Source organism: Cyprinus carpio, chromosome A17, assembly GCF_018340385.1.
Source record: "Cyprinus carpio isolate SPL01 chromosome A17, ASM1834038v1, whole genome shotgun sequence".
NCBI classification, from domain to species: Eukaryota; Metazoa; Chordata; class Actinopteri; order Cypriniformes; family Cyprinidae; genus Cyprinus; species Cyprinus carpio.
In genome coordinates, this window is record NC_056588.1 from 13,045,769 (window position 1) to 13,167,664 (window position 121,896).

Consider the following 121,896-nt stretch of genomic DNA (forward strand, 5'->3'; position numbering starts at 1 on the left):
TATAATATAATATAATATAATATAATATAATATAATATAATATAATATAATATAATATAATAATAATATAATATAAATAAACCTTTTATTAATATAAAGAAATTAATATTTTTATTTAGCAAGGACAAATTAAATTGTTTTTCTGTTCATCAAAAGAATTTCTGGAAAAAAAGTACCCACAAAATGGTTAGGAAGGAAGTTTTATTTATTTATTTTTGATAATATTGATAAGAAGAAAAAAAAAACTTATTAGAATGATTTCTTATTGTTATTACTGGCTATATTATTATTTCATAGACTTCCTCTATGATGATTCATTTACAAAAGCATTTTATCAATACACCGTCAAATATTGGATTTTATATTATCTGCAATATGCAGAATTGTCTGACATTTATGTTATATTATCTGCAATATGCAGAATTGTCTGACATTTATGACTGGACCAGTTTTTGTGAAAATCAGCCTGTTGATGTCACATCTGTAAATTCTTCTTGTGTTTATGGGCAGATCGGGACCTTTCAGTTTGGTGGGTGAGCAGAATTATGACTGTAGTTAAGAACAGTTTCTAATGCAGAATCTAGGTATTCATATTTATTTGAAGTTTAGGCCTCCTGTAAAAATAAAATGATCGTAATGCTGGAGCTACTGCTACACACTTGTGTTTTCTGTCTCTCCCAGGTGACCATTTCTGCTCCTCATATCCTCTGATCCAGATCACTGCTTTATCTGTTTTTCTTCATCTATCTTTCTGTCTGTCAGCCTCTCTCTTTCTGTCTTTCTTTTTCTCTCATTCACACACACACAAAACCACACAGAGTGGTTGTAAGTAAAACTTTTGAAGTTCAACATGAAACAATTTTCTAAAACTATTTTACCAGTAAAGTGATGCATTTTAGATGGAAATAAACATATTTAATGAGAAATTAAAGTAGTGGTGGGACTTGATTTTATCCATCAGGAAATTAAATGAACAGGAAAAATTTGTCTCAGTAAGGTTGGAAGAGTGGGGTTTAGAAATTATGATGGATAGATAAGTAAAATAAATTGCTTCAGAGCCAGAGCTTTTTTTCGCTATGGCATTTTAAGTTTGTTTGTGAGCACCAAGTTGTAGTGTCATGCTACAACACCATCGGCTCTGGGAATGTGACCAAAAGTGCAAATCTCATTGGTTGGCAAATTTTCTTCGCAGTGCAATGGAAAAAGAGAATAGAATGTCTCTGTTAAAAAAATTCCATTGCATTGATGGTATGCAAATGTTCAGACACATTAACAGCTGTTCACTCAAATTAATATGGTTTAAGTAGAAAGAATATTCATCCTGGTGGGAACAAGCCTTAAAGTGGGTCATTTTGATTGCATGTGGACTTAAAATCTTGAAGCAAGTTTTAAAACTGACTAAACAAGGATTTCCAAGACAGTGTGTCAGGGCAGTTTAAGTAGAATCCTCACTAACCCGGGTTTTGTAAGGTTTCCACACTTAAAATTTCATGAAATGTTGTATTTCATTTGTTTGGTTGTGCGGGTGAGAGGAAAGCGGGTATGAAGTCTCACAATGTCCAGTGGTCGTGTTTCACTCTATGACAGGATCTGTTCTGCTAATGAGTTACAGGTCAGCCTCAGTTCCCAACTTTATGACAATAGCCAGTTTTAACACCAAACTTTTTTCCTAATTGCCTCTAGAAACGCTCATGAGCTGCCCCAGTGGCATTGTTGCCTTGTTGTTGTTGTTTTTTTTGTTTTTGTTTTTTGTGAATGAATCATTCACCAGGAAAATTTGCTGTATTAAGGTGTAAAGCTCGCTATTATGAGCCATATCAGACAGAGCTTTGCACCTTTTTATTATGGCTCTTAATAAATTATGTGTTTGGCTAATTTACATAACATCTGGACATCTGGAGTTGGGCTTCTGTGGTTGTGAAGAAAGGATTTTTTCTTCAGTGCTAATGAACATTTCTACTGGTGATTTCATTCTTTAGAGAGAGATGTAGCCGGAGCAGACACCCTTTTGTGAACATCAAACCAGGATAGAGGTCTATCATTAACCTACACAAGAAAGAAAAGAAGAAAGAAAGGGCAAAGGCAAAAAAAGGTTTGTGTGGAGTGGTAAGCTTTTTCTTCAACTTATTTTAAAAATCCTAGGTGACGTGTTACGCGTTTGTGTGTGTGAGTAAACAGTATATAATGAGAGCTGTGCTGACTGTATGTTCTCAAAACCAGCTTTTCAGTTGGCCTTTCTTAGATATCCGTGGAATAAAATTCAGCCTCTTGCACAAGCAGCTGCACATACAAACATATTAACTATAAGCAATAGTGAAAATTGAACAGTGATAGCCCTGTGGGTAACAAACTACAGAACACAGTACTGTACAGAAGGGGACATATGAATTGGCAATGTGATATTATTCATGTGTAGTGTTTGTTATATTAACAATATCAAACCTGAACTGTTACACATACAGACACATCACTTTCTGTCTAACGGCTCAGTGAGAGTTTTCTTGCTGACAAACAGTGCCACCCAGAGGCAGCCTCAGAACATGACACTTTCATTTATGCATCCAGTGCTTCAATCTCAGTAAAAAAAAAAAAAAAAAAAAAAAAAAAAATTACAACGCTGTCACTGGTGAAAAACGCTAAAAGGTACATCTTTGTGCCTTACTTGACCCTGAATATTAGTACCCAAATTGTACATATTAGTTCAATTTTGTATGTTTTTTTTGGAGTGTAGAGGATATGTCATCATTTTGGGTACGTTTATTCCTCTTTAACCACAATTAGTGATTTAAAATTATTAAGTTATTTATTTATTTATTTATTTATTAGTATTATATTATTATTATTTCAGTTGATGTGGTCTTGTAAGGTTTATTTTTTCTTTCTTTCTGTCACTTCACATAAATTGTCCTTTGGTTGTAGCATTGTTCAGTATTGAATATTGAAAAGTACAGATATTCCATGTAATTTCATATTTAATATCAGGTCACAAAACTATTTCAAGAATTAGGAAATCATAAGCAAACAAAAACATTTTTTGTGTGCTGTTGTTACTGTAAATGTTCATTAATTGACATGAAGCTGATATAAAATATAAATATTTGATGAAAACTTAAAAATGTTAAATGCTTCTTTAGCAACTAAATGAAATAGGTTTAAGTTCTAAATAATAATAATAATAATAATAATAAAATAATACAAAAAAATAATGCTAGTTTTAAAAAACTAATCCAAAAAGATGAATACTACTTATAAAAAATATATAAATTCTACTAAATCTACTACTGCTACTACCCAAAACACTTATTGGAGGCATATGACACTAAGTTTTGGCAGTTATTCAGGAGTTGTGCCTTTTTTTTTTTGTTGCTATATTGTTCAGACTTTAAGAGTCTACAGGACAGATTTCCAATCTAATGACACAGAGACATTAATATATATATATGAATATGGACAACAGCTAGTCACTGGGGTAAAAAAACACATGTGAATGGGGCAAAACCCAGTGGCAAGCTGTTGTACCAATAAAGGTACCATTTGTATGAACATGAACATTTATATAAATCTGATTAAACATTTTAGACATGTTTTTCAGTACAAAGTCTTTGATTTGTGAGTGCATTTGTGTGTGGGTCTGTTAAAAAAGCAACACTGTGGGGGGAAAAAAAGGTTTATAACTTTGAGGGCATATACTGTTAAGTTAAAACCCTGTGCTCTAAACTACACTTTAATTGTAAGGTTCCCCTGTTTGTAGATGTTCAATAATAACACTGCAGGTGTTTCAGTACAGCATACAGTTGTGCTGCTTAATATTTTTTTGTGGAAACTGTGATTCATTTTTAGGATGTTTTGAAGAATAGAAAGTTCAAAACAATGGCATTTTTTTAAAACAGAAATATATCATAACATTATAAATGTCTTTATTAAATAAGATGATTTGATAAAATAAAATATGTATAGATTGAATTAAATAAATATGATGCAGTCCTTGATGTGATTGGTCAATATTACAGCTGTGCTAAAAAATAGAAAATAGTACTTGCAATGCCATAAAATAATGCCATGAAATAGTGTTCGTCTGCAAAATGGATATTTTAAAACATTTGTGCACAGCTTGCCTGTTAAATCAAATTTTCAGTCATATAAGCAGTATAGATAGGGAAGGACCCTCCTCATGTCAGAGTATGTGTGTTAACTCTTGGCAATAGAGAGGTTCCTCTACAAGGCTTCTGCCTCATATTAGACATGCCCAACTCTAAAGTTTTTAAGAATTGCCTGAAGTCTCATCTTCTTTCCTTAGCGTTTGAGCCAGCAGAGTGTTGAGGTATTGTTTTGTAATGTTCTAGCTGTCCTGTTTGTAGTGTTATAGTGTGGATGTGTTACAGCACTTTGGTCAACGCTCTGTTGTATTAAAAATGTGCTATATAAATAAACTAAACTAAACAAAACTAAACTATAAGGCGCCAATCTGAAAAATCTATTTACAACCAATTTCTCCTTAAGTGGGTGAGCTTCATGCGTTGGTTCACACTTCATTCTTGTGCTATGGCCTAGAGTGTAATGGTTTCATGTTGCTTCCTAACTTCACAGTTGTTGCTAAGTTTGGCATTGTTGTCCCACGGCTACACCTTCCTTGGACCTTTCTTTTTTATCAAAGGCGGAATAAAAGTGTGGTTTCTGCTGTATACTTTATAAAGAACTAAGTAGTTTAGATTCAGACATGAAGCCCATTTTATTTCATCTGATAGCAGGTAAGTGACTGGTGTGCGATCTTAGGGTTTGTAGCCCCCAGTGGCCCTGAGCTCATTCCATTTAGAGGTTATTCATGACCAACCCATGGGTTTAATCATGGTACAGTATATCTGATATATTTGTAATGCATCCAGCTAGCTTATGCCACCCACATTCGGGAGATTGGGCTGTCACGCGCCTCCTCTGGCTTGCACAGTCCTTGGAAGTCAGTTGATTCGAAGAAATATCTCATTCTTTTCAGATGTCAGCTGGTTCTCTCAGTGTTCAGTATCTCACCACACGTCCTGCATTTTGCATTTTGTGTCTCCGAACTGAGGGACATTGTTGCCTTCATTCATGGTTATGTTTTGAGTGTTCAAACCTGCAGCCTTGTGATTATCAGTCCTGATATTAAGCAATTAGTCAACAGCAAATCTTATTTCAAAGCGGGGAACATGAACAACTTTTTCTAGCTTAAACATACAGAGTTATTTTTACACTGTAACTGACTAACTCAGGTTGCTATGACACATGTAAGTAATGCAAGAAAAAGTGTGAAGTACTTATCACAGAATTTGATTAGATAGCTGCACACTGGGGGCAAACTTCATTCCATAAAATAAGTATAATGAAAAAACACAAAAAGCATTTTGCACGTCTTTTCACACTTTACGCATGGCTGTCGCTTGGAATATTAGGGAGACTAAAAATTATTGACATAACATACTCATAGGCAATCAATTTACTAAATTCTTGGCTGTTAAGAATAAATAATTATTCCTTATGATCCATCTGTTTTCTAATCCACATCATTTGAATATGATAACATCGATGTCTGTCAAAAGAATTACATGCACAATACAAATAGGTTAGTATTTAGGACCAGGAGTACACATATTTTCTGTAAAACCCACACTTCCAGATGTTTTGGATGCATCACCACTTTCTGAGAACAGAGAAAAAAGCATCCTGAGTGCCTACAACATGCTATCTGTCAAAGACGATAACAGGCATAATACATAAAGCATGTGAATATAAATTTCTTCACTCACTGAAATTGAAGAATAATAATGAGGGAATTGATTGAAATAGTTCACACTGCATGCTAAAGATAATAAATGCCAATCCAGTTGAAAAACTTTGCAGGGGTTAGTGAAACATTATTTAAGAAGTGTTGGATTTTTTGACAGACATTTTTTATAAACAAACTACGCATTCTGATTCTGACATTCCTGATATGAATTTTTAAGTAATTTTCTATTCTTGACTGATCTTTGTTGTGGGCAGTAGACAAACTGTTAATGGGTGATCTTGAGATGAGTCCCCTGTAGGCCATTTTGACTCTCCGTGTGATATAATACAGTATATATTACTAAACTTGAAACGGTGAGTTTATAAAGTGTTGTTTGAATACTGTTTCTCAGTTGTCCAAAAGATTAAGGCAATTATCAAATGTTTGATAAAATGTTAAATTTCAATAAAAGATGAAAAGTTTTAACAAGATTTGTTACATTAATCACCAGATTTTTATATTAATCTGATTATACCATTATTTATATTATATCAATAATGGTAGTGTTTAAATAATAGTCTTTTTGTGCACTGAGTAGAAACTTTCCCTGTCTTAATGTTGATTTTAACTTCATTGTAGGTTATATTGTTACCGCCATGCGACAAGACACTCTTTATGAGTGAGTCAGCAGCAAAAAAAAAAAAAAAAAAAAACCCTTATACTTAAAGGGACTGAAACAAAGTCAACAAGGACATAATTTTTTTTACTTTCAAACTAATGTTTTATTGTAAAATATGAGATGGCAGAAGAATGAATGAATACAGGTAATCACACTCTCTCTCATAGTACTTCTACTTAATACAATAAGCTTTTAAGTTAAATAAAGAAACTTATTTACTAGTTAGGAAGTGATGTTTTTTTTTTTTTATTAATAACGGAGGTTTGGGCTCATCTGTTGAACAAGTGGCATATTGTTCATCTATCTTCATCATCATCAGTTCATTATTAACTTTTTTTTTGTAGATCAGTTCATTCCATGATAACATTATCCATACTTTCTATTATAAGTCAGAAATGGAAAATTCTGTTTACACACCCTCAGGCTGATTATATTTAACTTTAAAACTATGCAGGGCACTATAAAACACTTTCCATGCACACTATTTTTCAAATACCGAATCCATATACTTTTATGACCAAAATTGAACTTTTATGGTGCTTTTTGTTATTTTAGAGCATGACAGCTCCCAGTCCTAAGAACTTGCATTCAATGAATAAGAGCAGGCAGGATGTTCTACAAACCATCACCTTTGAGTCTCATGAAGAACGTAAGTCATGCATATTTTGAATAAGATGTAGAGTAAATAATGACAATTTTTAGGTGAACAATTCCTTCAAGAGAATAACTGTTTGATTTGTATATCTTCTGTTTTCATGTTACCCAGCCTTTTCTTTTTCTTTTCTTTTGAGCCAATTATTTCATGTCTCTGTCTTTAATTTCCTTTTCTCTCTCCATTTGACATATCAATGTACCTGGCTACATCATTAATGACATTTACAGGGAAATGTTGACATGAAACAGGCCTCTGCTTTTATGTAAACTGAAGAGCAAAGTGCACTTAAAAACAGGGAATTTGTGTAAAAAGCACAAGCTCTTGCTTTTTCAAGCGTATCTTGCTTCTATTGGATTTATACCCTTCTTTGCAACTAAACTTTGTTATTAACTTGTCATTGACCTTTTGTTAGATTGAACGTCTAGTCAGGAGGTTGCAGGTTTTGATATGAGAGGCATCGAGATGCACGTTTTACACATTGTGAAATTTGTTAGGTTTTATGTTTATGTAACATTTTAAATTCTCTGGAATGTTATTGATCAAAAAGTGCACCCAACATTCTGCAAAAACATTTAGGAGGACCAGAAATGTAAAAGTGCTTAAAAGACCATAAAGTTTTGGGAAAAAATAATACTTTTTTCAAATGCATGTCAGAGTTAATTGTAAAAAGTTATAAAAAAATTGAAACACAGAAAACCACCAGTTGCGCTTGGTAATCAGCCTAAAGCAGCATGCCTTTGACTACAGCAGTCTATGAAGCGTGAGATTCAGAGGGAGAACACCCCTGAGCACTCTCCACCTTGTTTCACTCTGTTGCACAACTTTCACCAATGCTTCAGCTTGTTTTTGTTTAAGTCCACACAACTGTAAGTAAAGTAAGTCAGATTTGATGTTATCGGCCCTGGCGTGATGTTATGTTTAATCAATAACTATTTAATTTTAATTGCATGTTACATTAATATGCATTATTAAAAAAGGAATAAATAAATAAAATAAATATAAAGTTAAAGGATTCAGGATTCTTTCAGAAAGTAGGAAATTTCCAAAAGAACAACCTTATTTGAAATTTAAAATCTTTTGTAACATCAAAATGTCGTTAATGTTTTTTTTCACTTTTAATAAATTAAGTTAGTATCTTTGCTAAACAAAAGTATCAATTTCTTTAAAAAACAAAAATTTGAATGGGCATTGGACTATATATGGTCTGTTCTGTTTATCCACCAACATCAACAGAAATAATGGTGAGTTTTTCATTTTCAATGTTTTTGAAAGAAACCCACAAATGCTAAATTTAAAATTAAATATTTTGATATATTATTAAAATTTTTAAATAACTGTTTTCTATATGAATACATTTTAAATTGTGTGCTACAGTTCTAACTGTACTTTTTTTTTTTTTTTCCGTATCAATTTATATGTTTCTCCACACCACACAACAAGGCACATAATGATTTTTATGTAACATTTTTTTTTTATATATGTGTTGTTGTTATTTCTTTATTTTTTGTCTTCATTTTACACATCTGCAAGGATTGCCAATGTCGAAGTGATCAAATTTAAAGTGAATAAATATGACTGTAGCAGCGAGACATTAGAGCTCTTTTTTGTGTGTCAGGTTAATTGCTGGAACAGAAGACATGACAGATGCAATGTGGTTGTAGCGGCCCATGTTACTGGTTAATTGGGTGTGTTAGAAATCACCGTGTTTGTCCATAGAGTTGAGGCAATTAGCCTTCGCAGGTGGTGAGCTGAGATTGACGAGACAGGTCCGCCTCGCTAAAAATCTCAGAGCTGTCCTAGGTTCATTATGCTGCATCACTAGCTCCGTCCATCCAACAACAGCAAGCTCACATAAACTTGCCTGTTAATGGGGAAGCCTTGCTATGGATGTGAAGCTGAAGAAACCTTGACACGAGGAGTGAATGGACGGTACGAACATATTTTTGATCAAGTACATTTGTATTTCAATGGGATTTACTCATTATAAGCATCCGCATAAAAAACAAGCTTCTCCTCTTCAACCTCTTTTTAATTAACACTGCTTAGTTGTAGCATCTGAAAAGGATACACACTGAGATTGATGTACACAACTTAAAGGGATTTAAGGCCTTGATGTAAGAACATTGCCTCTTTTATGAAGTCTCTGTTAATTCTTCTTTGCTTTTTCAGATTTTATAGGCTTCAGTAAATTTAACTTAATAGAATTCACAAAAAAAAAAAAAAAAAATCCTTTTAAAGGTATTTTGTGTGTGTCACAAATCTAACAAGGTGACCTAGAGGTAAATTAGTTGAGAATAAAAATTAAATGCTGCTACTATTCAGTTCAGTTTTTTTTAGGAGGATTTCTGTAATATTTTCAGCTATTCTTCATTCTGTTTATTTTGAATACTACCAACGGAGTGAATATATTAATCTTGTAAAAATTAAAAAAAACATGGCTGCTCTGGAAACTAAAAGATTATTTAGACTTTAAAGGTAATAATGAATAGAACTTGCCTTGAGAATAACCAAATACTAAGTTGTTGTGCGATATTGACAAAAAAAAGATATCTTTGTATTTTCCTGGAAATTTTATACTATTGCGGTTCAATCGCACATCGACTCCACTTATTACCATTGACCTTTTCTGCCACCTACAATTGGCGGGTTAATTTCACATTTAAAAGTATCTATCCTTTTTTTTTTTTATTTTTTTTTTTTTTTTTTAAATCATTTCCAATACCAAACACCTTATTTATGCTATTTTGTAACTGCAGGTTGTAAAATCATTCCATGTCCCTCTAAGCTGCATTAAACAGTATTGTAAATACCAAACATCTAAATGCCCACTTCAGATGCAGCTTGTCTGTGTTTCCTCATGCATTGCAAAAGATATATTTTGTTGATACTAATTTTCATATTTGGCCTGGTAAAAGCCCATACACCGGCTCATATGGGTGCTAGGTGGTCTAACCGAATGATTAAACTGTAAGAAATGGGGGATAAATGAAAGAAAATGGTGGAGGAATGAAAAAAAATGTTCTTAGCGGCATAACCGGGCGGTGGGCAATGGGTACGTGGGTCGGGGGTCTAATGCGATACTAAAAATTCCAGAAAATACAGAGATATCTTTTTTGTCAATATCACACACCCCAAATACTACACTAAGGTAATTTTAATAATAAGCTAAATACTTTTTATTCAGCAAATTTGTTTAAAAATTACACTATAAGACCATGTATATTGTTACAAAAGGATTTCTATTTCAAATAAATGCTGTTCTTTGTTGAACTTTCTTTGTCATCAAAGAATACCTGAAAAAAAAAAAATATAATAATAGTTGTATATACTTGTATATGAGTTTCCACATGATTAAGCAGCAGGCACTGGTTTTCAACATTCGCAATCTCGAAATGTTTTGCTGAGCACCCACCAAATCATTTTGTGATGACTTGTTTCCAGTGTGTGATATAAATGTCAGAGTCAATTTAATTGCTAGTAGAGTTGATAGGAAAATAATAGAGCAATAAAAATAAATGAGCAGAGCATAGACATCTAGTGTAGATGTGTTTTAGGAATGAATTTGCATTAGGTAAGACTGTGTTTCCAAATGTCCTCAGCAAATGTTTTAGAGCTCCTGAACTGAGGAATTCATCAAGTCTACTATTGATTTTTTGATTTGCACACAGCATCTGAATGGTGAACAGCATTATGTTTGTCTAATGGAGCAAAGCCAGGTCATCAGATCCAGTACCTTGGCTGTCATTCCTAAACACGTCTTCCTTAGGTATTGAACATCTCTATAGGCTAATAATTGGCTAATGTACTGTTGTCTCATCATGTGGTTATAGTTTAAGTTGTTCACAGAACAAAAAACAGTGGTGCTGTAACTCGCTAGCTTGGCAGAGTTTGAGAGATTGAATGCAGCTAGTCTGAACTAGTATCTGTCAAGTTTACAGTGAAGTATATGTCACTTAAGATACATCCTTCCTATGAAAAACAGATGTAAGGCTTCGGGATGGTGGGCTGGCAGCCCAGCTTCTGGCTCACCCAAGGTGTTGCACTCCTTTAGGTTGTAAAAAAAAGTACAAAATACGTTTCAAATGCCCCAACAAAACAAAAAAAAAAAAAAAAAAAAAAAAAAACCATCCATCACAGTATAATTAGGGTCCATCCGGGGTCCTTAAAAAGTCTTAAATATCTTAAATGGTGAAGAAAAGTCTTAATTGATAATTTCAATAGGTCTTAAATTTGTGGATTGAAAACAGTGAATCACACTATGGTTTTAATGTGATGATGTTTCAAACTTAAAAAGTTTTTGCTGTTGCATGTTTTCTACCAGACTCACTTTCAGAGCAGTTAAAAAGAGATGAGTCAAAATTTGAATGATTTATTTTCAATTCTGAATTATATATAAATTTTTATAATTTGGTAACTATATATATATATATATATTAGGGCTTGTCAAATGATTTAATACGATTAATCACATCCAAAATAAAAGTTGTGTGTTTACATAATATATTGTGTGTATAATTGTGTATAGTTATTATGTATCTATATAATACATCACACACTGCATGTATATATTTAAGAAGGATATATGTTTTGTGTTTATTCTATTAAAGGTATTTAATATATAATAATAAAATATCACGAATATAAATCATATATAAATTGTATCATACATGTAAATATTTTCTAAATATAGGAATTTATGTGTGTTTTATTATATATACATATATAATATACCCTGTGGTACATACATATATTATGTAAACAAAACTTTTATTTTTTTGGTTGGATGTGATTAATCGTGAACTAATCATTTGCCAGCCCTAGTATATATATATATATTCATATATATATCTATAATATATATATATATATTTTTTTAAATATTTTTTTTTTTTTTTTTGTTTTTTCAAAAAATAGAAGTATAACCATTTTATTCATTTTGGACTATCCCTTTTTCTTAAAACGGGTTTGCTATATTGCTAAAAAATTATGTTTTGGTTATAAAGCTTAAATATAATCTGTTTTGAATGCCTACTTAAATTTTCATGTAACACTTCAATAATCGTTTATTTTTTTATTATTATTATTCCAGAAGATGGCAGTATATATACAGCACATTTTTTGTTAACCAACAATGCTCAGTTTGCTGGGAAGCCCTGACAAAGCTGAACTGCAGATATTGCAATGCATTGCACGCGATTGATAATTTGGCTCCATATGACTGGACATATATTTCATATAAACATGCTGTGTGAATATATAATATTATAAATCAGATTTTACGGTTGGGTTTTATGGTTAGAAAATTTTTAAGAAGATTTAGGCTGGTATTATAGGTACGATCTGGTTGATGAATGAACAGGAGGCACAAGTCACTTGGAGACTTCTTCTTCTTCTTACTTTTTAAAAATTTATAATTAAACCTTAAAGATGAGCTACATCTGAGCTTTAAATTAATTTCATTTGCAGATGTTTTCCCTCTTAGTTACGTCCTAAAACACTGGCCCACATATGTAAAAGTGATAAATTAACTATTAGTAAAGTATTTTATAATGTACACTGTAAAGGCCATCACAAAAAACTGTCGAAGTTTTTATTAATTTTTACCTGGTAATTTGGCTATGGAAAATGGGCTATATTACTGTAAAACATAATTGTGTGTTTGTGTTTGTTGTGTGTGTGTGTGTGTGTGTGTGTGGTGTTTGTGTGTGTGTGTGTGTGTGTAAGAAAAACTTTTTAATTAAGTATTTTTAGTTTTTTAGTAAAATATTGCTCTAATGACATGAATTTATAAATTTAAAACATTTATAATATAAATTACCTTATAATTAATAGCCATTCTCAAATTCTCTCTCTTTTTAAGTTTTTTTCTTCTTATTTTTGTTATGTACAGTTGAGTGTTTTGTGGTACATTTTATTATTTAGTTCATGTTTACAGCATTATCTTCAGTGTCACTGATCATTGTTCGTTGTTGCTAGTGAAACCAGTGATGAATAGCTTACATGTAGTCATCATGTGGCCTTCTATTCCAGCACCTGTGTCATCATCAGTACGTTTTTACTGTAACACAGTTTCATTAGCTCAAATATATTGGCAAATTAACATTACCTGAGTTAATGACCAAATGTTTCTCAGTGTATAGCCTCGCATCCACTCACGCTGTTGCGATCGAGATGCTGGTAATGGAAGGAAAAAAACTATAATTCATTTAAATTAATAGCACCTACATCATCTTTCGTTTCAGTGAGAGAAAACGCCAAACGCACGAACGAACGCCAGAAAGCATGTATGTATCCATTTAGACCAGCTGGGCCTTTAATTTATAATGAAGTTCACGTTTGCTCAGCTGCGAACGTTCTCAGCGCGAGAGTGCTTCTCATACAAATGAGATCGGATCGCTCTCGCTCCGCGCTCTTTGACGTAGTCAGCCAACAGCTGGGCTCCTCAGGTCAGTATCCAGGGGCGAGTACGTATGGGCGAGCAGTCGTGCCCGACCACCCTTCACATTTCATCCAGTCTAAATCACGGTTTATTATCCTTGAAAATAGCCATCCTGACACATGCTGTTCATGTGTGCATCTGTTTTTTTCCCCCCGACCCAATAACCGGGGCAGAGACTTCACGAGACGTAAAGCTGGTCCACATAGCTCTTATGAAATAATCGGATTCATCTTTTTTTTATCCGCATGGAGACATAGAATAATAGTGTTACTATAGGAGCGCTCCCGTCAGCATCAAGAAGCAGCTTTTTTTTCGGCGGCGTGCCTTTCCGCCTCACACCGGAATCTGTGACCACGAAGAGGATGAGAGCGCGGTCCTCGATGCCGGTTATTGGTTATTTTTCGCATTTAATCCCGCTTTTGGAAACGTGAAGAGAGGTGGATGCCCAGCGCGCGTAACCCGATTAATAGCGCGCGTGTTTACCCATGGCGCTGTCATTTACTTTCGCCACAGTCGCGTCGACGCGTGCTTAATGCCGGCGAAGGTGAGTGAGGATGGAGACCACTCTGAAGGTTGGATGCTCGTCCTCCTCATCTGTCCCAGCTTTATGTCTCCTCCTAGACCAATTTGGTGAAAACAATCTGCATTGAACTGGCAAGAAAATGATAGTGAGGACAGTCTCTGACTGACACGACTTCAGCTGTTCTTGATGATACGGTCACGCGAGGTGGGGAGATTTGGATTGCACGTACTGATTTCAACTGTTCGCCGCCTGAAGAGCTGGATATGTTCAGACTAACGTGAAGATGGATATTAGCTTTGCAGTCCTGTGTTTATTGGCCGCACTGTTTGAAGGCGTTTTTTTTTTTGCCAGGGAGTATACGGTAAGACAAAACAGACGTAGCGGCTACGTACAATAGCCTTTACAGAGCTGTCGTGACCTTGCGAGGTAGATGTTGATGTGGATGTTCATTCTCGATATCCACTGTGGTGTAGTAGGTCCCTATAGCGTACATGTCAATTTACAGTTCTTGTGTTACAGGTGCATTGTGGGGCACCAGTAGCCTATGGTCACATTCTGCCTCGGCACGTTGGGCTTGTGCATGTTTAGCTGCATTTCTCAATGAAAACATGGTTTGCCTAGCATGATTGCTGAACTTTTGATATAGAACGTGTTTATTATCTTTTTCACAAGGAGATGCATTGCTTCTATCAGAGCATAAAGATCTTTGGCCATCACTGTGTAAACGTTATTGCAAAGAATTTATGTTGTGGCTAGTTACATGGGGAAGTTGTCACATGGGGCTACACTGGATGGCAGTATAGTGATTATTTTTGTATAACTGTCATTAAAATAGTAGAATGTTGAATAACACACTATTTTGAGATTCAAATCTTTAGGTTACTGAACTGGCTGATAAAGTTAGCTGGCAGTACAAATGAACCCATAACAACCCCTTAAACTTTGATAAAGGACAGAACAGTTTTACCAATACAGAACACTGCTGGGATAATGCATAACACAACAAGTACTGCACTAAATATTAACTGAGTAATATAAAATATATTTATATCCAGTGTGGATAACTGATAACATTAAGACAAAACCTTTTAAATAAATCTGAACAAATGTGGTGGTTCCTAAATTCTGAGAATGTCTCTTTCTTCAGCAATTCTGCAACAAAGTCGATTCATACATTTTAACAATATTTTACGAGAAAATACTAAATTCACTACTTTCTACTTATAACACAAATAAATTTTTAATAGATACTTATCCTAAAAGTATACATATTACTTTGATTATTATGAATGTAAATTATTTTTTTCTGCAAAACTATATGGTAATCCATACTGTTTAATTTTATAAACATTTATACATTTAAAAAACCATTAACATTTTAACAAATATTGAAAAATATATATAGTAGTTTGTTGTTTTTAATATCATTAGAATACATAACATATATATAATGTAATATCTTAATATTTAATCTAACATTTTTACAGTGATTATAAAGCACAGTTAAGTTTTATAAATCAAAAGATTAATTACAAATTTAGAAACCAGTTCAGAAACTTTCTCTAGTTCAGAAATCTTCTTAAAACAGAATAATTTGATGAATTTTGTCCTTTTGAAAAATTCTAATACCACCAATAGCATTTTTTTTGTAGCCAAGCATTTAACTAACCTCAGTCTTTCCATAATATGTCAATGTCATTTCTTATTAAAATAATATTTTAATGCTTGAGTACTAAAATGACAGTGCAATTTCATTTTTATTTATTGTGCTCTGTCAGTGGCAATCAAGGAAATAGATTTAATAGTCCTCACTGTTTCAGTGTTAAGAGAAGCCATGAAATGTGTGATGTGTGATTAAACAGTAACAGTACATATGATGTGAGGTTATTAAATTCCCTTTGACAGAATTGTATGTAGGTTAAGCTGCTCATGTCAACCGTTCATGCTGTCATAGAAACCCACATAGAAACAGCGTCCTTCTGCCTGCAGAAGGCTATACCTATAAACCATTGGCTGGGAAACCTATTATATCTGACGTCACATGGATTACAATACTGTTATTTAATGAAAGATGAAAGAAAATAAGGGCAGGAATCAGTGCATATGACCTCACTTGATTATTGATAGAGGTTGGTTGAAACATGAAGCCAAGCATGTGTGGACAGCAGTGAAACTTAAAATGCACATTTTTCCATTGTGGACTCCATGTTGTCCTATAGTATGCATGTTTATTAGCATGTATGTATATTATTGCTAATAACTTCAGGCTATTCTTTTCATTTTGCTTATATAGATTACATGGATGTCTTATATTCATCATGGCACAAAGCCATTTGTCAGTGTTAATCACTGGATGTGTTTTTCTGGGGTCTGTGATATTTACAGTAGCTGACATTCATTGGTCAAATGGTGTGATTATGTTCATGTTTCACAGTGTGTTGGCTTTTTGCGTTCTATTTGTGAGTGCCATATGAACAAACAATTGATTCCTGTGTAATGGCCTGTTCAAATGTGGGATTGTTGTGGGCTATACTTCACTTATAGGAGCTGGATGCTAGTTCATGCCCTCTTAGTTTACGCCATGCACTATGGTGAATCATGAGGGGTTTTTGAACATTGAATTGATACTGTTAATTAGACTTGCACAGATTCTGCACTTGCAGAATGCTCCACAGATTTCAACAGTATTTAAACAGCCGTCACAAACTTCTTCATATCCTCCACCCTTAGCAGGTTAAATGTTTTGGATTATCTGACATGTTTACCAGAATTAAAGAATTTGCTCCATTTCAGATCTGTAGTTGAAATTTGAATTGAATTAACCACGCCTTACAGGTAGTTAAATTGGAATGACAGGATGAATAATGTAACACAGGTAATGCATTCTGGAACATGAAATGTTCTTCCACTCGGGTCAAGAATGGTTAAAACATATCAAGTCTATCTGTCTATTTTTTTAGCATTTTTATGTCTGGGGTTTATAAATCATATAACTATAAAGGCATATGAATGCATATAAACCCTTCAAAACTGAAAGGCTTTTTAAACATTATTCAAAACTTTAAGATGGGGTTTGTCAGGCAAGCATTCAGACTTTCTGGTTATTGACCATTCAAATTCATAAATTAAATTTGAATGTAAAAAAGGCATTCATTGAGTTCTGAGTGGTGTACAGCCCTGATGTTTACATCCTGGAATGAACCCAGTCTACATAATGGATCCTTTTCACAGACTGCGAAAAACGTTGTTATGTACATTGTAAATCTTAGCATTTTCTTTGTTATGTTTCATAACTAAAGTGTTTATACTGATATATTACCTTGCCATTAAATTGCAGAATTTGGCGCAAATGTAAAAGCAAAATATTATATTGTTGTAGGTTAACCACTATTACCCAACTATGACGACTTATGCTTTTGAGAATTAGATTTTCCACAACAAACTGTGCAAAAAAAAAAAAAAGAAAGAAAAGAAAAAAAAATTGGATGAAGGTCCCTTAATTCAATAGAATTATTTATCTGCTAATATCATTACAAGTGAGTCTCTGATTTTAGCAGGTTCTTATTACTTCGTAAGGTGCTACTGTAATTGCCATTCAAGAGCATTGTGGAGTGGTAATATACTGTACCTTTTCAGTGTGGGACAGTAGTAATAGCTCTTTTGCATTTGGTCTTTTCTAACTTAACTGTTTTTTGTTTGGTTTGATTTGTTTATTTTAAATATTAATGATAAAAAATGTAACCAGTATTTGCTAAAAACTTAACTGACCTTCTTTGCAGACTGTCTTTTAGCAGCAACATGTTTTTTTATTGTTCTTTTCTTCAAATACTGTATGCTTAACACATATCAATCTCCAATTCATGTAATGTTACTCCTAGTGTTCCCATCATATTTTTTCCATTTTTTCCTCCTTGTTGCATTTGGCTGATCAAAGGTTTTGTTAACATAACTTAGCTTGTTGCTTCTTACACTGATTTTACAATCAAATAGATGAAATATTAAAAAGGCCACTGATATGTATTGGTGAACAGAGATTTTATTTTCCGTTTCTAAATTAGTAAGATTTACTTCTTCTCGGTCAACTCTAATGAAGATGCTAACTGGAAGGGCTGCACTGGTTTGATACGAAAATCACATTGTCTCACTGGATAAATGTTTTATAGCACAGCGAGACTAATGCACTATATTAAAGCACCCCAATAGGCCACTTAGGCTGAAATGAAAAAGAGGGCTCCAATAGTAAAACATCTAAAACTAATATAAGCTTTTAGTTCATGTAATTCAGTACAACTGTTGGTGAAGTGTTGGATCTAATGTCAGCATGTTTTGATTGGAGATATATGGATATTTTTTTAATATATTTATATACTTTTTACCCTGTGTGATGGCTCTCTGTTTCGTATTTCATATGCAGCCCTTCCATTAATTCGAGGCACATATCTACACAGACAGTCGACTAAGTGGTCAGCTGATAAATGCTTCCATTCTCTGCATTTCCAGTCTTAATCTGAGCTGCTAATATACAGTGTTTTTAGCTTCTATTTCCCATCTGTCCATAGAAGATTTGCTTATATTTTACCAATACTGATAAAATAATCAAATGCATTCTGGTTATCTGACCACAACAGATTGCTTCAGTTTCATTGTACATTAGGTCAGACATTTCTATAAAGACTGGCCCTGCAGGAATGGAGATCAAGCACTAATCTTACTTTAGAAGTTGTACATACTTTAACAGTTTAATTAAAATTTAATGACCAATTTTTTCTGTATCTGAAATTTATCCTACGGTCACATACTGACTGTTACTGTTGTATAACGTTGGACTTTGTAAACCGAAGTATATTTGAGGTGGTGGGGGGTGGATGATAATGGCATTCATATACACATTATGACTCATTGCTAAACAGAGTTCGCCAGTTGCCTGTGACAGTTTCCTCCAGGTTGGACTGACCACTGTGAAAGGGCCATTCTCAGTTCCTCTGGCTTCTACTCTAAACAATTCCACCCTCTTTCAAGCAGCCACTTAAAGGACAATAGAAAGAGTTGTACAATATTCAAAATGTGTTTGCATTTCCTGTGGTATTTCTGAAGGGAAGGGTTGGGGAAATTGTTGAACTTGTGAGTTGTGACATGTTTTGGCTGCCATGTAGAACTTCATGCAATTGTTCTTATCGTGCAAAGAAGCTCAGTTACTCCACTCCCTCTACACACTATTCTAACACACCTTGGTAGCAATCATCAGCAGAGAAACCTTGGGATGTACAAAGCACATCGCGGTTGTTAAGCATTACTGTTAATGTGGAATACAAACAGCCTTCTTTACACATTTCTCTGAATTATTAATCGACACTCCACTCCCGGTTTGTGTTGCACATTTACTATGCCATGTTCTGTAAGATATTAAAAACTAAGGCAACGTACAACACACTCAGCACAACTGCTAAACAGAAATGACATGCATAACACAAGTGGTTATACAACTGTAACAATTTTTAAAGGCCAACTGTTTCCTGAAATAATAATGATTAGGGTTTGATCCTGAAATATGAGAGTCTCTTATGCTCAATGAAAGCCCTCTTATGCTCAAAAAGGCTGTATTTATTTGATCAAATATACAGAAAAGTATTATTTCAATTTAAAATAAATGTTTTCAATTATAATATTTTATAATGTAATTGTAATAATTTAAAACTAAATTTTCAACAGCCATAACATTATCCTTCAGAAATCATTCTAATATATTAATTAACAACAACATAATTTAAAAAAAAAAAAACTAATATAAATTTAAAAAAAACAACATTTTTTTTTTCACAATTCTTTGATGTATAGAAAGTTAAAAAGAACAGCATTTATTTGAAATGGAAATCTTATGAAGCAGTGTAAATGTCTTTACTTTCACTTTTGGTCAATTTAGTGCAGTTTTGCAGAATATAAAAATATCAGTTTCTTAAAAGAAAATAAGAAACTTTTGAATGGTGTATCTTAGGTCTGAGCGATATGGCCAAAAAAATTATCACTGTAAAATGTTTCATATCAGTTGATATTAATAATTATCATGATAAATTTCAGATATTTATTTCTTTCCAGTTTAATGCCAGTTTTTTGCTCATAAGTGAAAGTTGAAGAAATCAGACCATTAATTGTGATTTTAAACTACTCTTTATGGTCAGAACATGACAAAATCATTTCACATTTATTAATTCTTTACAATTTTCCAGTCATTTTTCCTTAACAAAAATAAATATCTTAATAGAAAAAAAGTATATATATATATATATATTTCTTAGTTTCTGTATGTTCTAATGAGAGAAGACCCCCGGCCCTGCTTATTTTATATGTGTCCCTCATCTAAACACAGCTGATTCAACTCATTGATCAGTCAGTAAATACACTGATTTTAGTCTTAAAGGGTTACTCCACCCCAAAATGAAAATCAGCTCATTAGTAGAGACTGCAAGACCTGAATTGGGTGTGCCTGATAAGGGAGAAATATAAAATGTGCAGGGCTGGGGGTCCTCCAGGACAGGTTTGAAAACCCCTGTTCTAATGAGTGATATTGTTTCAAATCATAAAACAGGTTTGTGTTGCCAGTGGCGTACCTCACATCTGTGAGGCCCCCACACAAAGAATGAGATTGGCCCCTCCTACCAGCAGTGATGTCATGACTGAAAATTTATTGTGCACCTGCTGCGACTCTGAATCTGTTTTACACCCTTTTTTAGGTGGGCTTCAGGCTTTCTGTCATCTAAGCACCCCTAAAACTATAATCAGCTATCTGAACGATCGATTTACTATTTCATCCTCAAGAAAGTTTATTATTCTCACGTTTTTAAAGTCTTGTCAGTTTAAACATTAAAGTGTACGGAATCTTGCACATGGCATGCATGCAAAAAATAGTAGGCTAAATCGTGTGCATGATTTACTATTTCATTCCCTCGATTTGCTAAATCGTGCACACGATTTAGCAAATCGAGGGAACAAATTAGCAAATTGATGAAACTAAATAGTAATTGTGTGCACGTGTGCAGGGCTCCGTAAAAGTGTTTTCAAGTAGTTTAAACATTAGAGTGTTTTCAGTGCAAGGTGGCGTGAAAGAGATCTCAATGTGGTACTCACACACTGTGATGGATAGTTAAGACACAGCTCATACAGCACGCAAATACCAAATTGAGTTCTCTTTCATGTCTTCTTGAGCAAATACACACAAAAAATGTCAGAATGATGAATAATCCATGTAAACACAGTCGGTTACATCTTAATTTGTATCTTTGTATCCAATGATCTCTGAGGGCTAAACACCACTGAGGATGAAATCCTAGAATTGCCCCTGCTGAAATCCCTGTGGGAATAAATATTTAGTCTATGAATGTGAATTTGAACTAAATATAAGGGTAAGAACAGGTTGAAAAAATCTCTTTAAACACAACGATTGCTTGTTACTACTTTTTACAGTTGAAGGTAAACACTTAAACATAAACGTTTCGCATGCGTTCATATTCTGGGCTCTTCAGCAGAGTTTTGATCTTTTAATATCAGTATCTAAATGCATAAGCCACGTTAAGCATAAAAATATCCACTTTGATTACCGTGCTGCTGTCTTAGAAGTATAGTGTATATGAAAAGTGAAATGTTAAAGAAAACTGACTTTCCCTGGTTGCTGTTTTAGAACATTAAGTTTTAAGAGTTTTTCACTCCACTGCACTACCTTTGCGCTCGCATCTTGCATCTTTTTGCAGTGCCTCGAGCATGAGACGGCATTTCAGAAATGCAGTGCTCAAGTCAAAAGAAGTTTAAAAGTTTGAAAAAAGAGACCATGCATTTTTTTTTTAATTCCACTGCCGCGTTTTGCATTTGTTTTGATTTGTGAATGCCTTTTAAAATGTCCTGGGACAGGGCCCCACGTACCTCGGGGGCTGCCTGGGTGTCCCGTGTGTATTGCCTGACTTTAATGATGCGTATCTGCATCACAGTTGACAGTGCAGGCTGCAATATTAATAATATAAAAGTAATTTTCTAAGTCTCTTAGAAATGCACATTTGACAGTAGGTTAAGTTGACAGTAGTTTCAGTTAGGATGCAAGTGTACATTTATGTTCATTGTCAAAAATAGTAACAATTTGTACAAAATTGTAACAACCTCATTTTTATATTATGAAATTGTATTAATCTAACTGTTTGAGTTTTATTCAAATGAACCACTGGCCTTCCATAGTAGCATACATTTAGATCAAAACAACCAAACACAAAACCAAAAATATAGCAGCTTCCTGGTAAAAATGTGACTGTAAGGTTTCTATGGTATTTGTATGAAAAACAATTGTCTAAATACATTTAGTATAAATGCACAAATGCTATAGCTTAATCATAAAAATACTGTAATTATATTCCATTACTCATTTAATACATGTCTATATTAAAAATATAATAAAATTCAGTAACAATTTATTTTAAGGTGTCCTTGTTACACATGTAGGCATGGGCCGGTATGAGATTTTGATGGTATGATAACCTTAAGCAAAAATATCACAGTTTTTACAGCTCTAAAATGTGTTATTTTTAAATGAGTTTAGTAAAAAAAAAATAATAATAATAATAAAAGAAAAACTTCTTTCAAAATTCATATGGCTTGTAAAATCTGTAAGGACGTCTTTGAATAGGCTCTGATTACTGGAAAACATTCATTTGAGAACCACACATCCACTGACACTTGTTTATAAAGGTTTAGTAGTCAGAAAAGAATTCACTGTGGACACACATAAATATTACAATACTTTTGTCTGTTGCAATCTTGCACACATCTTGTATGCACTCAAGTTTTCAATAAACTAGATGTGACAGCAAAAAAAAAAAAAAAAACTTTGCACCATTCTTTGCTGTCTTGCTGCTAATTTTGTAAGATTTTCAGCGGGGATATGCGGATATGCTCATGGGGAGAGCCAATAGGCTTACATAGCCCACACAGGGACTATAAAGTTCGATTTTTTTTCTTTTCTCTCTCCTTTGAAATACTTTTTTTGTGTTGTGTAGTTTCTGCTACCTGTGGATTTCTATTTTATTTCTTTTTTTACAGGTGGATGACTACCCATGCAATGCGTTAAAGCAAACCCACTGCCATTTTGAATCAAATCATTGTTGCTTATGCAGGGTGAGTTGTGGCCAAGAATAATACTGGGCTGAAAAAGGAAAAGACTAATAATAGCAAGTACAGTGGCTAAAATTGAGTAAAATGCATATGTTAATGAATATTTAATGGAATATTTAAAAGTAACCAGGGTAAAAATAATTAATGGATGTAGCCTCTCACTACTGAGGACCAGTGTGAGCTTAAGTCCTGAAAGCAGGAAGGCAAGATTAGTGACTCTCAAAGCACCACTACAGAACCATAAAAACAAAGCTATCAGTCACAAGAACTGTGTCTTTCCTCGAGAGCAACAGCTAGACATTTAACACTTTGGACACTGAAATACTAGTGATGACTTCCAGCACATTGTATGCGATAGGTGATAATTCCCATATACCTACACACTGTTAAGTTAAAATATTAGCATATTCATATTAGTTTCAAATAATGACTTATATAATGCTAATAAATGCCAACTGCTATTGGACAGTATTCAAGATGCATTTTTATGCTCCAATTTTTTATATATTATTTGTTGTATTTATTAGACTCTGGAAGCAGCTCTCCATCCTTACTGATTCTTATAGCTGTTATGAAGCGAATAGCCGATAGCATATGTTTAGTGACGGAAACTTAAGTTTGAGGTTATAATGAAGTCTTACAGCAAAGTATAGTCAAAATCCTCTCAAACAGTTTCTGGAATACACACCCAAATGGCATATTTTGGATGTCTCTTATTTCACACGTCCAGTCGAGGTCATGGAGCACTCTACTATCTGGCTGATGAGAGCCAGATGTGTTAGATAGTGTTGCTTTCGTCAACGAAAATGATGACTAAATATCATCGTCAACCAACCTTTATCATGTGGCGAAGACGAGACGCAACATAAATGCTGGTCATGTGACGATGACTATAATTAAATGTATAATGCAATATTGTTGACGAGATGCATTTCGGCTAGAATCGCCCTGAATTTGTGCATGTTCGGCTAGAATCGGCCAGAACTCGTGCATGTTCTGATGCGGAGCTATGCGGAAAGTTACAAAAAATGCTGTGCACTATGCCACGCGGAATTAGTTTGCGTGCACTAAAAGCAAACTTCCGTCAACACCGTGATGATGTCATATTTTCCAAGCTCACCCAAGCGAAACTGCGGACACGTCAAGTATAAATCAGCCTTGACACAGAGAAAGGGACCGATGGCCGGCCAGCCGGGGGGTTCGTCTTTGGGAGAAAAATTTGCAGATTTTTTTTTAACATTTTATTTATTGTTTTTATTTATTTTATTTAAATTTATGTGTGTGTACTTCTAACATGTTTGGTTGGCAAAATAAATGTTGTAAATTCAAATCAGAGCATCTTCCGTGTCTGGAATGGATGTATTCTTGAGTCTATAAGGTAACAATAATATAATAAGATAACCTTGTTTGAAATGGGTTTGGCTAAAATAAAATTTTGGTTTCGTCTATACTTCTAGGTACTTGTACTATATTGACTGGGTTAAATAGAATGGCATTACTAAAAAGAGACTAAAATACCATTTTCATTGACTAAAACTAGACTAAATGTCTAAAACTAGACTAAATGTCATCAGTTTTTGTCGACTAAAACTACACTAAAATGTCATCAGTTTTCATCACAAAATCATCACAATTAAAGAACCAAAAAACTTAAACTACTGTACTTCAGTCTGTGTGCACTGAATTTATTTAATACATGAGTTTCACAATTTGAGTTGAATTACTGAATTACTTTTCCACAACATTCTAATTTATTGAGATGTACCTGTGTGTATATATATATATATATATATATATATATATATATATATATATATGCACCATTGTGGGGGGCCGCTTGGACCGAAAAATGCCAGGGCCGATTTTTTATCCCAATCCAGCCATGCCCAAAGGTTGCGGGTTCGAGTCTCAGGTCCGGCAGAAATTGTTGTGTGAATAACCAATCTCAAACTCAACCCTCAATACCACGACTGAGGGAAGACCCTTTAAGCAAGGCACCGAACCCCCAACTTCTCCCTGGGTGCCGCAGCAATATGGCTGCCCACTGCTCCGGTTGTGTTTGTGTGTATGTATGTTTGCTACTGTGTGTGCACTTGGATTGGTTAAATGCACAGCACAAATTCCAAGTATGGGGAACCATACTTGGCCACACATCACGTCACTTCACTTATTTATTATTATTATTATTTATTTTATTTTTTATTTTACTTATTTTTATTTGTGTGTGGTGTATGGTTTCAGACAGGCATCTAAGACATTGTAACATTATGCCTTATGATCCAGAATGAATTCAAATGAGGTATAGCCATAACCAATAAATATTTAATGACCTAAATGCTTATTTATCACTTGAAATAGAAACATAATTAAATAAAAAAGAAACCTTTAAAAATGCCTCAAACTATAAGATGAGTTATGCTGTTACTTTTCTAAGTGATTTAAATTTTCACTTGGTGACTGAAAAAAAAAAATTAAATAAAATAATACTGAACTCTTATAGAAAAAAAGCACAAAGCTGTCACTGGGGTGGAACTCTAAGGTACAAAAGCCAAAATGTAGTTTTTCTACATTATATTGCCCTAAATAGTAAATATTAGTAAAAAACACATATTAGTAGCTTTTGAAATTGTACTACCTCAGCCACAGTTTTGTAACTTTTTTGCTGTGTGCAGACTTTGAACACCCAGAAGACTTTAGCAACTGCATAGCAACACCCTGGGAAACCCCCACAACACCCTGGCTCTAAGGAGGCAAGATTTGCACAGGCAAGCACCACTCACATTTTCTTCAAAAATGTCAAGTGTAGATGATTTCTGAAAATGCTTTTCCTGAACTATGCATGAACAGTGAGTGTGCCTTGATCAGACCTGTGTGTGTATAGACTCTAATGTTCCAACAACCACTGAAACAGCACAGATAACCTCACCAAGATCTTGGAATTCACATTGTAATGCTTCAATGAAGGTCTCTAAGGACATCAAGCATTATAACAGAACCATTTTCCTGCTGAGCCCAGTGCCAAAAACCATCTCTGCACATCTGCGTTCCCCTTTGGCACAGGGTACATTAAAGAGGTTTGAACCATTTGGCGGAATTATTGTATTAAGGTAATGAACGCTGCTTATAAGGCTTATATTTATTTATAGATTTCTTTTTTTATTAATTTACTTCAGGAATTTCAATCAAAGGAAATCAAAAGTATTGGGGGCTGGTGCTTTATTGATTTGGAATGATTTTTGCTGCCTTTTATAACAAAGTTTCTCAACTACATTTACAGACTTTTGTGTTTCATGTTAGACTGAAAATGGCTTGTAGTTTAAACTCATGAAACATTTATGGAAATAAGTGAGTTTTGCAACTGCATCAGTGAACTTTCGGGGCAGATCTAAGCGACATTTGTCAACACTCAAATCCGTAAATTCTTATGCATTGACCCTTTTAGTTTTTCTATTAGCACAGGCTCTCCGCTTAGGTTTATCAAGCCATTAGCTGTAGATTTTGTGAGAATGAGTGTTAATAAGTGTTAATGAGTGCTAATGAGTATAAAGTAGTGCACATTACTGCAAGCAATGCGGGCAGGCTTCATTTTGTGGTTCACCGCTCTGTTTAAGTTGATTTTCAAGAAGATTTCACTTTCCTCCGAAATTTGGAGAGGTTTCGGTTCGGTCTTGGAAAACTGATATCCACATTGCCGGTCATGGAAGGTCTCTGATCAAAAATATTTTCCAATAAGGAGAGGGGATGAATTGTTTATCACTTGTTCTTTGTTGGGATGAGGCTAGTCATTAGATGTGAAAGTCTGGCAGGCCTGTGCCGCAGGTTACTTTGAGAGTTACCATGACTTGTATGAGGATGCACTTCTCATTTAAAATTTCACAAGCTGGAAGCTGGTTAACTTAAGGCCATGCTCACAGATTTACAAAGAAGTTGTTGCATCCTGTCTGTCTCATGCTAATATATTTCAAATTAATGTTCAGTGAAAACAAAGATGTCTGCCCCTCTGTTTTACATTAGCACATCCTAGTGGAAGATTTCATTCAGGAACCCATTCATTCTCTGTAATTAGGTGAAATCGCAAGGGCATCATAAAGAAACCAGTCAAGCCAACAAAATGATTGTAAACTAAATTAAAAAAAAAGATGTTACTGTGCACAGGACAGACACAACTGCAGTAGTTTCCTCTTTCTCTTGATTTCAAGCAAAATGATGATGGATGCACAAATATGATTTTGCCAGACAATAATACTTCTCTTAGCATCTTAGTGGGCTCAAAAGTAATCTGTATATTTGGGATTGGACAGATCTGGTCATGATCAAAAATTAAATCAGCTTACCTACATGAGCAAGGCTCCATGAAGCAATGCTGTCAGAGTTATTAAAATACAGTGGGCTCCAAAAGTCTTCTTTTCACATTTTTTTAATGTAATACATTTTCCCCATATAGCAAATTATAATTATACATTTTGAATATGTTTTAATATAAGATGTTTTCAGATACATTCAGCTTTAAAAAAAGATACAGTTTTACCCTTGTTTATTCCCAAGTGACATTTATTAACTTTGTATCTTTAAATCCATTTTCCATTTGACAGTTTGCAAGTAAACCTGGACTTTTAATCTTATTGAAAAAAGCATTACCCTTATGTTCTGATTATTTTATTTATTTATTTATTTTTCATTAATATATTCCATTCTTTTCAGTAAGCTATGCAGTCATTTACTGCAGTTTTTCCGCTGCTGGTCTTTGGAGTGTGAATTCACACTCTAAAATGAAAAATAGCCTGTGTGCCTGCATCAGCACATACTGTTACTTTGATTGTGTGTGCGTGCAGATTTGTGTTTGTGATGCACCTCATAAATTATTCCTCCAGAAAGGTTTTTTGCCGCTCTGTTATCTTTATGATCATATTGTTTCCTTTAGACAAGCAATTAGGTTTTCTGTGAATTCAAAGTGAATTATCCAGAATTATGAATGTGCCTCAAAATGTAACTTCATGATGAACTCTAGTGAATTGAGATAAACAACCTAGACCAAGATGAATGCTGTATGTGGCTCTGTTCTCCAAACGATCACATAAAAAAATACTTATAGAGGCATTATGTTATTGTATAGCAATTTCAGGTTTTTAAGGCTGCATTGTTTTTGCATTTTTTTCAATTATGCTTTATCGCAAAGTAGAAATAAAATGGGAATATTAGCACTAATTTTCTAGGTTATAAGAATAAGATAAAAAAGAAAAAAGATTCACCTCCTGTTTGCTTTTTACTGACCTCTGTTGATTTTTATATCTTCATAGTTTCAAGATCAATTGCCTTGGAGTGCACTTTGCCAATATTAGCACTAATTTGCAGTCTACATCAGAGTTTCCCAACTTTTCTTTTGTCTTATGGACCCTCACAGTCTCATCTTCAGATGGTTACACGACACGTATCCCTTCACTTTTGTAAGAAACAAATCCATCCACATGTTTTTTTTTTTTTTTTTAATAGCAGCATTTAATGTGATTATTGATTTCTGTTGGGTGATTGGAGGAGAATATAACAGGGCATTGCATTGTTGTGAGCTTTTTACTTTTTTCCTTTCCTAAACTGTAAGGACCTGAGGGGAAAAAAAACACAATAAGTTACTAGTAATTTAGTATGAGTAATTATTATTAGTCATATAAACAATTGAGTACCCTAGTATTTTTATTTTTAGTCATAGATTATGTTGTGAAGAATAGGGTAAACAAAGCAAATCTTAAGTCAAGTCACCTTTATTTCTATAGCCTAGCGCTTTATACAATACAAACTGTCAAATTGTGTGTTGATAATGCAAGAGGACAATAGAAAACAGTCAGTTTATCAGTTTAAGTCAGTTCATTGTTGATTCAGTGATGTCCCCAACTAAGCAAGCCAAAGGTGTCAGTGGTAAGGAACCAAAACTCCAACGGTGACAGAAATGGAGAAAAAAACCTTGGGAGAAACCAGGCTCAACCGGCCAGATTAAACCAACATGGTGTGGTTTAATTCCAGGCTGCAACATACGTCATTTTGAGCAGAGGACTCGTCTGGTTCTCGTGGTCTTGTCCTGATCGTTGACAAGGTCTTCACAGGGGATCTGTCTCTAGGTTTCGTCTAGTTGACATGCCTTTTTATAAGGCACAAGGGATAGTCATTCACCAAAAGAAACAGAAGAGCACGTACTGTATATGCACTTTCATGTACTGTATATCATCAGAAGCCATTCCATATCTTAATGTGAGGGACAGAATTATATTTACATTGTTAAATTTAAGTTTACAGAAATCGATCTTCCTTCTGTTATTCTCTGCTCAGCATTCAAACAGCACATCACGTTCAGTTATGACTAGGGTTGCCAACCATCCCGTATTAGCTGGGACGTCCCTTATTTTGGGCCTAATTGATTTGTCCAGTTTTTTGACTGCTATGCTGATCAAACCACTGACTGATACAACAGCAGCAGTGCTGATCACTTGAGAATGATCACCGATACCTGCCATCATCCAATCACAGCCCCCCTTATCCAGTAAGTGAATCAGAAATCGTGAACGTAACTGTTCAAGGAAGAGTTTGCCGGCTGGTCGCTCCCGCCTCACAGCAAGCACTGCTCGCACTAATGCCAATTCCATCTGTGTTTTGACTTCAGTAAATCAGTTTTGGTGAATACAAACAACATGATTATTTTTCATGTATCCAACATCCCGCCGCGCAAGAGACGGGATCAGTAAGGGAAGTCATCTTTCACTATCGTAATGTTGTTATATAGAGAAAAACATTTTATATTAAAGTAACTAATAGCATAATTCTTAACGTTGGACCTCATTCTTGAAACACATAATGATCAATAAAAAGGTGTCAAGCACCAAAAGCAGCTCATATTAAACTTATAGATTTAATTGAGGTCATGAACGCATGAATTAACATTTCTGCATTTGAAATTGAGAGAATCGTAATTTAGATATATTTTTAAAGATGGAAAAAATGTGAAAACATGACTTTCAAAGGAAAGGTTGCTATCAAATAGAACACCTAGGTTCCTACTGATGACGAAGAACTGACAGCACATCCATCAAGGGTTACAAAGTGTTCAAGATTATTACATGCAAAAGATTTGGTCCGATAAGTAACACCGCTGTTTTTTCAGCAGCAGCCCAGTCTGTGTCCTCGGCTATATTTTTTTAGATGTGCTTCCGTGTATGACAGATACCAGAAGTGAGAGAAAAGTGTTTTTTACGTTTGAAATATGGATTTTTTTTTTTACAAAAACACATGGATTCGCTACAGGAGCCCTTTATTAACCCCCCCGGAGCCGTCTGTGGCACATTTTATTATGGATGCGCACACTTTATTTGATGACTTCAATTAACGACTTTTTCAACTGCAGCACCCACTGACTGCAATGATAGAGCTTGGAATGGCCAGGACCATTTTTAATATAACTCCGACTGGATTCGTCTGAAAGAATAAAGTTATATACACCTAGGATGCCTTGAGGGTGAACTAACCCTTTAAGTATGATTATGACAATGAGTAGTTCCTGACACGTGTTGTCTAACCCCAACTGAGTTTAGAATGTCTATATATGCTGATCCCAATGCATCTTTTTCATAAAAAAACAACAATTAAAACTTTATCTGCAGCCAGCACTAGCTCAGACAGAAGCTCAACAAATTATTTGATAAAGTCTGTATGGTGCCCTGTTGGCATGTACTGTATACAGTAGCCAGTACAAACGTCACAAGGAATTTATCATTAACACTTACTACACTAGATAATGTTATATAAAGCACCATTAATTCAAACAAATTATACTTGAGAGCAGACCCCTGAGAAATACTGAAAATATTGCTATAAATTGTAGCAACACCTCCCCCTTTAGACTCATCTAAAGTAATGTAATCTTCTGGTTTTAGCCAGGTTTCTGTTAAACAGAGCACATCTAGGTTATGATCTATGATCATATCATTTACAAAAAGCACTTTTGTAGAAAGGGATCTAATATTCATTAAGCCTAGCTTTATCATTTGTTTATCTGTATTATATCTGTTTTTTATTTGTTGAATACCGATTAAATGGTTACCTCTAAAAAATTAGTTTGGACGTTTTATTATTTGCTAGTTTGGGGAACAGACACAGTCTCTATAATATGATATCTTGGTAAAGGAGTCTCTATGTGCTGAGAATTAACCGACTTCTGTGACGTGAGGTAGCCAGCAGACGGTCGGTTTAGCCAGTCTGTCTGGTTCCTGACCAGATAGTCAAGTACAAACTCTAAGACTATGTGCCATATTTCTAGAGAGAAGAGCGGCAACACCCCTGGAATCTAAAAGTTGCTCCCTGGAATCCGCTTATACCTGGTCGGGAATCAATTGTGTAGATCAGAAATGATCAAACCTTTTACTACAAAGTGCAAAAAAATCGAACCTAATGAGTGCCATGGGTCAAAAGTAAAGCTGACCCATGCTGGCAAAATGAGTCGGAATGTGCATGGACTATTTTGAGCTACAGGCAAAAATTTTTTTGAAAAATGTTGATTTTGAGGTTTTCACAAAAATTAGTTCTTTAAAAGCTCTTGTCTAGCGATTCCAATGTTCCAAATATAATTTTAAATGTTGAATTAGCTTTATTTGTATGTTTTCTGAGGAGTAACCTTTTCTCTGCTCACTTCTTACGCTGACTGTCATCCGACTGCACACGATCCCGATAAATATGCACATATACACAAAATGACAGTATTTAAGTATTCACGCAAACATAATCTGATATGTCCTAAGTGAATGTTTGGGGAACTGCCTGTCTCATTAATGATAATCTAACAGTAAAAGAAAAGAGGGAATCACTGCTCTTCACTGAAGTGCTTTTCTAGTTTTAATAATCAATTTATTTGTAATTAACAGACTTAAGGGATTTTTACATTCGATTATTTGTTTTTCTTACTTGAATAAAGAAAATGCATTATTTTTCTTTGTTGGTAATGCATGCATTATTTTTCTTTCTAATATATGTACTCTGGACATTTTTTTTGTGGCATCTGTTCTTATAATCAACGCTAAAATAAAAAGATAGCTATATTGTGATTATTAATATAGTAATTATTATTAAGAAAATAACTGGAGGCAAAGATGCAACGTTGCAGGTGATATTGCTTTTGGAACCTTCAGAAAACTCGATTTTTCTCAAAACTGACTTTGCTGACTCCATCGACTTCAAACAGGTGTAGCTCAGTCATTTTTTGTCTGATTCTGCATTTAACCCATCCAAAGTGCACACACACAGCAGTGAACACACACCATGAACACACACCCGGAGCAGTGGGCAGCCATTTATGCTGCGGCACCCAGGGAGCAGTTGGGGGTTCGGTGCCTTGCTCAAGGGCACCTCGGTAGTGGTATTGCCAGCCCGAGACTCTAACCCAGAACCTTAGGGTTAGGAGTCAAACTCTCTAACCACTAGGCCAACCTTCCCCCTTAATGGAGTGGAGTCTGTATGTCACGAACATCATGCAGTACTAGGCCTGTAGTATAGTATCAGGAGATGTTATTGAGGTGTTGTTGGCACGTCAAAGCACTTGCACTCTCAGAACAGTTCAGCAGGTTTAGCTAAAGAAAATGAAATATGGAAAAAAAAGACCCGCTTCTGCTCCAAAGTAACTATTCGCAAAGGTGAAGCTCACTTTTTCATTGTCCCTCATTGCTCACTGTGTCCATGTGACGGGTTTCCAAGCTAAGCAAATTACCCTGCGCCGGTAATGTGCTGGAAATGACATTTTAAGACACTGTACATGTAATGAAAAATAGCAGAAGGCGTCAGATTGGTTGTGGTCCAAAGAGGGCAAATGTTCTCCATCATTATTCTTAAACACTGCCCTCATCATCTCTGCCCTTTGCAGAGAATTAGCATATGAAAAGGAGAGCAACAGTGCTGTATTTCAATGAGCTGCCCTTGCCATTTTCAGCACCGCTGTGTGTTCTCTTTTTCTCTGCTTAGTTTCACGAAAAGCCTGAATGGGTTGAGATCAGATGGTCAGAGAAGATGGCATCCGATTTAAAGTGAATTTGAATTAATGAATGGGAACTGGGCACAGTTTATGTGACCCTCGTTCTCTAACTGGTGGTGCAACAGAAACTTCACATTAGGCTGAATTAGTAATTATGTTACTCCTTTCATTTGCATTAAAATTTCTGATCTTAAGTTTCACTAAGTGCTTTAAAATCAACAAAATCAATATTTAAATGAGATGCATGACTGTGACAATATAATTTTGTTGGGGTGGACATGGCACAAAAGAATAACTAAAGTCTGTGCACGTAGAAGCACACTTTGGTAAAACCAAGCACAATAGTACATTTACAGATGCTGAAATGACTGCTTTCTAATGCAAGACTCTTGTGCCGTTTTTCAATTTACCACCCAATTCTCCTCCAACTGTGTATCCTTTTTAGGAGAACACTGACATAGCCTGACAAAGATTTCTCTTGACAACCAAGAGAAATAACCAAAGAAAACAAAAACAGATAGCACAGTCATAATTACCAGACAAATAATTCGGTAGTGAAGACCGCCTAAAGGCCTGCTTGTGAAAGAATGTTCTTTTCATTCTCTGGCTCTTTCACTTCCTTTCACTTCCCTTTCCATTCTTGTATGTCCTCAGGAGCTGCTTTTTTAAGTTTATAAATTGATATATATATTTATATATATATATATAATATATATAGATATATATATATATATATATATATAGTTATCTATATATTTTAAAATACGGTCCAAACATTTGAGGGTCATTAATGATGTTTTTTAAAAAGAAATTATAATACTTCAGCAAGAAACACATAATAATATAAGTATAAGGCGTAATAACGTAATAATGTTTCTTGATCACCAAAGCAGCGTATGAGCAATGATTTTAAAAGGATCATGTGACACTGAAGACTGAAGTAATGATGATGTTTTGCTCAATTTTTGCCAAGACTAGGAACTTTTCTTCCTCCTGTCCCTAGAATGCAGTATACAACCAAGTAAAAACCTTCTGCCAACATTCTGTATCAGCAGTCGTGAACGTCGAACAACAAAACACTCTATTGGTGAGCCAGTAATCGTAATATGACTAGTGCCCACTTGCTTTTTCCGTAAATCACTTACTAACTATTGAGGGCCATGAATGGGACACTTTAAAAGAAAGCAGCAGGAAGTGCATATAGGCCCATCACCTAAGCTGTGACCGCAGCCAATTAGTGTTACTTGGAACGGCGCTCGGAATAAAGTGCTTATTTTTTGGAGGCTTCTACTTCCTCTCATCACAGCTAATTTGGCATGAGGAGCTGCTCTAGAGGTGCTCTAATTGACACTTTTAACTTTTGAGTAGTTTATGGCACTATTACATTAAACAGCACTCTAATGAAAGTGCTTAGGTGAAGTTCTAGGACAGAATGTCAGCAGACAACAATGTAATGGCATTCTCCATCTACAGACTCATGCTTTCTGCCTTTCCATTTTATCTGCTTCATTACTCTAGAGGGCAAAGTAAAAAAAAAAAAAAGAGAGAGAGAATGACTTCAATTTGGGTAAATTGAATTGCTAGAGAAAGACTATATGTCCTTGGAGGGCGGAGAAAAATCAAGAGGTTTACCCCCTCTGTCCTGTAAATACTAAATTCAGTCTTTAATCATGTGTGCTACTTCTGGCAGCCCATAACCTTTCTCAGCTCAGCGTTTAAATGTAAATTAATACACCTTAAAATAAGGTCTTGGATTAATTTCTAGTACACATTTAAAGGAATATTTAAATATCCATTACTTGTCAATGGTGATGCTGACTAATATTACCTGTTCAAACATAGTGAGCTCATGTGTAAACAATCAGTGACTCACAGTTTTCACAATATGTAAGAAATGCCGGGTTGGTTCATACTCTCTCTTGGCAGAATTCCCATATAGGGAGTGACTGTGAGAGATTTGACTTTTGTTCCAAGGTGACAATTTCTAGGTTTCCATGATTAAAAAAAGAAAAAAAAAAAGATAATTGTTGCATTTGTTGCAACATAAGGCCAGGTTTAGTCTGTATTGATTGAGGATGCAGTTATAATAATAAGGTGGGTATTATTAAGATTTTAAAATAGAAAATTCATTATAAGGAAATTATACAGGAATCATTACATAAAGATACATAAGTATAAAGCCAAAGGTTCACGGACAAGTAGTATGTCATTCTTTGATTAACACAATACTTTTAGGGAAATTAACAGGCATACAAAATAAGGTCTGTAAATAAAATATAAAAATGCAGAAATATTTTTGTTTTGGTTAGGTTTACTTAACATTTAATATTTATAAGTTTTGGGTCATATAAATATATGAGTCATATAAATATCATATACTTTTTTTTAAAGAAATTGACAAAATTTTCATTTTTGGGTGAACTAAACCTGTAAGCACATCTTTTACATGAGGCAATCAAATTTTTTGCACAGGTTAAGCTTTTAATTCATAACAGAACTGAAGTATATTTTTCACCTGATGGGTTTGTTCTCATGTTTGCATTTCTTCTCATTTCCTGTCCTCCAGTGGCCATTTTGTCATAGAAGATGGATGGTGTAGTTTTTGTGTGTGTTGTCAAGTGTTTCCATGTTTTTTATGCTTGAGGAATAATCAGAAATGTGCCTACTGTACGTATTTGCAAGTGAGCTGATAATTCTAGTGCTTTTCGCGCATCTGTGAATGTCAGTTTTTTGCATATCTTGTATCCTGATTTCATTCTTTTTTTTTTTTTTTTGGCTCCAACATTTACACAGTCACATTATTAACTCTAAAAATAGTTAAGAAATGCATTATGGTTACTCAAATGAAACTGTGGAACTATTTATACATCATCTCTTCTGGTTTGCAAAGAGAGCTAAATATTTTTTTTTTTTTCCTCAAAAAATTTTGGTTTTTGTTCTATGAAATAAAATAAGTTTTGGCTTTCCATAGGTGCTGTGTGTGGGATCAAAAAGCCAGTGAAGATTACAGCACTCCTTTAGGCATCCGCCTATATGCTCATTCACTAACATGGAAAAACATGAAGACCACGGTTACAGTATTACCTTTCTGCCTATGTATTTGATAAGTGCTTAAAACTAGTCTGGGTTTGTTACCGTGACCACACAATTTCTGCAAAGAATTACATTGTCATCACTACTTACTGGTGCATCATCTGTTTGGTCTGGGCAGATGGCATCTTGGTAGGCGCTGCCATCTGCCTGCAATATGAAGAACATCTCAGGAGACTGATGATGTTTGTAAGCCAGGGATCGCTTGGAGCTGTATCATTGGTTAAGGCAGGAGCTGCAAAAATGGACCGATGCTGTCCCCTCGTGCACTTTCAGTCAAAGACACATTATAGTAAATTTCATTTTATTTTATTTTTATTTATTTATTGTATTCATTGTGGCATTTGACAAAAGGCAAAACTATTGTTCAGTTTGCCCACAAACACTTTGGGCAGCATCTTAGAAGCTCGATTTCATGAAAGTGTTGCCTGCTTTGGACTATTTACGTTTGAATTTGACTGCAGTTTGTAGATTAGATTTAATTGCATTTCAGTTATATCAGAAGGTGTGTGTTTGTGGATGACACAGGTCTTTTCAAAGATCTGCATTGGGGACTGATGAGCATACTTGGAGCAATAACAATTTGTCTTTAAAACATAGGGAAATATACTATAGGATATTAATCAAAACTATGCCATTATGTCATTTAGCTTGTGCTCAAACAAGGATGTTAGTTAAGATTGGTGGAAAATTGTTGTTCTGACAAATTGTGGGTAAAGGTGACTTTTTTCAACCTTTTTACTAAGCTGTTAAAAATAAAAAATAATAACCAATTTTATATACAGTTACAAAAAAAAATGATATCCAAAACCTTACTACATTAAGTACTGTACTATTAAAACATAGCAAACTGTAAGCTTTCTTTTTTAAAGGATAGTGCTTTTGTTTTTAGAGGAAGTATTTGATGAAATTATCAGGCTTTTAATACAAAACATAAAGAGAAGGTATGGTTCTGCAAAACACTTTTACTATGTCATTTTATGTTAAAATATATTAGCTTTTATACATAGCTGAAACCAGATAGTATTTTTTTAAGAGGACCCACTGTCACACTGGAGTTTAATGAACAAATGATTTAAATTAATGTTGGGTTTAAATTTTGTCACAGTACAAAAAAAAATGACTCTGGAATTTAGAGCTCTGAATAGGTTGTACTTAATAAAGATGAATTGAAAAACACCATATGCTAAATGTTATATTAAGGATTTTATTTTCTACCTGATCTGAACCTTGAAAAAAATCGTACTGTAATGAATCTCAGGGTTGAATGATTCATTCACAATAAATAATCGGTTGACTTTTTTTAGGGTTACCTACTTTAATCTGATTTTGCAGCTTGAACACACAATTTACCTATTTTACACCTTAGGTGAAAAAAAACAGTGTCAAAGTAATGCAAGCACTGATTTTAAGAGTAAATGTTGTGCAGAGACTTGATGAAATGTGTTATACGTGCTGTGTGAGAGAGAGATAGAGAGAGGAGAGAAAAGAGAGAGTGGAAAGGAGAGAAAAAAAGAGAAAAAAAATGAGCAGGGAAATAAAATCATCCTGGACTTTAATCTTGGGTCTATAACCCACACCATCGTGCCTGTGCAGCCAGAGCTTTTAAGTCCAGATGTAAGAACTGCTTGGAGGAGGGAGGATCCAGGTGGTTGGGGCAGGGACTGACTTCAAGGCCAACGAGTGGAAATAAGCAAAGTCAGATAGTCAAGAGACATGCATATCATCTCATCTTGGAAGCTGAAATCCTCTATCCCCCACCAATAAAACCATTCCCTACCCCTTAGGCAGACTTTGGAAAGTTGTCTCCTGCACAGGGTTTGCAGTAAAACCCAGTTCAAGTTTGTAAACCTGCAGCGGTGTTGTATTTGGTGTGCCAACAATTGAGATTATATTCATATTATATTAGTATTATATTATATTATATTATATTAGTATTATATTATATAGATTATATTATGTATTATATCCACATATTTATTGTATAATAATCATTCATTATATATTATATTTATATTATATTTGTATTATTTTTCTTGGTGCTCGAGTTTAAACTTTTATTTGCACATGAACAACTGTTTTATGTATTGTGCAAAATAATGTTGATACCACATACACAGCAATGATGGAGGTGGAAAGTAATTACAATTACAACATTAACAAACAACATTGAAATAAGAGGGCATGCATTTTACGTGCGTCTGGCTGGCTGAATAGATCAACCATGATTGTACTCTGTCCAATCAGATGATCATTAAAAATCACTTTTTCTGTGTGCGTGCTTTGGTTGTATCACAACATCGTATAAAAAACAAAAAATATCTATGAACAAACAGATTCTATTCATATCATAAAAAAAACAAGACGATATGGACATTACGGAGCACTGGAACACTTCATGCAGTACATGTGTCATTCATTACTTAAAGCCGGAGGGCGAGCGCTCGTGTGCAGAAAGTCCAAAACGACCCATAGAAGTGAATACCGTATAACAGTGCAGGGAATCCCTAATATGGACAAAGGCGCTATCCCACTATTAGATCGGTAGCTAAAAAAATAGGGGTAATTTTCAAGTAATTTCGAGGTAATAAAGTGATAAGTATGTATGAATGAAATCTAGGTGCGAATGACATAACATGTATAATACAGGCGTGCAACTAGTCTGAGCCTTATTATGTCCTCTGGTATATACCAACCCTCGTAACAAACATGGGTCATTGATGAAAATACAGAACAAAGATAGATAGAATACAAAGTTATTGGTTATCATCCACGCAGAGTATTTGATTTCTTATCCAATTAAAATACATAAGAAGCTAAAAAAGCAAAAGCCTGTCAATTAGGACAAGGCAAAAAAGCTTTTTTTACTTTTTTTTTTGTCTTTTACAGTTGCTGTGTGTGTCTCTGCTACAGACCAAGCATGCCTTGTGAAGGTTCTTTAGCCGTTGATTTTATTCAGCAGTATTCAGCTAACAAGGAACTATTTAGCAAGGAAGTTAGAATAAAGTGAATGATATCAAAGTATAGCAGCTCTTTCTTTAGATTATATTATTTATAATTAATTATTTTTTATCTTTTGGAATCAAAAATTAGGAATTGACAAGTAACCCAATAATTACCAGTCAAACGATGCCCACCTTAACCCAGACACCACACGTTTATTTTTTTTTTTATCTGGCACATTTCAATTTCACAGTTGTTTTAAAAAAACAATTCCCTTTTCTTTCTATTAAACATTTCACTTTTACCCTTCTTTGCTGTTTGCCCTTCTGAAAAAATCCACATAATCTTCTACTGAATGTACGTTTGATTAGTATTAGAACATTTTGCTCCTAGCACAGGGATAATTAGTACTGGTGAACGTAGCATCAACATGACATTAATGATAACCTAATAGTCAACCTTGCTCCATGTCACTACATCAATCTTCGAGCCCAGTTTAGCTTCTGTGGTCCCCAATAGCTTGCTTCTGTATCACAAGGTGAGACAGTAGTCCGTATCAAAAATGCCTTTACTGTGATACAGCTAATGCCTCTAACGATAACGAATTGCATGTGTGTGAGGTCTTCCATGTTTGCAAGCAGTCAAAGCGTTTCAAACTTCTCTGCATGTTATTCAGCTGTCATGAAGCTGAGCAACTGTGTCCAAAGCACGAGAGATCCCTAGCTGCGGTGTGCCAGTGACATTAAAGTAGCATGAGTGTTAGGCTAGTTCAGGCGGTAGCACACTCGACAAAATGGCGGGATAAGAAGCGACTTACGGGTGATACAAGCGTATGGCAGTTAGTTGGGTAGTGGCATAGGGGGGACATAAAATCGGCAGGGGCGTCACGTACACGCTTTAACCGCAGTCACAGGCCGTCATGAGACTCAGGTCATGATAGCTGTGCCTTTGTCCATAGAAGGGATTTATCATGGGTCGCACTGTGCAGCAACAGGAAGGTACGGAGGGAGCGTTAGGGCTAGTTCGCGTTAAACCCTGCCTCCATAATGCTAACATACGGTCTCAGTTTGGAAAAATATCGAAAAAGATACTAAAGTAAACTGGGACCAGTAACTACGGTATTTTTCAGCAAAACTTGGGGAACCCTTACTTGTCAGTACATTTTCAGTACTTTGTACGTGTACAAGTAAATTATTCCTTACGTAGCAATATTTTTACGTGAGGTACAATTTCGTAGTAGCTTTCCACCACTGAAGCATTAACAAACCAACTGCAATAGCTGTGACAAGAGCATATGGTGTCCCACCAGAAGTGGGAAGGTTGGGGTTTGTGTACGACATGAAGGGAATAATTACATCAAGCCAGTATTCTCGGGCATGACATATTTTTTGCAAGCCCAGTTTTTTTTTCCCCTCGTCACCAGCATTGACTGCAAACCATAATCTAATCATCACTTTGCAGGTGGACAGCATGCTGCATCAACGGATTAGCTTCTCTGGTAAGCCGTAAGCAGCTTTTCCCAAATTCATTACTGTCCCCCGCCTCCATGATCAGTTGTTGTGTTTCAAACAGGGCCCAGACTCCCTGTGTTTTGAGATACATAGCTGTTGATAGCAAGTGATGAGGAGCTCAATCAATGCATTTGTCTCCTGGCACTGGAGTAGGGAGAAATTGTCCGGGGGTGGTTTAGCATTTGAGGCGTACCTTGCTATTGCCCAGAAGTACCATGATATGGTAAAGTGGAACGTTTGGTCGATTGGAGGCGTAGAACCCTGAGACATGATTGAAATATGATCTCACAGATATGATGAGTTGCGCTCTGTGCAAGTCGGGCTTCAGGCTGAGAGAGACATACCAGAGCTGATCACAGATAATTTTGCACTGTACATACTCTCACATCACCTGCCATTCATTTGTTGTTGCAGCCTAAACAATTTATGTTAAGCGAGATCTATTCTGAATATATAAAAAAAACCCTTAACAAAACTTGGCTGCAACAAAAAAAAAAAAAAAAAAAAAAAAAATAGTCCTATATAGGGGCTGTCAAATGATTAATCACGATTAATCACATCCAAATAAAAAGTTTTGTTTACATAAATAATGTGTGTATACGGTGGTATATTTATTAGTGTTACTATAAAAAACACACACATGCAGTATAGGTAGAATGAATAAGAACTATGTTATGTTTTACTATATTAAATATTATTATATATAATACTAAAATGATAATAGAAATAAATATATAAATGTATATAGACATGTAAAATATTTCTAAATAAATAATTTATGTGTGTGTATATTTATATATACATAATACATAATTGGGACCCTGTACACATTACATATAATTATGTCAAACAAAACTTTTTAAACATTTTGGATTGTGGATGTAATCTCGTGATTAATCATTGACAGCCCGTACATATTCATTGATATAGGTGCGGGGTCATATAATTAGAATATCATCAACAAAGTGATTTATTTCACTAATGTTCCATGCATTACACACAGACTGAGTATATTTCAAATGATTATAACTGACAACTACGGAAATCCCCAAATTACAGTATCTCAGAAAATTAGAATTTTACTTAAGAAGACCAATACAAAGAAAGGATTTTTAAAAATGTTGGCCAACTGAAAAGTATGAGCATGTAATCGCACTCAATACTTAGTGTGGGGCCTTTGCCCTGAATTACTGCAGCATGCGGCGTGGAGACATGAGTTCAGGGTCGCCGATCAGTCTTTGGCACAGCTCAGGTGTTATGAGAGCCCAGGTTGCTCGGATAGTGGCCTTCAGATCAGCTCCATCTTCAATTCTGATAGTGTCTGGCATATCGCATCTTCCTCTTCACAATACGCCCATAGATTGTTTCTATGGGGTTAAGGTCAGGTGAGTTTGCTGGCCGATGCGGGTTAAGAACAGGGATAACCATGTGGGTCACCTTAAACCCTTCAGGTACTGGTAGCTTTGGCAACTGTGGCGGTCAGTTTGCCCAAGTCCTGTTGGAAAAAACTCGAAATCTGCATCTCCATAAAGTTGGTCAGCAGCAGGAAGCATGAAGTGCTCTAAAACTTGCCTGGTATAATACGGCTGCGTTGACCTTGGGACCTCAGAAAACACACAGATGGACTCAACACCAGCAGATGACATGGCACCCCCCAAAGCAACCATCACTGACTGTGGAAACTTTACACTGGACCTCAATGCAACGTGGATTGTGTGCCTCTTCCTCTCTTCCTCCAGACTCTGAGACCCCTGATTTCCAAAGGAAATGCAAAATTTTACTTTCATCAGAGAGAACATAACATTTGGACCACTCAGCAGAAGTCCCAGTCCTTTTTGAAGCGAGACGCTCTTCTGACGCCTGTCTGTTGTACAAGAGTGGCTTGACACAAGTAAAGATGCGACAGCTGAATAACCCATGGTGATTTGCATACTCCTGTGCATATAGTGGTTCTTGAAGCACTGACTTCAGCTGCAGTCCACTCTTTGTGAATCTCCCCCCTCATAATTTTGAATGGGTTTTATTTCAGAATCCTCTCCAGGGTGGCGGTTATCCCGTATTGCTTGTACACTTTTTTCTACCACAAAGCAATCTTTTCCTTCCCCTTCGCCTCTCTATTAATGTGCTTGGACACAAAGCTCTGTTGAACAGCCAGCCTCTTTTGCAATGACCTTGTTGTGTCTTGCCCTCCTTGTGCAATGGTCGTCTTCTTTTTGGACAACTGTCAAGTCAGCAGTCTTCCCCATGATAGTGTAGCCTACGGAACTAGACTGAGAGAGATCATTTAAAGGCCTTTACAGGTGTTTTGAGTAAATTAGCTGATTAGAGTGTGTTGCACCCAGGTGTCTTCAATATCGATCGACCTTTTCCACAATATCTAATTTTCTGAGATACTGAATTTGGGATTTTCCTTAGTTGTACTAGTTATAAATGCATCAAAATTAAAGAGATAATAACCATTTGAAATATATCAGTTTTGTGTGTAATGACATGTATATAATATACAAAATACTAGTTTCACTTTTTGAATGGAATTAGTGAAATCAACTCTTTGAGATGATATTCTAATTTATGACCATAGACAAGACCTGTATAGTGGGGTATATACACACACACACACAACACACACACACGCACCCACACACCACATACATGCATGCAGATCAAGGCATATTAGAAACTTTTTCTGAAGGATCACAGGTGTGTTTGACTGAATCCTGGAGTAATGGCTGCTGAAAAATTCAGGTTTTGCCATCACACCCGGAATAAAATTACATTTTAAAATGTATTCAATCACAGGAATTTATTTAAAATTGTAAAATAATTCTCAGTATTACAGTATGTTATATTATTTATAATAGTTTTGCTGTGTTTCAGAGATCAAATAAATCCTATGAATAAATCAATAAATATATCAAATAAATAGATCAAATCAGAGACTTCTAAAACATTAAAAAATCTTAACTGATATATATGAATATGTATTATATTACATTTATTGAGTTAATATGTTATACATACATACACACACACACACACACACACACACACACATATATATAGTATATATATATATATATAGATATATATTATATATATTATATATAGATTAATTAACCTGCAAAAAACTTAATCTTACAAAAATCTACTTTAAAAATCACCATATCAAACTGAAAAGGGCACCTGTTCATGTAAACACAATTCATAGTAGATTAGTCATGGGTTTACATTTTTGTCATTCACACACACACTTTTTCTCTGTACTTTGAATTTTTAGGGTAACAGAGTCATGTTTCACCTTGAAGAGCAGGGGCCAGAAATATTGCCTGTCCTAATTAAACAGATCTAAATTATTTTAGTATGGCTAAGTAATAAAATATGAGTTTGGACTAGAATAAAGATTGCCTGAACTCATAGCCAGTGTGTGTCGTCTGCTTGTAGAATTAGTTATGGCCCTTTAATTCACTGTATTTAAACAGGCTGGGCTGTTCACTTTAAGATGATGAAAACAAATTTGCTAAAACGCGCGCGAATGTGTATCCCAAAAGGTTTATATAGTTGCCTGGTACACTAGTGATGCAATTACAATCACAACAACAAGCTTTGCTTCAGAATCACTGCTGTAAAATAGACTTTGAACTGCAAAATATGCATCCATTAGAGGCCGGCTTTAATCCACTTTGAATTAATGTACAACTCAATCTTAAAAAAGAATGATGAAAGCAGTCAGATATATTGCGGCATAAATATTTGTAGTTGCTTAGTAAGTTTTGTTATGTTGTAGAAGTTTATTTCTCTTCTACTTTAAAAACACAAAGATGTACCCAAATGCATGTCTTTTGCATAATGGAGAAGGGAGAGAGAGAGAAACTGTTCTGTTCTTTAGAAAGAACAGAAAGATGAGAGCATACTTCAGGACAGTAGCCTGGGGCTACATGACAAGTTTTGACCGCTTTAAACCAGATAATATAAAAATCTAGCATTTATCATTAAGACATCTCCTCTGCTCCGACCGAGACAACAACAGATCAAACTAGGATGCGAAGAATCACAAAAGTGTATGCAATCTTTGTTAGAATAGTTGCAAAAGCGTACAGAGATTACCGATTCTAGCCTGAAAGTTCGCCCACTGTGCTGACTTGAATCTAGAACCAATTCATTACTATTTCAAAAGCCAAACAAACCAAAATTGTTAGCTGAAAGCCACTAAGCAGTCTAAAGTGAAGCGAGCTGGTCCCCAGACTCAGCAAAGCTGGTCCTGTTACTAAAAAACTTTTCAATTAAAGTTAAAATGAACTTGAAGTGTAATGACCATGGTGATGGAGTTCATTTTAATCAAATTCAGCATGAGGCCTTAGAAATCAAAAAGTCAAAGGAGAATTTAAAAAAAAAAAAAAAAAAAAGCATCAGCTCTGATGCTTGCAAGGTAGAAAGTAAGACTTATTATGATCATAGCAGTTGACATAGAGCTGACGCTGTGGTTAATGGGCAGAAAATGGCCCAAGCTGTCCTTTTAAAGAGCATTGCTAGGGATTTTGCATTATAGACATCATCAATGTTTGACTGTGCATGTTGTAGTATCAAAATCCTGCTGGTTAAGAAAATATCCCTGCAAAGAGAATGTGGCAAAGCAAGTGACCCAGTAAAATATGTGCAAGAAATGTTCTCTGTCTCGTGCCTCATAAAATAGGAAAAAATGTAAATTACAGAAACTTGAATAATTTAAATTAATTATGTTTTGATATACATTACTAAAAGTTTGGTGTCTGCATTTTTTTTTATTCAGCAAAGACTTGTTACATTGATCAAAAGACTTTTAATTGTGTTACAAAAAGATTTTTGTTTCAAATACAAGCTGCTCTAATGTTTCTTGATTTCCACAAAAAGAAGCAGTGGAGCTGTTTTCAACATTGATAATAACGGTCACCAAATCAGCATTACAATGCTGATTACGATGCATATTACGATGATTTCTGAAGGATCATGTGGCACTGAAGACTGAAGTAATTGCTGCTGAAAATTCAGCTTTGCCATCACAGGAATAAATTACATTTTAAAACTTTTCACTGCACTCATTTTTTTGGGTTAATATAAAGTAATTTATTATTGTTTAGCTTTTCATTCTTTGGTATTTATCAAGATGTTTGTACCTAGTCTTTTTAAATCATTGAATAACTTACTATTAAATGGTTTAAGACCTCTTATAAACATTTGATAATTAAATAAATTAAAACGACATAAAAAATTAATAAAATAAAAAGATATTTTTTTTTTAATTATTGATTAAATAAACACAAAAAAATGATTTGTATTATTTGACTCTCATATTATTCTTTAAATACCAGTTCTATGTTGTACTATGTATAGTCTGTTAATATTGCATGGTTTCTTGTGATGATTATGAACATTTTGTTAGTAAAAAATCATTAATCCACTCCCTAAAAAAATGTGTATTGTGACAGTGGGTTTTAAACATCCTAATTTGTTTAGCCATCATGAATTTTGAAGTGAATTACCAAGCATGTGTTGAGTTCAGTGTGAGTTGAATTGGACGAAAGTTCCGGAACTTTGAAAAAGTACTACTACCCTCCCAGCAGGGACTTTTTCTAAGACTGCAGCTACTGTATGCTGTCGGTGTGAATTTATCTGTGTGTGTACTTGTATTTGATAAAGCTGAAGAAATACGGATAGCACAAAGCCATTTTGCTTTGTCACGATCCATCCTTGGCTAGAAGTTATATCAGTTCTTCTTGTTCTTCCTCTTGACCATATAAGTACAATCAAAAAAGCTGCCCTTTTATAATAATGGCTGGCACTCATCGTCAGTTTGAACTTCATGGCATTGGGTGGTGCCTCTGAGCCAGCCCCTCCACAATTAGCCATGTTTCCAGCATGATTAATATTAAACCATTATAAATAATCAGATATTTGAAATAGCACTGTCAATTTAGATGTGAATGCATATATGGGCCTTACAGAATTAATGCCAGGCTAATTAAAAGTAATGACTTGTTTTGCAATGCTTATTAAATCGAGCTCCTCTGCAAATGAAGGGGAAGGAAATTCCATCAGCCCTTGGCCCGGTGGCCACACATTACAGCCACCCATCACAAAAACTCGTCATCAAAATCAGTGCACCGTCAAATGACACACCCAAAACCTGGGCACTTACTGTTAGGGCTGGGACGATACACGTGTTTCCCGAAAGATACTTGGGTGCTGGTCTGTATTGCGAGTTTAAGGATTGCAATTCTACAGTTGTTGCAACTTGATATTGCAATGTATTGGGATTTTTGTTTGCTTTTTTAACACTAGACCATGGGAAAAAGTTTAATCATACAGACTATACATAATATATAAGATAAGTCTTGTTTGCAAAAATACAATCACATCATCACTTCTTTCTGAGTTTTATTTCAGGAGCATCATATAGTACTCTACTACTAAATGGTCATTTCAAAACCCTGCATGTAAAACAAGTAGTTAAAATGTACAATAGAATTAATACAAGATACTTTTTAAAGTAAAATAAAATGCTATATTAATCTGACGCTGCTCATGAAGCTAGTGCCATAAGACAAAAAAAAAAAGCAGTATTACCAATTATGGTACCAGTGCATGACTGAGTTTGCAATATAGCCATGTCTAGTTCTGCAGTTTCTGGTAATAGTGATGTATTGAAATAATTTTTTATAGAAACGCTGAAACCGAAATGTAAGTTGTTCATTTAGACCAAACCCTAACCAAGATTTCAAAATCATAAAAAAAAAAAATTCTGTGAGTCAATTTTTCCCCCACCCCGACTAATTAATTGTCTATAATTCTGCCTTCCTTGTATGAAAGAAAGAACCCAATAGGTGAAATAAAAAAATAAAAAAGTGCTGGAGAGATCAATCCAATAATGAATTTTTACTCAGATTATAACTATATACTGAAAGGTAGACAAATGCATTGTGGATTTGTCCTCTTCCATGTCTCACCTCCCCATTGGGAGTAGAATGCTGTAGATTGGATGAACAAGTGGGTTGCCAGGTTGGCTGGGGGTTAATCCACACAACGGCTGGAGACCAGAGGGGCTCTGGCAGCAGCAGTTGTCGTAGCATGTGTATTCAAAGTGATAAGCTCACTCCACCCAGTAGGGTATTATCCTCCTCTGCCCCGTGTCTGATTAGAGTGATTGAGCAAAAGGGATCTGTGACTATAAAAAAGGATTAATGTTTGCAAACTAGAGGGGTCCGCTGTATTGCTGCACCCCCACGGACATATTTGACATTTAAATAGACATTTTTTGTCATGAGCACTAGTGTTTAACACCTAGAGTTTCGCAAAATCTAACATTGATACTGATGTCTATTATTATATTATATTATATTATATTTGTATATAATATTGTAATGTAATCTATCTATGTATCAAAAATATATTGGTCTTTATAAAATGCTATTTAAAATAGGACTAAAAATTATTTTAATTATTAACAAACCTATTATGTGTGAATATGTCATATTAATTCGTAAGCTAAGAAATTCTGTGAAGTGTATTATTTATTTTAAAATACACAATACTCAAAAGTACATAAAAGCATACTTTCTTTAAACCTTTATATAAATGTAATTTCTTTGACAGAATAGTTTACTTTACCTGAAAGATGAAGAATGTCTTCTGTGTCATCATACACATATGGTTTTCAGTTCTTTTTCATCCAGAATCCAATGTCAGACTTCTGAAACCTATAATAAACAAATTTGGTCTGCTGCACAGGAATAAAGAAGTCTCAGACAGCTTTATGCTTCTATGTCTGGTTCCCATTATTGTTGGTAGCAGCAACTGAGAATGGCTTTCCTTCAGTGTTCATTACAGTGTTTATTATGTGTTTATTTGCCCATACTATGACTCTAAATTAAAATGTGTTTTCTGTAATACCCATATAATATGTTCATTTTTGTAACGTGATCAGTAAGCAAATGTAACTAGAAATTTTCATCATAGTACACAGTACGGCTAGTCCTGACATTTTTTCTGCCTTTTTATGATATTTGATATATTTTTTTTTCAATATTTAATGTTTTCTCTGAACAGCTTGAAAGGACCCTTTCTCCATTTCAACAACCAATAATCATTAAAGTTCGGAATATGAAATGGTTAACACAAATCTATTTAAAATCAAGGCATGTTTTTTCTAAGTTTTTTTCACTAAATGAACGCCAGAATGAATATTTAATCTCTTTATTTATATGCACAAATATATTATTATTTTGAGTTTTGTAATTGATATATTAAAACAGACTATAGAGTTTTACAGTCTCAGATATGAATCAATCTTGCCAGGTGAATTTTTGCTGTAGAAATTAACATAAAAAAAAAAATATGATAATTATCTAATGAAACATGTCTTTTAAAACTAACGGGATCCATTCACACAAAAATGAAGAAGAACGTTATTATCATTACATCACTCCCCCTCAAGTTGTTCCAAACCTTGTATGAGTTTCTTTTTTTTCTCGTTGAAACATAAAAGAAGATTATTTTGAAGAATGTAGGTAACCAAAATTGTTGTTGGTCCCCACTGACTCTTAGAGGATGAAAGCAGCATTGACGATAATAATGCAAAAACATAATTTGAAAATGATATAATGAAAATTCATAATGTTTCATTGCCCCAGTCCACTGAAACTGCCCATGTGTATTTCATGTTTAACTATCTATTATTTGTTGGAGACTACAGATTCATTTTACTGATAGCTACCCATTTAAGGTCTTTATGTAAATTTGACTCGTAGTTATTGTATGAAATAAACCGAAGTTAAACGATGAATTGTCACCTTCACAATCAGCCAAACCTGAAGCATTTTTTTAAGTAGTATCAGGCATGTTTAATTGAAAATAATCTTTGTTCCTCTCAAGGGACTGCAGGTAATCAAGTCATTTTTCAGAATTCAGGCAGATAGTCACCATTGAAATCAAAGCTTGTTATGATTAGAAGGACATCCAAAAGCACTTCATTTCCTGACACAGGGTTGCCTGTGATACAGACTTAAACTTGAATCGCCCCTCCGGAGTGGATGAGGCAATCACATCAGCCGCCGGCCTTGATTGATTCTGGGCAAGAAACCCCAGCACACTGCTTTCTGAGATACTATAGCCCTCCAGAAATTAAAACTGAGAGCACCAGCCTTATTTATTTCAGTAGAATATTGTACTCACATTCTCTAGACGGTGATCTTTACTGGACCATGTAATGTGATGACATGAGATTAAAGGAGTGTTTGATGTGTTGTGTATAGGTCTGCTATGGAAACATGATCTAGTATGTGGCTTTTCAGTTTCCAGCTGTGGAAACCCACTGGACCAGAAGTAACAAGCGCTACCAACTGATGTAATGACTAGAAGTGTTGAGCTAAAAAATATTCTGTTAGGTAATCATTTCAATGAAAGGTGCACCGTTTTGTGGTCCATTTGATGATGTGCCTTCACAAAAAAATTCATTTTGAAAAGGTTATATTACATTATATTTTATTGTATTGTATTTGCATTATATTCTTGTACTTCTGATATTGTATACTGTATAATTCTTATTCTATTCTTAAGACTTAGATTAAAAAGATTTTTTGTTTTTATTTTTCTTACATTAAAAATATGAATACAATCATTTCACATAATTAAATACTTTTATATAAGTAAGTAAAACTAAAATAGTTAGAATGATTTAAGGTGAATAACAGTACTCCTGTATATAACTGTTGTCGATTCATATTGAGAATGCAATTATACTATGGCTCATATAACAAACTTTAATTTGAATGAAACCGACAAATATAAAAAACTAGTGTATTCAATTTATATGGTGCAAATATATAACTTTATCTGTGTAGTTTTGAGTTGCCTTACAAAACCATTTTGTACTGTACCTCAGTGTGGTCATGTCATGTTAAATAAGATAAGGAAGAGGAGTGACATCATTGGTGGTCTTCAGGGATAGGAGCCAAGTTGGCAATCCGATTTTCATCTAAACATTCAGAATTAGTTGGTTTTTTTTTCATGCTTGACAGGATTTATTAATAGCATAACATATCCACTCTGTAACAAATAGACAGAAACAAAATGATGTATTTAATGTGCTTCTCTATTTATAGAAAGACGTTGGTCATTTTGTTGACTCTTTCTGAGTGTGCTAATAAGACAATAACCATAAACACGTACACGGCTAGCGCTGATAGGGGAAGACACATGAAGAAGCATCAGGGGTCAGCCTTTGTGTGGTCTGCAAAATACCACAGCCTCCACAAGCAGCGAGAATATGCTGAGCAGTTTTACTTATTTAATTCTCAAAATGGCACAAAGCATGGTACAATGTAAATGGTAAATGTGAAAAAGCTGTGGTGTGCCAAGGTGGACACACTTTTTCAGTGTATTAAACACATTTTAGTATATTGGTCGGTGGTTGTGAAAATAGGATGTGCAGGTATTGTGGACACTTGTGTTGGAAGAGGATAGCAGGTAATAAGACGTATCCCGGGGGCAGTTGATTTCTGAGATGAGATGTTTGCGTTACGTTAACGCTCATCGAAGTCCCACATCCTCTAACTCCCTGATGACGCTTAACATAACCTCGTGAGGTATAAAGAAGTAATCCTCCTGCGGTACAAGTGGTTTCCAGTCTGCAGGGAGCATCCACATTTCGTTAATATAGACTTCATAAAGCACTCTCCGTCTTCCTCAGAAAGCCGCTCTTCTTTAAATTCAAAATAATCCAGAAGGCCCCTGTGAGGCCTGTTTCAGTGAGGTCCTGCTTCATTAAATCTTGACGTCCATATGGAAGGACAATTATCAACAGTCAGATGGTGGTTTGTGAGAAAGACACTGATTTTTCTAAAAATAGTGGTGTGAATACTGGCCAGGGTGCCAGTGCCGGGCAGTTTGCACACAGGCGGTAATACTTTTGTGTGTGTGTGTGTGTTGGTGTATTTTGTTTTGTTTTGTTTGGCATCCGAGAGCTTGCAATAGACATAGCAATTTTGCAATGTTTCCTGTCATTGCCTAAACCCTCTGGCGTGCCCTGTTTGCAACTAGTAGTCTTTGAGATGTCTTCATTCCAGGTTGTGTCAGTGTCTATTACTTCTGTGTAGGTTCACCAGTGTTGAGGAACTACTTTGAAGCTGTTTCATTCCATGCTATGTTTCTCACCATTTAAAGTTTTAATATATCTTTTTTAAAATATAATTATACAATGATATGATTTTGAATTTAATGATAGCCCTGTTTTTCTTGCTCAAAAGCAATGAGTGAGTGAATGGGCAGTTAATATGACATTATTTTACCTGAACAGATAAACTGCAGTTCAAAAGTTAGGGGGTTGGTGAGATTTATTAATGTTTTTGAAAGAAGTACCTGTATCGCATGCTCCACCAAAACTTCATTATTTGACCAAAATTACAGTAAAAACAGTAATAGAGAAATATTATTACAAATTTAACATGTTTTCTCTCTTTGCGTATATTTTAAATGTAATTCATGTGATGGCATTTTTCATTAATCCAGTCACATGATCTTTCAGAAATCATTCTAATAGGCATTTTTGGTGCTAAAGAAACATTTATCATTATTAATGTTGAAAGTGTTTGTGCTCTATTATTTTAGGATTCTATAATGAATGGAAAGTTCAAAAGAATGGTATTTAATTTAAATATAAGTTTCTTTACTGGCACTGATCAATTCAGTGCATACTTGCTGAATCTTAAAGACCCAAAAAACGGAGCTTGTTTCCACAAAATCTGCACTGCTATTAGCTGAATTATTAGAGTTGATGACGGAAAAGTGAGTGTCTTTTTTTTTTGTATGTTTTATGAGTCATTAAATCATTTAATCAACTGATTTGTTAAGTATTACTAAGTTGTTCATGACTAAAACTAAATTATTATCCTTTATTAAAAATTGCATGTCTTCAAATCTATATCAAGCTGTAAAACAACAATAAACTGCTAAATAAATTAAGAGTTTCAATAACCAATGTATGTAATTTTTATTATTTACCATGGGGTAATTTTACATGATTTCTCCCCTTCTTGTGCTTGAAACTGACTCCACACATGACATACTGAATGAACATCATGCCCACTTCGTTTCTCACGGTCATGCTACTGAAAATTGTAATTAAGTTGCTTGTGTTGCTACGTTTAATTTTGGTGCTCATTCGTTTAATAATGCATGGTGCCTTGTGGTAGAGATACTGTGGTACTTCTTCTGTAAGGCTTGAACAAATCATATTTGCAACAATGAATGAGCAACCATAAACAATAAAAAACAAAACACAAAAAAAAAATTGTGAGTTTGTGTTAAAAAAAATGTAACCTTGAAGTGCTTTGTAAGTGGAGATCAGTGGAGGAAACATCATCAGGCAAGCACCCTGCAGGTGCATTGGAGCTCCATCTCTCCTCTTTAGAGGGAAATCAATAATACAGGTACTTTGCCTCATAAGTTGCCAACACGTCTTCGAGATGTACTATAAGGTAATGCTTAGATGGGGTATTTTTGTCTGCAAAATTGCTTGGAAATGCAAGTCCAAGATTCTTTTACATACAGAGCAACTGGTGTAGTGCAGATTACATTCGCTGGAGCAACTTGAATGATTGCAGTGCCTCACCTTGAATTTGATTTGGCTGAAAGCATCAGTCTCATGTGGCAGGGATTTTATTTCCCTCCATGACAGCGTTTTGCAGTGTGGCTGGTTGATGATGCTACTCTCAAAATGATCCAGCAAACTGAACTATATCACTTTTCATTTCTTTTCCTAATGCAGCTCCTCCAAACGTTCGGATCATCCACTCTCTGGTCACGCATTCAACATTGAGGAGGAGCGCTACACAGAAAGGGTGTACACCATCCGGGAGGGGAGACTTTGGAGCTGACCTGTCTGGTCTCTGGGCATCCACGGCCACAGGTGAGGCTCTCAGTGTATTACTGACTTCAGTTTGAGGCTGCTTATAACTGGGTGCCACTACAGGACTAATGGCTGAGATAGGGATTTTTGCACAAGATTAGAGAAAAAAAATGTTTGGAAATTGAATGACATTAAGAATTTTCACATTTTGAATCAAATTGCATGTATTCTAGCTTATTCTGTCTCAAGGAATAGAGTCAAGGAAATAGAATGAAAAGAGAACCTCATAAATCCAAATAAGGAAAAATAACTATTCATAAAATGTGCTACATAGATGAAAATTGTAGGAAATGGAAAATAAATTTGAGTTACAAGATATCCTGTGGTGTTGAAAAAATACAATATAGTAGCATTTGATAGTCAGAGAACAGTGCTAGGCATCGTATGAAATATATTTAGTATATTTATCTATAGAATATTATATATTATATGATGCCTGGCACAGAATGAAGAGAGTCAGGTAAGATTTGTATGATTGATAGATAGATAGATAGATGGATGGATGGAGGATAGATAGATAGATAGATAGATAGATAGATAGATAGATAGATAGATAGATAGATAGATAGATAGATAGATAGATAGATAGATAGATAGATAGATAGATAGATAGAGCATGATAAATCTAAATGATTCAGCTTACCCTTCAACATCCTGAAATGTATTTAGTTGTCATAATACCCTTCTCTTCTACTCACCTCCAGCATATATGTTACTCAGATATGAACAAGTAACAAAATAGGCAGGAATTATGGCGCTACTGTGAGTCCTAATTCAATGTTATGCTTCTCAGCTCAAGAGGACACCATATAATCCTGAATAATATGACATTTTGATTATCAGAGGAAGATAACAACATTCTGTGTTTCTGCTTCATGCACTCCTGTATGTATCATTCATCTGTTACGCTTCTGGACTCGCTGCAGTACTCTCCATTTCACCCTCACTCAAGTGGTCTTAATTCTCTCCACGCCCCACTCCTCGTTGTATCTTGCAGACTGCAGAGGGCTTATCAGTCCCATAGCCTGTGTGCGGGTTTTAGATAGGCAGCACTCTATCGCCTCTCTTTTGGTCTCAGTGCTTCATTTTCAGTGGAGAGGAAGAGCAGTCCCAATGAGTTAGTGCAGGAGAAGAGATCAGCGCCATTTAGGAAAATCACTGAATCTGCATGACTGCAGAAGAGCTCAGTGATTCCCCAAAGAGCACTGGCCAGACTCAGAATGCTAGGAAGCAGTCTAAAATCTAAATGTTTGCAAAGAAATCCTCCTGGCCGTGGTGGTGTCATAGTTTTGAGGTAAGCCACTTCATTTTGCATTCCACACACAGTTTCTGTGAGGAATTCGCATTATTTTTAATGATCCTGTGACATTTTTTTTCTCCTCGAATCTGAGCTGTGCCGCCCATTTCGTTCGCGCTTCTATGCGGCCAGGTTCCTGACCGTAGCAGGCATGAGAGATGAACAGGGCGGGCAGTGTGTGATGATGTACACTGAAAGTAATGGTGCCTCATCACCGCTGCTGCTTAGTGCTAAGTGCATCTCTCCTCAGGCAGTTTGCATGCACAATGGAGGGCTGGAATGTCAAGCCAGTGGAGGAAGCTGCTGCCCCTTTTTCCTCGGACTTGGAGGGGGAACAAGAAGGTCTGTAATACCTGTAGGAATCCATCTGTTAACATTCCCTTTAATGTTAATGCCAGCTGATCGATGCCATAGGATTCCCTGGAAGTATGTGATTTGAAATCTGCCATATTTGCTTGGAGGTTCTTGTTCTAGCAGAATCGAGCCAATAATTCGGAGCCATAAACTCTGTAAAAGATGACTTTGCACGCTCGCCAAGCAAAACAAAACTGAGAACTGGTAAAAACATCTACTACAGTACCTATAATGAAATGTTAATGATGTATGCTGCTTGTAAATACAATAAATACATAAGTCCGAATTCATTGGGTACGTGAAGGCCCTCATGACACGTTTTGCTCAGTCGCTTTGGTACATTTCTCGATCTTCCTTGGACATTTGCAAAACAGTAAGTGCATTTCTCAAAACGGCAATCGTAGAAATACAAACAAACGGAACTACGCAAAGCAGTTCTCATTGCCATCAGAATGACAAGTCTTGCTGCAGTGTGTCGGATAGCACGAGATATAACAATGTACTCTGGGCGGGCCGTTATGATGTAAAATGGCAACTTTGGAGACAGGTCCTGTATTGAATCCGTAGGCAATTATGCTTCTGTTGCCATATATCCATTTTAATAGTGCGATTTTCACATTCCGTATGTGGGCATATGATTGAAAGTGATGGATAGATTCTAGCACTTTTACTCTCCAGGCAGTTTCCGCTATCATATGCCAGTGGCTGGAATAAGAAACTGGGTAAGGCCAAGTTTGGAGGAGGAAGCTGTGTCCCCTTTTTTCCCCGGACTGGAGGGGAAAAAGAAGGTCTGTAATACCTGTAGGAATCCACTCTGTTACCTCCCTTATATGTATATGCCAGCTGATCGATGCATAGGAACCCCTGGAAGTTTATGGATTTTGTTTTTTTGAAAATTCGCCTATATTGCTGTTTGCTTGCAGGTTCTTAGTTCTCGCCAATCGAGCCAATAATCTGAGCCATAAACTCTGTGAAAAATATTTAATGCTGCCAAAAACTAAAACTGTGAACTGGTATATAAACGGAGCTACTTACAGTATTTTATAATGAAATGTTAATGATGTAATGCTGCTTGTAAATACAATAAATACATAAGTCAAGATTCATTGGCTACTTTGAATGGAGCCCTCATTACAGTTTTTTCTCAGTCGCTTTGGTACCATTTCTTGAGTCTTCCTCTGACATTGAGCAAAACAGTAAGTGCTATTTCTCCAAACCAACTCGTACAAATAGCAAAAACAAACATGGTACTACCTGCAAAAGCCAGTCTCATTGCCATTCAGAAATGACAAGTCCTTGTGTCATTGTCGTGCGGATTTAAGACAGTGATATAACAATGTACTCTGGAGGGATGTTCAGATGTAAACTATAGGCAACATTTTGGATGACCAGTACTGTATTGAATAGTATGCAATATTGCTTATGTCTGCCATATATCCATTTGAAAAGTCCAATTTTCCCATTACTGGTAGGGTGGGATATTGATTGAAAAGAGACTGGATAGAATTCCTAGCACTTTTTACTGGTGGTCTGACCAAAAATAATTAAATAAATAATATAAACCATTACAACTCGTCACTGTCGATAATCACGAAAAGGAAAATGAAAACAGGATGAAAAGATGAAAATAAAAGAAATAGTCCACTGTCAGGAATTTGTAACTCTTTTGTTGTCCTCTTTCTGTTCAGTACTTCTTGCTTTCCAACACATGGTTCATGAGATGAACTACTGAGCTATTTCAGAGAACGATGATTTATCATTTGGTGCTCTACCTTCTCTTTATTAGTCATAGTCACTTGCACAATTCATTATAGAGTTAACAAAAGTCTGTAAAGTATGTGTTAAAAAAACGTTCTTAATGGGTTTATAGATGATTGTTTGTTCAAAAAGAATGGAGAATACTAGTTTTATGATGTGTGTATAAATGACTATGATGTGGAGGTTGTGACAAGTGGTTTGAGGACATTTGCATTTCTGATTTGAGAAATGCACCAAATTTTGTACTGAGAAAAACTGTAATAGTTAGTAGTTATGAACAAACTACCAGCAGGATATATAGGATATATATTATAATATATATTATGATATATAGATATATAGTCTATAATTTTTCTTATTTTTTTTTAAATTCTTCAAACAGAGATTTTTAAATAACTTAGTTTGGTTTACAGATATATAAAGCCATGAATCAAACCAACCATATGCAATAGACAGATTAACCGAAGATGGATGGATGGATGGATGGATGGATGGATGGATGGATGGTGATCAGGGTAATGGCCCACCCGCCACATAGTAAATTTTGAGCAAAGAATAAATAAATCTGCAATGTTTATCCTTTTGATCTTTCATGCAAAAAAAATCACAGAAATCTAAACTTTTATATATATATATTCACATTTACTCTGTTATATTTGGGGTTGATTTGTCAGTTTTTTGTTTTAATTGTTTAAGCGAGCAAGTTGAGTTCTGTTGGTGCATGCAGAGGGCATTTATTTTTTATTTTTCATCGGCTGAGAAGACCCTAATGCATTTGAATGTTCTGTGCGCATCTTGCCTCCCAGTCTTCATTGTAAAAGCTGAGGAAGATTTGCTGGCAGCCGCATTTTGAATAGTGAACTGTGCCGCTCTAGGAATTCTCTCCAGCTTTTTGCTGAACTCGTTAACTGGCGTGTAAATAGGGAAGATTTTTAATGAATTATACTCTTTTATGCTTTAAGGTCGTCTGCTTTTGGGATCAAGTTATGAAAGAAAACTGAAACATGAATATTAAAACCTAGTACGTCAGTGGGTATACATAATGAAGTAGGTTGCCGGAATAAGTAAACAGGAGCTATATCTAAAATACAAAAATACTCGGGGACAGCATAGATTAGTTTCTATTGAGGACAGTACAAACACCAACACCATCTAAATGTTGTTCTGAAATGGAGAAGTGTCAAAGACCAATGTGTGTAATGATTACGGAACTAGATGCACATTTCTTCATGTTTTAATTAATCCCAGTTCAGAAGCATAGTATATCTACGTGGCTAAAGACTTGCGTTAAGGCATTGGGACTCTTTAGCCATTCGTTTGCATGCCGTAACTACCACCATCTGGTGGACAATAAACATCTTCTCAAAAGCTGACTTGCATTTCAGAAATCCTATCCCAGATAGCAAACTTCTGCTAACTGAAGAGCTACTTTTTATCTATGGTTATAGTAACACAGAGGATCTTTCTTTTTTATTGAAATCATTGGGGACTTTTCCACTTGACCATGTGCCTTAATTATCCACAGTTTTTATTTATATGGCTCCCATTCCAGAATCTTTGTCTTTAGTCCAAATTAGCACCAGGTCCTCTTAGATAGATTTCTTCACGGCAGCAAAGGCATATTAATCTATTAAGTTAGGCTGAACGCTTCAAAACAAAACCGAGTCCAATGGTGTTCACCAATCTTTGGTTTCAGCTTCTGCCATTGCTGGAATGGTCCCATAGATCCAACAGGGACCAGTGAGTGGGCCGAAGAATAGATACGCCCAGGGCTGCTTTATGCTAAGACTGAGGGTGCCTGGAGGCTATTTATAGCGCTCTTTTGGGCGCATTCTGTCTGCCTTTGACACACTGACGCCCATCGTCACAGAGACCTCCCATCAGTGTGGCTTTGGCTCAAGGAGCTTCTTGTAGGCACTGATCCACGTTAATGCTGTGGCAGGGGCAGAAATCTCAGACTTGGGGGGGGGGGGGGGGGGGGGGGGGGGGGGGGGGGGGGGGTGGAGGGGATGGGGGGGACAACTTATTGATGAGACTAAGATTTTGTACCATACTTGCAGAAAAGAGTCCCGTTATTGGGAGTCCGATCATATTCTCCTTTATTGTATACATAACTAAAGAATGAAATTACAGAATACTAGTTTTAGTTGAGAGGTAACACCCAAAAAAATAAGAAAAATCTTATTTACACATTTCTCATGCTGGTTTTTCGTTCTTGCTTTTGCAGAACACAAAAAAATATATTTTGGTGCATTTTTAGCTGGTTTTGTCAACAGGGTCCAACAGATTGAAGCTCCAAATTGGACCTTAAAGGTAGTAAATAGAGAATCACATTGCACGCGGTTTGATGTTATTGACGTGGTGGTCATTATTTTAATTTTGGGATTTAATCAATCCATTTGATGCGGTGATTTAATTTGGTTTCTGATTTAATCTGGAATATCCACTGCGTAATTTAAGTATCATATACAAAGAAAGTTGTATCACTTTAGTTGTAATGGATTGTTTAACGTGTACACCTAACTTGATGTTCATGCAGCTTTTTACAAACGTGTGACCCCATTGAAATGTCACGGACCAAAAACCGATGAAATATGTTCAAAAATATCTGTAACTTTTGTCCTACATTACATTATGATGGGAAATGGGAGGGTGGGACATATATTGCGACCAGTCAGTTGGGTTTCCAAAACACATACATGTTGGACCCCATTTTGATTCATTGTTAGGATCAAAAAAAATAAAATGAAAGAAAGATAAAGAAAGAAAGCTAGAAGAGAAAGAGAATCAAGGACAGAAAGATGGATAAACGAAAAGAACGACATCAAAAGCAAGAGGAAAAAAAAGAAAAAAGAGAAAGACAAGCAAAAGAAAAAAAAACAAACCAGATTCTAAAAATACACTTATGCTCGAGTGTTGTCTCCACCGAAATATATCCAGATAGTAAGCTTTGAGTAACATAGCTTTGTAACAACATGAGAAGTGATTTAAATGAGTGCAGAATTTTTATTTTAGGGGTAAACTGAGCCCTTCTAAAGTGAAAGCCTTATTTTTCAGTACTGTAATGGTGAAAATTTCCCTTCCCTCATTATCTCGAAACAATCCTTTCAACCCTGTATTAATATGGATTGAGGCATGCGAGGTGATGCCAATTTCCACACTGTTCTTATGGACCTATTTAGGGAGGCGACTTTGGTTGGGAAGACAGTGGGCTGCCATTCAAAATTGTGTTTCACTTTCCACCCCCCAACATATTGTTGAGTCATGATCCCTACCACCACGCCAGAAATACAATAATAAAACAGAGGTTTTTGATTATGTGATACTTTTTTATTCCACCACAGTCCCAAAGTCTTGAATGCATACATTAAATGAAGGTAAGTTTAAAGTACAGTAAGTCTTAAGGGTTCGAGTCCATGGGGTCATATTTTCTTACGTATTATACTGAATTGCTGTCACATATGCACAAAATGATTATTCAGTTCCACTTTCTCGCACCTCTGAAAGTAGGAATTCCTATTTGTTGCACTGTCCAGCTATGGCCCACCTCAATGCCTGCAGACATACAGGACTAAGCACTTTCTTTAGCTGCTTTTATTTCTTTGGTTCGAGAGCTCACAAAGAAAGCCAGCGTATCTAAGCCCTGTGAGTCCCAATACACCGTTATTCCTAAAGCAACATCCAATACGTGTTGTAAAAAAAAAAAACAAATCTGCCCACCCTCCATCCTCAGCAAAGCATGAAATGGATTTTGCGCTGCCACTTCCAAAGGTTACGACTCTGTTGGTCTCCAAACCGTCATTTTTTTTTCTTCATAGACCTTTGCGAGAAGAGGATGCAAAACCGAGGTCTAGTCGAAAGCAGCGCTGGGTCTTTTGAAATTGTGGAGCTGAAAATGCTTTCAGTTGACCTATCGGTAAGCCCCGCCCCCCTTAGTTACTGTTGCTCACTTGGACAAACAAACGGAGCTGCTCACGGTCTTACAATGACAGATGTCAGTGAAAACCTTCTTTCAAGGTGTTTCTGATATATTTGGGACACAGGTGGACCTTCAAGTGGGACTTAAATATGCCATGGAGGGATATATAAAGATAATTAAAATAAATATGTAAAAAATACAGATCACAATGCCAAATGGGAGAATTATGTTACAGTCGTCACGATCGTTAATGACAACATCCCGGATCGACATTGTTCATATACTGCAGAGTAAGATTAAATTAATTTACATTTAACCAGGTTAATATGGAGAGGCACTCTCATATAGACCTTCGTTTATGTTTTTTTATGTTTTTTTGACTTGCACTGTATGGTACATAACGTGAGAACAGTTCGCTATTTAGGTTTGTATGTTAGCATGGACTCATTAACTTTAACGTTAGCTAGTTTTAGCCAGAGATACCTTGCTGAAGCACAAGATGACATTAAAGTTCTGCTTGAGCAGATGAAAACTGAAACTTAATGAGAGTAATGACAACCATAGAAATGAAAAGTTTTCGTCTTCATTGTGATTGGGGGTTGAATGCTTTGGGGCATGTTGCTCATGTTTGGTTGGATTTAGGAAATGGATTAAAGAAAATAGCATTGCCTATCCTCTCCAGGATAACTGGAATTAGTGTTACAAAGTACCCCTAGCACATAAGTTTTTCCATTTTTGTAGCATAAACATCATTAAAACCGGTGGCAACCTTCGGATCTCTCCAATGTTCTCTATATGGCGCTAAAAAACTAAAGATGTCCGATTTATTGCGATCCCCTTGTAACTGGCATTCGATCTCATCTGTGTTCGAGGGGAGGGGCTTATGGATAGGTTAATTAGTAAGAGAGGGGCTTAAAACCAGTTGGGGTGAGAAAAAGAAGTTGCTGCTTGCAAACCCCCCCCCCAAAAAAACAAAAAACAACCCCCCCCAACAAACACCACCAACAGGTTTAATTTAGGTGGGGCGCAGGCGGAAGTTGCTGTTTGCAGAGTTTTGATCTGTGTTGTAGAGCTGGACTCAAGCTGATTTGCTCCCGCCTCTGAGGTTCTTGGCAGCAGGGATGATAAAGGGGGGTTCTGTTTGTGTTGAATGGTAGGTCATCTACACAGTAAGGGTCTCACTCATGACTTGGTTAGGCCAAGCCAGGCCTGAATGGGCAATTTGCTCCCACTTGTCTGGCTGGTAGGCAGTACACGACGTACACAGAAGAGGGCGCTACAGAATCTCTCCCTCTCTCTATGCCCGGGCTGAGCTTCATGTGCAGCGTCTTTTTCCCTGATCTCTCCATGCTTCCTTTTTGCGTTATAGGGGAATATATTTGTGTGTGTGGGTGTGTGTGTGTGTGTGTGTTATTAAAAAAAAAAAAACTAATATATTTGAGATAATTGTTGAGATCATTTGTATTATTTGTTTGTATACCATGAAATTTTTTTGTTTTGCCATTTATAAAATTTTATGCCCCAATTAAGTTAAGGCAAGATAGTTTACTGTTTTGATAAATAGTCTATAGTCCTACTCAGCCTGTTAAATATATTCCTTCAGGGAACGTATGTAATTTCCAATATTTACAGGTGGTAGTCATGATTTAATTGCTGTCTCGAAATCAAAGCTTGTGCTGTTTCTTTCTTCCCCACGTCTCGGGGGGGGGAAAAAATGCTGGGCTGCTTGACTGAATTTCATGCTGTTTGCAGTCGAGCTCCAGATTGTGTGCAAATTTAATTCCATTTTAAATCGAACAGTTTATAAGAATAAAATCGATAGAAAAAAATTGTTTTTAGACAATCATTTTACGACCACCTCTAGGTGCTGTAGCCATCCCCATTTCATGTTATGTTGTTGTGGAAAGCTTTGCTTATTTTGAAAATTGTGGACTTGTATTAGAGAAAGTGTACCGATTAAAAAAAAAATAGGTCCACCACCACACACACAGGGACTAAGAAAAGGGTCATTTAGAAACAAATTGTTGTAAACTGTTTTAAAATTGGACCATTATTATGAATATATGTTGATGTCATTATGTGTGGAGTAACAGAGAAAAAAAAATCTAAGTTAGAGGCGAATGGTAGTACTACTCTATAATTGGGCCATTAATATAAATATATTCTGATATAATAAACCCTATACATAGTTAAGTAGAGTGACTAAAAAAAAAAATAGTTTAGAGGCAAATAATTTATTCCTAAAATGGGCAATTATTGTGAATATGCTTTAGTATATAAACTTGTAGATAATATACATGTAATTATGTTGGAAAAATTAGATGGATCTTATAAGAGGTGAATCATGTTAACTGGTAAAGTTGGACATTAATAAAAAAAATATTTTAATAAAAAAAAACCTGTACTTTATACATGTTATTATGTGGAGTAACTTAGAAAGCATTTAGAGGTGAAATTGTGCAGACCTTTTGAGAAAGCTTTGAGGCGGTCAAATAACAGAAGACCTTTGTCGTGCTGTGAATTAATTGCGATCCAAATTCATTACATGCAGATTTTGTTTTACAGACATCCTGCTGAGAAATAATTACCCATCCAAATAGAGGGCTTATCCCAATTTATTGATCTGGAGATCAGATTTGGTCGGGTAGAGTATTTGCCTCATTTCCAAGTCAAACACGTTAATATAAACAGTAGCATCATGATTTAGAAACGTCACTGAAACATTTTCCAATAGCACATTACGTTGCTACTTTTCAATATCATACTCATTACACAGTGCTATGACAAAATTGTGACATGAACTGGAGATGATTCATCTGTATTAGATACATTACTGCCCCAAAGCAATTTCATATAGTGTTGGAGAGAAAATATGCCATTGCAAAGTATCTGTTTTTTGTTTTTTTAAATCTCGTTACATGTTCTGTTGTTCTCAGAAATGCCATCAAAGTAAGAAAGTAAAAAAGAATTCTTAGTGTTTTCATGCCCGTATTGTTATCTGAACCAAACAAACATTTTTTTTTAATATTTTATGGGAACTAATTAAAATAAAGCTTTAAAAAAATTTAAATATAGGATGAAAAACCTAAATGAAAATTATAAAAGCACTTTGTCTCAACTACAGTTTTCTCAATCAATTTGGTACATTTCTCCAAACTCAGGAACAGCTCTCAAAACAGTTATCACCAGCAAGCAAACTAAACACACTTATGTTGGCAAAAACAGTTACCTAATTCACTGCACAATGATAAACAACACAGCATTTTATTCTAGTAATGCAAGAAATGTGTTCTCTGTTGATTTGATAAATTCAAAATCATAAAAATCAATCAATCTTTCTCCTACCTCCTCAGCTCTTCTTTCTCTCTACCTCCCACAATCTTAGACGTTCTCACCTGTAGCTCCTCAGCTCTTATTTCCTTGTCTCCTTCGTCCCTCAGCTTCTTTCTTTTGAGTCTTTCTCCTTCGTCCTCAGCTCTGTCTTTCCTTTTCCTCCTTCATACTCAGCTCTTCTTTCTCTTTTCTCCTTCATCCTCAGCTCTCTCTTTCTCTTACACCACCCCTCCTCAGCTCTTCTTTCTATCTTTCCTCCTCTTCTCTGCCTCAGCTTCGCTCTTCTCGGTCTTTCTCCTACATCCTCAGCTCCTTCAAACTCTTCTCTTACCCCTCAGACGCTTCTTTCTCCTAACCCTCCTCAGCTATTTCTTTCTCTTACCTTCTCAGCTCTTCTTTCCCATACCTCCTCAGTGTTCTTTTCTCTTTCTTCTTTCTCCTACATCCTCAGCTTTTCTTTCCTCTTGCCCCTACATCCTGCAGCTCTTCTTTCTTGCTACTACAGTTCTCAGCTCCTCTTTATCTCACTACAATCCTCAGCTCTTCTCTCTCTTGCTCAATACATCTTCTTCAGCTCTTCTGGGATCTTTCCTCCATCTCCTCTTGCCTCTTCGTCTTCTCCCCTCTACCACGGGCCACCAACTCTCACTCTAACAGCTCTGCCTTTTCCACTTCTCATTCTTCTTTTTATTGTCTTTTTCGCTAAATTCATCTTCTTCCCCTTCCTCTTCCCCTTTTGTAGATGTTGTAATTAAGACAGCTGTGTGAACAATTAGGAAATGGTCTGGTTCTGTGTTTGAGTGGGGGATGATTACTAACTGATCAGATATCAATTTGGGGAGTTGTTGTAATTGAGACATATGGTGTGCAACTTGACTATTTTACAATTCAAAGAGTTTTTGGTTTGTTGTGTTTTTGAAATTTGTGAAGGTACCAATGAAAAAGCTGCAAATGTTTTTCTGATATATTAAAGATTTTGGGTGGCTGTATAGAACTGCTGTGAGAACATTAGGGGAATGTTGGTGCACAGTGTTTTGAAACAAAATGATGCTTTTTGATTTGTATGAAATGAAGGAGAATTTACTATCGTTTTTAGGACAATACAGAGTGTAACAGATCACTATGTTAAATGATTTGAGAGCAGTTACCTGAGTTTGGGAGAAATGGACCAAATTGATTGAGAAAAACTGTAACTGAAATAACTGTTTAATTTTCAAAAATCAATAAAAAAAGCTAATTTGAAATATTTAAAAAAAGCTAATAAAAATGACATAAATCTATGCCACCATTGTTGTCATATTTCTTATTTGTGTATGTGACAACAATGATTTCATTGGTTATCTTTATCTTTTTTTTTACTCAATCCATTTGCCCTAAGGTAGGCACTCTGTTATAAGCCACTAGCTGATGATTTTCTCTTTCTGAGCTGATGTGTGATTTTGTTTCTCTCTCTCAGTATCCGATGGACACAACAGCCAGGAGGAAGTGACTACTGACCGCAATCCAGGACTCCAGCGTAAGCGATTCAATGAGACACTGCGCATAACCCGCATCCAGAGGCACCAGGGCGGCCGTTATTACTGTAAGGCTGAGAACGGCCTCGGCACACCCGCCATCAAATCCATCCGAGTGGACGTCTACTGTGAGTTAACAAGCTCATTCGCCTGTCAGCAAAAAAACCACACACTTGACACACACTCTTGCAAGTCAACGATAGCTTGGTATTAGCCTTTGCTGACTGTGCCTGCATCTCTCTTTTAGCTTTTGAGATGCATACTCAACCTTGATTCAGCACTTCACTTAAATCCTTGGGTTACGAATGGTGGATAATCAGTTGGAAAAACACTTATAAGCAGAAGTGTTTGCTGTATTACTTTCTAGGACCACTGCTTCTATAATACAACAACAACAATATAAAAAAACAAAAAAAAAAAAAAAGAGAAAAAAGAGCCTTCTGATTGTAGCATTGCAAATTATTACTGATATAGAAATTATTACTATATCAAAATTATGTATTTATGATAAAATGTATATATTATATCATTAATAATGATAATTGAGCATTGTAATGATTATTCAGATTATGAATTGAAAGGATTTTTTTAAAGCTTATATTAAGCTTTAAAAAAGCTTATTAAGCTAGCTGAAAGAACATTAAATTGCATTTATCTTTCTTTTTTCGTGATTATGAAAAATAAAAATGCAGTTTAAAACAATACTTTTTTAATCCTTTGCTTGTTAAGCTATTACGAGTGCCCATTATTCAAAACTATTTATTTGACAAAAATTATAAAAGGCACAGTAATCTAAATAATTTATCATGGCTGGATGACCTTCCAGCATTGTTTATAATGGGCCAGAATGTTTTCTAAGCATTAATGCATCTCTCACTAGCTGCTTTATGCAGAATGGAGAGAGACAGTAGCACAAATTCCAAGCATATTTTACATGCCTACTTTAGCACAATATTCGGTAACAAAACAGGGATGTTATAATGACTAAATCTCAGCCTCTTAAGGAGCTAGCCATTAGCCATAACCTTTGTGCCCTTCAGGCAATGAATGTCCCTGAATAAGTGTACAGTTCTGTAAGTCACTTTGAATAAAAGCATCTGCTAAATAACTGCTTAGAAAATATTTTATCCACTTATGGTTTCATTTAATGATACAGGCAAAATAACAAAATGTGTTAATGACTGGGCAATAACACAAGGCAGTGCTAGGAAGGAAACAATATACTTTTAGGCCATTTGCAAAAATATTAAATTTAAATTCATCAACATTGTACCCCAAGGCACTTTCTGTATAGTATTGCCTAGTTATGCTGTCTACAATAGCTGAAGTTTTCATTGCAGTATAAGTGAAACTTTTCCAGATTTCTTTTTACATTTCGAAGATATTGAATGCATTGATTAAAGGGGAAGTAAATGCATTTCTGTAAGTTAATTTCTGTCAATCACAGAATTAAATTAAATTTTAAAATATATTTCAAATAGAACACAGCTCTTATAAATTGAAATAATATTTCACAGTCCAACAGTTTTGACTGTATTTTTTATCAAATAATACATCAAATAATTCCTTTAAGCATAAGAGACTTCTTTCAAAAGCATTTAAAATATATATAACAAAAAATACATTGAGGTGTCTCATCATACTAGTGATTTATGGAAACCATTAACTCTGCTTATGTTTCATTACCACTTTATGTTTGAAATGAATTACGTCTGATATGGTCAGACTTGCAATATCTGGGACATAATGGAACATGTGTTATTTCGTGTAGTTCTTGTCTTGCACATTCTAGATCATCAAAAGCCAGACAGCCAGATTTTTTTTGTGTGACTCATCATAAGAGCATATCTCATCTAGGTCTCTTTCAAAGAGGGGTGCACTCACACACGTCATCATTTTAAGTCCCATGAACACTTTTATTTTCTCCGAGATGCCACATGCCCTCATTATCGACTTAAAGGTACTTGCTCATTGAAGTTCTGGGACAACCATAGACTTTGCTGCACATCAAATTCAAGCCTTTGAATAGGTGACAAAAGTGCATAAAAAAAAATGAGAGGTTTAATGAAAGAGTGAAATGAAAATGAGGATTTTTTCTTCAAAGAGACATCATCAGTAAGCTAGCTCCCCAAGTTTTCCATGTTTCAAAGGTTACCTCCTCTGCTATCAGAACCATCAAAAGCTATCACGACCTGTCAAAAAAGGATTGTGTGTTGCCTCTGTTTCCTACAGACACGGAGGAGCCATAGATGTTGTTAAGTGATTTATGGTAGCACAGAGAGATGAATAGGAGGAGCGATGGACGATGGCAGGCAGCATTGCCGTAGGGAGACAACATGAGGAGCAAGTCATTACCCTTGAATTAGAGAACAGGCCTCAGCTTGTCATTTTTATTCCAGCTCCACGGTGGAACTATTCGCTGGTGGGCACTCACTTTTATCGATCAGAGACATGCTACTCCTGATGCAGTGATCAAGCCTAGACACATGTCATTGTGATAAAAAACAGCCAACACACTGCCGATGAACAACGAGTGCTTCGATTTGGAGTGTGCCAATGTTGCCTCTAAGTGTGGCATCACTCCACTAGTCTTAGTTTCAGGGGATACTCCACCCCAAAATTATGTCATTTGTCATTAATCACTTGTCCCAAAGTGGTCAACTTAAACCTTGAATCGTGAATAAATCAATAACCTTTTTTTCCCCAGTAAAATAGGAGAATTATGTCATCATTTACTCACCCTCATTTACAGTGCCGATCCTAGACTTCTGGGGGCTTACGCAAAGTGGTTATGAAAAATGGGTCCCTGCCAATATCCAGCGACTGCCAAACTGTCCCTAGCAATAAATTTTGATTAAACAATTATACTATATATATATATATATATATATATATATATATATAGATTATATATAATATATACATATATATATATATATATATATATTATCTATTATATATATATATATATATATATATATATATTTCGGATGCATCTGAAAATGTCATACCATTGATCATTGATTTTACCTAAAAAGTTAAAGTAATAAAAATAAAAATAGGCTATGTAGAAAACTGCACGCTTTCAAGGACGCATATTTAATACATGGCGGAATGTAGTCGTACACCAGAGGAGAAGCAAAGCGCTGCATTTAGAACAACAGATATTTTACCCAATTCAAGACAGCAGTCCAAAACAGTTAATATTGAAGTTCACTTTAGGAATTAACAGGTTGCATCGATGAGTTTGATGTACAGTGTTTGACAAAACAGAGCAAACGGAAAGAGAAATCGCAATCTATGGCTATTATTAGCTCCCTATATAAAGTATACGGACAGAAAAAAGGTTGTGCAGTAAGATACACAATCTTCCAGTTTAGGATAAAGTCATTATGAACATTAACAATAATTTGGGACAAATACAATGTGATTTTATAAAATATAAAATGTAAGTGGCACTCTGTAGTGCAGCAGGATTTGGAACAGCATCCTGAGCCACCACAGACAGTCTGTAACTTTAAATTGATGTTGTTCAACAAATTAAACTGTTAGCTGAAAATATCCATCAAAATAAAAAAAACAACACTGAAATAAGAGCATGCAGTTAAATCAGATGCGCGTGAAAGTTGTGTTCGTTTACCACAGCAACAGCAGATTATTATTTCAGAATTATCCTGGGTCCTGTTCGATTAATATTTTAAAGTGATGCGTGATAAAGACAACCAGCACTCTGATGTTGTTGGTTAATAAAATAAAAATTTTGTAATTATTGTCTGTTATACATAAAAAAATAAATTAAAAAAACTGTTTAGGAGTTATGAATATGTTAGCAAACATAAGCTATAAATGAAGACTTTAGGTGACATGAAACTGTGGTCAAAGGTCTATTAAATTATTGGGTGTTTTGGTGGGCGTGGGGGGTGGGGGTGGGGTCTGGGAACTTGGGGGTACTTGGGTTTATGTCCCCACCAATGTTAAAAGCAAACATACGCCCTTGTCCAATCTATATGACTTTCTGTTATGTGAAGCATAAAAAAGGTTCAGTATTACAACTATAACCTGGCATGCTGGAATATATCACCAATGCTGTCTGTCAAATAGTTATTGAGCAGATTGATTAATGATTTGAAAGAAGAGAAAGAATGATTTTGAAAGGCTTGGTTTATTTATAGCTGAGAGTCGAGGAAGGTTTCTGCTTTAAGGACAGTCTGTAAAAGCACATGGCTCAAGCACTCTATGATAATTATTGTGGCTCTTGAAAAAAATTACGGTTGTAAAAATACTCACAATTCAGGTGCCAAAATACAGGCGCCTGAGTGGTCCATCATTTTAGACATGATGTACGCTGTTAATGCTTGTGTGTTTTTGCACCCACTTACAGCTGTTTTCAAAGTGCTTAAATTTATAGATTCCAAACGGAACTAAAATACTAAACAAAGACTGATTGATACTATCACATGGTTATGCTTTCATCGCAATCCTGTTGCACAGGCTTAATGAAAATTGAAAGATGAATACTGATATAAATCTTTAAAAACCAAGATTTCAGGTAACACTTTACAGTGTGATTAAATTGCTTAACAATAGTTAATGCAAGAACAAACAATAAACAATGATTTTTACAGACTTTATTTATGCAGATTAATATTAATTTATAAATTATTCTATTGTTTAATATGACTAATACTATTTTAATTATACCATTGATAATTAATGTTTGTTCATTATTAACTATTTTTAATTCAGACATTTAATAAATTATTATATATGTATAGAATTTAATATACGCATATATGTTGATGTTTGTTAATAATGTACTGTTCATTGTTATTTGTAATATGTTACATATTGCATGAACTAATGTTAACATAAAGAACCTCATTATAAAGTGTTATTAGATTGCATTTGATCTCAATAACATGCTTTTTAACTGGTATTTAGTTTAACTGGAGTTAGGTTGGTGTTAAATATGGTGTTAAATACAAATGTAGTAAGTAATTTATGTCTATCTTGGACCGTAATAAAAAGGCTACTGTATGAATTGCGCTCCAGTAAATTTCAATTCTTTTATGGGCTCCTTCTTAATTTAGGACATTTTGGCTCATTAAGCAATTCGACAATTTATTTCTTCAATCTCTGAGCAGCTTGGGAAGGAAACAGGGAAAAATCCGCTATATAAAACTATAATGTTGGGAATTATTTCCACATTTAGAGGTATTTTTAGCAACAACCTAATGGTAGTAGTTGCCACACAACTGTTCTTGGTGTTTGCAACACCATATGCATTTCAACTGAGCTTACGACTTTTTTGAATTGGGGCAATAATATGGATGCATGAAATCTAAATATGGATGTTTTTGTTTACCTGTAACCTAGTTTTCTGTTTATTTACTTTCTGTCATTTCCATACTTCTCTCCTACATGCCTGTATATATTAAAGCCTTTTTTACATACACCTACCTAGGGTTCTAGATTGCTATTGCTGTGTACCACCATCTCCACAGAAGTCTCTGAAGCCATTTTTCAGGGTAATTTGAGCAAAGTTAAATCAGTGTGACCGACCCATCCGTTTACATTTCAGATTTAGATGACCCCATTGTGACGGTCCATCAGAGTATAGGAGAGGCAAAGGAGCAGTTCTACTATGAAAGAACAGTGTTCCTGCGGTGTGCTGCCAATTCAAACCCTCCTGTGCGGTACAGCTGGAGACGGGGAAGGGAGTTCCTGTCTCAAGGTTCGGACAAGGGTGTGGAGATCTATGAGCCATTCTTCACCCCAGGTAAGACATTAGCTCAGATGTACTGTATTCACTGCAGTAATGTAATTTGGAGTAGACATCACAGTTATGTCACTTGCAGCTGTGCGCGCATTGTGGTGGCAGAAAAATGCTTGTAACAAGCAGAGGGAAATGGGTAAAATCCATGAAATAAGAAGAAAAATTTATTGTGGTGCCTTTAGATGTCAGAATCAGAATGCAAACCATTTTTTACAGCATGAAAAAGCTATTTAATTTAAACATATAACATTTACATAACATTTACCTATTTTATCTCACAATTCTGACTTTTTTCAGTTAAGTTTTTAAATTAAATATATTGCATCAGTGCAACAGCTTCACAAGCATCATCCATTTTTTTTATTAAATTCACAAAAAAGTATTTAATTAAATTGAATTATAAAACACATACAAACTGAACTTTAACTTAAAAGCTTGAGTTGCTTGAAAATATTTTATTAACTTAATTGCTCTTGCATGAAAGTTGCTGCAGCTATCAGGAGAGAAAAAGAGGGAGCATCAGTTTGACATTGTGAGTGTTATCTGGTCCAGAAGGACACACATCATCTGACAGTTAAAAAAAAAAAAAAAGGAGTGGATCCATCCTGGTAATTAGTCATAAGATATAGGGTATTTCAGGACCTGTTTCGGTCTTTTTATTCCCTACAGAGAATCAATCACAAAACATTAGTCTGTGCACTTAAAGGAGATTCTGCATGTTATTTTCAATAGTGCCTTCTTTATCTTTCAGCCTCTTCAAAACTATGAATATGAAACTAATGCACTGCAGCTTTCTGTCAATGTCTCAGGTTAGAAACAGATCAAAAGCTAAGTATCTTCAGGAAGAGTTTTGGTATTAAGCAGTGCCACTATTTTAACTGATGGACTTTAAATGCCTGTCTTTGTAGAATTGACCTCATATGAGGATGATACAAAAATATGTTACTTATTAGATAAAAGTAAGCCGTGAGTGCATATAATCAACTGGTTCTTAACTGGTTTGGCTTCAAAATATAAGCTTATTTATTTTGCCATCCTAACCATGCATCATTATATGGTTAGTTGCATTTAATTATTTGTATTTAGCATTGTTTTCCATGCTGTTTATGATCAGTATAGATCAGATTTTTTTAGGGTCACTAACCACCCATTAAAAATCAATGCTGTATAATAAAATGAAACTCTCAGGACTTTCAAATTGTGTAAGATTACTCTATAAAGCTCCAGCAGCCAAAGGGGATACAAAACCAAAATGAGCAAATTAGCAGAAGTCTTTTAAAGCTCAGATAAAGTCATATTAATTGGATATCGCTACTTTTTTTCTCTCTCCTTGTTGAATGTGTTCCAAATATTGCTTTGTGTATGGAAAAGATAAGTTTTCAGTTTGTCAGTTGACAGTTTGTCTGACAAAACAGTTTAATATTATTAATATTAATTAATATTAAATGTGTACTAAAGCAAAACCCATTAAGTTCCTACTTTATACAATGTTGTCTGCTTGGGTTGTAGGGGGAGACCAAGATCCTGAAGTTGAAGAACCTGCGTCCTCAGGACTATGCTAACTACACATGCACTGCCTCTGTCCGCAATGTCTGTGGCATCCCCGACAAGAGTGTGCTATTCCGGCTCACCAACAAAACCGGTGAGAGCGATACCAATGGCTTCTCCTTGTGCTCAGCATTGTGTGCTATTTTAGTCCCCTTCTGCTATATTTGAGCCGTCCAACGAGTAAGAAACTACATGCGAGCAGCACCAAAGAAGCAACTTTCAAAAGGAAGTGCCCTGAGGCTCTTGTCACCACAAGTGCTGTGTGGTCTGATAATCAGTGAGCTGGTGAGTGCTGCATGTGTTTATTGAGTATGTTACGCCTGTTACATTTATAGGCCTGCTGCTACTTTTTCTCCTCCTTCGTCAGTTGATGGCTGAAGAAACCGCCCCGGGCTGATGTTTTCACAACGCACTGGCCTTGCATTAATTCAGTCCATGGCAAAACCATATTCTTAAGGAAATGGCCCTGCGGGTCCCTGTGCTCCTTATCTGTCTCGGTGGGCTTCAACATGCTGCTGCGGCGGAAGACCTGACCTTTACGGAATCCATTAAAGAATGAACAGAGTCGGCAGACCTTTCCCCTCCGGCCATCTCTGTTTCTCTCTATCTTTCTCTCTCACTCCACCACCCCTCCCAGCCTGCTCATTTTTCTTGCACTATCCTTCTTTCTCACTTCTTTTTTCACATTTCTGGCAACACATTGGCTGGTGATGATGATCATGGCACAATCCCGAGGATTGACTGATTGCTTTGCCAACTTGAAGGCCCTTACATGAGAACAGACCATGGGAACAGACCTTGATTATATAGATTCGATACGGTCACATATTGCATTTACAGGACCAAGTAAATCAATCCCTTTGGGCTGATAATTGTAAACCCCCACTTTTTTTAAGTATTAACACATTAGCGTAATAAGGTAAACCACCATAACTGTGATCAAGCTGTGACGGTATGTGAACTTTGTGTATATTTGCTGTAATTACTCCCTTGAAACTGGTCTTGCACCTGGTATTGGTTGTAAACAAGCATTTAAACGGTTTGGGTTCCTTGAAAATTGCACTGAATAAATATTCATGAGTCAAGATGATAAGTTTTATTTTATTGTCTTCTTCCCTAAACATTTTTGATAGCTCCTAAGCCCCTAGGTTTAAAGGGATATGCCACCCAAAAATTACAGTTTTCCTATCATTCTTACTTCAGATGAACGCAGACTGAGAATTTTAGAAAAAATAATCCTTTTATGTGAGTCTATAAAATGCAAGTGAACAGATTCCTCAAAGTTGACACTTTAAAAACCATGCAAAACAAACAGAATTGTAATCCAGTTCTAATCCCCAGTTGTTGAATCAGTGCCTTCCCAAGTGGTGTTTGTGAGAAAAGTACTAATATGCTAAACTTTTTTACCCTATAAACCTCACTTCTGGGCCAGCTGGTCGTACATGTGTTCACTTGACATAAACACAGAGGTAAATCCATAAAACCCCAGCTGATGAATCATTGTCTTCTAAAGCAAAATGATGTGTGTGTGGTGTGTGTGAGGAAAATACTAATATGTTAAACTATTTAAACTGTAAGCCATCACTTCTAGCCCACTGTAATACACATAAATGTCAATAATGTAAGTGCAGCCAGCAACACTCATGCAGGTATCCTTTTAAAAAAGAAAATAGGTCTTCTACATAAAGATGATAAGAGTAACCCTGTCTGTTTTTGTCCTAGCCTCCCCAACTATTAAGCTGCTTGTGGAAGACCCCAATTGTGGCCAACCCTGGGCAGACAGTGATCCTGGTGTGCATCATCTCTGGAGGCGAGCCTACCCCGACCCTGACGTGGGTTCGGAACACCGAAGAGCTTCCAAAGAAGAGCATTCTCAAGAGTGACACCCTTACAATACCTGCCATCAGCACGGAGGATGCTGGTGTTTACAGCTGTGTAGCCAGTAACAATGTGGGTAATCCTGCGAAGAAATCCACCAACATTGTCGTCAGAGGTGAGAAGCCAGGCCTTGAGGCTTTGCTGGTTTAGTTTTTTTGTGCTAGATGTATCATAGACGTACCAAATATTGTTTTATCTGAGTTGGATGTTGAAGTGGCCTGGAGTGCATGTGTATTAGTATCTTTGTTAAAAAAAAACCATAATATTATTATTCAACATCCTAAAAAAAAAAATCACACAATCTATTTGCAAAAACCTGCATATACATTCAGCAATTAAATTAAAGACTCACTTGAATCATGGGCCATTGAATCATTGGTTCACACGATTCATTCAAAATGGGTCACTTTCTCGTTCTTTTTTCACACGATTCATTCACAACGCCAGATTCATTCAGAAACGAAATTTCTTATTTACTGAACTTTAAAATCAAGAATGTGGTCTATCTAAAATATAACAAAACTAAAAAATTAACTAAACAACTTTAAAAAATCACATTTGCACTCAAAAACTTTAAAATTTACTTAAATCAATTAAAAAACAACATCACCAATCATAGACAAAAACAGCATGATAGCTCTCGCTGCTCGTGTGATATCACTTATAATATAAATATTAGGGCTGGGACAATAAATCAATGCATCGGAGATTTCCGAAGGCATCATGATTCTCTCTTGAATCGATTCTGAGCTTAGGTTTTTAACAGCAGATGCCACTGCGTGCTTTAGAAATAGCCAATTTCTGCTTTGCTTCCAGTTCCTTACACATGCACCATTTGAACCTAAAATAATCATTCATAACGTTTTGAAAAGAAAATGAAGCGAATTACAAGGATCTCACAGTGGGCTGTTTACACTAATTTCGCATCATAAAGCATAAATCCCATGTGCAAGTGCATTTACCCGCTTACATTACTCAGCCAAATGCATAAGCGCTATTTGTGAAATCTGAGTATGCGGTTAAAAACTAGCCTAGAGCCCCATCTGCTGTTAAAAACTAAGCTCAGAATCGATTCAAAAGAGAATCAAGATGCATTCCAATTATCTCAGAATCAATCCACGAAAAGCAATGCATCAGTTTATTGTCCCAGCCCTTATAAATATAAGACAAAAACTCATACAGGTGCATTTTTTGCCCCAATATCATGAATTTTAGCAGGGCGCTGCGGGGTGCGTTTTTTTTTTAAAACATTTTAATCGTGTTAATTTTCCATAGCTTATTAATTAAATTAACAAGAATAGACAGCCCTAGTTTATAGTTAAAATCAATCTAAAATTAAGAACCAAAACATACCACATCACAGTCCTGGAAGCCTAAGAAACATTAAATTTGTCAAGCGAACTCATTTATGTAAAATAGTATTAAAAATTTTAATTGCTCCCTCATGTTGAAGAATTCTGTTTAGAAATAGGGTAAGAACAAAATTACATTGTAAAACCAATGGAAAATGTCTGTGAAACTTTTTCTACGCAAATAAATATGAAATTTGTATGTAGTTATTGGTGAATGAGACCCATTGCCCTGAATTTTTTTTTTTTTCACATTTTCCACAAAAATATTAAGCAGCACAACCGTTTTCAACATTGGTAATGAAAATAAATGATTCTTGAGCATTATTAAATCAGCATATTAGAATGATTTGAATGATGAAGGATTCTGTGACACTAAAGACTAGAGTAATGACTGCTAAAAATTCAGCTTTTCTATCTCATGAATAAATTGCATTTTAAAATCAATTAAAATAGGAAGCATTTGCATTCAGTAGTGGTTTTATTTTACAGTATTACTATTTTACTGTATTTTTGATTAAATAAATGCAGCCTTTGTAAGCATAAGTAACTTTTAAATGGAAGTGTGTGTGTACATATGATGTTACTTGACAAAATGCAAATAGTGCATGTTAGTATTAACATTGGAGTGTAAATAGCATATAATTTCCTTTACACTCAGTATAGTATAAGTTTTGCAAGGCTCTCAAGTTTGCTGTCAGCATTTTCCACTATACTAATTTCCATTTATCAGTGCATAATGAATTACTTAATGATTATCATGAAGGCAGAATGACAGTACATGGGGGTAATAAATATCTTGACAATGAATGCAGCATACAATTATGAATAATGAGTGACAGTATGCATCAAGAAAACAATGAAGTTGTGGTTTGAAGCTAATGTGAAAGGACAAAGATGTTGCAACAGCTTAAGCATTATTAGAAAACTGTTTGTTAAAAGTTGCTTGAAGAGTGAGTTGAAAGACTCAGCATTGCTCTGAAATGTCTTATAAATAGGTGTTTTTCCAGCCATCATCATTACCTAGTGCTATAAATATCCATGACTTTCACGTACTGTATTACATCTAGCCAAAAAAACTGAGTGAAATAGAGAAAAGGATTTGCTTTTTCAGGCATCTGTATGCTCTCTGATGAAGCTTTGCTATCCCTGCTTGGAGCAGCTGTTGTAGCTTACTTCACAGTTACTCCTTCTCAAGGTTGATCCCCGGTGTGCACAAAAAGCTGTTTACACATCTGGAGGTCCAGGTTTTTATGTGAATCCCTTACTGTCTGTCAACTCACCCCGCTTCTGAGAACAACAATTAGAATAACCAGCCTTTCTTCTTGAAACTGGACAGTATAATATGATAGAAGTCAGATGTCTTGCTAGTGAGGAGGATCATCTTGGTGAGATAAACAGCAGAGGGGAAAGGATCATACCAGAGAAAGAAATCTGCCATGTGTAATTCCCCAAGTTCTTCTCACAACAAAGGGCAATAGTTTGAGTAAAATAATAACATAAAACATAACTTCACTACCCTACCTTTACTACAATACAATTTAATATCTTAACTTAATATTTTAAATAGAAAAGAAAACGGCAACGAAAATTGGCTAGTTGACTTTGCATGCCAAGCCACTCCTCGTGCATATGGGTATATAAGGCGACAGCACACATCCACTCATTAGATTTTTGCTTCAGAGCCGAGTAGTACATGGTGTTACCTTACTACAAAACCATTCATCTTTGTGTGCAAAAGGCTGTTCCTGGTGGTGTTACCCGCGTTACCTCGCGTTACAGCGGTGTCCCTGTGAGCAGAGATTCCCCTGGGTGCTTCGACTGAAAGAGCACTCTAAAATAAAAGAGCAAAATCATGGACAAGTCTTTTTCAAGATGTCGTTTCGTCTGTGTTCTTATGGATGCTGTCGTTTCCTGTCCTCTGTCCATGACCGCGATCGCTGTCTTCAGTGTCTGGGCCTTCAGCTGAAACGCCCAGGGGAATCACTGCTGCAGGGACACTGCTGTACTGCGCCGTCCACACCAACCAGGAACAGCTCTTCACGAACACAAAGATGAATGGCTTTGTGGCGAATATGTAACATCGGCTACTCGACTCCGAAGCAAAAATCTTAATGAGTGGATGCAAGCTGTCGCCTTACATACCCGTAGGCACAGGGAGTGGCTCAGTATGCAAAATCCACTAGCCAATTTTGATTGGTGTTTTCTATTAAACTCAGAGATGACTGGCCTCCCAAGTTAGACCACATATATCGTTCAACATAACTCGTAGTGACTGACAGACAGGTAATTAAGGTTATGTACGTAACCAAGACGTTACTTTTTTACTTCTTCTTTTTTTTTTTTTTTTTTTTGGACAGTATAATTTTTAGAAACCTTTTTAAATATCATTTTTACAGTTTGATTGAATTTATGAGTTTGGTTTGATAGAGAGTAATTGTTGTGGTGAATGGATTCTTACAGAATTCTTCACAGTTTCATGTCTCTTATATGACTCGGCACTCTTTCTTCTCACATAATAAAATTATTAAACTCAAATCAGTAATCATTCTCTATTTATTTTTTCATATTCCATTTAGTTGGTCATTTAATAAGTGAGATACCAGTAATACTATCAGCTGGACATTATCGTAAATTATACAACAGTTTTTGTCCTCAAATTTGATTGGTTGAGCAGTGTTCCATGAGTGCAGATATAACAGTCTAACAGCACTGGGAGTTTTCACTTTTTGCATCACTCTGCTTAACTGTGCTCTGTGTTTGCATTAGTGGTGAGGATTTTTTAGTAAAATTTTCTGTGAATTACAGGTGCATCTCAGTAAATTAGAATGTTGTGGAAAAGTTCATTTATTTCAGTAATTCAACTCAAATTGTGAAACTCATGTATTAAATAAATTCAGTGCACACAGACTGAAGTAGTTTAAGTCTTTGGTTCTTTGAATTGTGATGATTTTGGCCACCAATTCACTATCTCAACAAATTAGAATACATCATAAGACCAATAAAAAAAAAAAAAAAAATTATTGAATTGTTGGCCTTCTGCAAACTATGTTCATTTACTCTACATGTACTCAGTACTTGGTAGGGGCTCCTTTTGCTTTAATCACTGCCTCAATTCGGCGTGGCATGGGGGTGATCAGTTTGTGGCACTGCTGAGGTGGTATGGAAGCCCAGGTTTCGTTGACAGTGGCCTTCAGCTCATCTGCATTTTTTGGTCTCTCTTGTTTCTCATTTTCCTCTTGACAATACTCCATAGATTCTCTCTGGGGTTCAGGGTCTTGTGAGTTTGCTGGCCAGTCAAAGCACACCAACACCATGGTCATTAAACCAACTTTTTGGTGCTTTTGGCAGTGTGGGCAGGTGCCAAATCCTGCTGGAAAATGAAATCAGCATCTTCAAAAAAGCTGGTCGCAGAAGGAAGCATGAAGTGCTTGCTCCAAAATTTCTTGGTAAAACGGGTGCAGTGACTTTGGTTTTTCAAATTATCAATGGACCAACACCAGCAGATGACATTGCACAACCCCAAATCATCACAGACTGTGGAAACTTAACACTGGACTTCAAGCAACTTGGGCTATGAGCTTTTCCACCTTTCCTCCAGACTCTAGGACCTTGGTTTCCAAATGAAAATACAGAACTTGCTCTCATCTGAAAAGAGGACTTTGGACCACTGGGCAACAGTCCAGTTCTTCTTCTCTTTAGCCCAGGTAAGACCCATCAGGAGTGGCTTAACAAGAGGAATACGACAGCTGTTGCCAAATTCCTTGACATGTCTGTGTGTGGTGGCTCTTGATGCCTTGACCCCAGCCTCAGTCCATTCCTTGTGAAGTTCACTCAAATTTCTTGAATCGATTTTGCTTGACAATCCTCATAAGGCTGCGGTTCTCCTCTCAGTTGGTTGTACATCTTTTTCTTCCACCCTTTTTTTGTTCCTTCCACTCAACTTGCTGTTAACATGCTTGGATACAGCACTCTGTGAACAGTCCGCTTCTTTGGCAATGAATGTTTGTGGCTTACCCTCCTTGTGAAGGGGGTCAGTGATTGTCGTTCTGGACAACTGTTCAGATCAGCAGTCTTCCCCATGATTGTGTAGCCTAGTGAACCAAACTGAGAGACCATTTTGAAGGCTCAGGAAACCTTTGCAGCTGTTTTGAGTTGATTAGCTGATTGGCATGTCACCATATTCTCATTTTTTGAGATAGTGAATTGGTGGGTTTTTGTTAAATGTGAGCCAAAATCATCACAATCAAAAGAACCAAAAGACTTAAACTACTTCAATCTGTGTTGCACCTGAATTTATTTTATACACAACTTTCACAATTTGAGTTGAATTACTGAAATAAATGAACTTTTCCACGACATTCTAATTTATTGAGATGCACCTGTACATTATTATACCAGTAGGTGGTGTTCATCGACTAATTGAAGTGGTCATTTGGTCAACCGATTCATTCAAAAATGTTGATTCATTAAGCCAATAAAACAAGTAGCTGTCTTCATGAATGATTAACTGAATAATAATTAATTCATAATGAATAACTGGTCAATCACAAACACACACACACACTGATCGATTCAGGTATGAAACAAGAGACTCTTGCTATGAATAAGGCATTGAATCATTCATTAATTCAACTGATTCATTCAAAAACACTGATCCATTCAAGAAATTGGAGGTATGCAACAATTATGCCAAATTAAGATTCATGACCATAATCATATTATTTCATTGTACGCTGATTACATTATCTTATATTTGGATAATTTTGATATGTCAATAACCAGTTTAATTAAGGAATTTGACCACTTTAGTAGTTTATCGGGGTACAAGATAAACTGGTCCAAATCTGCTTTAATGCCAATTAACAATGTTAACTCTCCTATCCCTTCATTCATTCCTATTAAAGATTATTTCATTTATTTGGGTATTACCATACATAAAGACATTCATAAAATTGGCAGAAACAATTTTAATAATATGTTAGTCAAAATCAGAAGTGATACTCAAAGATGGAATAATCTTAAAGTCTCTCTTCAAGGCAAAATCTCCACCATCAAAATGAATTTGTTACCTCGGCTTAATTTTCTTTTTTCTGTTGCTGCTTTCCCCTCCTCCAGGTTACTTTAAGGAGATCAATTCCTTACTTTCCCAGTTTATCATCCTCATCTGGAATGGTAAACGACCCAGAATAAAACTTGCAACGTTGCAGCATCCTATACTTACAGGAGGATTGGCTGTACCACATTTTGAATTATATTATTTGTCCTTACAATTTAAGGCTCTTCATTTTTGGGTTTTAATCCTCAGTCTAAAGCCTCATGGAGAGTAGTCGAAGCTGAAAAGGTTAAACCACATAGGCTCCAAGATATTTTATTTGCTGGCACAGGAAATAAAAATGATAAATATAAATTTGGCCCGGTTGTGGCCAATTCTATTAGGATCTGGAAAAGGGAACGTCTGATGGGAGGACATTTCAAATTTTGTAACAACACATTCTTATACCACAACTTAAATTTTTTTATGTGGAAATCAGCCATTTGTCCAGCCCTCTTGGTCTACATTGGGCATAAACACTTGCAGTGACTTATATGATAACCAAGGACATATTTTGTCTTTTTTCAGTTATGTTCTTCTCTCAAGGCCTATGGAGTTCCCTGGACATCCCCCATTTCCTATCATCCTATGTGGCATTGGATCACACCATCCTTTGGTCGGCCATCTGTTTCTTTAATATATATAGTAAACTTAATGATCACACTGCAAAGCCTCTTTCTATTAAGTCTATATGGAATCGTGAATTAACAGATTTTGACTTATCGGTCGACTGGGAGAGGGTGTGGTCTAATCTAATCTTAACTTGGCACATCGTCTTGTACATTTCAAAGTCATCCATAGAGCATACTTAACTCCTTATAAGAGGTTTAAAATGAAACTGCAATCAACCTACAGTATAACTGTCATATCTGTAACATTGTATCATCAGGTACTTTTCTCCATATCTTTTGGGAATGTCCAGTTGTTGTCAGCCTATGGACACATATGAATTCTGTTTTATCCTTTTTACTACAACTTGATTACATGTCTAATCCATGTTTATGTCTTCTCAATGACGATTCTAACTCCTGTATAAGTTCATTAAAGAAGAAGAGATGTTTGTTTGCTGGATTTTACAGCTGCAAAGAAGACAATAAATCAAAACTGGTTTACTCCGAACATGTGTGCAAAAACATTTTGGATTCACAGCCTCCTTAAAATAGTGACTTGTGAATATACAATAGCACGAATGAACAAGGTTAAACCCAGTACCATCGATGCATGGCGATGTTTTTCTTTCAAAATTTTGGATTATATAAAGGAATGACCCTAAAAAGTTTTTTTTTTTTTCTTGTAAAAATATTGATATGTCTGCTGCTCCCCCTTCCCTGTTTTGTTTGTTTGAATGGATGTTGTTTTGTTGAATCAAAAAAAAAAAAAAAACAGAAAAAAAAAGTTGATCACAAAAAAATTATGCTGCAGTGTTGGCAAAGCAAAAACAGATTTACTACTAAATTTGTGTATAAAATGTAAATTACTCAATATTAACATTGTTCATTAAATTATTGTAATAAAAACAATATCACAATTGTTGTGCAATTGTGCTGCGTTGCAGTACATTATTCCACGTTAGAATGCAGTTGTTTATTGCTTAACATTACATTCCAAGACACTTTTTGCATTATTCATTCATTGTAATATTAAAATGATATTATTTTAACATTCATTTCCATAATAAGATTTTGCTTTCTCACACATACTGATTCTCTGGTGGCTCTGTTTTTGGTCCTGATAGCTTTTTTTATAATTGCTGTTGCAGAAACAGACAATCCCAAGCCACTAAAGAGCCACTTTTTTTGGAGCATTAGACATGCAATTATTTTGTCTGACTGCTTTTTTTTCTCTCAAACCTAATGATCCAAAACCCTTATAACACTATCAGGGTATTTTCAATGTATTAATTTACTCTTATGACAAACAAAATTAACCTCCCACAATGCCGTTCACCTTACTTTTCTTCTTTTTTTGATGTATTAGCCACCTTCTGCTCATTTTCTACTACATTACATGGACAACATGAATGTCACAATTTTATTGCCACAACTTTATGGCTCACTTGTGGCCAACACTGCATTTTCATCCTAGTCGTGGTGGCCATTTAGGTTTTATATGTAAGGAATAATTGACGACAGGCACTGAATTATTAGAAAAATCTAGCTTTGCTCCACTTCGCGTCGTGGCCGCATCACCACCTTGTGTGTGCATTATTTTTCTAATAATTCAACGGCCCGGAGTCAATTATTCCGCTTATACTATGGTTACCACACCTCAAGACATCGATCAGATGATATATTTAAAGGGATTCGTCCGTTTTTTGTACTTGTATCGCTATTGTGAGTATTATTTCTTCCACATCTCATCCAACGCCTCTTTTGCTAGTTCCAAAACGTCAGTTTAAATCTGAAAATGGAGGCTTGAGCTATTGATAGCATTCTAATGCAGTTATTAATGAAGTTATTAGAAAGAGAGCGAGAGAGACAGAGACACACAGAAAGAGAAAGCAAGACAGAGCTAGTGTGAATTAGGCTACCTCTGTGCGTCCCTCAACAGTGTTCTGCAGCAGCTTCTCTAAACAGTGCTGTCATTACCTCGCTAGTGAGAAATGTCATATATATTTACTTTCGGAAAATCGTCTGTCATGTTGTTGTTTTTGTTAGTCCTGTGTGCTGTGTAGGTACTGTATGCTAATTTCCATTATTACAGTTAACTATGCGAAGTGATATGGAACTGTAATGCGGTCAAGAAAGCAGCCTTGAACTATATTCGCCATGCTTTTCCTTGAAAATAAATGCACACCTCAGAACGTTTGTCAGCCGATCAGATTTAATCATTCAACGGCCCCGTAGTATAAGCTTTTCTTATGGATGGAAACAACACTATTGGCCAGAAAATAGCAATGATAGGGCCATTCTCTAGCTCGATAGAAAGAGCACGGTTTTATAACATAAGATTGTCAGAGGGGATGTTACAAGCAAGAGCTGCGTACTGTAGCTTCTTTGCTGCACAGATGGCGGAATCTCATTTGTCGGGCAAAATAAGCAAGGGATTGGAGAGAAAACGATATTACATGGTAGAGTTTGGAAGTTGGGTAATCCCAACACACTCTGCTGGCTACTTGTACAAAGCTTTATGATAGCAGCTGTACTGGTCATTTGAAAAATGACCTTTTCTCCTGCAATGGGAAAAAGAGCATGTGTAGCCAGATGGGGCAGCATTTGAGGTGAAGGGGTAGAGCTGTTTGCCCAGTCACTGATTAGGCAGGAAGCTGCACGCTTGAAAATTGATGAAGGTAGAATAAGATTTATGATTTAAGATTTTAATTGCATATAAAAAATTTCCATTCATTTGAATTACACAGTTTTAACATAAACTAATAAACTTTATTTGATGCATATTTATCAGTCATACATAAATGCTATAAGAATTAGATTTATGTAATAATAGTAAACTGAATGTGTTGCAAGTATAAAATAATAAGTTTATATATTAACATCATTATATTCAATAAAAACATATGTATATTAAAATTAATTCAAATTATTATTGGTTAGCCAATACCATTTTAACTACACCCTTTCTTGTTCCACTGCTATCCAAATTTAACCCATGTTCATACTTTTTAACTGATTAAATATAGTTGTTTTTATAATTGTTTTTAACAGACTTGGTTCTTTGGAAGTAGAATAAAAACATTTTGAATATATGATCATTTAAGTAAAATCAAATAGATTCAAATAATAATAAACAAACTGTTTGCATTATGTTGGGTTCCATTAACAATTCTTGCATATTTAATCTTCTGCCAATGCAGACAGAACATCATACTAGAATAGTCTGACAGCATTCCTAGCATTACATTAAATAGCAAGAAACATCTCAGATTATGCATGTAACGTGGTTCCCTGAGAGGGAACGAGACACTCCGTTCTCTAGCAGTGATTATAGGGAATGCTAGAGGACGCAGTGCGAGTTCCCTTGAAAGGGAACATACAGCATGGCCAGTGAAGTTGGATTCCTGGGTGAATGACTCTATGAGCCAGTTTTTATATTTGTGGTATTTTAATAAAATAAAGGGAATTCATAAAATATGATACCTCATTTTTGTTCATAGGCATTTTAAATGTATTATTAAAATGAACTCTGCATTTGGATAGAGAATTGTATTTCTATTTTCCAAATACTTCTTCCTCAAATTCAAGAGAATTTCTAATGGAACTATTAAGGATTCATTAAATCATTAAATTTCTCATGACTCCTATCCCTGTTTATGGTGCTTTTGAAGCTTGATTGTAATTGCATGAAAATTTTATGCATTCCACACAGGAAAATGATGTAGTAAGTGATGACAGAATTTTCATTTGTGGTACAATGCTTCCTTAAATATAAGAAATGTCTTCAATAATCTTGCTTAGCTCCTACACAGAGCAAACACAGGGCAGTGATTACTTGGGAGCAGATTGGTCTGATAAGACTCGTGGTGGGACGTCATTCAGCAGCACCCAGGTGGGAGTGACCAGATAGCCATCCCTGAGTAAGGCCTTTTCTGACAGCTCTGTTCCACCACCCACTGGCAGCATCATCAATAAAACCCACCCCACCCTTCCCCAAGTTATCACTCAAATATTGAGCCTTGTCAGTACCAGCACAGAGCCTCTTCAGCAGATTATGCCAAACGTTGCAGGTTCTGCTCTGCAGATAACTGGGAAATATCTGACTCGTTCTTTATAAGATATTTATTAGCTGGATGGGGGCGTTGATGGAAGGAAGGGTATTGCTGAGCCTGCACACTGCCATAGAAATTCATATTTTTATTTATTTACAGAGGAGATATTATCTCCCGTTTGGGCCATGTTCCACCAAGCAATCAAAACATGCATGCAAAGATCGGTCCTACCATCCCCCTACTCATGGCCGCTGAAATTAGTCTTATTTCTGATATGTAAATTGCGTTCTACCTGAATCGCTTTGATGGTCGTTCACATTATCTATTTTCTCAGCAGAATTGCTGTGCACACTTGCTGTTGTCTGCAGCACAGCAATGCATCAGTATTGTGAATGCGAGGGCACATTGGTGAGATTCCACAGGATATAATGACAGGATGCAACTTGGCCTGTAAAGCTGTTTTCAAATTAGCGGGGCCTGCGATGATCCTCTCTTGCGTTGCACTACTTGACTTATTCCTCCACTAAATAACAAAATGGATAATAGAGAATTCAGTTGCTTTTGATGAGGCGGTAATATAAGCAGACTGCTACAGTGGTGATTTACTACAGCTAAAAACTGATTTGTATTCAAGCATTTCTTCCCCTGTAATGGGAAGACTCACATCTTGTTGGTAGGGCTTTATGTTGATTTTAATACAGCCTGGGGAACGTGAGATGGTGGGTTTCATTCACTGATGTTTATATATATTATTAGTATTATTTAATATATTTATATTTCATATATATACATATATATATATTATATTTTATATTTTGCATGCACAGAAAAGATTTTCATGCAAAATTCCCTCCAGAACAGATGCATGTGACCCTCATTCTCATGTTATTTTATATTATATTATTTAGCATTAAATTATATAAATAATTGTATAATACTGTTTATAAAATTATATCATATATAATATATTGTTTTAATTTGTAATATAAATATAAATTGTAAATAATGTCATACAATATAAGTGCAAACTTTCTGATCATTCATGATTTCTGTGCAAAAATGTTTTCACGCGGGTTTTGCTCAATTAGTGAATGAAACCCAGGGCATTGTACTTCATATCTAATATAAAACCATTGTTTGAATTGAATTGGCTGGTTATTGTTTATTCCATCACAGGCAATGATAATCGGTTTATTTTTTATTATGAAAGACATTAATTTAATTCTATGAATATTATGTGTGAAATAACAGTGTTCTGTTTCCAAACAACAAACCCTTTTTGAAATATTCAGCATCATCTGAAACTCCAGTTTTGCTTTCTAAAAAGGAGCATTTGACTAGTGAAAATGTGACCATGAAGAAAAAAAATTTATATTCCTATAATTATGTAAGATTTTATAATAAAAAGGTGCTTGTGTGGCACCACATATTCTTCAGTAAAAGACTTTTCCTGACCATTCACTCTGAATGCACGACTACAGAGCTAGTCAAAAGGATTATTGATTCTTATATAATGCTACAAGAGCATGTTAACAATGATCTGTGCTGGTTGCTGAGCTGAGGAAACAAAGAAAAGATGTATCCAAAACATAAATCGTTTGAAATGCATTCCTCAATATCCTTTGCAAATCTTTTGACACCAGAAAGAAATCATCTTTGAGCATTGCAAATGCATTATTATTGTGTGCATGCCAGTGCACATGAGCATTGCAGTAATTCAAGGTGAAGTCTTAATTCTTCCCCAGACATTTCATAAAACAAACAGTTACAAAACACAGGTGCAAATGGTGGAGAGAAACCATTATGTTGTCTCTTAGGAGCGCCTTGATATATTCTTCTGTTGGAAAGCTCATTAAAAGTTGAAGCAAAAAGTTGGATTTCCATTTTAAGCGTTTTTGAAATTTCAAGAGATGTTATTACAGCGGATTACTGTAAGAAATCATCCTCAAACGCTCAACATGTAGCAACCTGACTTTAAATGTTCTGGAAAGATTACGCAGCTTGTCTCTTGGTAATTGCTTACCTGCAGTGCTTTTTGATAATGACAGAACTCATGGGAAAGAAAATGGACTCGAAAGCATTAACCCCCTGCAAGTTTTATGGGGTCACCAAAGAGCACACAGCTATCTCACCACAATATTATGCTATTGATCAAGTCGCAAATTTACCCAGTAAGGCAAGGCCTGCCGAGCTGAACCTTGTATAAAGCAACCCTGCGAAGTTGCAGCTCTGCTTTATCATCTATCTCATAATATTCACAGTCTCTCACAGTATCAGCATCATAGGTCCACCTTGAAACATCCTTTCTTAAGAGTCCAGATTGTAAAAGCTTGTAAAATGTGCAGCATGAAGGTAAATAAATTGGTTAATAAGATCTCATAAAAGCTGTTTTTAAATAATTCAGCGACTGATTAATAATTAGGGCCAGATGCACAGCATTTTCAAAAATGACTTGGAAATGAGATTGTGGTGTTTTGCTTTTGGCTCATGGCTAACTTGAGATTGTGATCCCACAAGAGACCTAGACATTTGTCTGTGTGTCTCTGACCCCTTTACTCCTGTTGAGAAGAGAGCAGTGAGTGCTAATGAAGACTGAAACAATACTTCAAATTTATGAGATTTCTTGTTTCTTTTATTGAAGTCAATGTGACATAACTTTAGAAAAATGGCATTCACAACCCTGCCATTTTTACTTGTGGAATGTGACATTTCCCAATGGAACAAGTAAAAATGTAGGGCAGGACTTGATTTGATTCATCAGGAACTGATCAAATTGTGAAAATTGGTCTGCATTATATTTTATGTATAATCATTTTCTATTCTTAACTGTTTTAAACTCTGAACTTTTTCAACTGTTTTTAACTGTTTAAAACCTCTTAAATAAATGTTTTAATCATTTTCAAAGTTTTTAAATTCCTTGTTTTATTGTTGTTATTATTGTTTTATTATTATTATTTTATTTTATGTAAAGCACTTTGAATTACCATTGTGTATGAAATGTGCTATATAAATAAAATTGCCTTGCCTCCTTGCCTCTCAAATGAAGAGGGGTTAAGAAAAAAAAATTACACATTTATAACAAAAAAAATTGCAATATTGATGTTTTAGTTTTAAATGTGTATATATCAAATTAAAACATAAAACATCAAAATTGATTGTATTATTCAATGATTATTTTAATTTATCAAAAAAAAATCTGAATGTACATAAAAAAAGAGAATTTGAAAGTAAATCATTTAATAATAAAATACCACCAGGAATGTTTATTAGTAATAAGTAGTTACAGTCAGTTTTGATTTCATGTTGACTTACACATTTTTCCTCAGAAAAGCAAGATGCTGTTTTGATTTATTCACTGTGTTGTTAACCCATAAATATCCTAAAATAAACTGCTGTTCAGTCTAGTGTAACTTTTAGTTTGAGTGTTATTTCTGAATGTGAGACACACTGTGCAAGATCTCTCAATCCAACCTTGCAAAGATTCACTCATTATCATGTGTGGAGTGGTGTGCAAGAGTGAGGAATGTGTGTGTCATGTCACGCCATTCTTACATCACTTCCAGCGTTGTATAGGTCAGTATGATGAGTCAGAGTTCTTCTCAATGTCATTGTCAAAGCATTGAGGTTCTGTGAAAGGAATCTTCGGTTCTCTGAAGAAAGTGAATGACTGCCTGACAATCCCTCATCTAAATAATAGCACGTGTTTTGTGTCTGGAGGGGCCCTTTGTTTATTTCTCACCTTATTGCGGGGTGATAGTGGGATGGTGTATTTTAAGATCCAGCTTTATTTGTGCTGTATTCACAGGCTAAGATGGTAGTCATTCACCTTCATCCCTTGAATATAGCCCATGGGTATTTTGTTAACATTTTTTGTTTTGTCATTTTTATGTCATTGGCTTGTCACAATGATAATAGCTTGAAAAGCAGTGGTGTGGATGAATTGTTGCAAAACGTTGTACATTAAACTGTTTTGAAATTACATTAAGCAAAGACCTTTTAGCTATGTAAACTGACACACTGCATTTAATGCATCATTAGCCGTGCAGTACAAATCTTGAATGAAGAGATTAAGAGACTTTATGATGAGAAATGTCCAGTGTGTTACTGCCTCTTGAGCAAACTGATATTTTATAAGAGGAAAGTGCCGTCATAAATGGGTGTTTCTTCAACGCCAGGCTTTAATTTACCAGGAATTGATTAAAACGCAGTTTGCTCTCATTTTTGTTATACAGTATAAATGTCATAATGAAACTATATGAACTTAATATTTAATATAAAATATACAAATACATATGTAATATGAAACAACTGAATATTTTACTGTACTTCTATATTTGCTACTTTTAAATGTACTTTTATTTGAAAAAATCAATTTATAAAAAGAAAACCATACTTAAGATGAAGCGAGACATTTGTGCGCAGTAAATCAAGGTAGTGAGCAGAATATTTTTATTTTATCATATTTTTAATGATTTAAGTATATTTTAAACGTTTAAATATTAACATAAAGTAATTTAAACCAAGCTGAATTTTGTAAAATTATGCTAAAAGCATCATTTGTGTTTATTTAGCATACATAAAATGTTAGCAATGAAATTATCCTTCCTTTCCATCAATGTCATTTCCACCACTGAATGCTAAAAACGAATAATATTACTTGAGATGTGACCAAATTCTCCTGTGAAGCATGCGTGTTCAATGGTAAAATAATCTAGTGAAAGTATGTCTTAAGACTTATTTTCAAAAAGCTGAAAGGGACAAAATTGGCCAAAGCTGAAGAAATATCCTCATGAGCTGAATGTTTCATGGATGTTAAATCAATCGCATTTCATTCTGTCCACACAGCTCTGAAGAAGGGCCGGTTCTGGATCACACCCGACCCCTATCATAATGATGACAACATCCAGATCGGCAGAGAGGTGAAGATATCCTGTCAGGTGGAGGCCACGCCGCCTGAGGAGCTGATGTTCAGCTGGCTGAAGAACGGCCGTCCGCTGCGTAGCTCAGAGCGCATGGTCATTACCCAGACCGACCCAGACGTTGCCCCGGGAATCACAAACCTGGACATCATCGACCTCAAGTTTACTGACTTTGGCACTTACACCTGTGTGGCCTCACTAAAGAATGGAGGGATACCAGAGATCAGCATAGACGTCAACATCTCCTCCACCACTGGTGAGTTATTCTTCTCCTTTACAGGTAATAGCTGATTTTCCTCTTTTGGGACAATTTTAACAATTTTATCATCTCTATGAGATGGCATAGTAAATCATTTTGCATTGCATCAATTTTCTACATTTACTATGCCAAAATCCTTTTTTTCTGGCTACATTTTATTTAAACTTTATTTACTTTTATCTACTTAGTGTTGACTTTATTTGCCCACCCTTCATATTCGAATAGCCACCCCAGGATGGAATCCATAACACCATTAACCCTCATGCATTTATGTACCCCCCCCCCCCATTAATTCTTTCTTTCTTCCTTTCTTTCTTTTTCAAATTAAAATATTAATATTAAATAATAAAATATCATAATAATGTTGAAGCTCATGATGAAATATCCAAGCAGTTTTATTTTAGTATTATTTATATACTATTATACTAAAATTGTAAGTTTCAGTAATTGTGCCATGTGCTTCTGTACTTTTTTAAAATATATTTAGCTTTAATTCATTTTTCCAAGTCTAATCAGTGTAGTATTTAATTGTAGTATTTCAGCTTCAAATTATTTATTTCAGTTAGTTCGTTTAACTTTAAGTTTTTCTTCTAGTATTTGTATTGTATTTTAGTTCTGCTTTGTTTCAATTATTATTAAAATTTTCGTTTTAGTCAACAATAGCAATACTGTAACCAGGGCATACATGAGTTCATATACCTGGAGCCGTTACATATCACTGCCATGAGGATTCAAAAAGATTTGCTAAGAACATCAGTCTTTGAATTTCTGTGTTTAAACAAGCTTGGCACTTACAATAACATGGATTTATTAATTATGAAAAGAGATTAATTAGAAATCATGCATGTATTACTGATTAAATGAAAAAAAAAATTGCTATGAAAAGGGGGTTAATGATAGGATGTCAGGTTCTTTGGTACAACTTCAAAATTATTTATTATTGAGATCAGTTTTTACAGTGATTACATTTATTATTTTTTACAGACTGTTTCAGCACATTATAAAACAAAATAGTCTTAGCCTCCCCCATTGATTACATTTTAATGACACAAATGTCGATCTGAAAGTTTTTTTTTCCATCAAAAAACATAGATAATGTTGTTTTAGGCCTTTTAATGTAGCCAAAATGGGTAATGTGATTTATTTTCTGATTCATTTCATTATGCAAAATATTCTCTGTTTGTTTGTTTGTTTGTTTGTTTGTTTGTTTGTTTGTTTGTTTGCCCTGGGTCTGCTAAAGAAGTCATGCTTAATCAACCTGCAGATGCAAGATCTCTCTCCCACCAGGCTCCCTGCAGTTGCAATCGGAAATACATTCAGCATTGTTCTCCTCTTTTCTTTTTTTTTGTCCTTTACTCATTACCATCCCTTCATATAAATCTGTCTTTCCCCCTCACCTTATGTAGGAGAGAAAATAGATTTGTCTTTTATCTCCAATGGAGAAAAAATGTCTTTTTTTCTCACTGTACAGTATTTATCTGTCTTTGTCATCATCTTTCATATCCCACATCTCATATGTGCATGATAGGTTTCATTATGACAGTCCGTTTCTTGTATTAAGTCTTTTGCTCCTTTTTAAGACTACCCCAAAATAATCCACTCATCCTCACTATCCAACTAGGGCCCTTGTTTTCATGCAGCTCTTTTATTAATAGTGTTGAGCTTGTGAAGTGGGCCATGGAGACTTGGACACTTCATGTCCTTATGCTTTATGTACAGTGAAGTAAGTTTCATGTTTAATGGAAAGGCCTGTGTGGCACCCCAGTGGCTAATTTCAGAGGAACTGGTGTTTCTGTGGCATTGTTGAAGATGTTGATGTCTTCAGTTGTCCTGTCTCACAGAGCATGTCATCACATCAACCTGACCCTGCGGTTTCTGAGGTCTGGACTCAATCAAAATACAGTAGTTAATGGAAAGTGTTTTGGTCAAATTGTTCAGTCATTTGGGGATTTGATGTGGAAAACTCACATTCCCTTGTACCTAGACGTCCTAAGTGCCTGTCAAAATTTGAAGGAATGGTACGGGTTGAATACAAGGTCCGTCAATAGCATTTCTCCATTACAACAGAAAATTAGTTTGTTTTGTCTCTTAGTTAAAGAAAAAAACTCTTACATAATAATAAAAAAAAAGCAATAAAAAATAAAAAACAAACCTCTTATAACCATGACAATGCAAGTCTGGTGTAAATTGAAATTCAGTCTTTTGTTGTCATGACAATGCAACAGAGATAAAGCCTGTAAACCTGGTAAACTTCGCACAATGTCTGTGCTAGGATACCAAGAAGGAAGGTGACAACACCCTTGTTTGCATGGAGCTGAGCTGGTAGTTTTCCAGATTATTGTCTGGAATCAGTAGAAGAACATAAACCTTGTCTTCTTCCTGTTGTCTAAATATGTTTATGATGTCTGACGGTGAAAACCAGCCAGAAACGTTGTTACCTGACACCTGGTGGCTGACAGGATGTCTTTGTTGATGTACTGGCAAAACTTATATAGATATTATATCTGTGACAAATAACTAGACGTTTATTCACCTTGAACAGTAGTCCCACTGCAAATATCGTGATTTATATATTTATTTCAAATTGTAAAAATTAAGAGTTTGGTTCCAAAACGCGATAAACGGCAATTTAAAAAAATAGTTGAGCTTCTGCCAAAATCAGTATTTTATCTGGTCTGTATTGAAAAGTCCATTTTTAATTTTACGCAAAATGCGATACTCACCGAGTTATTAGGTCATGTTTTCTCCATTTCTTTCTAAACCACGACAAACGCCAGTCTCCTTTCGCTGCAGAATGCGATATATCCACTCAACCAATCACAGCGCACCATTCCACGCACTGTTAACAGTAACAACCAATCACAGCACACCATTCCACGCAGTCTAGACAGTAAAGGCGGCGCTTTGTATACACCCGACATCATAGTTTTCCTCATCTACTTTGGGATCAACAAACAAGTACTGCATGATATATTACATGTAATTTTCATGCGCATCTCATCAGTAAAACCGATTCTGTAATAGTAACGTTAGCAGTAAATCTCCATCACTTGCTTTCAGATGGAGCTGCATTTAATACACAGAGCCTTAGATCACCGACAAGCTACGCAATATCCCGTTCATTAGATGAATCGCATTGCGTAGCTTGTCAGTGTTAGTGTTTTTATTAATGCCATTTATGTTTTTGTTAATACAGCACATACTGTAGCACTAAATGAATGTCACAAGGCAAAGATGAATGTTCTTTTGGAAGTTGAATGTAAGGGAAATGTCATTTTGGAATTTCTGTAGTCTAACGTAATGTTGTTGATGTTCTTGTTCATGATGAAATTTGCTTTTATTGTTGTAATTAATTTATAGCAAACAAGATGACCCGTTGAATTCATTTTGGGAGCGATGACTGATTGAATGTATTTTTAGTCCAGTGCCTGTATATAAGATTAGTATTGACCAAGTTCAGAGGCTGTCATATGTGGATCAACTTACTATGTTGTGTATTTTCAACAGTTTCAATATGAAAAATAACTTTCATATTTATTCAGTGGATTTATTGCATTTTGAAAAAAATAAAAAACTATCATAGATTTATTGTATTTTGGGAAATAAATAATACAATTTTATAATAAATCTCTGAAAATCTTAATCTGGACTTGGATCTGAAATTAAATGTTATTATAACCTAAAGATGCTATGCGATGTTTTCATCCTGCCACTTTCTTGGTAAAGAAAACACATTTTTACTCAAATTAATCAAAATGGATTTATAGCATTTTGGAACCAAACTCTTCAAATATTTCAGAATACATTGTTGGTGCAGCCTTGGCGATAATAAGACACTAAACAAAAATCTTCCCGATCCCAATTTTTTTGAGTAGTGTAGTATACAAACATTTGTAGTGTGTATGTATTTTTCTTCTTGTAATCATCATTATTTGTATTCATCATTGACTTGTATTGGACCCGGACCATTTCTTTAAGGCCTTGTGTTTTTTACATAACATGTTTTGTACAGTAAAATGATGCACTGTGATATTTAGCTCATATGATATGATCATTGTGATCATCATCTGCTCTCTTCTAGTTCCACCCAACCTGACCGTCCCACGAGAAAAGTCCCCTTTAGTCACTCAGGAGGGCGACACAGTAGAGCTGCAGTGCCTGGTCTCTGGCAAACCCAAACCCATCATCCTCTGGTCCCATGCTGATAAAGAAGCACCCATGCCGGATGGAAACATGCAAACAGAAAGTTATGATGGAGTTCTGCGCATCGTCAATGTCTCCCGCGAGATGGCCGGCACGTACCGCTGCCAAACCAGCCAGTACAATGGCTTCAACGTCAAACCCCGAGAGGCCATTGTGGAGCTCATAGTGCTGTGTAAGTAATGGACGTGTTTGTTGCTCATGCACTTTAGCTGGACCTAATTACATTTAGGCTAGAACATACATTTCTCTCGTGGTTGATTGGCAAACCATTAATTTTCTGTAGAAATAAATGAAAAAAGCATCAGTAATTGTAATTACAGACAACCTTGGTGAGCGATGCACAATGCTGATCTTTTCTGCGTGTTTCATTAAGACTCACAGATTCAATTAGCACTGGTGTGGAGGTTAATGCAATGTAATGCATTCCATATTATCATAGCATAGAATGAATGAATTACTGAAGAGGACTTTGACTCAATTTGACTCGAAAAAATACAGGCACGTGAGAGGGTCAGATGTAAGTGACAATGATCATTTCATTTATGCAGAAAGTGAAAAAACATCTTCTGGCTATGGATACATTCCTTACTCTCCCCTACAGTTCATGATTTCATAGAATATCAAATTATAGTCATAATACAAATGAGATGCATTGCGTACACTTCACTTAAAGGAGCCATGTGTAATGTCTGGCAAAAAAAATCAAGTCATACTCCACATTCCATACCAGATGGGGGCAATATGCCTCAATAAAGTGAACTGGTCTACTCTAGAGTAACAAACGAGAAACGGCATAGTCTCTATGCTCCGCCCCTACCTTCACAACAACCCTAGAGCCATAGCCGAAGCCTAAAGGACGTTTTGCCTTCAGAGGAACGTTGGGTGATGTCAAGTGATTTTGAAACATGACATCTTCAAGCTACTCCCCTTCACCTTCACCAGTGAATATGTTCATATTCGTTTTGTTCATATTACATTTTTAATTGTATATACACATTATTTGAATTAAATTAATTTGACAGACAGCATTCTGTCAACATCATTGGTCAACATCAGACAGCTGATGTTGACCAAGCTAGCGCCAACCAACGTAACCAGAGCTGCCAACTCTCAAGCATTCACCGTGAGACACACGCAATTGACTCTTTTCACACGCTTTCAAAAACTTGACCGCTCTGAATATAGTGAGTGAGTGCGAGCGCGGCCGGGGCGCTCTCTCTCTCTCTCGGGTTCATTATCATCGAAGACATTTCAAGCTTCTTAGGTAATGTTACATTTTAGCATCAGCTTGGTAGAGACGGGCTTTGGTAGATAACAGGTGAAAACCGGATCGGATCTGTGGGTAAGTTATAGCTAGCTAACTATCAAACGCAGCTACTGTTAGCCATCGAACAGCCTTTGATACATTTCTATGTTATAACTTCCCGAAAAAAATACGCAAACATATAAAACAAACTTCTAGCGAAATACTAACAGCATCTAACTTACCAATCCAAAAGAAATGTTGCAAGTTCGGAGTCGAAGCTCATTTCTTTCAAGTCCATCAGTTGTCTCCAGCGATGGAAAGCAGTGCCGATGTTTACTCTGTTTCGGCTCCTTTTCTTATCGGATTTGATTTGTGATTCCGAGCGCGGTTGCTTGACATCAGGTTCAAGTACCCCCAAAAGCCGTGCGAGTTATTCGTGTATTGCAGGTTGGCTGGTGGGTATATTGCCCGCATACTGCCTCCCATGGCCGAAACTGGTATTACGACACCTGTCGGGCCGTGGCTAGTAATGCTAATGCTAATTAAGGTTGATATCTCTGCAGCACTATAAACTTGACATTTTTTTAATAACATCATCGCCCTTATTTCTTCTCATTCTTTTGATGCGTGTAGGTCATTTTTTGGATATTTTTACCTCAATTTTTACACATGGCACCTTTAAAGTATCTGAAGAGATTTTAATTAAGTATCTGGCATTTTATAGATGTCAGAAAGATCTGTTATTTTCCGTAATGCTCCCTTCATCTTGTTAATAACTTGCACGCTAATGGACATGTGAAGTCCTTCCCAAGACAGATTGTATGTAGTCCTTTATCCAATTGGCTTTGTCGATAGTATTTTTCTTAACCACTGCTCTTACATGTACTGTATGGCATGAAAGGTCTGCTTTGTAAAAGAAATGCATTTCAGGGCAATTCACGCACTTAAACACATTTTGTACTTTTCCATTGAAAAAAATAAATAAATAGTTTAAATGACCTCTGTGTATGCCTTAATTAACAGTGCGTTCTGCTAGAAGACAGATTTCATTGAAAACGTATGCTTGGAGGCACACAATGTAGCATCGTCTGAAAAGCGCTCAGCACTTCAAGATATAATTGCTAAAACTGTATGGATCCACAAAAAAATCATTCTTGAATTTTAAATAACACTTCACAATACAATCTTGTGTCAGCATTTTACATCTCTAATGCCTTCAGAATCTCTTTTTGTCTAGAGGGCCAGATTGGTCTGAAATAGCCTTTGTGTGTTTCCTGTTGTGCTCTGAGTCAGTGATTTTGTTTGTTAGTCACGATTCACTGCTTTTATTTTGTTTCTCTGTAATTGCCCGGTCTCCCTGAGCTTTGTTTTTTGTTACACCTTACTATGAATTCAGCATGTGTGATCATTATGTCCTATTTAGGTGAATCAAATAATCCTGACCTTTGCATATTGCACTGGCTTAGTGAAAACTAATGAACACAAGATCTTGTAAGTGCTGTAGACCGTCTCATGAAATTTGCTTAAACCCTTCATACTTTGCTCTAGGATTATTATTATTATTATCTCTACATAAAATGAAATCTTGTTTGAAATCGAATCATTTTCTTGGTGAGGCAAATGCATGTCAATTGTCACCTGCTTTTGGGGCCATCAGAATATAATTCAAAACTCTACTCTTCAGTGAAGTACAGATCACAGTCTTGGCAGTTTGATTTTTGTTTTTATGCAGACAGCAGCACTTTTGTCCTTTAGAAATTTGCATATACTTTACCCAAACATGAGAATTTTCATGTGTTTCATTTTTCACTTAATCTCTTCTGAGGAACACAAACAGAGATATTTGGAAGAATATACTAGTCATTTTTTGAAAGCAATTATAATAAATGGAGACTTATTAAGCTTCAAAAAGGACACAAAAGTGCTGGAAAAGTATTATAAAAGCAACTTAGACTCATAGGAAAAAATGTGCTCTATTGCAGAATTTCTGTGAAATTATATTACATTGATTTTTGAATGTTTCACACTTTTTAATGTGAAATATCCAGCGAGTGGTGCTACAAAATGTCGTCAGTTTTATCCGAAACAGATAAACACGAATTTGGTAAAGTGTTATTACCTTGGTTGTTGTACGTATTGTAGCAGTTTGGATATACAAGGACTTTAAGTGAGGTTATTATTCATTGAAGTTATTATTCATTAAACATCTCACCCTAGCTCCCTTCAATGTGTTTATGAGAGGAGTAGTGATGTCTTATTTGTGAATGAAACATACTTCTGAGTAAGATCTTTTCATTGAATCAACTGATTCAGTTCACCAAACCAAATTGAATGATTCACTGATCCAGTCACAGCGGTTTCTTATGTCAACAGCTCACTGGAGTCTGTTTCTCTCTCAAAACCATTGTATGATTCAGAAGATCTGGAATAAAGCAAGGTTGTGTGGACCACTTTTGTGGTTCATTCTCCTCTTTTTTGAAACTTGAAAGCTCCCCAAGTACATTGAAAAAAAAATTCTCATTTCACTTTTTAAATACCACAAACAAAACAAAGTCAAATGACATGAGAGTGATTAAGCGAACAGAATTTTCAATTTTGTGAGAACTGTCCCTTTAATCACATTTTCCAAATCTCCATTTGAAGCAGCCATATATGTTAAATGTCTCCCCGTTAGTAGTAGTCTAATGACAGATACAAGCTCTTTAGCAAAGCCATCATTTCCTGAATGTTAGCCCAGCTAGCTTAAACATTAGCCACTCAGAAAGAGTAACTGTATTTGATGACTCATTCTCCACTACTCTAACTTATGTCATCTCTCCCTGTGTGATAAAGGCCGCTTCCTCCCCCTCCGTCACAGACAGAATGATTGCAGTTAAATAGTCGAGGGGGGGTCCAGAGGTAATCCTAATGCTGCAGTCATTACTTGCAGAAGTCCAAGGCACAAATATATGGCAGTGGATAATGTCTGCTTATGTCTGTGACAGCTGAATGGGTTCTGCAGCAAACACTAGAACTGCGGGGGTGGAGACAGACAGAGAGAGAGAGAGACGGAGAGAGAAAGAGAGAGAGAGAAGAAAGATGGGATGAAGACAGATGCTGAAAGAGTGAGGGAGGAAAAGATGGAAAGGCGGAATGATGACAGGGCAAGAGAAAGTATGGCGAGTGTACAGAGTGAGCATGTTTGTGAGAGTAAGCGAGGAGGGGTTTTGTTGTCCATCAGAGAGATTGCCCTGGATTTCACTCTGTCAGAGCGCTTCAAATCTGCATTACTTTGTTATATTGGTAATAAAATGAAACTGCCCTTGCGTCACAGAACAACTAGTGCAGAGGTTAATGCCTGAAGGCCATCTGCTAACTTACCCCTTGGATTTTCGCCTTTTTACATCAGCATTTAATCAGGATAATATAATTTCTGAAAAAATTTAAAAGCTGAACAGTTGAAGCTCATTTCTGAACAGTATATGCATCCATCTAGACTATTACTTTGGTTTGATCTATCTGTCTGTCTGTCTGTCTGTCTGTCTATCTGTCTGTCTGTCTATCTATCTATCTATCTATTGATCTGTTACCCAGAGCTGCTCTATGGACTATAAATACCATATTTAAAAGCAATGCAAATATTTATTAATTATTTTTATAGATTGACTGTGAAAGACATACGTACAGTTGTTCAATCAGTTGTACTCTGTATAGGTCTTAAATCATGTCTAATTTTCACAACCCATGTTTTTTTTTTCCTCTGCTATATTTATTTTTTTTGGAGGGGGGGGACTGGCTTTACCTAATGTGCGATTTGGGGTCATTCATGACTATTTTACTTGTACTTAGACATTGACCTATTAAAATGGGACTATTCAGTGTGAAATGAAGTGCTTGTGAATAGCTTAACAGCTCTATATGTCATGTGACTGCTGTATGAATGTGTCTCCATGATTACATTTCCTTAGTTTAGTGACAGCCATTCAACCTGTCAAAAGCTGCAATATATACATTTGCTTTATCTTTTTATCATGAAGGATGAGTTTGATCTCTATAGATGTCTCTGTTCATGGCTCTGATGTTAACAAGACAACCCCAGCGTCATCCTTTCCACATACATCTCAGCCTTCTGTTAGCATTTGGTTTAACTGCTCCTCAAAAATCACAACTTGCTCCAGCGCACAAGCTGACTGCCCCTGACCTTGAACTCCTGCTCTGATGAAATGCTAGGTTGAAAATGAACCGCCTGAGGGCATGACTGAAGAGCAACAGACCATAATTTGCATGATGATTCTGTGTCCAAGATTTGAGATTAAATCTTCCTTGCTCATCATCTGGACTATTGTTGACTCTGGTTTAAAGGTGAAGTGTGTAATTTCTTTGATATTCAAATACTTTCTCACAGCTTGTTTGCAGAAATAGATATTAGTAATCATTTGTAGATTAATTTCTCCTAAAAGTGTAAACACTCTGGCTCAGTGCTGAAGCAAATCTCAGAGAAAAATGTAATAAATAGAAATTAAGTTTAAACTAAGAAATTTGGTCACACTGTGATATATAAAGGTGATATATAAAATGAAGAGAAATTAAGTCACAATTTATTTCTCAGCACACTGAGACATATTCCCAATTGCGAGATATTAAGTCATACTGGGAAATATAAAGTAACACTGGGAGATCAAAAAAATCACACATGGAGAAATAGTCAAAAAAGATAAGTCACAATATGTGAGAAATAGTTGCAATTATGAAAAATAAAGTCAAGCGTTGAAAATATAAAGTGGCTGTTGCGAGAAACAAAAGTTGAAAGTAAGTCACAATATTTAGTGAAAAAAAAATCATGTATAATCAATTACACCCAACTTTCCCTCAAATCAATGCGTAGTGGAAACTCCCAATATTTCTTCTTCCCTCATCTCTACTGTCCGTTTCAATAAAAAAAACATTGGCCATGCCAGGGCCACTATGAGAACTTCCTCTGTCCACTGTCACTGTGTCAAGGTCTGCTGTAATATGGCTGTCCCTTTATACAATCTCTGCATGTCTGATGCAATTATGTGCAATTCAGTGTTCGGTCCAGAAATAACTGCATTTTTATAATGGGCACAAAAAATAACTGGAAGCAGAGGTCTGACTTTTCAAATATCTAGTGTCCAGACCAAATGCAAGTACAACTGGAGTATTTTTAATGCACTTGAACCCAATTATCTCCTGTCACTTGTCAAGTGTTGACACGGGGGCCCCACCTACCACACAACATGGCCAACGTTCACCAGTCAGGGGGTTAATTGAATTCATTTTCAGATCATGTACCAGCAAAAACTACCCATCCATAATTAAGCGCACACTGATTCATGCAAGATGGACAATGATTGCCATAAAAAATCCAATGACTGTGACAGAATTGTAACCTTATAACATACGATTTTTGCAGGAGGCAAACAGCTGCCAGCTGTAAAGGTCAATTGGCACTCTCGTCGTTGCTCACATGTGTTTGATGGGGGACTAGACCAAAAAAAGGAGGGAAACAATAACAAAAAGAGGGGGAGAAATAGAGAGGGCATCAAGTGAGCTTATATTGTCATTTCCTCAGGAGCGGTGTTCTAGTCTTTCTCATTAGGATGTGACTTTTTTTTAACACTACAAGTCTTCTCGGTCTCACAGTGGAAAAAGCCTGGCTTGCAGTTACAGGAGCTTCTATTTGTAGAATTGTGGGTGGGGGGGTTCTTTTTTTTATCAGAGAGGAGGTGGGACTGTTAATTCTGCCATGAGATTAGATTTTGATGATGGATTCTTATATCGTCATGTTAGTTAAGCAGACATGATGAATATGACTGCTGTGCACCTTGGACTCCCAACACCTTGGACTGAAGTAAGATTTAATTGCATCTAAATGTGGCAAGGCTGACTGATTATTAATGATCTAATATATTTTAATGAAGGGATAATTGCAGTTAAACCCTGACAGTAACAACCCACCTTCTCCTCTTCACATTCTCAAAGCTGCAGGGTAAAAGAAGAAACTCCTCGAGAAGATTCTCGTTCACAGCAGTTTTTTCCTCACTGAATCAGAATGAGTGTCATTCACAAAGTTCCACACATCCTCCACCACAGTGATCAGCAGTAGTGTCACTGAAATTAGTCAATCTGCTAGTAAGGTGGAAGTGACGCTATATTCTTAATCATGTAGTTTTCAGTAGTGAAACAGTTCTATTTTATAAGTAGCGAGTTGTGTTGCTGCAACATTATTTAGAATATTTCAGTAATAAGAACTTGTGTGTACAGTATTCTATGATGGATGTTTAAAATAAGAACAAGCAATCATAGATTCAAAAATGTATGACTCTTCTTTGAGTGGTTCTTTTCAATGAATCAGTTGAACCAGCTGGAATCACTGAAGTCACATTATCAGTTCATTTATGTATTTATTTATAACCGGCCATTAAAGTGAATAGGTTTGCTGCTGGGTTTTTTTTGTTTGGTTGTTTGTTTTTTCATAGATTTGACTGTCGCAACAATTTACCAAGTGCTCGAGCCGGCAACAACAAGCATCGCAGAGTAAGTATTACTGGAGATCGATTCCCGCTACTGAGGGTGAGCTGCAACTGGCCTCTGGAAACTATTTAGAGGAACTTATGGACATCTTTGATGTAGATTTAATTGACTAGTTTGGGGAGGGAATACCCAAATCTCCTGAGTTTCCTATGTCTCCTGAGTCTCCATTGGTTTTGCCCAGCCCTGAATCTCCAGGGTCTCCACTGGTTCCACCCAGATTCCCTCTCGCCCCCTCTTCTCCAAAAACCAGCCAGTTCCTCAGTCCTGTCTCCGCGCGTTCCTGTCAGTCACTCAGCTCATCCTCAGTCAGCGCTATCGGGGTGCTTTGATTCGCCTCGTGCCTTCCAGTCTCTAGCTCTTCCTAGGCGTGAGGATCCCCTGTCTCTGCCATTAGCCTTCGAGTCCGGACTCCACCTCGGTCCTTGGTGCCTTGGCTCCTTGCTCTCATGTCTCCACTATGGCCCATCATCCTACTGGCTCCACTGGGCTCCCTCATCCCTCTGGCTCCGCCTTAGTCAGTTGTCGACCTTCCTTTGCTACAGGAATCCACTTCTCCAGCTTCGCCTCATCCCTCCATCCCTCTGGCTCTGTCTGCCTCCTCATTTCCTCCAGCTCTACCGTTCTGCTCAGAAGTCGCTCCGGCTCCACCGCTGTCTTTCCGGGTCCCCGTCTCCACCTCGCTCGCATGAGCCGCCAGCTCCACCTTGGCCTCTGGACCTCTGGTGTCACCCTGACTTTCCATCTGTTCTGCTCCACCTGGGTCTATGAACTTTTTGTTGTTTCTCTTTCTTCCTGTTCACCTGCCCTGTTTAATTCTGTTGCCCTAGTTTCCTATTAGTCCTGATTTGTTTCTATGGTTACTTATGATTTGCAGCTGTCACTCATTCATTAGTCTCCTTATTTATACTTCCTGTTCTGTTCAGTTGTGGCCGGTTATTTGGGTTCCCAATGTGTGTGCGCGCGCTACGTTTGCTGCTGCGATTTACTGTCTGTATTCCTTGTGGATTTATAATTAAAAGACTATTTTTGGGATAATACTCCTTCCGCTTTAGCACAACACGATACACTCTGAAACTGTGATTTTTTTTTTCAAGAATCTTGATTAATGGTAGAGCATTTATTGAAAAATAGCATTTATTTGAAATCTTTTGTAACATATAAATGTCTTTTACTGTCACTTTTGATAAATTTAATTTATTTTTTTTGCTGAATAAATGTATTAATTTCTTTCATTCTTTCTAAATAAATAAAAATGTCTGATCCCAAACTTTTGAACACTATGTATAGGCCTACATGTGTATACTTTATTTATCTTTAATGTAGCAAGCTACCTTTTTCCGTTAACTTGTAATATATAATGTACTGCAATTTTTTTTGAGTGTCTTGCCCAACTCTGCATGTTTATTTATTAAAAAAGTTTTGACTAATTTGATGACATTTTATGCTACAATAAGTATAGTATTCTCAACATTTTCCACCATGTTTAAATCCATTTAGATAATTTTTACTAAAACAAGTGCAGAACAATCCAAGAAATGCCAACAGATTCCATCTGGGTACAGCGATAAGTAATTGCAACTTGGACGAGGTCTAAGTAGAACTGATGTATAGCCTTTGAGAAGCTGCTACAAGAGTTTTTTTTATGGTCGATGGATACTTATTCAAAGTGACAAACACTGGGACAGCTCATATGCAAATAGGGATTCTGATGTGGAATATAAGAAGCAGTGTTGGTCCTCATTATGAAGGGATGGAAATTGGCATCCTGATTAGTGGTGTGGAACTAGGATAAGCGCTGGAGAATAGAAGAATATTCCGTCTCCTCGGATGACACAATACCAATGTTTCCATACTCGATGTTTTCGCGTAGCATGGCATTCGAAACTGGCTGCCAGCCTAATTAGCAGAGAACTAATTTATTCCCAATAGTATTCATTTATGAAAAAGAGAGTATGCTCTGGCAAAAGTTCCTGAATGCAATTCAAAGTACTATCACAATTCATGGCATCAAGCCCAGCTTTTAGTCCCTAGAAATTTACCAAAATAGAACAAAAACTACATTATTGCTTTAGTTAATACTGGACACAGATTTATAAGAGGGGCCTGTAGGGACTTGTTATTAATGGGTTTTATCACTCTCATCTATACATAAGCCTTTTGTCATAATGTGAATGAATGAATGAATGATGCATTTATATAGTGCTTTATTGTGTATAGTTTGTACACCCAAAGCACTTTACAATCATGTGGGAGGGGTATCTCCTCAACCACCACCAGTGTGCAGCATCCACTTGGATGATGGGATGGCAGCCACAGGATAATGGCGCCAGTGCGCTCACCACACACCAGCTACTGGTGGATAGGAGAGAGAGTCACATAGCCAATCAAGTGGTTCGGGGATTATTTGGAGGCCATGATTGACAAATGCCTGGGGGCAATTTGGCCAGGACACCGGGGTTACACCTCTACTCTTTACGAGAAGTGCCATGGGATTTTTAATGACCACAGAGAGTCAGGGCCTCGGTTTTAAAGTCTCATCCGATAGACTGTGTTTTTTGACATATAGTGTTCCCGTCACTATACTGGGGCGTTAGGACCCACGCAGACCACAGGGTGAGCAACCCCTGCTGGCCTCACTAACACCTCTTCCAACAGCAACCTAGTTTTTCCTATGAGGTCTCTCATCCAGGTACTAACCAGGCTCAACCCTGCTTAGCTTCAGTGGGGTGATATGGCTGTAAGACATAGTGTTACATGACAATTTCTCACACAGATCAGAAACAAATGTTTTTTGTGCTGCTAAACAGTCATATATGAGCAATTAAGAGCCTTAATAACAATGCAGAAACTGATACAAATTATTCAGAAGTCTTTTAAGGTGACTGTGCCAGACAGTAGTTCTAACTTACAAACCCGATTCCAAAAAGTTGGGACACTGTACACAAATTGTGAATAAAAAACAGAATGCAAATGATGTGGAAGTTTTCAAATTTCTATATTTTATTCAGAATGACAATGTAACTGATATAGAATAATTAAAATGAAAAAATTTATCATTTTAAGGGAAAAATAAGTTGATTTTAAATTTCATGGCATCAACACATCTCAAAAAAGTTGGGACAAGGCCATGTTTACCCCTGTGTGGCATCCCCTCTTTTTTATAACAGTCTGCAAATGTCTGGGGACTGAGGGAGACAAGTTGCTCAAGTTTAGGAATAGGAATGTTGTCCATTCTTGTCTAATACAAGCTTCTAGTTGCTCAACTGTCTTAGGTCTTCTTTGTCGCATCTTCCTCTTTATGATGCGCCAAATGTTTTCTATGGGTGAAAGATCTGGACTGCAGGCTGGCCAATTCAGTACCCGGATCCTTCTTCTACGCAGCCATGGTGTTGTAATTGATGCAGTATGTGTCTGGCATTGTCATGTTGGAAAATGCAAGGTCTTCCCTGAAAGAGATGGCGTCTGGATGGGAGCATATGTTGTTCTAGAACTTGGATATACCTTTGCATTGATGATGCCTTTTTCAGATGTGTAAGCTGCCCATGCCACAACACACTCATGCAAACCCCATAGCATCAGAGATGCAGGCTAACCCCACAACATCAGAGATGCAGGCTTCTGAATTGAGCGCTGATAACAACTTGGGTTGTCCTTGTCCTTTTTTATTCCGGATGACATGGGTGCGTCCCAGTTTTCCAAAAAGCAACTTCAAAATTTTGATTCGTCTGACCCGACAGAACAGTTTTCCACTTTGCCACAGTCCATTTTAAATGAGCCTTGGCCCAGAGAAACGCCTGCGCTTCTGGATCATGTTTAGATATGCTTCTCTTTCTTTTTTGACCTCTAGAGTTTTAGCCGGCAACAGCGAATGGCACGGTGGATGTGTTCACCGACAATGTTTTTCTGGAAGTATTCCCGAGCCCCTGTTGTGATTTTCCATTACAGTAGCATTCCTGTATGTGATGCAGTGCCGTCTAAGGGCCCGAAGATCACGGGCATCCAGTATGGTTTTCCGGCTTTGACCCTTATGCACAGAGATTGTTCCAGATTCTCTGAATCTTTGGATGATATTATAGATGATAACTGTAGATGATGATAACTTCAAACTCTTTGCAATTTTTCTCTGAGAAACTCCTTTCTGATATGGCTCCACTATTTTTCGCTGCAGCATTGGGGGAATTGGTGATCCTCTGCCCATCTTGACTTCTGAGAGACACTGCCACTCTGAGAGGCTCTTTTTATACCCAACTCATGTTGCCAAATTGACCTAATAAGTTGTAAACTGGTCCTTCAGCTGCTGTTCCTTATATGTACATTAACGTTTTTCCGGGCCTCTTATTGCTACCTGTCCCAACTTTTTTGGCATGTGTAGCTCTCATGAAATCCAAAATGAGCCAATATTTGGCATGACATTTCAAAATGTCTCACTTTCAAACATTTGATATGTTATCTATATTCTATTGTGAATAAAATTGTGATAACGACCCAAGCAGTCACAAGGAGGAGCACTAGCGAAGCTGGGGTCCAAAGGGTGATTTATTTAAGCAGGTGTGCCAAATAGGCAAATAAAATATTTTATAAGAGATTAAAGCAAAGATTGTAATAAAGCAGTCTAAAACTAGAACTGCAAAAGTACTAAAAAACAGTACCAACTCCCCCTCTACAACATCGAGGCTGGAAGTTTCCCTTGCTACAACAGCACCACAATCATGTCCAAGCTCTCTATCTGTTCACCCCCAACTTCTAGTGGCGGCCATCTTAAATACACCTTTTTTCCCGCTCTTCCCAAATTGGAACATACCATTTAAATAAAAATCTCTTGTCTTTTGACTCTTATTATATGCATGATTTAGAGACAAGTTTAAGTAAATAAATACAATTAAAAAGAGAACGAATAAACCAACACATTTGCACTAACATTACCAGTTAAACTCGTGATGGTAGATATTTTCAAAGTCTCTCCATCACAAAAATATAAGTTTATGAGATTTTTAAATTATTCCATACTCACAATCTGTACAGTGTCCCAACTTTTTTGAAATCTGGTTTGTACTTGGTTTGACTTGATTTTGTTTTTGGTTTTTAGTTCAGGGAAAAATCAGGTGAAAGAATCACCTCTTCTAATTGCCACCTGTTCTGCCACCCTGGGTTCTCTTCCTATTTGACATTCATATAAATTAAGAATCCATGGTTAAAATCATGTTTTTGTTTGAACATGAATCCAAATTGACCCTATTTTCTTTCTTAATACACAGTCCTTGTCTTGCTGTAAATGATTCATCACTCAGAATGGTATTCTGAACAAAAGAGTATTTTGATTAATCTTTAATTAAAAATTTAATGGACTTGCTCAGACAACAAATAAAATCTCCTTTAAATGTGACATAACTGGTATTTTCTTGGACTGAAATATATGTACGGCAAATATGTATTTTTAATTGCTTTTTATATATATATTAATATCTATTTTGAAATATTTGAAAGGTTTTTTTGGCCATAGTTTAAATTATGTTTAAATGTTTTTTGTTGTTGTTGGTTTTTTTTTTTTTTGCCATATTGATTGGGTCATATTTTTGTACCCTATATGTTGATTAGTTATAATTATAACCATTATAATAATATTCATTATTAAAAATTTGGCCTTCATTCTGGAATGTACTGTCACACACACTTTTCATGATCCAGCCCATTTATAATGGATAACTTGTCCATAAATAAAATAAAACTTCATTGAACATAAAATTCACTAGATTAAATGTAAATGGCTTGCAAATTCAGTTCATGTTAGACTTCAGACATGCTGCAGCTATATATATTGCTGAAAAACACATAAAAGCTTTTACTCAATAACAGCTTGTTGGCCATGCAGTGAGTCAATATGATACACAGCTGTTATTAAAATGTGTACACACAATTCAGTTTGCTACCATATTGTGCAATGTACAGTACATTTATTAGCAATTTGGCACTGTTCTTCACCTCTTGTTGCAATGTTTCAACAAGTCATTTATCAGTTTTTTTTTTTCTTTCCACTTGCATACACAATTGATCCCATTTCAGCAAATGTCTTTTCCTGTTCTCCCCATATTGCTGAAAATCGATTTGCAAATACACACTGTTGCTCGCCGTCACCTGTCTGACAGCGCGATAACCGCCATGACTAGTCTAATCAAAGCCTCATCCATTGGCAACATGTTCAGACAGGAATTGGTTCAGTTTGGGAAACTCAGGCCGTGAAATTCAGAATGACAAAATGCGGTGGGTCCGGGCTCGCATCATTGCCTGAATAAAGTCGTTCTAGATATTGAACTGTTGACCTCAGCTGTAAAGAAGATATTATATTGCACAGAATGTTTTGCCATTTTGAGAGGGGAAACAAAGTGAACAAACCACTGTTTTTAGAAAGACTTGCTCTAATGTCATGATTGCTAAGCTTGTTCTTGTTATTTCATTAATACATGATTCAGTCCACTTATTCTCTTTCTTTTTCCTTCTCTCATTCCCTAACAAAATGATGTTTATTTCAACTCAGAAATAATTTTTTTTTTTTTTTTTTACTGTGTGAACACTAGAGAAAACGCTCATAATTTTGCTCTTTTATTATTATTTATTTAAAGTCCCCCTATTATTAGGCCATTTAGACTATTACTTTTGTGTGTAATGTAGCTGTATGCGAATGTAAACAATCTGCAAATCGGCCACAAACAACTTAACCCACACTCTCCACTGCTACAGTGTAGCTTGTTTGTGTGGTTAACATTATGTCAAGAAGATGCTGTGTCCTAAGCTGTGAAAAAAAAAAAAAAAATGTATTTTCACTTCCGAAAGTTGAGGGTTAAAGCCACTGTACCACTGTTACCAGCATACAATCCCAATCTTTTTTTGTGTTCCCATCATTTTACTGAAGATTGTTTCTCTAATCTCACTTGTTCTTGAAAGATGGCTCAGTAACCAGTTTATTTGGACCAGCTGGCTCCACTGAATCACAATATATAAGTATGATAAATAACAGATTTTTATGTTTTCTATTGATCATTCAAAATACGGAACTATGGCAATGGGCATATCGTTTCTGACATGCGTTCTACATGGTAGACCAATCACAAAGACTGGGCCATCTGACCAATCAAGCAGAGTAAGCTCATGGAAAGAAGGTTTGTAGAGTGACTGAATCTCAAGAGCTGCTTTGAACTAAATCATTTGAGAATTGTTGAAATTGAAGTGACTCTTAATGCTATTTTGAAAACGTGACATTAGATGCATTATTTATGAGCCCCCCCCCAAACAATATTTCGGAACGAAAGCATTTTTTATTTATTAAATTTTTTATGTGTTAGCTTGTATAAAACGATTAACTGAACAATTTAGTAAGCTTCCATTGCATGTAAAGCACAACTAAAGCTTGTGTTTCATTAGTGGTGTTTCAGTGTGTTTTTTTTTTTTTTTTGTAGACATAACTAATTTTTTATAAATTGTCCAGACAACAAGAACATTTAAGTTTATTGGCCCGCAACTAATCTGAAAGTTGAAAAAAAAATGAAGATAACAAAAAAATTAAGGCAACGGGGTAACAAAGTTTTTTAAGTTGACTCAGCAAATTTTTTTTTTGTTTTTTTTTTTATAGTGTGTATAGCATGCAGTAATGTAATAAGTGTATAAAAATCCATTTACAGTGCATGCATCATTTTTATATACAATACCAGTTTGGACATGCTTATTCATTGTTACTACTATATTCTGCACATCAATTCAGCAAACTATGTTCAGATCAGATGTCATTTTCTCTACCAACTTCATGAGCTGGAATAATCTAGACTACCTTCCAACAGCCTGCCCACATGCCCTTTCCTTCACTCTCCGATTCACTGTCCTCATTTATAAGAAGCATAGATTCAATCTTTTTCTAAATTACACTACTAAACTCATTCCACTAAATTCAAAATTACAATAATAAGCATAGATTCAATCTTTGTCTGGTAGTCTATAGTCTGGTACAGTAAGTTGCTTTCCTTTTTGATTTCCATCACTTTTAGACAGTGAAAAATATGTGCTGTTCTATGTGAGTATGGGAAATTGGACTGAGATGAGTACTGCTGCAAATGATTAGCCACTGTGGGCTTGAGATGGAAGGGTACTTGTGTGTCAGCACACAGTGAAGTGTGAATAGTCTGAATTACTGGACCGCATCTCTGTATTGCCTATACTGTCCCATTCATTCATCTACTGAAGACATCCTAGCTAACCATACAGATGATAAAATTTCAAGAAAAATGGTCAAATTCAAGATGTTATTGTAGTATAGCGTCATTTGTTGCCGTTTTAATTTGTTTGAAATTTACCTTTTGGGGCCACTGAAAATGTCCAAATTATAAATGCGTATTGCAGCTTACACAGAAGTGGTGCAGTATGTATGTGATGGAGAAGTTAAAGATGAATGTGTTGTGTGAATTCTGTGCATCAAACTCTTTCTGTAAGAGTGCATGACTCCTCAGCGGACATTAATAGAAGTGCGTGCACTACAGTAATGGGAAGATTCCTCCAAATCAGACAGAAAAAGTGCAAACGCTGTGCAGATGCCAGCTCCCTTCTAAGGACAATCATGTTACATATTGATGATGCTCCTCCCGAGGCTGTGCTCTCTGATGGTGTGCATCATGGTGTATGTGCGCGTGTTGGATCCCGACACCATGAATCACTGATTCATGACAGGTCACCGTCTTATGAGCAGATTGATTCAGCATTTTTTTCTTTTTTGCTGCTGTTTTGCTGCTTCGCAATGAGTGTAAAACTTTCAAATTCATCTGTGATGTCTGTACAACAGTAGCACAAAAACACAACCTACTGTAAATGACTGCTTTTTGAGAAGTCTTTGAGAAGCAACTTTTGTGGTTCCTGTCACACTTTTATACCATAAAAAAGTGTTGATTTTGAGATTGAATCTTTATTTTAAACACTGTTTTATATTTCTCATATCTCCAAATTACCAGGTTTCTCAATTGTATTGGATTTATTGACTTGGGTAGACACTGGTGTAAATACGTGATTTGTGTCTGATGAGAATGTGCTCCCTTTTTCAGATCCTCCCGCGGTGGAGCCAGTGTATACAGAGATCAGGCAGGGTCTGGGCCGGCCCATTCTCACTGAGCTGCAGGGTCTTACGTGCCCACCCCTCAAAAGTACTGGATTATGAATGGAAGCTGGGCACCAGACTGCTGACAGTGGGCCAGTTGGACACTCGGGATGAGACGGAATACCACATAAGGGCCCTCAATCGCGAGGGCTACGGCGCATACACTTGTGACATCAAAAACGAAGCAGGAGCTGGCCGTTGTACTTTCCTTGTCACAGGTAAGACAATTAAACTACATGTGCAATTTAAATGAATATATATGATTATATGATTTGTTCAAAAAACTGTGGTTCATTTCAGAAACAAAACAAGTTAACTGTCATTGAATCATTGAATCCATTCTCTCAAATGATTTGTTCAAAGCCAATGATTCATTCAGGGAGAAAAACGGCAGTACTACGTTGCTCAGAGACTTGAAATGGTTCTGCTTTGGCTTTGTTTGGGAATGTTTTTTTTTTTTTCATTGGGGCAAAACTGGACAAAATAATTGGTAATATTGCATCTGCAATTTAAATTGCCCTGTTAACTTTTTAGTTGAGTCCCAAATATGCACTGTGCATTTTGCACTATGTACTCTACTACGTCTAGTGCAGGACTGGGCAACTTCGGTCCTGGAGGGCCACTGTCCTGCAGAGTTTTAGCTCTAACCCTAATCAAACATACCTGAACAAGCAAATCAAATGTCTTCAAAATCACTATAAAGCTACAGGCAGGTGTGTGTTTGCTTAGGGTTGGAGCTAAACTCTGCAGCATAGTGGCCCTGGTCTAGTGAAGGAATTTTAGAAGATTATTTTTGTCATCTACCATCAGAGTTCTAATAGCCCATCCGCTGAAGTGTATTCTATACTTTGTTTTTCTGGTTAAATGTAGTTAGATTTATATTATCAGGGTCTTTTAGAAGTACTTCTTTTTTACATTTTTTAGTTTTGACAAGCTAATCATATTTTTATCACATAAAATGGTGCAGAATTCTGTAGTACAAAAGTATAAGTATTGGGACGCATCTCTTGTTTTTTGAAATGATGTCTAAATGGAATGTCACATTGAGTAATGGGCTGGATATTATCATTGCTGAGATATTCAGAGCAAGAGCATTTTCCCCCCATGTGCTCGATGCTTAATTGTACATTAAAACATTTTGGTTCTATGTTGGGTCGCCATTTGATGTGCAATGTCCTGAAACAAAACCGGTTGAGAATCACCATTTTATAGTATGTTTGGTTCCTGATTCAAATTGTTCATCATAGGCAAGTAGAAACTCATGACAGATTTTTGTTCTACAATCACATTTAATGATGTAGAAACATTACTAAAGCACCCTGTTTTTTATTTTTAACTGTCCATTAAGCGATGTTGATTTTGTCCTGCAAATATTTTCTTATTTATATGCATATTTCACATTAATGACACATAATGCTAATCTCATCACTTAACAAGCGCTTAACAGTGGAATAAAATAAACCGTGTGGATACATTACTAGCATTAGAGCACTTCACTAGTGATTCAAAAGCCACACTTGCGTCTCCATCAAGTTTTGGGCACAGATAAATTCAGTCTACCATGTCACCTGAAACATTTGGTTCACACGGGTGAGCATTTTCTCTTTGATTTTCATGCCACCCACAAAAGTAGCCTGATCTCATGCCTGCTACAGCACCAGACACCCGTGTTTAGAAATGGGCGAACTGGTAGCTTGTGTTTTTTGCCCTCCCTGCTGTTGAAATATCATGGCTGAAATCCCAACTGCGTTGATGAGGCATCCTGGACCAGAGGAGGATGTGGGAGAGAGAGAGAGATGAGCTACCTGCTTTCTGATTTCATAGGTTATTCTTGGAGATGTTCACCCCTAATCATTTAATTTGCATTGACAATTTCCTGCTCTGTTCAGCATGCCATAAAAGAGGATTATATCACTCATATCCACTCTCCTTGTATCCGCCATCTCTCTCTCTCTCTCCAGTCGCTCTCTCTCCTCCCATGTGCACTTCTGTAGGACATGCTGAAGGCCATTATTTTTGCACAAACCATGCATCTATGATGAGCCTCTGCTCGCGTGTGATGCAGGAACATGCTGCACGAGCTTGAAGCTTTCATTTATCGTTGTCATCATATTGGTTTTTAATGTCTGGGCGTTAAAAGAGCGCAAGCTAGAAAATCCCACATTGAGTCCTGTTTTATTGGAGGTTAAGCTCCCCTAATGTTGTATCGTGAAGGAAACCTGGCAGATTCAAGCAAACGAAGGAGAAGCCACCGAATGTCACATGGCCATGGGGTTTTGCGTGACGATTGAACAAATGGCCAATACATCAAGTTGACATTTCACTTTGTCAGAGCAATGTGCACAACTGTTCGAAGATAAAGCTTGCATTTTCTTAGTCTCAGCATTCACCTCAGATGTACGCAGCACTAGGCAATGCAAACCCAATAGGGGTTACCAATTAATACAGCAGAAAGTTCTAGAAGTTGAGAGAAGGCCCTGCAGGAGCATCATGCACCTATTTTCTGAAGGGGCACCAGTGTTGTCCTGGCTCACTTGTGCCTTAGGCAAAACAAAGACAGCCAAGGAAAAGCAACTACGAAGTTTTCAGTGTACGGATGAAGTGTGATACTGTAGTGGGGCAGTTTTTGTTTTGCACATGAGCTTATTAGGGTTCAATCCTGACCTAAAGGCCCGTTTCACTCCAAATGTAAATGATTTAAGGTTAATGAACTTTTTGAAACCACAGGCAGAAATGCAGTGTATTGCTGTGTGGTATTCTATTGTCTCTTTTTCTGCGCATTCTTCCATATGGATTTGCTCCATCAACATTTGTTTGCAACATCTATACATCATTGCGTCAAATACACTACCGTTCAAAAAAAAGTTGGGTTCCGTAAGATTTTTTTAATGTGCTTTTGAAAAAAAGTTATGCGCACCAAGGCTGTATTTATTTGATCAAAATATGATGTGATAGCAAAGCTGAATTTTCAGAAGCCATTACTCCAGTCTTTAATGTCACATGATCTTTCAGAAATCTCTCTGATATGCTAATTTGGTGCACATGAAACATTTTTAGATTTTTATCAATACTGAAAATATTTGTTTTATATATATATATATTAATTCTTTTGAATAGTAGTGTATCTTTTTATTCAATAAAAACAAGGGCTGTCAAGAGATTCACATAACCTTATTAATCATTGATTAATTTAACATTTTTATCTGAGTAAATGTGTTAACACATGTAACTTTTGTAAGATAAGAAAAAAAGTGTACAAGACCAGGTTCAACATAAGCTTTGATTTTACATATAGAACAAAATAATTATATATGAAAACATCTAAAATAGTCCGATTCTGCACTCTTGCACTCTTTAAACTTTCTACACAGAATATAAATACCTCAAAATGATTTGATCAATTATTTGTATTCATATATTAAAATGAATACAATTTATGGATTTATCCTCACTGGGTGAATTTGCTTTGCCTGATGTGTATTTATTTTACTCTCTGTGTGAATAAAATAGAATAGAACATTTGCAGATTATTCATTAAGCTTTTTCACAAAACATTTGGTGTAAAAGGGCCTTAATTTCATTAATAAACCAAACAAAAAGTGATCATGGACTTAACCTCTTTTGTATTTATTTATTTTTTTGTATTTTATTGTATGTAAAAGAGCAGCTTTGACATTTTTAATAACTACTTTAGTGTTCCCCTGGGGAAAGTGTAAATGAAGAGTAAAGTCGAATGTGTTAGTTTAATGCAAATGTTTTCTAAAAGGTTCAACATTTTTTGTCAAAGACAAAAATAATATATACAGTATTTTTATATATTTTTTGGAAGAGTTGGTTGAGATGTGGGGATGGTGGTCCAGTGGTTGATGGGTTAGGACTAAGAACTCCCCACTGGTTGAGAGGCAAATATAAAGGATTCATGTGCTGAGATTTAGTTTGAGCACAGGTTCTTTGTCGTGACAGTGCTGTTATGTGTTTGACATACACCAGGAAACCAGCTTTAATCTCTTGCATGGTCTTTGAAGCTCGAATCTACACAGTAGTGTCTATATACACAAATAAACACATGTATATCAAGGATTAGTGGCGGTTAGTGTAAGTTTTAAGGAGCATTGAGGGTATACATTGTATGCCAGTGCCGAAAATGTTTGCGTTATCCAAATCAATTGTCTCACCCAACAATTAGCCCTAACACCATTACCTATTTTGTTGTTCTTTCTTAATAAGAAAGTGAATGTGTGAATATGTTAACTTTAAACAATCAGATTATTAACAGGCTGAATTGTTGAGTTATTGACGTCAGATTAAATTCATTCTGAGATAAATTTTCATTTCTTCAGTTGTCCGAGGCTGTTTATTAGTTGCATGAGTTATAAGTTTAGTATCTATTTAGATACTGAAGTACCTTGATACTAGTTTAGTGCTGAATTTTAGTATTGATCCAACCCTAAATCTAATGAATCAAAGGTTTGCACTTTAAAGCATGTGTACATTTCCATTATAGAGCATAGTGGACTCACTCTCAGAAATCTTGGCTGCACGAGCCTCTGGGTTTCTTTGGCCTCTCTGCTAAGTGACAGCTGCAGTACTGCACGTCTTTCTCCATCTCAGGCTGATTTAAGAGCCATGTGTTTATGATGCTCCTGCTTTTTCTTTCCACCTTCAATCAAGCATTCATTCCCAGAGGAGTCAAATTTATCCCTAAGCCTTAAGCAGAGTAAACTCGATGGACCCATTAGCATTGGCTCTAGCTTTTTCCCTCTTAATAAGCTGGGGATAAAATAAGTGCTGGTGACAGCCCTTATCCCTGACCTGCAGACATCAGCAAATTTTTTACCTACCTACATACCACCTTTCCTCGCTTTTCTCAATATAACCCCCAAGATGTTTCTACAGACTTGGACATTTCAAATGTTTCTGTCGAGAGGTGAGCTTCTGGACGGAGTGGCCTGTCTGACAGAAAGAAGAATCTGTAGAACTGGGAACATTTTTAGAAAAAAAAAAAAAAAAAAAAACCATTTTAAAAAGAAAAAACTGAATTCTTTATGGCTTTATTCTGCCTTCTAAAAGTGGTCAAAGTCAAATATTTTATTTTAGAAATAACAAAATTATCTTCATGAATAATATGCTCCAGAATTCGGACACATAACCTTTCAATCACTTAACCACATTGTTTAGTATTATTATTATCATTTTTTTAGCTTTATTTAGATGTATTGTGCTGCCTTTGAAATGTACTGAAAAAAACAGCTATTTTAGTCATAAAAATAGAGTTTATTTTAATTTCATGAGCTTATGTCAAAGCATGAGTTCTCTGCAAATAATGTAGTTGTTCTTTTTTAATTTCATACTGCAAGTGTTTTTCAGCTTCCTATATTTTTTCATGGGCTTTTCAGCTTTTAGCAGATAGAGAGAAGAGCTCTCCTAATGGTTTTGCTTTGTGTCTGTCTCCTTTGAACCTCTGATGGAGAGCGTTTTCACGTTTTTAAACCTGTTTTTCCTCCAGCAGTGGTTTGTAAATGCATCCACAATATTCTCTAGCATCACTTCAGTGTACAAGACATTTGACCTGCTGGTCTAAACAGCAGACTTTTGTGTTTTTAATGATCTTTAAATATATACAGCGTAATAGCAGTCCAACACTTTTCCATAATTTGAACGGAATTATCAAGTTTATTTGTTATTTAGCTTGATTTAGACATGATTACCTTATAAAACAAAAAACTGCAACTTTCATCTGAAACAAACTACAGAATTCTTCACATCTGGACATCTGTCTGAATTGTTTGTTTAATATTATGAGATTGAATGTGACTGAACTGTGTATTTGTTTTGTTTCAGGGAAAGCTTATGCGCCTGAGTTCTACTATGACACCTACAGCGCTCTGTGGCAGAACAAACCTCGCGTCTACGGCTTTAAACTCCAGTTGGACTCAAATGAATCCCAATGCGGGTCGACCGTGTCATGGCTTATCGACTCGGTATCAAGCAGGTGAGTGAGTCTGTACGTTTACTTAAAGGTGATGTCAAGTAGTTACCCTAGAAAGAAGTTTCTTCTCTACTTTTTGTTTTATCAGTGGCGTGTGCCAGATGTATGATGTCATTGATCTGTGAAAAAAAATAAATAAACTAATTTAAATTAAATTTAAATAGTGCCAAATTCTCTTTGTATTCATGGTGATTTCATATAGTATACAATTTAAAAAAAAATTAACGACTAAAAATTTGAAGTTTTTGGTTCAAATTATCTGATAATTATCTCTATGACATCATTTCCTGTTGTCAGCAGTATGTCTTTTTCTGCATGTTTGTCACACCATATAGTTTTGATTTGCCTATGAATTGTAATTAATTAAAAATAATATATTAAAATGAAAAAAAGTAAATTGAATTAAATTACACTGTAAAATACAAGCATGCTAGGACACACGTAAATATATGAATTGCAATTTTAAAGTATTTATTTGTATTCATTAATTATATTGACTAGATAGGTGAAAAAAATATATATAATTTCACTGGCCCATAAATAGGACCAAATCCTTCATAACTGAATTTTCAGGATAGTTTTTTTTTTTAAATAAAAGTGCTGAATGTTCTCTTACCCAGAAGTTATATTTTTAACAGCCACAATCAATGCAAATTAAATGCACCTTCTCATCTGTGAAAAAAAAGACTTTGGGAGAGGGGCTGTGCTCATGGCAATATGTAATAGTTTATAGACTGTTCACATCTCTATTGTTTTTGTGTAGCCCTCCATGCTAATGGTACATTTGGCCTGTGTGCAAAATGGTGTGCACAATTGCTTATGAAGGCAGTGCTAAATTAATATTGATTTATACACAAGTTCATCTGTCAACATCCTACAAATATAGGATAAGTCAAAGAACGTTATTAGTATTCATGAGAGACATTTATGGTTACTGTTGACGTAGTTCATGTCAGTGAAACAGATCTGTTCTGTTTATTGAGTCGGGCTAATATTTGACCAAGAGCTTAAGCGCTCTCCGATGCGCTGTACTGTTCCCTGCCTCGGCGCGTGTGGTCACGCAGAGCAGTGCGGTTGTCATCATCACACTGTTCTGTCACCCTCTCCTTCACACTCCCTCTGCTCAGCTGAAATGGCAGCATCCACAGCCATTTATAATGACATCATGTGGGGTGATTTATTCTTTGTCAGATTCGCCTTTGCTAGTAGCTGCCTACTGGTGCTCAAAGTCAATGCAAAATACAGGTAGCACGTTTTGCCATGCCATACTACTGTTGTTGTTGTTGTGGCTTTCACTGTATCCTTTGCTTCTGTTTTGTTTCTCTCGCCCTCTCATTCTCTCAGGCTTTTTGCCATTTTCCATCAAGGTCTTTGCATTGCATGTGTGTCTGGAATTGCATTATTAGTGCTGTTTACTAGTCTGAGCACTCTCCTTTTAATGCTCAAGGGACTGTTGAGCTGAGATGAATTTTGAGTTTGCACATGAGCAATATTGGTTTTCTAGGCAGTTGATGCATGAACCTGTTTTTTAATGACATCATTTTAGGTTAAAGGGATAGTTTATCCAAAACCTTTGGGTCATTATTTACTTACCCTAATGTTGCTGGTAATTAGTGTTAAATTTTGTTAATGAAAAGTATGACTTTTCCCATGACTAAGACGAGACGATGACGAGATGACAATAAGGTCAATAAATGATAACTGTGACTATATCAACATGCAATATCGTTGACGAGACTAAAATGTATCATAAATGTATAAATGAACATTTATTAGTATTGTCAATGTTGAAAACAGTTGTGCTGCTGCTTAATATTTTTGTAGAAGTCGTGATGCATTTTTTTAGGATTTTTTTGTAAATGTCTTAACTGATCTATTTAATCCATCCTTAATTCCGAATAAAAGTGTTGCTTTCCTTAAAAAAATCTTACTGGCCCCAAACTTTTGAATGGTAGTGTATCTTAGGTTCTGTAACTGGTCACTATTTACTTCATTATTATTTTTTCACTTTTGTCTTCACTAGCTCATTTTAAAGGGCCCTTTTTATAATTTATTTTTAAAACTAAAAATATTTCATGTATTCTTTCTATTTATATTGGGTCATTAAGGAAACATCTATAATAATTATAAAAGAATCAGCAAAATGGTGTTTAAAGTGGTTGTAGATGGAAAATAGTGTGTCATACTGCAGCATGCCAACTACCCATCTGCATGTGTCCTCTGGAGTGTAATGATCTAGTTGATGGACCTGAAGAATCAAAAAATAATAAAATTCATGCCTCCCCTAATGTCTATGTAACGTAGCTGTAGATGTCCATTAGTTTTGCTAATAAATAATAAGATGCATTTAGCAAAAAGCTGGCTTTTTTCAAAAGATGCACAGGCTTAAAAGAAAAAGGCTCTATCCATTTGATTTCAGATGATCATTATTTTTCCAGCATCTGTCACATTTCATATTTACCTTTATCAGCAGAAAGCATTTAATTAATTAACTCTAAAAGAGAAATAACAGCATGCATGTCATTTGCACTATAGAGAGGACGCCTTGTACTATCCTTGATGACTTCCCAACTGAAAGCACACCTGGCACTGCAAAGAGAAAGAGTGAGAGAGAGAGTCAAAAACAAGAGAAGGGGCAGAAAACTAATTAACAGCTGTGTCCGGTGGGACGAAGCTGCTGTAATAAGATAAGCTTTACAGGAGAAATCAAGGATGGGACCCTAGCGAACAGAGGTTAGCTATGTGAAGCGATTGCGGGGGCGTCCGGTTTGTGCTTTCCTGTGTCTGTGTACACGTGTGGGTGTGGAGCTGTGTTTTGTGCATGCAGTGGGTGGTGATTGACTCATCTGTTCTGATCATGATGGAGGAGTCTGGCCTCTTCGCAAACTCCTTATATTCTCTCTCTACACGGTCCTCTGCACATCCTTTTTTGTTCGCCAACTGTTGTTCTGCAGTTTATGTGTTCTGTTTAACATGCCGCTTTTCCTCTACATGTTCATCCATCATGTTTGTCTCGCCTGGTCACCTGTCGACACGAGCGCCGCGCAATAGTCTGTGGGCTCATCGCCGCTTTGGCTAGTGACATTTCCAGGACGCGACAGGCATGGGAAGTCTTAGCCCGACAATCCTAAATGAGAGGGTTTGGAGTGCATGCAAGCTAACGGAGACACTGCCAGCCAAGCATATTAGGCAGCGCTTCAGTGCCTAACCCTGGGACGGGTAATTTCACTGCGGGGGTCTGGCGTGTTTATGGATCCCCTAGGAATGAGATTGCTTACCCTTGCTTTTTATAGCCTTCATATACTTATATTAACACTCTCTGGGGCTGTGAACATGGACAAAGTAATAAAAATGATGAGTTTGAATATATATATATTTTCTTTTTATGTCATTTCTAGTAAAAAATATTAAACAGTGTAACCTGCGACTGGGATTCTTAAATGTGTGTTGTTTAATGCAAGGTTTGGT

General features: G+C 35.9%; 2 protein-coding genes across 3 annotated transcripts; both read left to right on the forward strand.

The window, feature by feature from the left end:
* Positions 1-55,227: 55,227 nt before the first annotated feature.
* On the forward strand, positions 55,228-71,813 carry LOC122148113 (MAM domain-containing glycosylphosphatidylinositol anchor protein 2-like). The gene is made up of 3 exons (XM_042773390.1): positions 55,228-55,303; positions 65,782-65,967; positions 71,421-71,813. Exons 1-3 carry the CDS (start codon positions 55,228-55,230, stop codon positions 71,732-71,734), a joined length of 576 nt encoding a protein of 191 aa, XP_042629324.1. The 3' UTR covers positions 71,735-71,813.
* Positions 71,814-73,019: 1,206 nt separating this feature from the next.
* Positions 73,020-118,367, forward strand: LOC122148169 (MAM domain-containing glycosylphosphatidylinositol anchor protein 2-like). Of its 2 annotated transcripts, XM_042774158.1 has the most exons (6): positions 73,068-73,257; positions 74,886-75,156; positions 90,994-91,323; positions 95,408-95,701; positions 112,387-112,657; positions 118,281-118,367. In XM_042774158.1, exons 1-5 carry the CDS (start codon positions 73,171-73,173, stop codon positions 112,497-112,499), a joined length of 1,095 nt encoding a protein of 364 aa, XP_042630092.1. In that variant the 5' UTR covers positions 73,068-73,170; the 3' UTR covers positions 112,500-112,657; positions 118,281-118,367. The 2 variants fall into 2 exon arrangements, with proteins under 2 accessions (XP_042630093.1, XP_042630092.1); XM_042774159.1 differs by lacking the exons at positions 95,408-95,701; positions 112,387-112,657; positions 118,281-118,367 and adding an exon at positions 92,570-93,384 and having other exon boundaries at positions 73,020-73,257.
* The last annotated feature ends 3,529 nt before the right edge of the window (positions 118,368-121,896 follow it).

Coding starts and splice junctions, on each gene's coding strand:
- LOC122148113 (XM_042773390.1), top strand. CDS start 55,228: ATGGAGGGCTGGAATGTCAAGCCAGTGGAGGAAGCTGCTGCCCCTTTT. Junction 55,304..65,781: donor CTTGGAGGGGGAACAAGAAG/GTCTGTAATACC, acceptor TCTCTCTCTCAG/TATCCGATGGACACAACAGC. Junction 65,968..71,420: donor CATCCGAGTGGACGTCTACT/GTGAGTTAACAA, acceptor TTTACATTTCAG/ATTTAGATGACCCCATTGTG.
- LOC122148169 (XM_042774158.1), top strand. CDS start 73,171: ATGCTAACTACACATGCACTGCCTCTGTCCGCAATGTCTGTGGCATCC. Junction 75,157..90,993: donor CACCAACATTGTCGTCAGAG/GTGAGAAGCCAG, acceptor CTGTCCACACAG/CTCTGAAGAAGGGCCGGTTC. Junction 91,324..95,407: donor CAACATCTCCTCCACCACTG/GTGAGTTATTCT, acceptor GCTCTCTTCTAG/TTCCACCCAACCTGACCGTC.